The 144,179-nt window shown below is 34.8% G+C and overlaps 1 long non-coding RNA gene and 1 pseudogene across 1 annotated transcript; one reads left to right on the plus strand and one right to left on the minus strand.

Annotated features, from left to right (window-relative positions):
• Positions 1-28,315: 28,315 nt before the first annotated feature.
• Positions 28,316-47,662, plus strand: LOC114023525. The gene is made up of 3 exons (XR_003566812.1): positions 28,316-28,402; positions 41,456-41,538; positions 47,577-47,662. It is a non-coding gene; the product is annotated as an uncharacterized LOC114023525 (long non-coding RNA).
• A 14,056-nt stretch (positions 47,663-61,718) lies between these two features.
• LOC114023792 lies at positions 61,719-117,350 on the minus strand (annotated as a pseudogene).
• Positions 117,351-144,179: the final 26,829 nt, after the last annotated feature.

The raw sequence follows: 144,179 nt of genomic DNA on the forward strand, positions 1-144,179 counted from the left end.
TTAGATTGTAAGCTCCTTGAGGGTAGTCATTTTTGTAGTTTGTCTCCCCGGCACTTAGCACAATGCCTGACACTTAGAGGTGCTTAATAAATGTATGTTGTGTTGTATTAAATCACATTGCCCTGCATTGCATTGCATCTACACTTGTTCATTTTCCTGCATCTTTCTCCTATTCTCAGTTAAACTTACAAAGCGCCCCTTAGACATTTTAACAATGTATCTTATCTAAAGCATCTGGGTCATCTAGGAAATGCCCATCAGGAAAACCCACCCTGCCTTCATCTTTGCCTTCTCTTCATGCCCTCCCCAGGTTGTAGAGGCCCCCATCTAGTCTTCCATTTCTTACATCCCTTGCATGAAATGGGAATCACCAGCTCTATTCCTATCACTGTGCAGTAAGGTCCTCCAGTCTCTGGCTCTATGCAATCCAGACCCATGAACATTCTCATCTGACCTTGTGATACGTGCTTAGCACTTCTGGGCCTTTCCATCATTCCTGCAGCTGAACTTTTAAGTTTCTTTTTCTCCCTTAATTAGCATGGCACAGACTAAACACTTAAATGCTTTAAAAAAATTCATTCATGGGGCAGCTAGGTGGTGCAGTGGATACTGCATCAGCCAGGAGGACCTGAGTTCAAATCCAGCCTCACACATAACACTTACTAGCTGTGTGACCCTGGGTAAGTCACTTAACCCCATTGCTTACCCCCCAAAAATTATTCATTCACCTCACTTTCTTCTTAAAATGTAATCTTCAATTCAGAGGTTTATAGATTTAGACCTGTGGGAGAAACCTCAGACGTCATCTAGCATAGTAGTTCTCAGGGATGTGGGATTCTAGCTGTTTTCTATTATACCATACATTAAAAAGATTTGCAAAGATAATGTAAATGACCCATCTCTATTATTTTTGGAAAATAGGGTTTTTAATAAAGATATGCCATTTTGTTAACATGTAATTGGTTTTTTAAAATAAATATTGTAAAGATGTATCGGTCAATTTATAACACAGTAAATATCAACTGATATAACCCACATAAACAAAAACTCTTTGGGTTCATCAATATTTTTTAAGAGTGTAAAGAAGTCCTCAGATCAAAAAATTTCAAAACCATTGATCTAGTTCAAATCTCTCATTTTATAGGTGAGGGCACTGAGATCTAGAAAGTCAAAATGTTGGTCTACCAGCATTTTAGGTGGTAAATGGGGAGAGCTAGTATTTGAACCCAGATCCTTCAAGACTGAATTTACTCATCTTTATACTCTACTACACTATTTTAAAGGAAACATACAAAAAGTTTTACAGTTTAATGGGGCAAAAAATCCAGTCACATCCTATGTGTCTGGCAGAAGAATCACCTACATTACAGAGGTATTAAACTCAATAGAAATTTAAGTATCTTCATAATTTATACCAGCTACAGAGTTGAAGACTTCCTTGAATAGCATCATTAGTACCGACTGAATTACAGTCTTATGATTGAAAGGGACCTCATATTTCATCTAATCCAGTCCTCTGTACTTCTTCATGTCAGGTATGTTTCAGAATCTGTGTCTTCCTCAGTTGGCTCATTCTATAAAGTTCCCCTCCACACAAAGTTACAGAATCTGGGTTTAGCACAATTATGCAAGTACGAAATTTTCCTTTGGCTAGGAATTTGTCTTCCATTTGCTTGTTAATCCGATGTAAGAAATCTCCTCTATTCTATATGAGAATTCCCCAGTTGGTTTTCATTAATACTGTCATTTCTGTCAGAAAGAATGCATTAGGCTGGATGTATTTCCAAAGTTGTATCCATGGAACTGCGTAGGACTTAGTGTGAACAAAAAACGGATTGATTCTTGATTTACTAGCTATATGTTGCTTCGCTTTTTGTTGTCGCTTGGTTGTTTCAGTTGTGTCCAACACTTTGTGACCCCATCTGAGGTCTTCTTGGCAATGGTAGTGAATTTGTTTGCAATTTCCTTCAGCTCATTTACAGATGGGGAAACTGAGGCAAACAGGGTTAAACGTCTTGCCCAGGGCCACATAACAAGTAAGTGTCCGAAAGCAGATTTGAACTCAGGAAGATGAGTCTTCCTGACTCCAAGCCTGACACTCTATCCACTGTGCCACACAGCTGTCTTGTTACTTTGTTAGTGATTGGGATAGTCTTGTTTCTCTCCTCTTCTTAGTGTGATGGTGGAGAACTGATGCAATCAAACTGTACTAACTAGATTATAATGGTAAATTCCATGAGGGCAAGGAATGTATGTTCTATTCAGAGAGACAGAGAGGGAGAAAGAGAGAGAGAGATCTTCTATAGCTATATATATATATATATATTAGTCATGTAATAAATAAATGCTTGTGGAATGAATAAACAATGGTAGTGATTGCATAGCTATACTATAAGTTACAGGATAGTGAAAGGATTTTCATAGGAGGAAGCTAGCTAAAACTAGAAAAAAAAAATTGAATCTGGAATAGATAGTCAAAACACAAACTCCCAAATATGTTTCAGTTTCTGTGCACATTGTTTAGAATTTTAAAGTTTATATATAACCTTTGCTGTCAGAGAATGTGAATGTAACCAATATCCTCCCAGCTTTCCTTTTCAAATGTAGGCATAACTCTTCTTGCCCCTAAGGCTTACTAGAATAATGCTCAAGTCTATATGTACTTTACCTTTGCCAAAACTTCAGATCTAATCATAACATGCCATCTGTCCCCTAATATTCACTGTTCTCCATCTTTTTTAGTTGATTTTCTAAAATTGAACAAAAAGTAATCATTAACAGCAGTGTGGCTTAATAAGGCAAATTTATTGGCTTTAGATGTTTTAGCTATTATTCTATATTTAAAAAATGATCATTATGACTACTCTGCGATTTGAGGGAGAAAATAATTGTATATGTATGTGTATGCAGTTCTCCTAACATTATTGAAATTCTGAAGATAAATACATGTATTGTGGTAGCATTATAGCTTTGTGCCTAGATCATGGTACCCTGTTTTAAATTAAATAAAATCATAATAATATCTTTCATATAACTCTAATAATAAATTCATTAGAAAAGGTTAAATATGAACCCATCTTGTACATAATTATTCCCTATAGTCATTATGATAGATCATAGTCACTTAGGTAATGTTGGTTTTATAGATAATCATGAATGGTTTGCCAAAGCATTGTGTGTGTATGTATGTGTGTGTGTGCGTATATGTGTATTGAAATTTAGATCATTGTAATAATAATATAAATTGCCTCCAGGTTCTTTTTTCTTTCTTCTTGATCACATTGTGTGTCTTCCCATGTTAATCTGAATTCCTCATATATGTTTTCTCTTAATATATTATAACAAGATTATGTTATATTACTATGCCACCACCTTGTTGATCTTTATATTTCCCTCCTTAGGTAACTGAAAAATAGAGGGTGTCCCAAAAGTTTTATTGCAGTTTACATGTTAATAGCTTAAGTTTGACTTTTGGAAGACCCAATAGTATTGGACCTATTGTTGATTACTGGAAACATTTTTGAGTCATATTTTTCTTTTACACTTCACATAATTTATCTTCACTTAAATTCAGGCACAGTCATCATGGCGAAGTGGCCAAATTGCTGGCCATGTAATCAGGAGGATCAGGGTTCAAGATTGGCTTCTAAAACACATTAGCACTGTAACCATTAGCAAGTTACTTAATCTCCAGTATATCTGGCAACTCTATGACAATTTGCAGTTAAGTTGCCAATTTGCACTGCTAGAGAGCATTTCTATCCTGAGTTTTTCACACAGATGTGTAACCCTTGGCTCAAAGGGACAACTGTATGAGACTCTCTCCTTACTGGTGGAGATTGATTACTGCTTGGGAGCAAAATTGGGGATAGCTAGAGAAAACAGTGGGCAAAGGTCCAATCTCCTGAGTTCCCTCATGGAAGAAGTCAGTCTTCCTGGGAGAAGGATGGGATGAGTTGATGCTAATAATATCTACTCTTAACTTCCAGTAAGCCAAATCTAGACAGACTCATGCGGATATACATAATCTACGTGGGCCAAAAAAGAACAACTTTACCTGCCCCACACAGATAAAACCATATGTCCTGACCAAATATGTATATGTGTGAGTGTAATGTAATTCAAGTCTTCTAAATTCTATTTTATTGTGGAAACAACTTTATTTCTCTCAAATACCTCTGGAGGAAAACAATCTCTAATTTTGAAGATAGAAGTTTCTGCTGAGATAAGAAGAGGTGAGAAAATAAATGGGGGGGAAGAATACACAAAAGAAATGAACAGGAATAGTAATTATTTCCTCTATTAATAATTGTCTTATTTTCCTAAAATCTGTCTGCCAATCTTCCCCCCAAATTATTCTTTAGTTATGTGCTTCATGGAATAACGTGTTTTTTTTTTTTTGCTATGATCAAAGTACAGCTTTTCAAACCTTCTAATTTCCAGATTTTCTCTGAATTTCTATATAACTTTTGAACTAGTTCCCCTTCTCTACTTTACCCCCCATATATTTTCCATCCTACTTTACCATGATTGCCTGAGTCTTAATGGCTGCTAGACATTTTAAAATAAGCCTGTTAAATTTATTTAAAAACAACCTATTCCTGAATAATCTTTTCAAATCATTGGAGAGATTCATCCTCTCATTTTATGCAGCTTTCTTTACCTTATTTCTATGCTACACACCAAAGTTCTCTTAATAATATTACTCACAGACAGGGGCGGAGCCAAGATGGCGGAGTAAAAGCAATGACTTGCTTAAGCTCTCCCCCAACCCCTCCAAATACCTATAAAAATGGCTCTAAACAAATTCTAAAGCAGCAGAACCCACAAAAAGACAGAATGAAACAAATTTCCAGTCCAAGACAGCCTGAATGGTTGATCGGAAAGGTATATCGTGCCAGGCTAGGAGAGGAGCACAGTTTGGCGTGGGCACACAGGGCGCAGAGACCCTGGAGCAGGCCTCAGAGGACTGAATCACGGGGAGCTGTGGTGGTTTCCAGACTTCGCAACCCAGGAACGCCAAAGACAACTTAGAAGGTCAGTGGGAAAAGTCTGTGACTGCGGTGAGAGAAGGAGCTAGGTCTCAGCCACAAGTCCGGAGCATCCCCTCAGGGCAGCGGCCCTCCTGAGCTCCCGGCCCACAGACAGAGGGGGAATCCAGAGGCTGATCAGAAGGGGATTGCAGGAAACTCTCTGCTGGTGCAGGATTCTCTTGCTTTGCCTGTGCTTGGATCTCAGTCACAGTTCTGGGTGGTGGACCTTGGGCGAGGAGGAGCACTGGTCTGGTGGGGCTTGTAGTGGCTGTGGAGAGGAAACCCTCCTCACAGTTCCAAGACAGAAAACAGTGCTCATAGACCAGAGCACAGGCCACGAAAGGAGTAAACACTTCGCCCTTGATCATAGCACCTTGGAAGAACTGAAAATTTACAGGTCCCTAGAAGTATTTCTGAACACAGCTGCACAAAACCCCTGAAGCTTGGGACAGTATGTTCTCCACATTGGAAACAGATTCCTACCTTAACAAAGAGTTTATAACTCAAGTAATTGGCCAGGATCATGAGCAAGCAGCACAAAAAGAGTCAGACTATATTATCTTACTTTGATGACAAAGAAGATCAAAACATACAACCAGAAGAAGACAATGAAGCCAAAGCTACTGCATCCAAAGCCTCCAAGAAAAATATGAATTGGTCCCAGGCCATAGAAGAGCCCAAAAAGGATTTTGAGAAGGAAGTAAGAGAAGAAGAGAAAAAACTGAGAGTTATGTTAAAGGAGGCCCCCAAAAATACTGAAGAAAATAACACCTTAAAAAATAACCTAACCCAAATGGCAAAAGAGGTCCAAAAAGCCAATGAGGAGAAGAATGCCCTTAAAAGCAAACTTAGCCAGATGGAAAAGGAAGTCCAAAAGCTTACTGAAGAAAATACTTCCTTAAAAATTAGAATGGAGAAATTGGAAGAGAGGGACAATTCGAGAAATCAAGTCACTGTAACACTAATCAAAAGGAATGAAAAAATAGAAGAGAATGTGAAATATCTCATTGAAAAAACAATTGACCTGGAAAATAGATCCAGGAGAGAGAATTTAAAAATTATTGGACTATCTGAAAGCCATGATCAAAAAAAGAGCTTAGACATCATCTTTCAAGAAATTATCAAGGAAAACTGCCCTGATATTTTAGAACCAGAGGGCAAAATAGAAATTGAAAGAATCCACCGATCACCTCCTGAAAGAGATCCCCAAAGGCAAACTCTTAGGAATGTTGTAGACAGATTCCAGAATTCCCAGGCCAAGGAGAAGATATTGCAAGCAGCCAGAAGGAAATTCAAGTATTGTGGAAACACAATCAGGATAACAGAAGATTTAGCAGCTTCTACATTAAGGGTCTGGAGGGCATGGAGTATGATATTCCGGAGGGCAAAGGAATTAGGGCTACAACCTAGAATCACCTACCCAGCAAAACTGAGTATAATCCTTCAGATAAAAAATGGTCATTCAATGAAATAGAGGATTTTCAAGCATTCCTGTGGAAAAGACCAGAGCTGAAAAGAAAATTTGACCTACAAATACAAGACTCAAGTGAAACATGGAAGAGGTAAACAGGAAAGAGAAATCATAAGAGACTTATTGGGGTTGAGCTGTTTACACTCCTACAGGGAAGGATGATATTTGTAACTCATGAGTCCTTTGTCAGTATTGGGGTAATGGGAGGGAAAAAATTATATGTTTGTATAGATAGATAGATAGAGGACCCAGGGTGAGTTGAGGATGAAGGGATATCTGAATAGAGTTAAGGAGTGGGAGAGGATTATACTGGGAGAAGGAGAAAGGGAGAGGTGGAATGAGGTAAAATATCTCACGTGAAACAGACAAGAAGGAACTTTTACATTGGAGGGGAGATGGGGGAAGGTGAGAGGGAATGAGTGAATCTTATTCTCATGGGATTTGGCTTAAAGAGGGAATAACATACACAATGGGGTATGGAAATCTATCTTACTCTTCAGGAAGGGGGGGGAAGGGGACAAGAGAGCAGGAGGTTGATAGAAGAGAAGGTAGATTGAGGGAGGGGATAATTAGAAGCAAACATTTCTGAGGAGGTACAGGGTCAAAAAAGAGAACAGAATAAATGGGGGATAGGATGGGATGAAGGGAAATATACTTAGTTTTTCACAACAGGACTGCTATGGAAGTGTTTTGCATGACCACATCTATAACCTGTATCAAGATGCTTGCCTTTTCGGTGAGGGTGGGTGGGGAGGGAGTGAGGGAGAAAATTTGTAACCCAAAGTTTTAAAAACACTTGTTAAAAATAAAAAAAAATTAAAAAAAAATACTGAGCTCTCAGAGTTACTTGATCAAGACCTTTAATTTGATCTTTCTTTTCTTGGGCCTCTTCTTCTCATCATGCCAGACATGGGTTTTCCAGGCCTCCACCTCAGGAAAAATAAATGTGATGCAAGGGAGAAAAGGCCCATTAATCTGGATTTACTCAGAGAGGCCAAGGGCTTGGTGGGAATACTCAGTTTGAAACATTAGGTCAAGGGAGTTTTCAGAAGAAATCAGAGCTATCAATATTCTCATGAAAGATTGCTTCAAATCACTATTGATTAGAGCAATGCAAATTAAAATAACTGACATACTACCTTACACCTATTAGATTGCTAACATGAAAGAAAAGGAAAATGACAAATGCTTGAGAGATATGGAAAAATTGGGACACTAATGCACTGTTGGTTGAGTCATGAACTGATCCAACCATTCTGGAGAAAAATTTGGAACTATGCCCAATGGTCTATAAAACTGTTTATAACCTTCACCCAGCAATATTAGTTTTGTATCTCAAAGAGATCAAGAAAGGGGAAAAGGACAAAAATACTTATAGTAGCACCTTTTTGTGATGGCAAAGAACTGGAAATTGAGAAAAATGCTCATCAATTAGAGAATGGCTGAACAAGTTGTGGTATATGATTGTGATGGAATACTATTGGGCTATAAGAAATGATGAGTACGATGCTTCAGAAAAACCTGGAAAGATTTACATGAACTGATGCAAAATGAAGTGAACAGAACCAGGAGAACATTGCACACAGTGGCAGCAATATTGTATGATGATCAACTGTGAAAGAGTTAGCTACTCTGATCAATACAATGATCCAAGATAATTCCAAAGGACTTATGATGAAAAATGCTTATCCACCTCTAGAGAAAGAACTGGTGGAGTCCAAGTGAAGATTGAAGCATAATGTTTTTGCTTTCTTTATTTCTCTTCCTTTTTTTTTGCAACATGGCTAATATGGAAATATGTTTTACATATACATATATGTATAATTGATATCAAATTGTTTGCCTTCTCAAACAGGTGGGGGATGGGTAGGAGGGAGGGAAAGAATTTGGAACTCTAGTTTTAAAAAAAAGGAATGCTAAAAATAAATAATTTTAAAAAAATAATATTACTCACATATTCATATATGTATTTATCAATAAAATGTACTGAACCAGGCAGTCTCTTCCGGAAAAGACTTAAAGTCTGTTTATCTTATTGTTGAACTCAAAATTTTGCTACCAGTATAGAAAATTCTAGCAAGATTCAGCTTATAACCTGGTCAGGAAAATAAGATAGCTGTTGTCATGGCAACTTATATGTTTTAACCAATAGTAAAATCTTAAAACAAAGGAATATGTGAGAGTTAGACAAAAATTCCTAGCATTAAAAAACACTTATTCAATCTGATTTTCACACACATACACTTACACACAGAGGTACATACAATTTAGAGTTACCCCAAGAAAAACCAGTATGCTTTTACAAATGAGAAAAAAATAAAATATTTCCCTTTCTGATCCCCAGTCTTGGGTCCCAGGTAAAAATATTGTATTAAACACTGAATAATGGCTTCCCCTCTGGAACATGAGGACGTGCTATACTTGAAATAGTTTGTCCCCAAAAACCCAATATTTAACTCTGGTTTTGATATGTTAATGTGATAAGACTACTCTCATGAAGCGAACAATATAGATGACCCTAAACAGAAGTGTGATGTACTTTTAAAAGTCATTAGGGTCCCAAATATATGCTAAAGATTTCATTTTCACACAGAGTTAAAAACGCACTCTATCATTAGCAGCATAAAGCTTTGGGGGCCAGTATTTGAGAACAGAGACAGCAAGGCTTGATTTTCTTCCATACATCAATATATGTTTACTAGCATTCATTCAGACTTAAAAAAGAGTAATATATCACATTCTTTGCCTTAAATTTTAGTATACTTTTTGTCTGAAATACTTCCTCCTTTAAAAAAATGTTCACTTGACCCCAAGTATTTGGTAAGTATAAATGGTGCTTGAATTTTGGATGAATAAGGCCTATGTTATTAGTCTGGCCTTAGGCTGACAAAATGAAAACATCAATAAATATAAATGAAGAATCCTAAGGGACAAGAAATAATGGAGATCACAGAGATAATGAGAGATGTATTGCTTAGTGGGAAAAGAGCTAAGGAATCCAAAGACCTGGTTTTTAATTCTGCCTCTGTCCTTTACTCCACTGATGACCCTGGGCTAGCCAGTTAACTTCCCTAGTCCCCAGGTCTCCTATTCTTTAAAATGAAAGGATTGGACTATTACTAGATGATTTCTAGGATTCCTTTCATCTCTAAATCTGCAGTTTTATGAACAAAATAAGAAATCTTCCTTTTCTGTTCTACATCTTCAAAAGTTATTAAAGCTGGACCTTAACAAAAAGTAATATGTGGATGACTGACTTTAAATGTAAATATATGTACATGTATCTTTAATTTAAATTTTCCTGAAATAAAAACAACAACAACAACAATAAAGCAGAATTGAAATAAGAAAAAATGAAAAGTATATATCCTTCACGAAAATGATTGTGGCATATTGACATATGTATTACTCATATAAACCCTTCCAAGTAGCCTTGCATTATTTGTTCCAAAACTACTTCCTCCCTCCACCATTTCTAAAAGCAGGAAGTAGCAGCTCACAACCTGGCTTCTGAGCTAAAAATACCTGGATTTAATTCCTGACTTTGGCACAAGCTGGCTACGTGACCCTGTGCAAGTATTTTAATCTCTCAGTGCTCTAGTTGAATCTTTAAGACTATAAATTGAAGAGAAGGTGATGACCTACATTGATAAAGGGAATTTCCTCACCTGGGAGTTCCCTATGGCAAAGAAATCACAGGTCCAGGCTCTTTCCTCATACAAATGTTATGTCAATGTGCCACAGAAATAAATGTAGTTGATGGTAAGGCAGGGCATTAACATGGTCAGAGAAGGATGACTAGACACTAGCCTGTTCAAGAAAGAAGGCTTTGTAGTTTAGTTATTTCACTCAGGTCCAACTCTTCATGACCCTATTTGGGGTTTACTCAGTAAAGTTTCTGGAGTGATTTGCCATTTCCTCTCTAGCTAAGCTTCAGAGGTGAGGAAACTGAAGCAAATGAGGTTAAGTGACTTGCTCAGGATCACACAACTAGTAAGTTTCTGAGGCCAGATTTGAACTCAAGAAGATGAATCTTCTTGACCTAGCACTCTATCCACTGCACCACCTAGCTGCCAGTGTCAAGGGGCCTATACTCATGTTTATCTTTAGCAATTAGTGAGGATAGAAGCTGATGCATTGCTTTCATGATCAGTTTGACAAGTCTGTAGACAGGATTCCTGCAATGGGCAGGAAGTTGACTACATGTCCTTTAAAGTCCCTTACAACTTTCAAAATTTATGATTGATACGTGGCTCATGGGCAGGTAATCATTAGGTACTTCATTTATGAGTGTCACTTCTATACCATGCATAGATTGGTGAAGCAGGCTTCAGTGAAATGTTCGCAAGAAAGATTTCATTCTACATAAAGATATCAACTTTTGTGTCAATATGAACCAGCTAATTCCTTTACAGAACTTTGCTAAGCCATGGTAAACAGGACTTTAGTGACTCTTTGAAGTAATTGGGTTTTCTTGAACTTTATTTTATATAGACAATCTGATTTTTTTAATGAAATAAATTGCTTTTATCCATTTCAAATTCATCATCCACTTCATGGTAGAAATATTTGAATCTATCAATTTTAGAGAGACGTTGATTCACCATTCGTGCAATATGCGATGACATTTTGAGCACAAATATCAAGATTATTATTTTAATATTAAATATTACCTGAGTGTTTAAAGTGGCTGAGAAGCATATTAATATTAAATATTATTTCTGACATTTGAAAAAGGTCAAATATGCTGCTGTTATACAAAAACTATTAGCAGAAACAGCAAATTATTATAATCATTCTAAACACTAATTTGGTTGAAAAGTTAACATTCAGGGGATTAAGGCCTCAATATTTTTCCCAGTGAAGGTCAACAACCTCACTGTTGAAATTTTGACTAAAAATTCACTCACTTGGAAGCAATAATTTATTTTCAACATCAACTTTTACTGTGACTTTAGTTGAGACTGTTATTTTGTTTTCCTATCCAAAAAAATATTTAAACAGCTTCAGATATTATTGCTATCCTCCTCTAATAAAAACAGCTAGATAAAAGTGTAAGACTATACAACAACCAGTATACATCATATAAAAGTAGCATGCTTTTACCTGATCTATATCATCAACACCTTAACAGACAGTCTGATCATGAAAAGGTTTTATTTCTGGAGAACCTGTAACTTATTTGCTAACTCAAACTTACTTACCATTTTGAATTAAAGCAATATGAATTATGGCAAGGGGAAATTCTGATAGATTTTTTGGCACTGAGATTTTTTTCTGATAATTAGTAGCACTCTGTGAAGTTTGTATGGTTTAGGAAAAGAGAGAGGTTGATTCGAAACCTATAAATCAATTGTGACCAATTGTTACCAGGTCTGGGAAAGAATTTTAAAATTATTATTATTATTATTATTTAAAATTTCTCCTTTTAGATCTTTGTTGAACTGGATTCTTTTGATCTGAGGACCGAGGTGGAGTTAAATAATAGTTATAGGTCATTGGTAAAGCAAAAACTTTGTGTGAGATCCTGGATTTGATCTGTAGTCTTTCCACATGAAGGAGACAGCTAAGTGGCACAGTGAATAGAGTACCAGGTCATGAAGTCAGGAAGATTCATCTTACTAAGTTCAAAGGTGGCCTCACAGACTTCGTAAAATGTGTGACCCTGGGAAATTCATTTAACTGTGTTTGCCTCAGTTTCCTCATCTGTAAAATGACCTGGAGAAGGAAATGACAAATCACTCAAGTATCTTTGCCAAAAAACCCTAAATGAGGTCATGAAGAATAAGACATGGTTGAACAACACATACTTTTCCATATGATTTTTTCAATATATTTTGGAGAAATAATGATATAGTAAAAATGGCGTACAGCCTCATGAAGACCTGGGTTAAAATCTTACCTCACGCACAAACTAGTTATGCTACCCTGGACATGTGATAGAATATAGTTATCCCTTCCATGTCATGGGAGGTAGGTGTGTGGTGCCACTGTAATTTGGAAAACCCATGTAAAACTTTTTTGGTCTTCTCTTTGTACTGGAGAAGAAGTCTGATTTTTTTTTCTTTTTCTTTTAAGGAGTGTTTATAGTAACTTATTGTAAAATTTGGGTTGATATTATACAGTACTGTGCGTATCTTTTATGTATTTCTGTTTTTCTAAACCTTTTCTCTACTGTCTGCTGGCTTTCACAGCTTTAGCAAAACTCTCCCAAAATTCTCATTTAATTTCTTATGCCTTCCTACAATATATCGAAACTGTGATGGGGCAAGTCGTGATGTGTGCTACAAAATGAAGAGGCTGGACTTGATGATCTCTAACATCTAAACTCTAGGGCTATTAACATATAATTAATAAGTACCTATTCTGTGCATATGACTGTGCTAGAAACTGAGGAAGCTACAAAGATTACATAAGACTTGACCTCTGTCTTTATGGATTGTGAGGTAATAGAAAAACAAAAAAAAAGGTATGGATAGCTATTTGTGTGTGTGTGTGTGTGTGTGTGTGTGTGTGTGTGTGTGTGCATGTGTTTCTTGGTCTAGACTTATGAATTCCATGTACAGACTTTGTGTTAAGTGGTATGTGCTAAATAAAGTTGTCTGTCCATTCAAATATATATATATATAAATACATATATTCACTTATTTATTACTCTTTTATTCATCTGTTTATTTATCTATTTATTTGTTGGAGGATGGGGGTGGGGAATGGCATGCACCAGACCTGAAACTTCCTTAATATATAGAATTTCCAGTGAGGAAATTCCCCTTACCGATGAAAATTGATACTTGTTCTGCAAATTGTAATCTAAGAAAGTTGCTTCTGTCTTTGAGTAGGTAAATGACTTACACAGGGTCACAAAGTTAATCCTGTCCGAGGCAAGACTTGAAATGAAATCAAGTCTGCCTTGACACTAAGGCTCTCTAGCACTATATCTAGACTGTCTATGGGTAACCATAATTCACTATAATACACTGTATGAGGTCATAGCTGCTGATGAGAGCCAGGCCTAGAATACTGTAGTTATATTATGTCCAAAAATATGGTTCTGAAGCTTTTCCTTCAAATGAGAGTTAGAAAGGGAAGGGGCAACATAGACATTTTTGATGGATTTTTGTAGGTACACCTTATCCATGCCCTCTAATTCTGTGCAACTGTTGTTCACTTTAGCCTATAAATTCACTTCAGCAAAGCCACCCAACTGGAGGAGGGGGAGGAGAGTGAAGGGACATGTGAAATAAGTTCCTCGAACTTGTCTTATCATTACACAATATGTACAGTGGTGGTGAGAGGAGGTGGAGAAGCGTTGTCAATTCAATTGCTTCTTTACAAGCAGTCCATTGAGATATTTCCTCAGATATGAAATGCCTAAACCCTCTCCCTGGAAGGGTCCACAACTCTGTTTCATGTCAATCTGCCTTGTTGCTGTTCAGTTGTTTTTCAGTTATGTCTGACTCTTAGTGACCCCATTCGGGATTTTCTTGGCAAAAATACTGAAGTGGTTTGCCATTTTCTTCTGCAGTTTATTTTAGAATTGAGAACACTGAGGCAAATGGGGTTAAGTGACTTGCCCAGGGCTACACAATTATTATGTGTCTGAGGCCAGATTTGAACTCAGGAAGATGTGTCTTCCTGACTATAGGCCAGGTGTTCTATCCACTGTGCTTCCTACCTTCCCCAATCTACCTAAGGGGAGATTTAATTAAATCTACCTGGGGTCTATGTCATGGTGTCCTGCCCTGACATAGGGATATTGATGGAGTATATATTCAAGAATGACCCCTTATAATCACATGTAATATATTTATATTTCTAACTCATATTTATGTATAAAATACTGGTTGTATGAAACTAGTGACATACACATACACCCATTCTCCTATGTCATTCATTCATGCATCTACATAAATACCTCACATATTCACATGCACACGAACACACGTGTACATATAGATATACATGCACACATGCATGTACACATGAATATCTATGTGTGTACCATATATGAGAATATATGAATATAAATATAAAATTATCAATATGATATAAATACACACAGACAAATGAAATCCAGAAAATAGTATAATAGAAAGTGAGAAAGCCTACTGAAAAATCTATAAACTTAAATGTGACTGAAAAAAGCTGAAGCCTTTGGCACTGATTCCATATCTATACTTTACTGCTGTCCTTTACCCAACTGAGTTTCAGTGAAGATTAGCTGCTTATAGACAAACATCTAGTCATGAAGATATTTATCAAGGAGACTCCTTAGGTCTTGTAAGTTTCCTCTTTTTGTTGGAAGATAATGGTTTTTTCCTTCTGGGAAAACGTGTAACACACGTCTTTAGTTCAACTTGTTCAAACACATGGGAGAAACTTTCTGAATGACATGGAAGTACAAATCTGGCTTTCATTTGTTTTAGCTCAAAATGTTTACTTCTTTTATACCATTAGTTTGCCCTAGAGGTTCTGCAAAATGGTTGGTTTTTTATGCAGTTCTCAAAAACAAATAAATCAATATAAGGACTTGTAGGTCTGTTTTTGCTATTAGTATAACAATCTCTCTTCTGCTGAGACTTTTGCAAACTCAGTTAATAAAATAGACATGCTAAAAGCTTTTTAAGCCATGGCTTACAAAACAATAACATATATATATATATATATATATATATATATATATATATGTATGTATGTATGCACCCTGATACCTCAATTAAAATGTTTTAGTAAAACAGCATAATGAACAATATTTTGAAATGGTCTAAAGAACCAGTGAGCAAATAAAATGCCTCTTTTCTTTTCTTGGTCTTGCTTGCTGGGAATTTTTTGTTTGTTTTGTTTTAAGGTTGTACTGAAGCTTTCCCCATCTTCCGTATCCTATGGAATGAAAGAAACTAATGGCACTCCTTATTGATCATATGTACAACCATGTATGTGTATGTGTGACACTGAGTATGTATGTATGTATGTGCTGCAGTGAGGAGTACTGGAGAGAAGAGGGAGGAGGGAGGAGGAATTACATGGAGGGAGAGACATCACATACTCTTATAGAGACCTGACCTGAAAGTAGGATGGTCCAGATTTATGCAGAAGTAAGTTTCTACGTTATATACTCACTGTATCTTTTACAAGGTTAATTGCAGTGTTATGTATGTATTAGGTACTTAACAAACATTTATAAATACATAAATGACTGAAGGATAACATTTAGATCTGATGAGAGCACCATGAAAAAGGGTAATTCAAAGCCATAAATAGGATTTGACATTTTTTTTAAAGTGGGGGGAGGAGGATAGGATTGATAGCCATTAACTCTCCTTAAGCAATGTAGAAACAAATAAATTCAGCACCAAATTATTATGAACTAGTTAATTCATTAAAATAAGTCCACCTACAACAGCTTTATCCCTAGAGAATTACTTCCAGGATATGCCTTGACCAGCCTTTCTACTTTTATACTCTACATCCTGGGTAGAAGCCTCCTTAGCAGTAATCTTGGGTTGTCCCAGGCAGGGTTTGTCCCCACAAAGGCCACCTTCCTGAGGTCTCACTTTCCTGCCCATAAGGCAGTGTCTTGGCCTCTTCCCCTCTGAATTTGTGATTTCACTGAATTTGTCTTAAAAGTATTGATTTGAGGTTATGTTTCATGCTGTTTTTGTAAAACCTGTCCAGTCACCAAAATTGCTCATTTTCACTTTCAGAGAAAGTGTGTTGAAGCCCAACTGAAACTACTACTTCTTCACTACAGACTAGGGCCAAGTTTCTTAACTTCTTTGGGCATCTTTTCTTAGTTTTCAAAATAAAAAAGAATTCCTGTCTTGTCTATCCCAGAGGGTTGTTATGAGACTTAATGAGAGAGTTTACTTTGCAGTGCTATGTAAATTATAAAGTACTCTAGAAAGGCAAAGTCATATGATTTTATCATTACAAAATAAACCAATACTATAATCTGCTTACCATTATTGCTGTGGATTCCCCAAATGGTTATCTGATAAGTGTAAAACTTTGCAAGATTAAACATAGAATTGTTGGTCAGTGGACTGTTTTGTGCTTTTATTAAGAATTTTTGCTCCTCCTTTTTTTGCAGTTTGAATGTCTTATTAAAAAGAAAAGAAAATTGAAAAAAGATCCTTCTTTGGAATTGGATTAAAAATAGAACACATGAAGGAGAGCAGAAGAGAGTCATAGTACTAAATTACACAATATATATTCTTCCTGGTGTCATAGGTCATATAGAAGACATCATCAGTACTATTTATGACTAGAAAAGGAGGTAGGCTAGCCTTGAAGTGACAGTGAGAATTAACAGATAGATTTCCATTAGTTTGAGATCCTAAAAGTACCAGATGACCAAACTGTATGTATTATACATTGTGTGTAGGGCAGCTAGGTGGCACAGTGGATAGAGTGAAATCAGGAATACCTGGAGTGCATGGAATCAGGAAGACTTGTCTTCCTGAGTACAAATTTGACCTCAGACTCTTACTAGCTATGTGATCCTGGAAAAGTCACTTAACTCTGTTTGCTTTAGTTTCCTCATTTGTAAAATAAGCTGGAGAAGGAAACCACTGGAGTACCTTTGCCAAGAAAATACAAATGCAGTCATGAAGAATCAGACACAACTGAAACGACTAAACAACAAAAACATATTGAGTGTATCCTTTCATGGAAAATTCATTGAAATACAGAAACAGAAATGGAACAGAATGAGAAAGCTATTATGAAATCGTGGTTTCTTGCAGGCATCAGAGCAACTAGGCAGGGGGCATTCTCTTCTGAAAGGAAAATCAATTCACTAGAATGCAGAGCAGCCCATATCCAGGAGGTATCATTGCTTATCAGCACTACAAGCATAGAGGTGTGCCACAAGGAAATCTACTTCAGCATAGGAAAAAAAAAAAAAAAAAGAGACAGACTAGGTAACTGATGTGAAGCTTAGAGTCCCTCAGGACCCACAATAGAACAAAATAACTCCCAAAAGTCCTTGGTTACTTTTATTCTTTCAAGGCCTGCCCCCAATAGAATATAAGCTTCTAGAGGGCAGGGACCATCTGGCTAGCTCTTATTTTTATCTCCAATGGTTTACACAGTGCCTGGAACACTGTTTAATTAATGAAATATTTGACAATCTATCTCTCTATTTGAATTTGGCAGACTGTTATAGAATTAAACAAATATATTTTCCTCCTCAATTTCTGCATGTTCAAATCTAAACCTATGAGTTGAAAAATGCAAATAGAATAAAAAAAAAGGTAAGTGGATAAGTTGAGAACCAAATAACCATTCATCAATTAATCAATGAACAAATCTTTATTAAGGACCTCTAATGTGCCAGGTACCATGCTTCTTAATGTATCAAAGTAAATATATAGTCATTATTACTGATCCAGTGATTATTTATCATGACCTGTTAATGAAGCTTAGATATAGGTAGTATTAATTAAGAAAAAAATTGGATATAATAGTACATAATGCTTATAGTCGAAAACGTTGTATCCAGTTTGATGGAAAACAGAAAAAGTTCATGTAAATATATTCACAAATACACATATTTGTATTTATTGTTATTGTTCAGTTGTATCTGATACTTCATTACCCTATTTGGAGTTTTCTTAGCAAGGTAGTGGAGTGGTTTACAATTTCCTTCTCTAGCTCATTTTACAGATGAGGAAACTGAGGTAAACAGGGTTAAGTAATTTGTCCAGGGTCACACAGCTAATTATTCCCTGAGTTCACATTTGAATTCAGGTCTTCCTGACTCTAGGCCCAGCGCTTAAGTGCCTTGTATATATGTGTACATATGTATTGTGCTTACATTTTTATATACTGCAAATGGTCAAGGAGTGGTATCCAAAACTGAATAACAGGAGGATATTGCCATTGATAAATTGCAAAGTTCTTTAAATGAGAAAAGTTTAACTTTATAATATCCATATTCTTAGTTTTGTTGTATGGCTACAATTCATGGAATTCTACAACATCCAAAGAATTGAAGTTGAGTATTTCCAGAGTGGGTGAGAAGAGGCTGCAATACATTACAAATAAGGAATTATGCAGGAGAAACAGTGTGGAGGATATTGTTGAAGAAAAAGCATGAGTGAAAAAGAAAGGTGTGGGGGTATATCATGTTTTGAGAGCCAAGTTTAATAGACAAATAGCTTGCAGGTTCCATTGGTATCTTCTAGATGTTAGGAGAATACAATAATTTCTTAAATGCTTATTTATTAAGTGCTAGGCAATATCCTAAATATTGGAAAATAAATAAAGACAAAAAGCATTTTCTACTCTTAGACAACTTACATTCTAATGGGGAGACAACATACGAATCCAAGGAAATTCACAACCATTGGGTGAACTCCAGTGGCAGACATGGAGGGGAGCCACACAGATGGGATGCAATCTGTACCACTGAAAGGAATTTTCAAATCACTATGATTAGAGATGATTGCTTATTGCATTCCTAATAATTTCTAAACTTCTTTGCCTGCTATCCACAATTTGGCACAGTTTATCTCTTACCATTACTTTCAGTTGTGTTACTTTCCATCAATCCAGTTTCCTCCGTTCCCTTATAGACATCCAGCAAGTTCTTGCCATTATGCCTTTTCTCACAGCAAACTTTATGCCTTACATAGATTTCCTCTATTTCTTGGTTATTTGAAGTCATACTTTTCCAGTAAAGCATAGGAAGTAGCTCAGTGGATATAGCCCTGGGCCTCAAGTCAGGAAGAAATGAATTCAAATTCAGTCTTAGACACTTACTAGCTGTGTAATGTTGGACAAGTTATTTCCCTCTGTTTACATCAATTTCCTCATCTAGAAAATGGGAATAATAATATTAGCTAATGAGATGATATTTTTAGAGCACTTAGCACAGGGCCCGACATAGTAGGTACTATATAAAGGCTAGATAGATTATTTCCTTCTCTTACTCCTCCCCACCAGGAAAAAAAAAAAATTACTGAATTCTCAAGGCAAAATGTGATCTTTGTTCCTGACTTCATACACCATTTTCCCCTTCTAACAAGCTCTTTTTATTGTCTAACCTGTACTAAAAATTATATTGCATTAACTTGGGTAATGCTGCAAAATTTATAAGATCTAGAGCTAGAAGGATCCCCTTAGGCCCATGTAGTTAATCTTCATTTAATAAATGAGAAAAAAATAGGAGTATTAAGTGATTTATTCAAAGTCATACAGGTGAAAAGCAACATAGTCAGAAATTTGAACCCAAGTCTTTTGATTCCAAAGCCTGTGATCATTCCAGTGTTCCATGTATCCTTTAGACTTGGAGACATGTTTGCAAAGGCTTAATATCCTGTCCCCTTGTACTATAATGTAATCTTTATGTATATAGGAATCATGTCTTCATTATTTATATTTTTCTCAAAGCACCTAGTAGAAAGTTTTGCCCACAGGACAAAATTCAAACATAACTATTAAAAAATGAACATTTAAGAAGATCATAACTTGTTTATTATTCCTTCAAAAATCATCTTTCCCTCTCCTGTGCTCACTTAGAATATTATTCACCTCATGATAACTCTATTAGCAATTCTGAACCTTTCCACTGCAATGTTTAGATAAGATTCTCCAATGATCATCTATATACCATGAAAGAAGGGTTATTCCCTGTTCACCCCTATTAACTGCTCTATTCCTTTGGCAATGGCATATTTGGAATGATTAAGAAATGTCAGATCAAACACAGTAGTAGGAATTCTCAGTATTTGTGGTAATGATATCTGCCCTTCATTTGAAGCAAAACACTCTAGTGATTTATAGTAAAAATACAATGACAACTTTTGTTGGAATTAGCAAGGCTAAAATTACTGTCCTAGATTCCACATAGGATAAGTAGTTAATTATATTCTGCCTCCTTAGGTTTTTAGGTGATGTCAGTTTAGTAATCTTACTTCTTCCCTTCTTTTCCTAAAATCTACACATTTTCTCTTCATATACTGCTCATACTGGAGCTGAATCTGTCACATCCTTCCTCTGTATGGGTAGAGTTTTGTTTGGTCAAATGGGAATTATAATCAAAATGAATATTATTATTTTCTCATTCCTTCCTTTAGTCTCAGGTAAAAAGGACTAAAAGCAGTTAGGAAGGGGCAAAGAAGGGTTTTTTGTGAATATGAAGCCAAGATACAATGCCTGACTCCTAAAGTAGTTCTAGTCAATTAGTTCTTTCTATCTATTTGGCACGCAGGAGAAAATTATTAAATATAAAATAAATTTTCAACTCAGGATAAATAGTTGGAAACTTATAATTAGTTTTCATAACTCCAGAATCACACTCATCTATAACATCAAGAAAATTCATAAACTTATTTTCTTAATTTGTAAGATGAGGGCAAGAATCGAGTCAGGCAGGATATTCCTGGATCATTATTACTCTTCTTGGGTGGCAGTATTCCTTTTTCTTCTGATTTCGGCCTTACAACTGCACTGGAGGCATGCTGTAATCAACTCCAAAGTATGGCTTATTATGCCTTATTGCTGCTTTATACAATGGAAAGCAACAATGGAACATTCTGATTAGCTAATTAGAGTATTGAGGAGCTAAACTAATGCTTATAATCCCTAGTGTCACTTGGGGATCACATTTGCCTCTGGGCCCTGATAGATTCACATCTTACACAGTGGTGTAATGAGTTAGGCTGAGTTTGTTGTCAGTTTGTACTCTGCAGTATAAAGCAACTCTGATTTTTTTTTTAATTTAAATTTGACTTGGATGAATATAAACATTTGTGAAGTTTGTAGAAAATTACAAAAGGCACCTTTATGTTGTCTCCATTGACCTCTTAATTGTGAAAACATGTGCAGCATTCTAAAACAAGGAAGGGACTTTGACTAATTTTAGATTTGATGCAATATCAAGGAAAGTATTGACATTCTGAATTACTTATTCAATTATAAAACCAAAACAGACAAAACAAACAAAAATTATTCAACACTTATCATGTATATACAGAGAATTATTTTAGCCACTACTGATTGGGAATACAGAAATAAATAAGAAAGAATTCCTATAATTATCGATTTTATACTCTGTAAGCATGGCAAAACAAACCTGCATACAAATAGTCTCTCCCTCAAGAAGTAATGGAGTGGGCTCTTTCTCAACAAAGGTTGACCAAGGAAGGCTGCATGACCACTTATTGGATCTGAAGTAGAGTGAATTTTTGTTCTGAGACTGGTTTTACTAGGTCCCTGAGGTTGGTTCAAGTATGAAGGGCATACGTTACGTAAGGCCTTGGGCTAGGACAGAGGAAGGAAAGGAGGAAAGGGGGGAGAATAGGAGGTGAGAGAGAGGCAGAGACAGAAACACAAAGACAGACACACAGAGACACACAAAAACAGAGACAGAAACAGACAGCAAAAGACAGAGAGATACAAAGAGATATTAGTGAGCATTAGAAGGCATCTATGAAAACAACTGGATCTTTCTGTTGACAACTTATGTTTTATGAGTTACACTTAAAAGTTTTAAATTTGATGCTTCTTTCATCTACCACAGAATGTAAGTATGTGCATTTTAGTGCCTGAAGAAAGACAGAAACAGAAAGACATGGACAGAAAAGGAAACAGACAGATGGAAGAAACAGAGAGAGAGAGAGAGAGAGAGAGAGAGAGAGAGAGAGCAGGCTCTAATCAATTAGAGGATCAAAGGAAGTAATATCGAATGTTACCCATGAAGGAAGAAATAGGTAAGAAGTTTTTCATTCCAGGTATGGAAAATGCCTGTCCTACTGAATTCGGGGAAGAGTTAGTATAATAGTCTAGTTTAGTTAGAATGTTGGGTTTATAAAAAGGAGTTGTATGAAATAAGGTTGGAAAGGTAGGTGGGAACTAGATTTTGGAGGCCCCTAAAGGACAATCTATGGAGTTTTCATCTTATCCAGTAGGATAAGCTGATGAAAGCTTTAACAAGTGAGTGCAATTCAAATTTATGCTTTAGGAAGTTTACGTTAGCAAATGTGTGGGGAGAAGAAAGATTGGAAAAAGAGAGACCACTCAATAAATTATTATAGAAATTCAGGTGAAAATTGATGAAGACTTGAAATGGATTATTATTGAACAAAGGGAATGTATAAGAGTGATGCTGTGGAAGGAGAATCAATAGACTTAGAAAATGGTTGCATATCTGGGGTGAGGGAAGGGTAATAATAAAGGGTCTAATGTTAAGTTTCTCAATGAATAAGAAGATAATTATGTCCCTAAAATAGAGAAGAAATTGAGGGTGGGAATAAAATAAGTTATGTTTTGGACATCTCTGTGAGACACTGTAGGAGATATTCAATAGGCAAATGATTTCTGTGACTGAAATTTGGGGGGGAAGATTAAGTTAGATTTGATTGTCATCTGTGTAGAGATAATACTTGAACCCATGCAAACTGATGAGGTCCCCCAAGGGAATATGTGTAGAGGGAAAAAAATGAAGAAAACTCAGGTCATATCTTTAGGGAACTCCTTTACTAAGGGATGGGGGATGAAGGGAGAAGAGTGAAGAGATGGATCAAAGAAAGGAGATTTAATGAGACAGAACAATAGTAGAGAGATAGCTAGTAATTCTGAGATTTTCTTTCTATTCTGATTTCTGAAAGGACATAGAACCAAAACAATGCAAAGATATTCCAAGGTCAGGTAACTCTCTATGGAAGATGTAAAATTACTGATATTAAAATTGGTCATATTTTTGATTTTTCATATGTAACAATAAATCCTTTCATAATTTCTTCCATCATTTCAATCCTAAACTTCAGGAACCATTTGCAGAGTATTTCCAAATACTGAAAGGAGATGAGACACAGTAAAAGAATCCTTGGGAGGAATAGGCCTCCCACCTCTACCAGAATTCCTAGGTCCTCTTACTGATTCTGTTTCCTGGGAATGAACACAGTTGAGGTCTAAGCAGAGAAGACTGACAACAACATCAAAAGGATTATAGCATCTTCCCACGTCCCTTTCATTAAAACATCCTCTGTCTAGTGTTTTTTTCAGATACTTTAATCTATGTATCGAGATATTAATGTTAAATTCCCAAATTAGGCAGGTAAATATCAGTATTAATGTAGTTAATACTGATTTTCAATAATACTGAATTTCAAGTAGCATCAAAGTTCATCAGAATTTTGTCATTTGTTCTGATGTTTTTCATCAAACAACATTAGATCACCTCCCCAGTACCATCTCCTGTCATCTCCCATTCCCCCTCTGACCTTTTTACTCAGTAAGGGCCTTAGCTCAAATCACATCTTCTTCTTAAAGCCTTTATAACATGTGTGTTATGTATATATGTATGCATATATTTGTATATATATATATATATATATAATCTCCTAGAAACATAGTCAACAAGAAAATGCAGATAGTTACAGACAGATAAAATGAAGCTCAGATATGTTCCTAAGGTGAAAAAAAACCTACTAAATCTAAGAGGCAGTTATTTGAACCCAGGTCTGTCCTGATTCTAAGTGCAGTGTTCTTTTCATTGTACCATAAGGAGGGAAAGTTTCTTACAAGACGTAAATCCTTAGAGCCAGGTATTAAATAGAAACTAGAATAGATTCTCTTTGTAGCCTGCTCTTTGGGAGAAGGAGAAAATATATGCAAAGGTAACACAAAGAACTCTGCCTTTACATTAACATGAATAATTGGTGAACTTCCAAAAAAGGACAATGAACTTTCAACAAAAGACAATGATAACACGTCTTTGCTACCTTTTTTATTGGTTTAGCTTTCCTTATTACTGGTCACAGGATTAAAGACTTGGAAGAGCCTATATTAACTTGTGTGGGGATTAGATGAAATGTTCTTTTATTAGTTTTCCTCCTTCTTATTGGAAAGGTCATAAAGGGGCAGTGCTGAGTAATTCTTTGCCCTTCTTGATGAAACTTGAATGCAGGTTAGCTTAGTTCTCTTTTTTTTCTCCCTTCTGCTTCTATTTCAGTTCAACCAGGGGAAGAGCATCAGAGACACAGTGGACAGCACAATATTAACCTGGCTCTAGATAACAGAGCAGAAATAATGTGACAAAATATGATAACTTGGAGCGTTCAGCTAAGAGTCAAAAGAGCAAAGAGCCCAACCATCCAAAATTTAAATAGTTATGAGGATTGCTTGCAATTTTTTAAATAGTTTCATGTATATCACCTGAATTATATAGAATCATAGAATTTGTTGATCAGGAAGAAATCTTAGAGGCCATCTAGTTCAACTCCTTCATTTTACAGATGAGGAAACTAAGGCCCTGAGAAATAAAGTGACATCTCCAGAGTTGTACAGTAAATAGCAGAGCAAAATTTTGAAACCAAGCAGAGCTGAAAATAGCATTTTTAACTCATGAAAAGCAGTCCCAAAGATAGCCTCAAATCACCTTTATAAGACAAATGTCAGGTATTCTGAGCTTTTTGTTTTTAATAAGTAGAGAGAAGAGGGCAGCTAGGTTGTTGTTTGTTGTTTGTCCTTTGTTCTCAAAGGGGACCATGACATCAGGAAGGTGGTGTCATCAGGAGCCATCTAGGTCTGGTGGCAAGATATAATTCAGGGTGACCAGAGATGGTCCCGGATGTGGTAGGAGACCTTGGTTTTTTTAAGGTAAGGTCTTTCCCAGCTTTCAGTTCCACTGAGACAACACCCATTCAGTGACTGAGGATAGGTTAATATGAGGAAAAGAATGGTTTCTTACCTAGTTTAAAAAAAAATCAATCTGGGAGGAGAAGACTCTCTGAGCCATTGTTGACCAATCAATGACAGCCAGAGTGATTAGGTTTAAGGGGTGGTCCTTAAGAAAGAAATCTAGCTCGTAAACCCCAAGATAGATTGTGAGGTCTCCACCATCAAAATCTACATTCCTAAGGGCAGAGCACCTGCAGGTAAGGGTATGATACCCTATGTGGACAGAGGGAGAGGAAGGAAGAAAGGAGTGGAGAGGAGAAAAAACAAAGGGAGGGGAGGGAACAGGAAAAGAGGAGAGGGGAAGAGAAAAAAAATTAGGAAAGAAGGAGCTGTGTTTCCAACTGGAACTGGCCAGTTGGATCCCCAGTGGGGCAACTCAGACCAGATCATATAAATCTTTTGCCTTACTCTGGGCAGCTAGGTACCTGAAGTCTGGAAGACCTGAATTCAAATACCTGGATTCAAATCCAGCCCCAGACATTTAATAGTTATGTAACCCTGGGCAAGCCACTTAACCCTCTTTGTTTCAGTTTCCTCATGTGTAAAATAAGATGGAGACGGAAATGGAAAACCACTCCAGTATCTTTGCCAAGAAAACCCCCAATGGGGTCACGAAGAGTCAGATACAATGGAAACAACTGAACAAGGGAAGACGACCCTCCTCTTAAATCAAATGCTTCTCATTTGAGGAAGAAAATAGAGACTCTGAGCTCTTACAAGGAAAGCCTAGTGTTGGGGAGGTTTCCAGAGATGGAAGGAGCAGGGCCCACCCAAGACAGAGAGGAAGACCTAGTTGTTTCTTTTTTTAACTCCTTATTCTTAATAACTAAATTACTGTAAAAAAAAACAATTATTTTTGCTGAAGGAGTAAAAGTATTGACAAAGCCCACTAAATTTTCATGCTCTGAGGTAAAGCTCCAGTTGCTCCATTCTTGATTTCATGTCCAACATATACCTCCCTACAATGGCAAGACAAAATTAATGTGTTAAGATTGATTTTTTTAACTTATCTAGTCCAATAACAATAATAATAATAACTACTGTTTTAGACTTCAGTGATGGTTAGAGGGCAACAATAATATTTCAAAATAATTTAAATATGCTACAGTTAGAAACAAAACCGGGATGATTTAAAAAGTTTGGACTTAGATCTAGCTGAGAGGCAATAAAACTGTATCATCTGCAACATTATATTTGTCTTCTGTGTTCTCATTCATGCTATTGATACAAATATAGAAAAAGACAGGGCTGAGAATAGGAATGATGCATCATACCATTAGAGACCCCCTTCCTGGAATTAATTTATCAACACATTTTGGTTATGGCTGTTCAGCTAATAGCAATGCAGCTAATTGTTCTGTCATCCATCCCAAATTTCTCTGTCTTGTCTGAAAGGATATCATGGGAGATTTTGTCAAATCACCTTGGTCCACTCCAGATATATTATGCTTTTGGTGTTTTCCTGACCTAACAGTTTAGGAATGGTATCAAAAAGGAAATAAAGTTAATTTACCATAGCTCATTAGTAAAACCATGCTGACTCTTGGGGATTACTCCATTTTCCTAAATGATCATCACTCATCTGTTTTACAAAGAAATCTAGAGTTCATCTCTAGAGATTTCTGTCAAGCTTAATTTACATTTCTAGTTTATAGAATTCACTTTATGCTTCATATAAAATTGGACATTTACCCTTATACAATACACAAAGTATAGTGAAGTAGATTGTATGTCATTTGGGGTGTCAGCCTAATTTTTATACCCTTGGGTGATCATGAAGCTATGTCAAGGAGACATGAGCCAATCAGGACCTGGGCAAAGCTTTTTTCTCTCTAAGGTAAAACTAATCCTAGGTAAAGTTGAGAGTGGTGGGACAGGGCATCTATAGAAGGAAAGTGATATTATTTTCTTATTGCATATCCTTGCTATGTTAATGCAAAGAAACCTCCTTTTCTCAACTATTCATTGACCTGAGATTGCCTCATTTCATTCCAACACTGAATCTGAACTAACAAGGAGATCACCTTAGGTCCTGCCCTGAACAATAGGGGAAAAGCTTCATCTCTCTATGCTTCAGATTAGTTATCTGTAAAATAAGGGGACCAGTTTAGAGAATTTCTTAGATTTCCTCTGTTTCCAAATCAATAAGCTTATGAATTTTTAAATAGTTCTTCCCTTTGCTATGATTTCTATGGATAACATTTGAAAATAAACACATTTAAGTAGAGCCTATATCAAATTGCATGCCATCTTGGGGGGGAGGGGGAAGAGGGAGAGGAGGAGAAAATTTAAAACTCAAAACCTTATGGAAGTGAATGTTGAAAACTAAAATAAATAACTTTTTTATCTAAAAAAAAGGAAAATAAACATGTGAATCATCCTTCATGTACAGCAGTCTGCTAAAGCCTATGGGCACTTCAGGATAATTTTTTTTTGCTTAGTAATTGAAGGAAATGTTAAATTTCAGGTAGTAGGTAGTGAAAATAAGGATGATTTTTTTTTTTTGCTCAAACAAATTAATGGACAACCTGAAATCTATCCAGTGACAACTTTGGGGGTGGGGAGGTATCTGTGAAGCCTAGGTTAAAATTTTGTGCTGTACAGTTATGGAAAAAACCTTCTGGTCACAAACACATCCTTTCAGATAGCTTTACTCAAAGCTAACAATTAGTCAACAGGCTTTTATTAAATGTTTACTATGTTCTGAGCCCTCTGCTAGAATTTGTGAACACAATGCCAAAAAATTAATTTGGACTTCTTCTCAAGGAACTTATGTTCTTTAGGATAAGACAAACATGAACATACACATAAGGAAAATTACAAGAGATACAAAAGTGGTGAGATTGGCAGTAGCATCTGGGGAAGTCAGGAAATGACTAATATCAAAGATGACATTTTAGCTGTCTTGAAGGAAACTAGGGATTTTAAGAGGCAGAAGTGAGGAGGCAGTACATTCCGCACATGGACAAATGCCAATATAAAGGTGCAGAAAAAGGAGAAGTGTTTTGTGTGAGGAGCTATAAGAGGGCTGGGTTGACTTGTCTACAGGGTATATAAAAAGGGTTCTGTGTATGTAATAAAACTACCAAAAAATTGGGGCCAGATTTTGCAGAATTTTGACTACCAAATAGAGGAGTTTGTTGTTTGCTCTAGGGGCAACCAGGGAGCCTCTGAATTAATTGAATTCAAGAGAATGACATCATCAGACCTGGTCAGTAAGAAAATTACTTTGGTTTGTGAAAGATGGATTGAAGAGAGTTTTGAGGTGGGAAGAACAATAAAGAGGCCTCTACAATTATTCAAATAAGAGGTGACCAGAACCTGAACTTGTATGGTAGTGGTTGAGAAGAGAGAAAGGAATGAATGTGAGAAATTTTATGTAGATAGAAAAAATAATATTTGTCAATTGATATATGTGTCATTGGGGAGGGTTAGTGGACAAAACATGACATTAAAAAAAAACATGACATCAGCAATGTGAACCTGGATGACTGGAAAAATGGTGTTGTCCTGGATAATAGTAGGGAAGTTCAGAAGAGAGTAAGTCTTGTGGAAATGATAATGAGTTTTGTTTTAGCAATTTGAAGTTTAAATGCCTGTGGGGCATCAAGTCTGAAATGTCTAATAGGCAGTTGTTGAAATGGGAATGAATCATAAAAGGAGACTAAGGCAGAATATCTATGTATAATTTATCTATATCATCTACATCTGTCTATGTCATCTAAATCTATATCTGTATATCTATATCTATAGCACTCCTTGAATAATGTTGAAATGTGAATAGAAATAAAAATACTGATATTAATCTAGATGTAGAAACATATATTGATGCATATGTAGAAAAGAACATAATTGAAAATTACCTTCAAAGAGATGATAGTTAAACTCATTAGACAATGACTTTACAAAATGGAATTGCAGAGAAAAATTAAGAGAGCACGAGGAAAACAATTAGTATATAGCCACAGAAAGGAGTTGTGTTGTAAATAATAATCCTCCAAAAGAGATTGAGAAGGAGTGATCAGACAAGTGCAAAAGAATCAAGATAGAAAATTGCCCTGAAAACCTAGAAAGGCAAAAGCCTCCAGAAGGGTGCTCAACAGTGTCAAATGTTGCAGGGATGTCAAGAAAGAAGAAGATTGAGAAAAATACTTTACATACCAATACATTAAATGATGTTATTCTAAATATGAAGCACAGTGATTGTGTTTAAGTACATATTACATTTATTATGTTAAGTCAATATTTATTCAGAAGCAAAAGATTGGCAATAGGCTCTACGGAAGGGAGGTATTCCACAAAACATATAGAAACTAACCTCTGCCCCTGAGTAGTTTCCTATTTTGCATGACAACGTATTTTAAAATTTTCAGGACCATTTTTAAAAAAAAAATTGAGTTGTCTAGTAAAACTGTACATATTATGGTACTTCAGGGAAAAAAAGTCATGACTTTTTTTTTCCTAGCAAATAGTCTAAAAGAACAAGTTAATATTTACATTAAACTAGAATAGCAAGAAACAATCAAAGTAAAGTACATATTTTCTGTTTGTGATGTACTTTTTTTCTCACCTGACAAATCCAACAGTTTACACATCAAAACCTAGCAGTGGAGAAAGTAAAAGACATAGGTGGTTACATGCGTTTGGATTGGAACCATTAATCACAGGACTTCTGAAAAGATGGCTAAGAGTATATTTCTAAGTCGAGTTATCTTTCATCACTGAAAACAGAATAAAGTATAATGAAAACATCAAAATAGCAGGGTAAAGAAAACAAATCTTTGCCAAAAAAAAATTGAAGAAAAAATTAACAGAGATTAAAGCAAAAAGAGTCCATGATAAAATGAATAAATGCTATGGAGTTTAAGAAAAGAGAAATATCCAAAAGAAAGGACAATGCAACAATAATAAAAATGAATTGCCAGATATTTGAATTTAAATTCTTCACTGGTTAAAAAGCTAAATAAAATGAACAAAGGATGATCTAAGAAAGAAAATTAGATCTAATTTAAAATGGAAAAAAATATTGATCATTTAGAATCAATGTTGGAAAACTTTGATAAAGCATGAGAAAGTCTGAATTTCAGATATGGAACTCAGTAATTTAGAGATGAAACAATAAACATAAGAGCATAATCAAAGGATAGCAAAATTTTAAGAATATTTGTGATACTTACAAACAAAAGACTTGTAAAGACAATCTGAGAATCACTGATCTCCCAGAAAAAAAAAAAAAACTCAGTGAAATAGAATGACCAAATATTAATGTTCCCGGAAATACAGCAGGGATAATGCCAGTGGATGCATGATGCATTAAAAATGAGGTAAAAACTCACTGCTAACTAGTAACAATTCAGAAAATCCTCAAAGATACAAATGAAGACTAAATGTGGCTCTAACATGTGAGAAATTAATTAAATTAAAAATAGAAGAGTAAGACTAAAAAAACTGGGAAGAACTAATATCAGTTTTTAAGGAAAATATATGTCTCTGAAAACAATTTAATGAGACATAAGTGAAAGATAAAAATATGTGACAAATGAATTGAGCATTCAATTTAAATATTTAGAAAAGCAAGAATTTAATACTTGCACAAAAGCACAAAATCTGCCATTTTCAAAATGAAAGGAAGACAAACAAAATTTAAAGCAAAGGACTATCAAACTGATCAGCAAAATAAAGAGCAATTTTATTTAAGTGATTAATAAGCAACATGATAAATCTATAACTAATTTATCTTAAATATTAACAGGCAAGAAAAATTTCCAATAGCAAATATAAAAATAGGAATCCAGTATGAATGGTAAGAAGATAAAATATATGGACAGAAAATACCAAATCTAAATATATAGTAAAACTGACAATAACAGTTTGGAAATACATGTTTGAAATTATGCAGAATGAAGGAAAAGAATAAGCATTTATTAAGCACCTAATAAGTTCCAAGCATTGTACTCAGCTCTTTATAAATATCTCATTTGATGGTTCCAATATCCCTGGAAGTTAGGTGCTATTATTCTTTACATTTGAGAAAAATGAGGCAAATAATGCTTAAGTGACCTACCCAGGATCAAATGCAATGCCAATGTTGGTACCAAATGACCATTACTATATCTTACCTCTTTCCTTTACATTAAAGATTAGTAAACTACAACAATGGAAAGTGGCTTGTAATATTAGTAAGAATCACTTAATTAGATATCTTTGTTTATTGCTTTGTGTGTGGGGACTTAGGGGGTTTTCTGTGTGTTTGTTAGGGAGTGCCTGTTGTTTCAAAACAAAAAAGAATTAAAAAAGAAAAACAAACATTAACAAATTTTCAGGATAATATTTAACATGAGCTTTTTTGTTGTTCATGTATTTTCATTTTATACTAGTACATGATATTCAGTTCAATCCTGTACTACAATTCAAATATTTTTTTTTAACCAGAAAATTACTAAATGGACATTCAACATATCAATGAAGGACAGCAGAGGGCAAAACAAATTAAATAGAACAACACATATGCTTTTTGTTGGGAGCAAAAACTGTGGCAAAATTTGTATCAGTTATCATTTAAAAAGTTTTTCCCCTTTTTTCCTTCCTTCTACCTTCCACTTTCTTCTGATATCTTGACGTTTTTCTTCATTCTTTTTTGAGAAACTGTTTTTCTAAAGACTAAGTTCATATATTTCCTGCTTCTAACATTTTTCAATTTCTTTCCTCTAATAGTGCCTTTTTCATGCTTGCCTGTCAGTGACATTGTTCACAGTCCCTGAGCATCATTGAATTTGTTCATGCTTCCGAGGCTTCATCTACCATCCATAGCAATGGTCCTTGGCACTTACAGTCAGCAAAAGATGGTCTAAACCCTTTGCTCAAATGACACAAGGAGATGAAAGTCTATTCTCATTATCAGACCACAAAACCATTCAGCAATCCCAATGGATGTAAACTGTAAAGGCACTTTGGAGCTTCTACCAACATATTCCCCAGAGGTTCTTGTAGAAACACTAAAAAGCTGGGAGGGTGTGAGATCACCTCTCACATCCCTTTACCTTCCCTACTTCTCTTCCTACGAGATTCATCATTCTTATCTAGGAAGCAGGGAGGAAACTCATTTTCCATGCTTTTTCTGTGGCACAGTGTGCTCAGGGGAGTCATTTGTGGGAGTAAGGGCTCCAGCGTGCCTTTAAATTTTCAAGCCGGTGAAATCAGCAGACCCTGTGGAAGGCAGACTCCATTCAGTGGCACCTAAGGTTGCACAGTTGGCATAGTGCCACTTGCTTAACACATCAAGCATGACTTAGTGCAACATAATTTATTTCCTTTCATGTGTTATTCTTAGGTAATATGCTTCTCCAGTCTCCCATTCACTTTAATGGCACTATTATGTTTAATTGTTAGATTCTGCAGGTTCAGACTTCTGCTTCATTTCAAGGAAACAGGTTCGATGGTGGTTTTGTTCGGCTAGCATAAACATCTTAAGCTTAATTGCAAGTCATATATTTGGATACAGATCACTGCACTCCAAAAACATAAAGACCTAGTCCATTCAACCTGATCTATTAATAAAAACATGGAATCTTAGAGGAATTTTTTTTAAATTGAAACACAACATTATGCACTTATTTTTAGCTACACAATATTATGCCCATAGGAGGTACATCATTCTAATGACAATGGGTCGATAGAATATATCTTATATGTGTAGTAGATGTGCCTAAGCTTGCCCTCAAAGGGCAAACTGCTCTTTCCTTTTCTGTCTCCTTGACAAGGTATGAATTCCTTAGGCAATGAATCAGTTTTCCTCTGTCATGAATCCTTTTTGCCCCACTGATGAGGTCTTTCATCTAGTGCTGACTTAAATTAACAATATAGTCACACACATGAGCTATTCCCTTGAACATCTATAAAATTACTCTGGAAGAACTTAGAAGAGGTATGTATGACAAGGGAAAAAGAGATGACAAGTGGGAGTGAACTTGTGTATAGAAAAATTGGCACTAGCATCACATGAACACAGATGGAAATGAAGACACACACAAACACACACGCACACATATATATACACACCTGCCATGGCTACTTAAGAGAGCAGGATATGGATAAAGAATGAATATAGTGATAAAGACTGATAGAGAGTTAAGGATATGGAAGGACCAAAGCATTGATTCCCAGATAGAGACCTGAAAGGAAACATAGGTAAAAGCAGTAGAGTTCAATGATATAAAGAAATAATGTAAACCTATCTTTTCACTTGCTTGGAATGGGATGATTGCTTGTATCCCTGGCAACTCAAGATCTTTTCACTTGGGGAAAGAGACTGGAAACAATCTGTGTAATTCTCAGTTTCAAATCCATATAAGCCCTTAAAGAAGGCAGAGGCCCACTAGATGTGAAGAGGAGTTATTCTTGGACTTGAGGGTGATTTCTTCACATTAGTTGTTGGATCAGATGAAGTTTGTATACAGTTTTAAGATTTCCTACAATATAATATATATATATACACATGTTTATGTATATATATATGCATACACATGTACATATATGTGTACATTTACACAATATATATGCACATATATGTATAGCATATATACTATATAATGTGTAATATATGTATATATTATACACACATATGTGTGTGTATTTCCATTGGATCCTCAAAAACAATACAAAAGACAGTACAGTGGAGGGAACTAAAGATGAGAGATGGCTTCCTCATGGTCAAGAAATGTCAACTAAGCAGAGCTTTCCTGATCTCAAGTTCAATCCTCTTTACACTACACCATGCTGTCTAATTTTAAATAAATCCTTTCCTATAATCCATATTTCTTTAGCCTGAAAGTTTGCATGAGAACTGAGGGACCTTTTGTATATAGGCTAAATTTGGATATTCTCAGGAGAAAATCTGGATGGGGATAAGCAAGATCCAAACTTTGATCTTAACAGAGCAAAGCCTGAATGGAAAGTAATAAATACAAGCTGAAATTGGATATTCCCAGAGAATTTAAAAAAAAAAAGCAAAACCAAAAAGCATTAACTCAAATCCTAGTTATTGAGAGTGGCCCCAAATACCATTCTGGCTCTAAACAGCCCCTGCAGGACACAAAGCTCCCCAGATACGTATACACTTTCCTACTGAAACAGATATTTAAATAAGTTTGTTAACTTTGCAGAATGTAAGATAGACAATTGAATAGACTTTTTATAGACAGCACAATGAGAGCAAAGGAAATTTAAAAGGAAAAATCTCATTAACCTAGAGAATTGTAATGAGAGTTAGGAAAAAATCTAAGTTTTATTTTGCTTAAAAATGAGAATCACAAGATTTACCTTTAAAAAAATCAAATGGTCCAAAGTCAATCCAAATTCTAAGGGGAAAAAAAAAGTCTGTTTAATTTTGACTTATTTTGACCTTTTCCACTGCAAACAAATTTAATGAAAGATATTGAATACTGGCCAATTTTTTTTTAAATGATGGCTGAGTTATTTTAACTACATCAGTGTGCACTTGTTCTGATTGACTAATTTTACTTGGAACTTACTTGGTTATCAGTAATTTCATACTTTCTCTGATGAATTAACTCAAATTGTGCCTATCTTATTGCAACTGCCTTCCATTCAAGTTTTAATTACTTTCTGCTACACTATTTTTAAATTTGATCTTTGTGTGTCCATATCCTCAAAGATATTTTATTTTCTAACATTTACCTCTTTATTCATTTCTTGATTCTTCTTTTTCTCCCAGATTGCACTGCATACCCTACACTTTCTTTTTAGTATAATAACTATTACTAATTTATATCATTGTGCTGTTTGCCACGATCTTTTGAATACACATTGTAAAGTCAAACACAAACTCCTCTGTATGGCATTTAAAGTCCCTCACAAGATAGTTCTCAATCATCAGTCTTTAGTCTAGCTGTATAGGTCTTGGTTTTTGTTGTTGTTGTTGTTTTGTTTTTATATACACACAACATTAAACGTGTATATAAACCTCTAAATGCATGCGATGTTGCCCTATAGTATTATTATATTACATTATATTAATTATATAATATGTTATATTTCATATTATGGTAAAAATATAAAGTCAGACTCATTGTCAATTATGATGATCAATTTTCCCCCTATTCAGTCAGACAATAAGTAGAACACACTCAGTTTTGGTGAGGCATCACTATGAATTCTGCTTGTGTGTGTATGTGTTTGTGAATATGTATGTGTATGTGTATTTCTTTCTTTCTACCTCCTTCACCTTTCCCTTAGGAAGGGAATGTGGCAGAAAAGAAATAGGACCATGTGACAAAGAGAGGGCATGGCTCAACACTAAAGAAATATTTCTCTGAGGTATTCTGCAACACTAGCCTAGTTAAATTCAAACATTGTTATCTTCCTGAATGAGACACACATATTCAGAGTTTACAGAGCTCAAGGGATATAGACCCTAGACGGGACTTTAGAGTCAAGGGCAATGCAGTGGGGGAGAAAACAACAACAACAATAAAACAAAACACTGACAAAACGAGGAGACAACAAGGATCCTAATTCCCCTGAAAACACTAGGGTTCACAATATATGTAAAACAGTACAGACATCATCTAATGAGAAGCAGCAGCATAGTTTCATTGAAAAAGTGTGGAGGATGAAGTTAGGAGTTCCTGCATCCTGATACTCCATTCATATGGGTTTAGGACCTAGTTTTGAGTCCTGAACATTGATAGTTTCTGGATATGTAAAATGGTGGAAATAACCCCTGTAGTACTTATGCATTCCAATGAAATCACAGTCCCAAACTGATAACTAAATAAATATCTAAAGATTCTCTACCTAAATTCTTGATTTTATAAATAAGAAAGGCAAAACTCAAAGAAATAAATAACTTGTCCAAAATCATACATGTACATATAATGGGGATCTGTCACAACTACAGATTCCATCAGTTTGCTTTATATGTTAAGTGGTTAAATGAAACTGGAGTGCTAATTGCTCACCCTCTAAAATGGTGGGGGGGGGGAATATAGCCAGTGGGGTTAATGAAAGAGATACCCCTATCTGGCTCTGAGAAAGTGGGGCTAGAGCACACTTTCTATATTAAAAAAATGATAAAACCAAGGCTTGAACCTGGCTCTCCTGACTAGATTTCTGGATATGTCATTCTTGATACACTGCATTCTAATCTTGAAGGTGTCATTTATAAAGATCAAAATTCAATTTGGCTAGTGTCTCTCTGAATGAGCTTGAATCACACATAGCTTGATCTAATTGCAGCAATTCATTTAAAATAATCTCTCCATCACTAAAGCCATTAAGTTGATAATATTGATCATTCTTACTCACCAGAAACAATAAAATTTCACTTTGTTCTATTACGTATGCTTAAGTGTCTATTGTGTTCTTCTATATGCTTTTAAATTAAAAAAAATATGACATGTTTCTTTGTACACTGAAGTACCACGTGGCAGACATCTCCCAAACAATGGTTTGTTCATTTCAGCAGCTCTGTAGGAAACAGGTTTTTCAATAAATACCAACCCTGAATAGTCTAACTCATTAATGATTTTTATTGCATTCTGAACATATGCCAAATCCCTTATGGAGCTCAATTACATTTGGAAAGTGAAAAACACAATACAGTGAAACCTTCTAAATGATATCCTTTTTGTATATGTGGTTCCTCCCTTCCCATTGAGGCACTTCAGAATATATAAATATCATTTCACTTACTGGGCACTACAAAACAAGGTTCAATATAAAGAGTACAGAATGACTTGTAGTAGGTGAAAAGCAGTTATTTCCCCAAAGAACTATAGCAGATTAGAGCATTCAAAGCCTTTGTATATAGAAGTTCTTTCTCTCATCCTAAGCACTTGACTATATCTATAATATCATTGTTTTTCTAAGATCATAGAAAAAGGAACAGAGAAGTAAAATGCAAAATATATTATACAGAGAGTCAGAGGAATGAGGGTTGACTTATACTACTGCTATGGACCACCAGGATGACCTTTAACATGTGACCTAACCCCCCCCCCCGAGCACATTTTCCTTAATTGTAAAAAAAGAGGGCTAAAGTTTCAATACAATCAGTTTCAGACCTCATTATAACAATAACATACCTAGAGAATTTTAAGATTTACAAAAGAGCTTTACAAAAACAATTTCATTGATCCTCAAAATAACCCTGAGGAGTATGTGCTACTATCATTCCCTTTTTACAGAGGAGTTCATAGTTGAGGAATCTGAGGCAGAAAGAGCTTAAGTGACTTGCTCAAGGCCTCAAAGCTACTAAATGCTGACACTTGAACTGAGGTCTTCCTGATCCAGTTCCAAAGTTCTAACTACTATATTACCTTTCTTCCCTGCTTCTATCCCTGATTTCTTCAGCAAAACTCCATCAGTCAATATCAATACAACCCCAAATCCATGACATAGTAAGCTATTGTTTCATTATTCTTTATTAAATAAGAAGTTTCCCAATTTCTCTCTGAAAAAATCTCAACCAGGTATATAGCTATTATATTTCCATTTTCTGTGACATACTGTTTCATACCATTAGCAGGTAAACCCCTTAGAAATGAGGAGTGTATCTATTAAAGTCTATTCTAGGAAGTTGAGGGGATGTAATAAATATTAACAGCACCTGAAAATACAAAGTCCTGCTGTATGGATTTTGAAATTTAAAATTTAAAAACAAACAACAACAAAGACACCTTACTAGTTATAGCCTAATAAACAATTTAAACATTTCTTAAATATGTGAATTATTTTTTTAAATTACACAACTTGTATTTACTTATTGCCCTTTCCACTGTGAATTGCATTTTTAAGTTAATTTTCATTCCCAGAGTATTTCTAATAGAAGAAAACTTCACAAATTCTGAAATGCAGAATTTATAGACATTATATAAATTATATAAGTAATTCTAAACAGGTAAAATACAATGTTTATTCAGGCAGACAGTGTCACATCATGTCTCACTATTAATTTACATAAAAAATAAGTTTAAATATTCTTCTAGCACATTTTCCAGCATCAAACTAAAGACAAGAACACATAGAGGAACTTGATGAAGTAGGAATTGAAAGAGTGGAGCATTTATTAAGCACCAAGTGCCTACCTATGTCATCCAGGACAAGTGACTTAATCTCTGCTTGCCACCTACTTTGCAAGGTTGTTGTGAGGATCAAACAAGATGATATTTGGATAAAGCACTGGCCATCACTAGTTGTCCTGACTTATGTCTTGCCACTGGATGCCAAATGACTAGAGGAGAGTGAGGCTGATGACTTCGCACAGCCCTGCTTTGCCCAAGTCCAGTTTACTTGCAAGTCACCACCCTCCTGATGTCCTTCCAGAGGGAAGGACCAACAACAAAAACAACAACAACAAGAACAAGAAGGCACTTAGTACCATGCTTGCAACAAAGTAGGTGCTTTATAAATGCTTATTCCCTTCCCCCTTCCCCTAGGTTAGAATCTTAGCTCTAGGACATCAATTACTCCCTGTGTGACCTTAGCCAATATTCAAATTATCTTGGTCTCACTGATGAGTGACTAGTTGATTGTATTTTGCTGCCCATTTATCATTTATAAGGAATGAGAAACTTCCTTCCAAGGACTGGGCTTCTATTGACCATTTCTTCCTTGTGCTCCAAGCTTCATATGTAGCAAATTCTGACATCCTTCCACAAAGAAAGTGCTTCTTCATCTTAGAAAAACATCCTTCTTTGCCTCACAAAAGCTACATTAGCATGTTCATTGTGTCTTTATGCTTTTCCTTTAATAGGCCACTGCTCTTCCCTTCTTTTACTTAATCTAAGGAGGAAAATGGAACTGTTCAAGCAATAATAGCTAGCAATTATATAGCACTTTGGGGTTGACAAAGCACTTTACAGATATTATCTCATTTGATCCTCAAAACCACACCAGGAAGTAGGTGGTATCATCATCACCATTTTTATAGATGATGTAACTCAGGCATACAAAGATTAAGTGACTTAACTAGTTATAAAACTAGTAAGAGTCAGAGGCTGGATTTGAACTCAGGTCTTTGGTAACAGTCCTTTATTCACTGTACTACTTTGTTGAATCGCCAAATTCACATACTATAATATTTCAACAAATCTATGACCTAATATAGTATATTTGAATTTTCTCCCCATTGCTACAGATTGTCACACATCTAAAGCTCTGCATTCTTTCTGATGCCTGTCTGAATATTGCCATTAGTCTGCCACTGAGACAAAGCACTGAGGCCTTCCTCAGGTTATGAATGTCCAGTCAACATTTTAGTACCTGGACTGTTCATCTATTTGGGCTCCATTTTGTTACGAGACTAACTATCCCCTTTTAGAAGCATCTTTAACTTTTCTTTTTTACTAGGAAACTTAACAAACAAGTAAACATGAACATAACATACAAAGAACAACGGAAAAAGGGATTGTATAAGAAACTAAAATATCTGCTACATATAGTATTTAATTGTCTATTAAATTTAACATGATAGTAACAAAAGTGCTTTGTGTCACCTTCTGTACTTCCTTTTGCTCTTCTCTATCATATTATATATATATATACACATAAATATACTCCCATATGTATATATACATATGCATATGTATATGTATGTGTGTAATGTGTACACATATCTGTATTTATGTACATGTATGTTATGTGTAATATGTGTATATAAAACATCATTTACTACATGACCACACTCCTTCAAAAATCTCCGCACTCAATAAGTTCAAGCCAGTAAGGATTTACTAAGCATCTACTATGTGTCAAGCACTGTGCTAAGCATTATGACTACAAAGAAAGGCAAAAAGAGCCTCTTTCCTCCAGGAGCTCAGATTATAATAGGAAAACAAACAAACTTGTATTTGACTAAAGGGTTCCCTTATGGCAGGAATACTCAAAACAAACATGTATGGATTTTCTTCTGAAATTGTATATCTTGTTCTATACCTCTAGTTCATCACCTCTCCACCAAATGATGGGAAGCATGTTCCATTATCAGAATTCTTGTGTGGGACAGAGACCATTTACCCAAATTTGAATCAGAGTCTTGACAAGAATTTGCAAAAATGAAAGCTGCTTTATTGGCTTTCTTGAGAAAGGACACCCTCATATCGCCCAAAATGACGTCAGCCAAAGAGTGCAAGAGTGCTTTGTTCAAAATAGGTTTATATAGATCCTAGCAGAATAGTCTGCCCTAACCCCCTTCCCGTTGGCCCATTGGCTGAGCCTCAGGGGCACAGTCCATTTGTGTAAATCTTCCCCAGCAAGGAAGAGAACAAAGGAGTACAGAAATCACAGCATGTTTCCCTTTTCAGGGCTCCATGGTTTAGACAGTCTTCTACACAAGGTCATATAGCTAGAGGATGAGATAAACAGGATACGCTATAGTTCAGGAATTTTTGCTTACACAACTAAAGAAGGGGGGGGTCATGTCCTGAGGGGTCTTCATTGGTGCTGGTACGCATGTACCAATCATTCTGATGTGAAGATTAGTTTTTTCTTTGATCAAAGTTCTTACATATTTTTTTCAAAGTTGTTTTCCTTTACTTTATTGTAGTCAATATATAAACTATACTCCAGTTTCTTTTTTTCATTTTACTCTGAAATTATTCATAAAAGTCTTCCTAGGTTTTTCTAAATGTGTCCATTTCATCATACATAATGATACAAAATATCCCATTACATTTATGTATCATAATTTGTTTAGCTGATGGCCAATTGGTGTTCAATTGATGAGAAACAGCTTTCCTTCCTCTACTACAATAAACAAGTTCTGCTATAAATATTTCTAGCACATACACCCTTTTTCTCTGTCTTGTACCTTTATAAGCTATATGACCAACAGTGGTATCACTGGGTCAAAGAACAAACACAATTTCATTGCATAATCATTATAATAACTTGGATTCATATAGCACTTACTATGAACTAGGCACCGTGCTAAGTGATTTACAACTATTATTTTACTTGATCCTTACAACCCCAGGGGGCAGGTTCTTTTATTTTTACCGTTTTACAGTTGAGAAAAGTGAGGCAGGTAGTAGGTAAGGGATTTGCCCAATGTCACTTGGCTAGTAAGTGTCTGAGGCCAAATCTGAACTTAGGCCTTCCTGATTCCAGGTTCAGCACTCTAATTATGATATCATCTAGCTACTTATTGGATATTATTCTAACTTTCTTTCTAAAATGGTTGGACTAGTTCATAGCTCCACCACAGTACACTAACATTCCTATCTTTTTATAACCCCTATAACAGGTGGCATTTTTCCTCTCCCTGCCCCCGGGAAAAAAAAAATCAACACAAAAAACAGCAAAAACAGCTTTGCCCATCTTACCGAGGTAAGCAATGTGAAAGAAATTAGTTTGAGACTAACATCGCACACAAACATACACATGACCTAGAAGCATTAAATTGGAGACTAAGTTCATGTTTTTCCTTATTTCATAGGCTACTTTATCACCTTCTGACTAAATACTTTATCACCTTTTGACCTGATGGAGATTGAAACGAAACTGTTTCTATTATTTTAGTTAATAGAAACAGTTTTGCTTCTATCTCCATTTTAACTTTCCTACCGTGAACTCTCAGTCGAACATATTCAGTAGCTAGGCCTAATCATCCGACTATCCAAAGCTTGTTCTCCAAAGAGGAAAAAGCAAGACTCTTTTCAATGCTCTGGGTGTTCAATACAAAATAATGATACCGTCATGGAATAATGTGTACTCCACAGTTGATCAAAGGACACAGTCAGAGCCAACATGATGAAATGAGGCTGAAGCAAGGGAAGTTCAATTAAAATCACCCTAAGCAAGAGCATTAAGGAACCTCTGGTATCAAGAAAAAAGCTTCTTTACTATCCAGAATGTTGCACTCAATTTTATCTTCCTGTCTAGATTCCACTGATATGCCCAAAATCCAAAGCAAACAAAAAACAAAACAAACAAACAAAACAACATTATTGTTAAAGCCCCTGTCTATTGGATAGTTTTGTGGCAACAAGAATGAGCTAGTGAGGCAGAGGAGTGTCTTAAAATGATTTTGGCAAGGTAGGAGACTTTTGGAAACGTTGGGAAGGGCAGATAAAGCAAAGAAAAATGATTAATAAATAGCCCTTAAATTATGAGCCAGAGTAAGTAAATTGAATTTTGGAATTCTTTTTCAAAATGAAAACAAAGAGATCTGAAAGACAGAATAGCAGAATAGTACATAGTACAGGGAGTCTTTTTTCCTAACATATTCAGCCTTTATTTATTTACTTGTTTGTTTATTTATTTAATGACTGCTGGGGTGGGGTTATTGTCACTGGTTGCCCTGCCACATTGGATACTTCAGGGCAAAAACAATCCATCAACAAATGTTTATTAAGATCTAACTAAATGTCAGGTACTGTCATAAATGTTTGGGATAAAAGTACGTGGAAAAAGCCACTCCCCTCACTCAAGGACTTCACGTTCTATTGGGTGAAGACAACACATAAAATGAAAAACAAACAAACAAAAAAAAAAGCCAAAACAGATACCTGAGCAGGGATATGGTGACAAGTTTCCATGAAAGTAGCCAATTAAGAAGTGGGCTACAAGGACGTAGGGAAGTTCCAGGGTGTGAAAAGTCCCATATACTGAGGGAAATTCTAGGGTGAGAAGGCAGCTGAGGCATGGTGGTAAGGTTGAGTCAGAAGGAAAGCATCCTCCTGCTCTTCTTTCTCCTCTGCTTTGCAACAAATGTCTTATGAACTTTCTTATGACTTTTATATAAGCTTTCCTTATTACAGATGGAGAACTCCCATCTTTTTTTCTACTCCAATATTCTGATTTCTCTTTAGAACTATAAGCAATCACCCTTACTTGCTTTATTACAGATTATAGATTATAGATTACATATCATAACATAATATAGAATATATATTATGGATTATATATTACAATATTTAAGTTAATTAATTTTCCTATGGTTCAGTGAAACTTCCTATTCTGAAACTTCTTATAACAAAACATTTTTTTTTTCTTGGCCGGCCCTCATATATGCATTTTGTTGTTATTGTTCAGGCAAGTCCTGTTGTGTCCAACTCTTTGTGACCTCATTTGGGGCTTTCTTGGCAAAAGATACTTTAGTGGTTTGCCATTTTCTTCCCCAGGTCATTTTATTGATGAGGAAACTGAGGCAAACAGGGTTATATGACCTGCTCAGCTTATACCTCATAAGTGCCAAAGTCTAGATTTGAACTTAGGAAGATGAGTTTTCCTAATTCCAGGCATAGTACTTTACCTACTGAGCCACCTAACTGACCCTTATATGTGGGTGTGTATGAAAACTCACATATATGTGTATGTATGCATTCACATGTGTATGAGTATATGCATGCAATTATGTAAACATTATGCATACATGTATCTTTCCTATACTAGAATGTAAGCTTCTTAAGGAGTCATTGTCTGCTTTTCTCATCTCACAGCTAAGCACAGTGCTTGATACTAAGTAAGTATGGATGGTGTTTTAAGGTACTGACGAATAGTAAGAGAGGTAAGAATGAAGGACATCCCGACGCCTATTGGCTGCCTCCTATTTGGAGGGCTATATGGTAACTTACGAAAGTTGATGAAGCCTCTGTAGTCTCATAGAGAAACATACATGCACATGCACACACACACACAAACACACACACACACACACACATATACTTCCACACCATTCCTTTGTGTATATTCTAAAGTATATGGCAAGGCTTATAGTAAGACCTTTTTTGTCACACTTACTGATACAATCAATTAAAACTTTAGTGCTAAAGGAAGCTTGATGTCATTTTGAACATTAATTTTTACAGTTAAGGAATCTGAAGTAAAGAAACCTCTCTTCAATAATTTCTTCTTAACCACTTCATTCTATCTCAAATCTATTCAAGTTGTTTTGGATCTCACAAATAAGGGAAGAAAAGTTTCCTTCAATTTGTAGAGCAACTTTCCTTAATTAGGATGATTTACTCACTAGTTGGGTGGAGGGGATTCCTAACTCTTCACAGATCTCAGAATGCTAATGTTGGTAGTCTGTACTGCTTCTTTCCCTAGGGCCATGTGAGGCCCACAGTTTAATTTAAATCATTTAAACTGTAATAATTAGAAACTGCAGGGGGGCAACGACAATCTGCTAAACCTGCATACCTGTGAAGCAGAAATAGCTGAATTGTAAAATTCACATCCCAAACAAAGATGCATGACTATGTAGCCTTTGAAGTGAAATCATTGGAATTATTTCCACACATTATAAAGAATAAGCAGTAGAAAATGCACTTCTATGAAGGAGGATTTCTTGCCCAAGAATGATCTGAGACAATATCAGTGGATTTAGGATTATTCTCAAAGGTCAATTTAACAGGCCCTATAATTTCCTATGTCAAAGTTATGCTTGCTCCTTAGATTTTGTAAGTGATTTTGCATAGGGTCAAACAGCTTTCATGAAATTCCATTTCAGTGTGGTGTGAAGCAATGGATTTGAAGCCAGAAGATCTGAGTTTCATATTATTTCTCTGTGACTTAGTATTGTGTGACCTTTGGAAACTGCTAAACTTCTGTCTCTGGGTCTTACTTCCTCATCTGTAAAACAAGGGACTTAATCTTTAAGGTCTAGATGTAAATGCTATTAACATTTCCTTTTAGAACCAAGCAAATTTTTATATTTAATCTATTCCTAATTCCACAAGAATATTACAATTTAATGGAAGAATTCAAGATGGCTAGGAATTTTGAGATAACTCTGTAATCCTTGATAATGGGGAAGAAAGAGTTTTGCTAATGGAGCCACTGAGCACCAGGATTCTGAACTATCTAAGACCAAGACAATTAGGTTTCAACATTAGGTCTGGCACAAATACGGTGAGCTTCTTGGGCTAGAGCATGATCAAGATGTCCAAAGAGGGGCAACCTAAACAAAGTCAGAAAAATGGAGCAGATTAAGTGTTCTATACTGAGGCAAACTGGGATCAGGTGCATAACTGGTTGATATACTTTCAGTATAGTCAAATAGGCAAATCCAGTCTCAGAAATTATGGTAAGGATGATGCTGCTGCTGCTGATGATGATGCTGATGATGATGACGATGCTGATGAGGATGATGATAATGATAAACCTTAGAAAATGAATATGTTAAAATAATTCAAGATGAATGAGTGAGTTGAAGGAGGCTGAGACTTGAACGAGGTCCTATTATCTCTAGAGAAAGTGAGTAGAGATAAAACAGATTACGAGCAAGGAGTAAAGTAAGATGACACAGGATATAAAAGACTGAATCAATGAATGAAAAGCATTTGTGTATATACATTTAGGTGTCAAACACTGTGCTAAGCTCTAAGAATACAAATACTAAAGACAGTCACTGTCCTTAAGGAGCTTGCATTCTAAAAAAGGAAAGATATATGCATGCATACATGTTTACATATCATGTTTTTATACACTCATATACACATGTATCCATATATAAACACACACACACACACATATATCCACAAATATGAGAGTGCTATCTGGGGAAAAGAATTTTGTTGGGGGTCTGTGGAATGCATGGAGAGTACTAGCACCTCTGGTGTGAGGGCTTGCTGAGCCCTTTTCAGGGCTGCTCATCCACCTTTGGTGTCTACCTTCACCCAACTTGCATGTTGCTACAAAAAGTTGTAGCATGTGCAGTGGCCACACTCTGATAAACTTTCTTGGTAGATGAGCTGAACCTATGGGTTATCCATTAGGGTAAGTGATACACAATACTGTGTACTTCTGGACTTATGAAGGAAAATCTATATCCAGATAAAGATCTAATGGACTCTGAATGCAAATTGAAGCATTTCTTTCATTTATTTTATTATTTCTTATGTTTTTTTCCTTTTGACATTTTTTTCACAATTGTGACTAATATGGAAATATTTTTTTACATGATAGCACATGTATAAGCTATATCAAACTGCCTACCATTTTCAGAGAAGGGAGGGGAACGAGGGAGGGAGAAAAAATTTGGAACTCAAAATTTTGTAAAAGTGAATGTTAAATATTTTCTTGACATGTGACTTGGGAAAAAAATAAAATACTATTAAAAATAAATAAATAAAACAGTTGGTCTGTAAATAAATAGAACTGGTGAGTTGAGCTATAGGAGAGATAATCGTCATTCTCTTGCCAGAAACAAAGATAATATTAATTTGAGGGAGATGTATGGGGTCACAACAGAGAGGATGGAAAACATTGTAAATAAAAAAATAAATTAAATTAAACTGAATATTATTTAAATACAGCAACCTATTTTGTTCTGGGAGAAAAAAAGCTAAGAAAATGCACTTTCCTCCTTTTGCTGAAGAGGTAGAGAACTATAAGTATATAATGTTCATATACTATTATATGCAATAGATGGGTTGGTTGGTTTTGCTGAGCTGTGTTTGTTTTTCCTTTTACAAAATTCACTGATAAGGTGAAGTAGAGGGGCATATTTACAAATAAATATAATATAAAAGCAATTGTGACCAGTATCCAGGAAAGAAAGAAAGAAGAGAAGGAACGAAGGAACAAAGGAAGGAAGGAAAAGGAAAAAGAAAAAAAGGAACAGAAAAGAAAAAGGAAGCAACCAAAGAGAAGAAAATTAGCTAGAAAGAAAAAAAAAATTAAAATTCTCTAGGTGAGAACACTGAGTTTCTTCACTGAGTATTGTTAGTAGGTTCCAAGACACAGGTAGTTTCCATTTCTCTCTGGGCTGTGCAGAAATAGCTTTAAATAACTTCCAGAAATGATGTGAGTCTTCCTTCAAAAGAACAATATTTCTCCACTGCTTTGCTCCTTTTAAGTTCATTATATTATGCTAAAATTATATTTATCCAAACAATCTGCATGGGAATCTTTTTCTGAACCTGATTTGGGGAAATTTCAAGACTACTGCATACTCCACCCCTCCTAAAAAAAAAAAAAACAGAAGACGAATACATACTTACTCTAACTTATACCTTTCACATTTTACTAAATCTAGCAGCAAAAAGAAAAAAAACCTACAGTATTAGGGGATGATAAAAAAGTAGTTTCAAAACTATTATGTACAAAAGAAAAAAAAGTCATTTAAATACGCTTAAGTACTGTGTGTGTGTGTGTGTGTGTGTGTGGTGGTACATTGATGAACAAAAACTGTCACTGTATAGTGACAATAACACATTGAAAATTCTATGTTATATATTCAAAAGTTCTCAATTGGAATCTAATTCTGCTTGTTCTTTTTCAAGTAGTGTATTACTTGAGGACTTTGACAAACTGAGTAATGAAAGGTTTAGTCCTAAGTAATGAATGTCATGATCTTAACAATAAGATCCAACAAAGGGTTTGAAGTGATGATATAGCAACTGTTGATTTTATTTCAGAGTACACGCAGAGCCTGGCTGGTCTAAATAAGCTCTGGAGTTTGGCTGAGATGCAGTTCCAAGCAACCCACCACTCTCGATACCTGCTGTGACTTTGTATTATGTGGCAAAATAATAGGTCCTTCCAAAGGAATGAAAGCCTTGTAACACAATAATTGAAAACAAGCATCAATATGCTCACTTTCTTTGTGTTCTGGGGATTCTCTCTATTTTAGGGTTTGTTTTGCCAGGCATATTATATTTTAAGGTGTATCCATTAGTTTCTATCATTATTTTCTTTCAAGTCTCTTCAGAGAACAGTCTGCAGGCAAGCTGGGGAACCATCACCAAAATGACTGGGATAGCATACTAATAGCTAAGTATCCCATGACTATGGGATTTGAAACTAAAAGGCAAAGTCAAAGGTTAACATATATGAAGTAAGTTATATCCCAGGGTAGTGTGCTATTTGTTCAACTATGTTTTTGTGACCTGCTATAACAAAATAGATACCTTTGGTTCTCCTCCCTTATTCCTTCCTTCCCTCTTCTCTTGCTTCCTTCCTCCCTCCCTACCTCTCTCCCTTCTTCCCTTCCTTCCTTCTTTACTTCCTTTCATTCTTCCTTCCTCTTTTCTTCCCTCCCCCTTCTCTGTCTCTCTCTCTCAGTCTTTCTCCCTGTCTCTTTGTCTCTGTCTCTGTCTCTGTCTCTCTCCTCCTCCTCTTCCTCTTTGCTCTCTCTTATTTTTTAAAATCAATGCAGGGGATAAATAATTTGTCTATATCAGGATGTAATTTGGTATTTAGGAAGGAGCAGGTTTAAAAAGAGGATTCTGATAATATGAAAATGAGCCAAACTTAGCAACTTGTCAAGAAAATACTAAGGATGTTTCCCTTCCTTCTTATTATCAATTAAGGGTTGTGGGAGACCAGGGATACATGTTAGGGCTAAGGGAGACAATCTTGACATTTCTACTGGAGGGGTAACTGAGGTGAAACCATGAAGGACAAGTGGAGGAGTAAGTTGAACTTGAAATTTACAGATGAGTTGTTTTCTCAAGGTTCCTAATAGGGACTCATATTGTGTTACCAAAAATTAAATAGTGAGAGAATGAACATAAATTTGATGTGCTTTGGTTGCCAAAAGAGTTAGGGCACACTCTTTCAGAATGATTAGGTCAGTAACATTAAAATCAAGAACTTGCTGTTACAATGAGAAGAGAGCAGAGAAAGACAGCGAGCACAGCAGGGTTAGACCTTGAAAGAGCTGAGGGACCAAGGGCACATCTGATTGGTATTAGATTATTCTCTCCCTAGTGTCCTCTACCTCCCTCCTTTTCTTATGCTCTGCCCTGACTGCCCCTCAGGTTATGTCATTTCTGTAAAATCTTTCTCACCTTTGCTGTCTTACTGTTCTCCTAGGGAATTGAAACTAGTTGTCAGAGCTCACCTGTCAAGTAGCCAGGAGCAAGATTTTTAGGGGCGAAGTATGCATCTACAACAGTTCATTCCATGGTGTTTTCATTATTTACATAAAAGTAATCCAGTGACATTTATCAGCTGGAAACCCTCCTCCAAAGCCCTGAAGACAGAACAGATGGGATGGAACAGCACATTCCTTTACAATAGTACATTTTCATGAAAGAACTGGCAAAGAAAGCCAGTTTGGAAGTCAAAGTTCCACCCACACCTGCATACATATCTTTCTCCCCCTAAACAGGGGACTGCCCTTTCTAGAAGTGAGTTAATCCAAGGTTATATTTAAACAATCAGAGGAAAGATTCCTTACCATAGGCATCCTTCATCTTATGTGAAATCATTTTACAGAATTTCAGACCTATTGATGAAGTAAAGTACTGATTCATTTTAGTGTATGAAGTTTTATGGCTTTTTAGCAGGAATAGATCATGTTCTTTGGAAGTATCAACACACCTAGGGAGGGAGGTCATTTATTCTAACTCATAGTCACAGATAAATTCTAGGAACTACAAGTGTGAATCCATGGGGTTTCTGAGAAAAGAAAAAAAAATTCTCATTTGTTTTTCAAGTTAGAGGGGGAAAAATGACAAAAGAAGGGAGATTTTAGGTTCACAAAGATACATCAGAAGTTTCCTTAAACAATAGGCTAGGATTAGTCATCCTAAAATCATAGGATTTCTACTTAAAATAGACCTTAGGGTCCAATTCAATGTAACAATTCATTAATAATTAATTGCCTGCTATGGTCAAAGTTCTGTGCTTGACACAAGACAATATATATTCCCTGTCCCAAAGGAGTTTACATTCCACTGGTTCCAGGTAGGAAGGGAACAGGTACCACATGTACTCACATACGTGACTAGAAGATTAATTTGAGGAGAGAGAAAACACTAACACCTAGGGGGATCGGCAGATTTTTTATTTGCTTTGTTTTTAATAATAGCTGACACAGTAACTGTTGAGTCTTGAAGGAAGTTATAGATTCTAAGAGAGGCAGGTAGAAAAGGAGGTCATTCTAAGAATGGTGGACAGCTTGCGCAAAGACACAGGGGGTTAGAGAAAGAATGTCAAGTTCTGGAAACAGCAGGTTTCTATCTATTCTATCAAGAATGCAGAATATATGAAGTGGACTGAAGTGAAAGATTTGCCTAGGAAGGTAGGCTGAATATAGGAGGATTTTAAATGCAAGCAGAAGCAGAAGCATTTTATCCTAGAGTCAATAAATAGCCTCTAAAGATTCTTGACCAGGGGAGTGACATGGGCAGAATTATAGTTTACAAAGATTAATTTAGTAATTTTCTGAAGGATATATCAGAAGAAAGGTTGGTAAGACAGGGAAAGACATCATACTACAGTCTAGGTAAGGCATGTTTTCCCCTCTACACTGTCCTACTGACTTTATTTACCACCTCCTCAAATCTTTTTAGCTTCCTTTTATGTACTGTCTTCCTTCATTAGAAGTTCCTTGAGGGCTGGTACTGTCTTTCTTTCCCCTTGTATGTGTCTTCCAGAGCTTAGCATAGTGCCTGCACATGGTAAATAATAAATGTTTCTTGACTAGTACTTGGCACACAATAAAGGCTTAAAAATGCTTGTTGACTAACTGACAGTTGTTGAGGAAGAATGAGAATCTTAAGATGATTAATTATCTGACACTATTCCCTCTCCAGGTGAAGTCTAGAGGAACTGAGAATAAGTCAACTTCATAGGAATTGGAGTTAGGATTTAAATCTTGGTTTTCCTTGGAAATTCATTACTTTTTCCAATATGCCAAATTGTCTTTCAATGTCATTTCCTGGGAAATGAAAGAATAAGAAGGAAATCAAGACATAGGATGAATTTTGTCCAAAGTAGAGATATCTTAGAATACAGGGATTCACAGTGCCCTTATTTTCCAGGGTAAAAAAACAGAACCAGAGTTAGAGTGGTAAATGGACATACTCATAGTCACAGAGCAAGGTAGAATGCTGATCTTGTCCTTTTCCCTCCCCATTTTTACTTCATCTTGTGTTAGAGTATCAAGTGTTAACAAATATCTTTTTCTTCTGTTTCCTTCTTTTGTCCTAGGAGGGTCTTATGGGAGACAGTATGCTTTGGGGGGATGGGAAAGTATTTGTCTTTATATAAGGAAACTTAACCTTGAATCTTGCCTCTGACACTCACATGTAGGTGATTCTGAGTACTTTATTCTATGAGTTTTAGTGGCAATTCTCAAAAGACAACTCATCTCATGCTTTCTGTTCTGTGGCCTGTCCTTCACAGCCTACTATAATTTAAGACTAAGACCCTAAATCCTGGCCTTTTGCATCCTTAGCCATTGACCCAATATATCCCTTGTCTTGGAGTCTGACTGTCACTAACATTCCCCAGGATATAATAATGGTAATTGATCTGTACTTTGAACTCATCTTCCTATTATTGCAACAACTCCTACTCTGTTTTGACAGGGCATCTGGTTACCACTTGATGTTCACACTCTGTTTTTTTTTTCATCCTTGCACTTAAGAGATATCAAGCCAAGTTGCAAAAAAACCTTAAGCACATTCTCATCTCTGTCTGTTGAGGAATCCTTTCAAGGTAACATATTTATTTCCCAGAACATAATGGAAGTCTATGGGGAAATATAGTTCCCTTTGTGAAAGCTTGCTTTATAGCCAACTCTGCAGGAATTTAGCTATTGAATGAATAAAGTAATGAATACCTATATTTAAGAAGTGTTACCTATTGAGTTAACAAGGTAAACCAGAAATGGGTAAGCCCCATCTATAATACACATGTGCAATTATGTAATTTGTAACTACAAAGACAAATGTATATTACTTTTCATTTATATAAAAGAGAGATGTTTCTGTAAATAAATACTTATAATCCACATTCACACATACCACATTCCTATAGATACATGTGTACAAATGTGTACATGTCTATGTACAGAGGTGTGTATATGTGTATATATGTATATATGTGTATATATATGTATATACAAATATACATAAGCACATCTGTGTAAGTATATATTTATATGCATATATGCATAGACATATACACACATTTATATACACATACAGACATATCTCCTAATTCACAAATGATCCAGTTCCATTCTAGAGATTGGGGGCATAGTGAATCCTTTAGTGCTGAATGCTGATCTTGTTCCTTTCCTCCCCCTTTTTATTTTATCTTTTCCTTTGATCTTCTTCTTTTGTTCTAGGAAAGATATATGAGAGTCAATCTGGTTTAGGGCAGAGGTAGGGAAACTGTGGCCTTCTAGGTCCTTAGGTGTAGCCTTTTGACTCATTCCAAGTTCTATACAACAAATACTTTTATTAAGTGAGTTCGTTCTGTGAAGTTTGGATTCAGTCAAAGGACCGCACATGAGAACCTAGAGGGCCACATGTGGCCTTGAGGTCACAGGTTACTCACCCCTGCTTTAAGGAAAAGAGGAAGTGTTTGTTTTGGTACAAGGAAACCTACTCTTAAATGTTGGCTCTGATACTCACAGGTGGGTGATTCTGAGTTTTCATTTATTCTATGAGTTTTAATATCTTCACCTATGAAATGGGAGTAATAACACTAGTAGTATCTACCTCAAGTTATTATTTTTATGAAATTGCCTAAAGGTCTTTATAACTGTGATATGATGATGAAAGATGAAGAGGAAAAAGAAAAACAATATGATGATGATGATGATAGATGTGTCCTCTTCCTCTCACCTTGTTCCCAAATGGAATGGCTGAAAATCAAATGAATAATTCTCTTCTCTAGATTAAAAACAATAACAATTTAGTTTTTGTTCTCCTACTCCTAGTCTCACCATTTTTCCCCCTCAAGCTCTTTTGCTGGTGTTCCCAAAGTTTTATTATAGGTCCTCTTTTCTTCTGTCTTCACACTTTCTTTCTTAGTAACCTTTTCAGCTCCCATTGGTTCAATGAGAGTCTCAATGAGACACAATAGCACTTAATCACACACAAAGCATATCAATGCTTCCCAAACGCCTGTATACATCAATTTCTCCTGAGTTTCAGTGTGCCACAAACTTCCTATTGGACATTTTGAATAGGGTGTTGCTTAAGCATCTCAAACTCAACAAACTCAACATGTCCAACAGGACTCATTACCTTTCTCTCAGAGTTTACTCTCCTAAACTTCTCCATCCCTTTAAGGGCATCACAATAATTCTGGACCACTAACATCAGAATGTCAGAGGGAAGTTGGGTATCTCACTCAAACTCATCCTTCCTATTCAAACAATTGTCAATTTTTGTCACTTCTTCCACATCATTTCTTATACCCAAACCCTTATCTTTACTCACAAGGCCATCACTCTACTTGAAGCCCTCATCAACTTCCTTGAGATTATAGAAATAGCTTCCTAAATGATCTCTTTCCTTCTACTTTGCTCTCTCATCAATCCAGTCTCTGCCCCGCTGCCAAAGTGTTACTCCTAAAGTCTAACCATATTACTCTTGTGGTCAAGGATATTTAGTGATAATTACTTCTAGAAGAAAATTAATTCCTTTGTTTTGCATTCCTTCACAATGTAGTGCCACCTTACTTGTTCAACTTTATTGTACATTAGTCATATTCGGGTACTCTTTAATTCAGACAGACTATATTTGTTTGCTCACAAGTGACTCATATTTCTTCTCTCCATGTCTTTTCACAGGCTGTCCCTCATACATAGACTTTCCTCCCTCCTTACCTCCATCTCTTAAAATCCCTAGTTTCCTCCAAAGTTCAACTCAAACACCACCTCATACATGTGGCATTTCTTGATTCCCCCCAGGCACTACTTCCTCCTCCTTTTAAGTTTGTGCTTATTTCACATAAATTTGCATGTGTACATGCTGTTTCCTTCTAAAAATATAAGCTCCTTGAGAGCAAGTACTGTTTCATTAATGTCTCTATATCCCAATGGCCTAGCATAGTGTCTGACACTTAGTGTTGTTGTTGTTGTTCAGTTATTTTTTGGTCATGTCCAAATCTTCGTGATGGTATTTGGGGTTTTCTTGGCAGGGATACTGGAGTGGTTTGCCATTTCTTTGTCCAGCTAATTTTACTGACGATGAAATGGCAGCAGACAGAGTTAAATGACTTGCCCAGGGCAATACTGCTAGTAAGTGTCTGAGGCCAGATTTGAAATCAGGAAGGTGAATCTTCCTGAATCCAGGCCCACTGACCTATCTACTTGCCCTTAACTCATAGTAGGCACATAATAATTTTTTAATTTGATCAATTAATAGGAAAATGCTAAGATTGGAAAGGTTGGAAAACAAGACAGAATTGGGAAGTAGTGATGTTTAATCTTCTAAATATACCTTGAAATTTAAACAAGAAAACCAAGAAGTAAAATTGCAAAGTCACACACCATTTAAATCCATCTTTTCCTTCATTCAATCTTGTTTTCCAGAAACTTTTTAAACAAGTCTATACTTCATAGATCTCAGTAAAAATAGAGCCTCTTGAGTTGACATACACTACAAATGCAAGAAACCAGAAATCACAGGATCATAGAATTACAGAAGGGTTTCATTTTACAGTGGCAGTTGGTCACAGTGGTAAGAGTACTGGATTGGGACTAGGGAGAACGAGGTTTTCCTGCCATCTCTGAAATTTACCAGTTGCGTGCCCCTGAGGAAGTCACTATAGCACTGAGAACCTGTTTCCTCACTTATAAAATTAGGACTTTAATAATTATTTAGTTCACCAAGTTATCAAGAAAGCATTTAATAAATATTTAAATGTAATAAAGATGTGTGTTTTAACTACTATAGTTAAAGAAATTTGATAACAAAGAGATTGAAGAATACACTCAGATTCTCAAAAGCAGTAATTCATTAATGATACCTGCTGAATTGACATTGATTTTTAATATTCATGACAAATATAACAAAAATACCATAATGTAGATATCTGTAGCTCATGTGCTAAGATACAGGAGGAAGTAGAGAAATTATATAAAGAGATTGCCAAGAATGTCCAGACGGTGCCAGATTAAATAAATTAAAATGTATAATTTGTTAACCTAAAACACCACATAGATTCTATTACGGTTATTATTATTTTATATTGATACCTAGTAAATTTAATGAGTAAAACACTGGGCACTGGGGAAGATGATGAAATCCATGTTAAAGAACTAAAAATAGAGAACAAAAAAAAACAAATTTTAAAGGCCCAATTAAATGACTTTATATTATAAGATCACAAAAACTCAGTTAGAAATAACCTGAGAGGAGATCATTTAATACATGACATCTCATGTTAGATGCAGGGGTGGGGGGAGGAAAATCTCCCTACAATAGTAGTTGTATATTGTGTGTCAAATTCAATATAGCCACAAAAGAACTTTTTATTTTCCCTGCCTAAATTCACCCTTCTAAACTTCCATATGTTTGGTTAAAGCACTACAATTTTTCAAATGACTCAGGTTTGCAATCTCACCATCATTCTAAGTTATTCTCTCTGTCTGTCTGTTTCTGTCTCTCTGTCTCTCTCTCTTTTTCTCTTTCTCTCCTTATATTTAATCAGTTACAAGGTTTTAGTGTGTTTCCACATTACAACTTGTTTCTGCTCCCCTCTCCTCACTCACATGGCTAATATTCAATTCATCCTCTACACAAATACTAAAATGACATCTCCAAATTTTGGTTAGTGCAAGCCATACCACTCCCCTAAATAAATTTCTCAATGAGTCTTTATTATCTCTGGGATAAAATACAAAATCCTCAACCTGGCAGTTAAAGCCCTCCACATTCTGGTTCCAATCTAACCTTGTAGTCTTATCTCTTTTTATTCTCATTCACATAGGCTGTGTATCAGATAAACTAGCTTATTTTTGGAACTTAGCATTTTATTTTTAATTTCCATGTCTTTGCAAAGATGTTCTCCACTCAATACTGGGAATGCACCACTTCCTCACCTACACCTCCTACAATCTTTTCCTCAAGTTTAAATTCAGGTGCCAATTTGAAATTTAAACACTTCCCTTATAGCAACATCCACCCCCAAACACACGCTTATTAGACTTCTTCCCCTGCTCAAAATTTATCACATTTATTTGCCAAGGCATTCATTATGTACCTGTCCTCACCTTTATATAAAATGTAAGCTCATTGAAATGAAAGACTGTATTACTTTTGTATTTTTGTAACCTACAATACCATTATTAAACATATAGTTAATGCTTAATAACCATTTGTCAAATGGAATAAAAAAATCATGGTTCAACGGAACCCATATTTGTATGAAGTAGTACAGATATTGACTAAACTTCTTATAAAAATGAAAATCTGATTGATATAGAATCTGTGTGATCTATTATTTTGCTTTTAATAAAAAGAATGACAATAGAAGTAAAAAAGATAGAAACAATGGTAATAAAAAAGACACCTTTTGAATTGTGGGGAAATGTGAAAAAGTACTCGCAGTAAAATGTTAACTATATACGTATATATATGTGTATATATATATAAAACACAATATTCCATATATTTATTTTATTATATGACTATGTGTGTATATACATACATACATATACATTCATGTGTATGTGTGTGTGTATGGCGGTGGTTGTTTTTGGGTTTGGAATTAGCAGGGACCTGAGTTAAAATCCTGGTTTCAACTCTAACTTGCTGTCTGATTAAGAGAAATAAGTTAATTTCTTGGATGCTCAGTTTCTTCATTTGCCAAATGAGGAAAACAATGCATCGCCTTCCTTCTTCCAAGGGCTACTGTGTGGAAAGTACTTTATAAACTTTAATATCCTATTGTTATTGTTAGCCTTATTTATTGTTCATTGTGTGTCCATTATATATACACAAGAATATGTGTATTATCTATTATATAGTTAAATAGCTTTTATATGAAATGTGCATATAATATAGGTATATATTAAACATAATGTAAATATATTATAGAGATAGAGATAGATGTACATGAACACATGTATTGTGTATGGACTAAATTCCCATCAATTAGGTATAGATCTATATTGTTAGGAAAAAAATGTATGTATACTATAGAGTTTCTGTGTTCAAAGTGATTACATGCACTATTGCCATAGTCAAAAGATCTTAAATTCTTGAAGATTTCTGTATGGAAAGTAAGTTGAAGTATATGTCTATCAGGGTAGGTTTGATAATATATTGACTGCATTGGTCTCAATTTCCTCATGTAAAATGGGTCAAATGCTTTCTGCATCTGCCACAAGGGTTGCAATAAACACGCAATTAGATGACATTTTGCTTCCTGTTCAGAACCAAGACTGCAGTGAAGTTACCCAATGCAACATGGGCAAGTGCTGCCAGAAACACCTCAGATTCATTACACATTTGATTTTTAATTAATTTTTGGTTATTATACGTTCAGAAACCTTTTACTGTAAACTTTTTGCAATCCCATGAGGAGTCGTGACCCACAGTTTAAGAAGCACTGTGGACTATACTCTAGAATCATAGAATCATAGAAGGCAGCATGGTACAATGGTTAGAAAATTCAATATGGAGTAAAGAAGGCCTGAGATTGCCTTCCTTATCTATAAAATGAAAATACTGGAATAGATGGTATCTAAGGTCTCTTCTAAAGGGAGCTACATAGTACACTGGATAGTGCACTGAGCCTGGAGTCAGGAAGACCTTTGATCAAATCCAGTTTCAGACACTTACTAGCTGTGTGACCCTCAGAAAATCACTTAACCTCTGTTCACCTTAATTCACAAGAGAATGAAATGGCAAACCACTCCAGTATCTTTGCTAAGAAAACCACATGTACAGTACTGATGGGCTACAGTCCACAGGGTCACAAAGAGTTAGACATGCCTGAACAACTGAATGTCTATAACAAGGCCCCTTCTAGCTACAAAGCTATGGTACTTAATAAGTGTTCCATATACATGGAGAGTCTTGTAGACTATTTTCATTTATTGATAGGTCTATAATGTAGACAGACATAAACTGATTCTACTAATTTCAGAATATACAACTTTGGGGAAGGGACATGCCTTGAAGACTGAAAAAGACGGCTAAAGCAAAAACAGAGGGCAATACATGCTATTTTTCAATGCGGAATCAACATATGACTTCATTCTAGGTTGAAATTATAGTTTTAAGAATGGTTTAGACAAATTGATAGTAATAGTTTCATGACTACATAAAAATAAGATTTATGGATGTTCAAAGAACATATCTGAATTATGTAAATGATATTATGGGAAGTAACTACCATGGTCCTTCACAAAATTTCATATGGTGTCAATTTATTTGACTTGGATTATTAAATTTACTGTAAGGATCAATAGAGATGATATATATAAACTGATTTTACAAAATTGAAACATATATAAATTCAGATATGATGATCATGATTTGACTTAACCAATAAAGTTCTAACCAGGAGTATGCTGACAAATGTTCAACAACTGGCTTTTCAGAAGGGAAAAGTGTATGTGTGTGTGTGTGTGTGTGTGTGTGTGTGCACAACATACTTTTAAATTTATTCTCTACTACTAATATTTTCTCCGTCATTTTATTAAGTCTAGACAATTGAAAAATCGTAATAAATCAAGCCCTGTAGTATTTGCCATTCTCTAAGGTAAAAATGCTCACACTGAAAATTTAATAATTGGGTCTTTTGAGGCAGTTTGAGCTGCTGCTCATGCATGTGGTTCTAACCCAGGTTAGGACTTGTTATGTCTGTGAGAAACAACATGATGGAGTGGATAGAGGGTGAGCCATTAAATGAGTAAGACCTGGTTTCAAGGACCAGCCCGAACACATAATGGCTTGGTAACCATGAGCAAGGCACTTATCCTCATGAAAGACATAAACAAAATCATGGGGGTAAATGAATGATGAAGAAGAATTGAAAATATTCAATACTGGGGAACACTCTTAGCAACCCTCTAAGATTATAAATTGTGGAGAAAGTGATCATCTGCATTTGGTATATTTTCCTCACCCAAAAGTTCCTTTTGCTGATGAAATCACAGGTCCACTCCCTATCCATATTCCTATCTCAAATCATCCTGTCTTCAGAAAGAAAAAACAAAAAAACAAAAAGCAAAAAGCAAAACAAAACAAAACAAACAAACAAACAAAACTACTGCTTTGTTAGGGTTCTGTCTCTGTGCCATCAATGGACACTCAAGATAATCTCTAAATCACAAACTGTGGAATGTGCCAATAATTCTTTCTGGTCTGTGTGTGTTGGAAAATTATCAAGTTTGAATTGTTCACACTGATATTTGACTTACCTTAAAATATTACTCACTTTAAAAGCTAGGATGTACCTCTGGAGAAAAGGTGAGCTCTGAATAGAGCTTTATGGATGATAGTAAATAATTTGAGTTGCCTTCACAAAGAGTATGCAGATTTTTTTCAATGTTGTTAAAGTCCGGTTATCCCAGAACATTCACATTTCCTTCCTGTATATTTCTCTAGCACACAGCTCTAAGAATGACTTATTCTCCATGAGCTGGTCTTCAGAAATAAAAAACGTTCCTAGGAATGTCAGGGTAAAAGTCACGATCACATATTGACATCCAGGACCCAGATTGTAGGAACAGGATGTTCATTGATAGAAATTATTCCTCCACAACTCTGAGTGTGTGTGAATGTGTGTATACGTGGGCTGTGGATGTGTATCAGAAAAGGCTGATTACCCAATTACTTAAATAATGAAAGATTCCCCTTCATAGTCTGATGACAGCTTATTTTCATACATATTTCTATGTAAAAAAAGGAAAGTAGGTAGAATAGTACTTCTGTGTGAGCATAGAGTTCTATAAAGCTAACAAATCTATACATGAGTTGGTGCTTTCTTGACCATGCAATGTCATCAACATAGAGATTCCCTCCAGTGGTACGTATTGTAACCCTTCCACCATTGCCTGTATCTTCCCAAACATCCTCCATAGATCATTTATTGAACATATTAGAGGTCTTCTCCTGGACGTCTCAGCATTCCAGGAATGATAGGGTCCTAGACCTAGAACCAGAAGGGACCTCAGAGACCATTTGATCCACCTGCCTCGTTTTAGAGATGAAAAACCTGAGGGTGGGGGAAGGGTCAAGATGGATGAATAAAGGATGTTCCCAGTCAAACGTCCCCAATTACCTTCTAAATAACTTTAAAATAAAACATTAAATCAAATTCTGGAGTAGCATAGGAAACAAAAGATCAAGTTGACACAATTTTTAAGCCCAAGAGAAATTAGGAGGCCAGAATAAGAGATCTGTGACACTGGGGTAGGGGCTGGTCCAGAGCACATATGGCCACAACAGGAGCTGTGGGCTTGGAAACGGTTGCAAAAGCAATAGCAGCAGTTCCAGGGGTTCTCACTGCCCAGAGATGGTAACAGGATTAGAGAAGTGGTTACAAAGACAGTATGGGGACCTCTGGGCTAACACTGGGCCCAGGATTGGGAGCTGTTTGACAACTCCTTTGCCCATACCTCCTTAGAATTTCATGGGTAAAATCAGCTCATCAAAGATGCCTTTTTACTGGTGTTACTTGCCTTCTCAATGAGTTAAGGTGAAGCTGGGGGGAGGGAGAATATTTGTAACTCAAATTTATTTTTAAAAATTAATGTAAAAAATAAATCAATGAATTTTTTTAAAAAGAGGGATGACATAACTGAGGCTGAGCAGAAAATACTAATATTATATTTGATAGATATCTATTGTCTTTTATTTTCACTACAAGTGGCTTCACCTCCTTTTCCTTTATGAGGTCTTTTATACAGTTCATCATTGTGTTTTTCTAGTGCTCTTGCATTCTTTGCTCATTTAATTTTACCAAGATCATGTTTTTTCAAGATTTCATAGCCAAATGGCATCATGAGGATAAATAATAACTTTGAAAAAGATGATCTTTTGAAGAATCAAGCAGTTTGAGAACCCATAAATGTGACATTTCCCAAAATATAATCCAACTCAACGTACTTTTACTATTTCATTGTGGGCCCAGCTTATCATTTGAGCAAAAACTACGTTTGTATACATTTCAAGCAAATATGTACCATTCCTAGCATGGCACCTACTCTGACATAAAGTGGTTGTGTGATGTTGGGCAAGTAACTTGATCTCTTACGGGCTTAGGCAATTTCAGATGACCCTGATCTGCAATGGTATTGAAAGATTATTCATGTGAAAATTGTCTATATCAGTAAAATTACTGTCCAGTTTCTATCTGTATACCTTTTACAATAAGCCTAAAATTGGTACTAGAGTTGTTCTATTTATGGAGTAATTCAGCCCTTGAGGTTCCATAGACCTTATTAAGTTCTAATTATTTATCTTTATTAAATATGAGATTCTCATAATAAATGTGGAGGAGAGTTTTACTGCCTGTATTTCTTTATGTTAAAAATTGGGACTGGCCTTTGGAGATATTCTGAACAATTCATTTATTATCTCTACCTTGATTTGAGATGACCATATGTAGCTTTCCAGTGTAAGGTGCATATTATTTGCTATTACCTGTTATTCTCCTTTGGTGAAAACAATAATTTCGCATTAAATGTTTCTTTACTACCAACATTTTTAGCTTTCACTTGGCAAACTTTGAAGGGGATGTGTATGTGCAGTTTGCATGTAACTGAAATTAACATGGCTGTTCTTGTTTTCACAACTTTGAGTTATTTAACAGTTGATCATGCCAGGAACATCTTTATTTAGGTGGCTGCATCATCGTCTGCTGTCTGGATGACTCTGGGGGTTGTGTTTAACTGAAGCTGCAAAATCAGCTGAGGAAAAAAAAGCCCAAAATGCATATCACTGAGAGCCAGAGCTGTACCAGTAGAAACATTGTTTTCCCTGGTAGCAACATAATTTTGGGGGGTACAAATAAGGAAAGACAACAACCACTATTAAAGATGTTCTTTGATATTTTTTGAAAGGATCATCTCAATGAAGTTATTGCAAATAGAAATATTCAAGTTAAATGTTGCAAAGTATAATGAGTGTGGAATAGGCATGAATTATCAGTTTTAGATTTTTTTTAATATTTGCAATTCATTCTTAAAGTGGACTATCCAAATGAAGTGTTCTTTTTAAATCACCATTCTAGTTTCTATATATGTATATTTTGAATGAAGCCTAAAGTTTATGTTTAACTTTCTCCAACATTGTGCCTCTGAGGGACTACAATGATGAATAAGAATAATTATTCATGTGGGACTGTTGAAAAGGAAAATTCACTGATCAATTTTATTAGCTTACTCGAACCTTTGATTTTCCATGACTTTCTACATAGGGGGTGTGGGAATGTTAATGCTACCTCCAATAACAATGCCTGATTAAGTTTCAGTGGTGAGGGCTGAACCAATTTGGATTATTTTGTCTGGATTCAATGCGTGACTCATAGGGAGGAAGTTTTAAGGATTGAGACTGCTCCTAAAGTGAATGGCTTTGTCTGTACGTGTAGGAAAATAGACTGTGTTAGTTGGAGACAGCTTTTATGCTGACTGCACATTAAACAGGAATCTACTTAGCTCCTTTTGCCTTCCTTGCTTCCTATACCAAGTGTCACCTGCCTTGAGGAAAAGGCCATTCATGCTCAACAAAGCAGTATTTCCAGGAAGAGAGAGTTTTGTTTTGTTTTTCTTTGGGGGGCTAGGTCATACAATCCTATAAAAATGCTTTTGTGGGCTGCTACAATATCTAAACTCAGCTAAGAGAATTTTTATTTTGAAATTTAATCAATCCTGGATAGCCTCCATCATGAATAATTTTGAAAGGAGGGTAAGCAATTATCCTACAGACCTGGTCAACAGCTCCTAGAATACTCTATATTGTATTGCTAACAGAAATGGAAGACCTGAGAGATAATATGTCATAGCATACAGAAATGTTGGAATTGTATGTTTCATTTCATAATGGAAAAAAATTAGCAATACGTTCCCAAGAAAGAAAAATAAATTAACAGAAACCTAATACTACTACAACAATATAAACATTTTTTTCCAACAATGCACTTATGTTTGCTTTGGTACGAAAGACAGAGATTGGAAAGAATGGAAAAGTGCATGCTAAACTTGTGTTTCTTATATAACATTGGCATACTCTAGAAAAAAATATAAAGAGTACAAGAAGTCCCTTTTAACCTCTTATTTATATTAGGGGGAAAAAGATGATGTTGGTGTTAGATATTAAAATAGATCATAGAATTATTTAAGATAATTGATAACATATATACAGGAAAAATCTTGTCTTTAAATCAAGAAAATCCTTATATGTGTTTCATTATTATTTTGTTATAGTTTGTATATTCCTTTGGTACAGCAAACTAATCTGTTTAATTTGGCTTCTTTCCAATGTTTTTCTTTATATATTTCTTCCACTTACTGAAATCCCCATCCTAAGGAACATCGTGGCTAACTTGAACCAGAGACTTACGGGAATTACATGTGCTCAACCAAATAGCTAGAGGTAATGATTTGGGGTCACTTTTCCCCTTTTCTGAGAATAATTATAAGACTGAAGACCTTAGGGTTTCAAGTCCATGCAAGTTTAAGAAATGACAGAATTAAGGAATCCTGATAGAGTATTCTGGAGAATGACATAGAAGCTACATGTTTTTGCCCACATGATCACAGAGGAAAAATCACGGACTCCTGTATCTCTGCCTCCTAGTTAAAGGAGAGGGAATTCCGTAGATACCATTACACTAGAATCTAGCACTTAAGCAAGAGAGGGGAGATTTTTGTCTGTAAGTACCCCGTGTTTAAGAGTTCAATGATTAGTTCTATTGATAGAAAATGAAAATGACTGAGTGGTATACTTCTTTCAGAGAGAAGAGGATCATTTCCTGTCCATCTCCACATCATATTGCAGGCATTCCAGCCATCATCCTCTTCCCACTCCAGCCAGAACATTAGATGTTGGTTCTAGTTCTCTGAGTTCTTATAGGTGATGTTTTGCTTATGTCCACCACATCTTCCTCTCCTTCACCCCTTAGAACTACTGGCTTCCTTAAAGTATGGGTCAGATACTATCTTCTGCTGAAGTCTTTTCTTAATCCTTATCTTTAACTCCCCTGTTACCTTCTATTTATGTATGTTACATAAATAGACAGTTGATAGATAAAGATAGATAAAGATATATAGATATAAAAGTAGACACAAAATAGACATAGAAATAGCTAAAATTATATATATGTACATACATAGTTAGAAATAGAGATACATACATACATACAGTATGCGTAAGATGAAAGAGCATTTATTAAGTGTCTATGTGCATTGTGATAGACATTTTACAATTATTATCTCATTTGATCCTGACAACAACCCTGGGAGGCAGATGCTATTTTTATACCTGTTGTACAGATACAGTAGCCAATACAAACAGAGGTTAAAGGACTTGTCCAGAGTCAAATAGCTAATAAGTATTTGAGGCTGGATTTGAACTCCTTTCTTCCTGCCTCCAGGCTCAGCACTCTGTCCACTCTGCTGTGCTGTGTGTGTATGTGTGTATAAATGTATTTCAACACATGGAATGTAAGCTCTCTTAGGGCAGGGAATGTTACATTTCATTTCCACCCCACTTCAAGACATTTCTACCACATACCAATCTTCACTTTCCCCATTTCTAGGTTACTTTAATAAATTGTTTTTCCTCACTCAAATGCAAGCTCCTTGAGGACAGGGACTATTTTGTTCAGTTGCATTTGTATAATAGGGGAGAGCATATGTTCAGAGTGACTGCCATTTTCTCTCTAAGGGAAAGAACCTCTAGAGACTATTTCCACATGTTGTGAAGATGTGTAATGAAAGTGCCCACGAGAGACTTGAGAGTGCTTAGACAGTCTGTAAACTATAAATGGTTCTGACCTGCTAATTACAAGGATAGGGGACACCTTTGTAATGGTTAGTATACTTCACCTGAGGGAGCCTACCATAGGGAAAAACAACCAGAGATTGGTTCACTTGTTTTCTCTTCATTTTAGTCAACTGAAGACATTGGTAAGTGATAATTCTATAATGGTAAAATTTTTAGTGCTCCTCCCTTCTGAGGCAGATATCTGACCTTGTGGAAATGGGTCTTGGTCTTTTGCTTTACCATTTTGTTCTTTTCTTTTTTGGGTAAAGTACATTAATCTAGAATTTCTGATTGCTATCTCGTTTCTCTTCTATAAAGTACTATATTCACATAGTACTATATAAATATGTAACAGATTTGGTGTGTGCCCAGATCATCAAAAATAGAATTACGCATATGGGGAGTACCAGGGACCTGATGCTGAGAAACAGAAGGACTGACACATGTATGGACATTCTGTGTTGCTCTACCACATGGTTGGGAACACCCTTTTTCTATTAGCTACGTATTTAAAAGTACCTGAACGGGATAGTCTGTCTTTCCAGGTTTGAAAGACTTGTTCACTAATAGTGGTTGAAACCATGTGGTATGGTAGGCAGGCCTGCCTTCTTCTCCGTTCACTTCTACCTACACATAATCCTGCCCCAGGCCATGTGGCCATTTTCAGTTCTAGTTGTAGTGAGGAGTTTGAAAACTGAGAACATGATTCTTGGGTACCATGGAACCTAGAATCCTAGGTTGGATGTTGCAGTTGGCCTAGAAGCAAAGCCCTGAAAATCTAGAGTCCCAGGACACTAGTTCAAAGCAGGCTTTGGCCTTGAGTTTGGTAGGATGAATGTTATGCAGAAACTGAGTTAAATTATAAGCCTAATACCCTTCTTCTCACCAGAGACTGAGGTGGTGTGACAGATATGATGCCTCTGACATATTGGCAGAAATATATTTAGGTTCCTTCTTGCTAAACATTTGAAGTAAATATTCCTTCACTAAAATGAATCTGACTATTAATTGGTTAAGTGGAATTGGGAAGCTTAGACCCATAAAATGGGGGAATAGAATTGCTATGGGCCTAGGCCAGGGGTGGGGAACCTGTAGCCTCAAAGCCACAAATGGCTTTCTAGGCTTTCCCATTAATAAAAGGATTTGTTCTGTGAAGTTAAGATTCAGTCAAAGGGCCATACTTGAGGACCTAGAGTGCCACATGTGGCCTGGAGGCTGTAGGTTTCCCAACCCTGGCTGGACAATGAAATAGAGGTGAGACACCCCACTCAGCTCCTCAAGATACTGGCTAACTTGGGCAGGGCAGGGGTGTTAATATAGCAGTCAACCCTTACCCAGTGAAGCCAGAGGAAATCATGTTACATGCACAGAACATTCTACTGAAATTGAGTGCAAGGTATGAGATTCTGTTGAAACTGAATGCAAATATTTATAATTTATACTTCTAATATTTTAGTTGTGTTAAAACATAAAAAGTTATTTTTCTTCATTTCAGTCTTAACTATGTTAAATGTTATATTTACTATTGTTACTGCTACTATACCAGTTCAACACTTTCTTCTTAACATCTATTATTGAAATAGCCTCCTAACTGGTCTCTCTGGCTCTCATTACTCCCCATTCCTATTGATCTGAAACAACACTGCAAGAATAATTTTCGGCTTAGATTCTTATAATCTAGCCACTGCTTACCCATGTTCAGACTCCTTAAGAGTCTGCCCAATATGATGGATGTTCTAATAAACCTTGTCTTTGGCTGAAAGAAGGCTTGGGTCGAATTTTTTCAGGCAGGATCTGTGTGCTGTGATTTTGGGGTCCCAACAACCCTGAACCCCTAAACCACATCATTTTGGTGGCCCATATGGAGAGACTGCCTAACCCCAAGTTCTTCTCCAGGCAAGACTGGAAGGTATGTAAGCCTCCCCCACTCTACTCCTTTCTTACCCTGCAGTTGCGGTTGCTTTCCAAGCACCAAGGCTTGCAGGTGCTTTTCTGGCAGACAGTTAAGAGGCTGTCTGGCACTCAGCCTGATGCTCTCAGGCTCTTGGTCCACTGGGTCTGTTCAAGGCCATGGACCTGGGTACACCTTCCACAGCATAGAGGACAAGGACAGACGCCCTATCCAGAAGTGTACCTGTTAATTCCCTTGGCGCTAGGGAATTGGGAAAAACTGCAGTTACTTTTTGGTTTCCTGAGGCTTACTTACTCCCTTCCCTCTGCACCTCTGAATCCTCCTTCATGGAGGTTACAGGGGAAAGTTAGAACAGCTAAAAATATCTTGGCATATTCTGGAGGTTTTGTGATTGATCATTAGGGAGTTTTTGATTTTTGCCCTCCCCCATCTGGGGAAAAGGAAATAGGGGGGAGGGGCAGCAGCTACAGTGTGGGCCCCACTGGCAATGGCCACTGGCCTTAGAGCAACCTTTGCCTAGAAGCATCACCCAGGTTCAGCGCATCCTGCTCAAGGTAAAGAAGCTAGCCTCTGAACTTGGGTAACATGCTCTTTTAAATTTGTAGTTTTAACTGTTAACAATGAGATGCTGATTCTCTGTGTAAAGTAATTTGGAAGTGCATTTAACAAAACTGAAGTCACCTGATTGGTTATGGGTTTGTTTCAAGTTTCAAATTGGTGAACTTTCTGTATCAGTTATGTCAAGTAATTTTTCATAATTTGATTACCGCTAAAATAATTTAGCTGTTGTTGGTTATTGTTTTAATGTGTAAACTAGCCAAAAAGCTTGTATGGGTTATGTATGGCTTGCTGAGAATTTGCAAGTGTATAGAAATCTCTAATGATTGGCTTTTTACATTAGGATAAATTTAAGTTTGAGATGTAAATCCTGGAAAAGTTTTTCCTAATCTGTGATTAGTAAAACTTGCTGTTTGAGGTAAAAGCTTGTAGGATTTTATTTTGAGTTGTCTCATGGGTCACAATCCATTGATAATCAATAATCTACCATCTGAGAAAAATGCCACAAGCTACTCAGAGAAGGTGATATTGGTGGGTAGTCAGCATTGGGAAAAGCTGAGAGGACAATTTTAGCCTCAGTCTAAGATGGGATCCTCCTGACTCAGTTTCCCCATTATGTTCCTTTTAAAGGGAATGTTACCCACCTGGTTATTCCTGGGTCTGGCTATGAAGTGGATTTGATACTGTATGACTGGAAAACTGAATTATCTGAATCTAAGCAGAGCTAAGGATGTTTTATCCTCTCAAGGTTGGGCCCTAAATCTGGGCCCTGCAGTTTTTTCTGTCAGATTTGTGTCTTTCAGACTACAGGTCATTCACCTACAGTTGGTAGCAAACAGCGAGTATCAGCCAATGTCCCCGCATCGTTCCCTGGATCCAGTCTGTGCTCGGTTCCAGTCAACCTCCTCTTTGGGACCCCTTCTAGGCAGAGACAGCTCTATGCCCCTTGGCAGCAGGAAGCAGTTTCAGAAGCTGAGACCTTCACCCCTTACACCAAAAGAATTGGGTCCCATTTATTTGAAGGGGGAATGATGGGGTTGGGATCTGGGCCCCAGAAAGGAAAAACCCTGGACTTTCCCACATGGCCAAATCTCTGGCTTTAGCATGAGGCTATAATCCCATCAACTGGCCTTTCATTGTGGCTACACCCAATCTCCCCTCCATTGTCTTGCTTCCCTATGGCCCCAGGCCACTTCCCACCATTGGTAACTCTATTACCTCATGGACTACTTGGCCTCTCCTAGATCCTTCCTATAGTCTTTCTGTATATAAGGTCCATCTTGTCTCCACTAAGATACTTAGATTCTTACAATCTAGCCATGGTTTAGATTCTTACAATCTAGCCATGGCTCAGATTTTTAAAATCTAGCCACTGCTTAGATTCTTATAATCTAGCCACTGCTTACCCATGTTCAGACTCCTTACGAGTCTGCCCAATATGATGCTGAAAAAAAAAAGGAAAATTTTCCTAATGAGGAGCTTTGATCATGTTACATCTTATCCATAACACCAAAATGATTCCCTATTGCCTACAAAATGAAGTTCAAACTCCTTCATATAGCATTTAAAGTTCTATCAATCTGGCTCCAATGTACAATCAGACTCCAATTTAACTCTCTAGCTTTAGTGCTCTAGTATTCTCTGTACTGTATACTCTCTGTGCTAGCTAAACTGAACTACTCAGTGGTCTTGCAACATCTTGTGCTTTCCTCCTCCCTCACCTTCACACCATCTTCTACATTTTAAATATATTCATTAACCTCATTGCATCTTGCCTACTGTGATCTTTCATGTTTTAGGACCTGGATCAAGTAACACTGAATCCCTTAAGCTTTCTATAACCCACCTCAGTCTAAAGCACTCTATCTTTCTAACATTTCTTGCAGCATTTTGTCAATCTCCTGTTTACTTATAACATACATATTATTTCTTATTTAGCTATCTAGCTAGACAGATTTTTTTTTTTCTGTGTACCTATCCTACCTCCCTTATGAGAACATAAGATCACTATGGACAGGAAATATTTCCCCCCATCTTTTGGTTCCTATAGTCCCTAACACTTTGTCTTGATCATAAGATGTATTGGTTTGAAGTGTGTATTGGTTTGAAGTGATTGAAAAAGGAAAATATATTTGAACATATATGGATATTTGGAGGGTCTTATTTTTATCAAGGAAAACTATGGATCTGGGAATTCACTCCACCAATGCAGACCACAAGCTCAATCCTAGAGAGTTGGCAGAAGAAAATAGGTTAAAAAATACACAAACACACACACAACTTGCTGAGGGTCTGATATTTATTAAGTGTCTAGAGTTGGATTTGAACTGAAACACTTTTTGATTATATTTTAATTGATAATTGAATTAGCCTCAGTAACTAAGGGGAATTTAAGTTTATCTATAGAAACCAATATAAATCTAAATGACATCAATTTTGTCATGTAAAATGATATTCAGGTGGTTCAATTGGTAATTCCATATACTTTATATTCAGAGATAAGTATTAAATCATTCATTAACCATGAAAAAAGTATCAATTGTGTACAATATGCCATAGAACTATAAAGATAATTAATACCTAGGTATTGACCATTGGAATAGTCATATGACAATTTGATTTCTTACAAATGAAAATTCACCTCAGATATTTACTACCTCATGTAGAAATTGTTATGTTCACCTGGTTGCAATTAGTTGAAATTCGTCTACCTGTATGGCTATTTCTCCCTAACCCACAGTAAAAGAAAAAAAAGCAGTAAATAGAAACGTCCTTTGACTTTGAGTAACTAGGTCCCCAAAAGTTATTTACAGTTTGGGAAGGCTCAGTTTATCAATTAAATAACTCGGGAAATCAAAGGGACATAGCATTCTCTTGAAAGACCATATATAGTTCTGCATTTGACAGGACTGGACAAATCCTTCTCAAGGTCACAAATGATCAGTAATTACTCAATTCAGTGTTTTTTTTTTCCTTGTCTTAATCTCATTCTCCCTGATTTTAATAGAACACTGGACACTGCACTGGAAGCCTCCATGACACTACCCTATGCTAATTTTTATCCTCTGCCTGATTATTCTTGTCTCCTTTGCTCCTCCTCCTCTTCCTTCTTCTTCTCCTTCTGCTTCTTCTCTCCTCCTTCTCCTCCTCCTTCTTCTTCTTGCTCTTCTGTCTCCTCCTTTTTTCTCCACTTCCTTCTCATAATGGGAGAATGAGTCATTTTTGTATGTTATGAATTATTGTTGAAGATTTCAGAATTTACAGACTTAACCAGATGAAACCTGAGCAAGGTACTAAAAAGAATGACTAGAAGATGATATACATATCTGTGCATGTGTAGGGTGACATTGGGTACTAGTTCAGCACTTTAAGTGTCATCTGATACTTTACACAAAGATTGCACTCTTGAGTAGTCACTCTAGCCCTACTCCAAATGGAAGGACTTAGGTGCTTTGACAGCCCTTTACTTCCCTGTGTTTCTAACCCAAGATCCAACTTAACACAGGTGCTTCTGGGGAGAAGAACACCCTGGCTCTATATAGTTTAATTGCAACTAAAAGTATGCACACCTAAGTTGGGCTATCCTGAGAGTATGTAATTTGCTAGACTGAATGGCTCATTTCTCCTTTCTACCTGGGAAAAAGGAATCAGAACGATATCCAGGAACCTCATCCTCCACCGAATGTTAAGACAATGTCAGTCACCTTGTGCTGGTTAATTATGAATCACTCTTTCTATAATTCTTATAAGATCCCAGCAGGGGGTATTTTATAGATTTCTGTTCACTATTATAGATTTCGGGTCACTGTTCATGGTTTCAGAGAGAGAAAGAAAAAAATATTTGAAGCTCACCTAGAGTTGTGCTTGGCTTCCTCAGTGTTTTATCTATCCCTAGATATTAAAGGTAACTTGTTTGTTACACTTTTTGTTTTGTTTTGTTCTAATCTCAGAAACTTGTTTTGCCCAATACAGCTGAAGTTGGTCTCTGAGGATTGCTAGATCTGTTCCTTCTTTACTTTCCAGTTCTGTCTTTATATTTAGTGCCTTATTATAGGCTATTCCTCTCTCAGAAGGGGTATTGCCCATGACTAAGTCATTGTAGCACCTTCCCTTTCCAGATTCCATGACTTCCTTACAGAAAATTTCCCTGATGTCATTATCTTCACCAAGTATTATTTTATTCCCTCTGATAATCTGGTAGTCAGTACTGAGATATTCTTTACTCCCTGCCTTTTGATTATAAGATTATAGTGTCAATAAAGATGATTCATTTTTGCTTTTTTTTAAGACTGTGAATTTGTTTTCAGTTTTTGAGTAGAATTTTTTTCCATGCCACAAAAGGGGGCAAGATAGTATATTTTCTTGTCTCAGAGACTCATTCCTTCAAATCAAAGATAGAAAGGAATGGTATTTTCATTTATCCCCATGACATGTCATAATGTGCCTCTACCATATTTTGAACAAAGAAATAAACCAACCAGAACATAGAAATATATATTTGTGTGTGTGTGTGTGTGTGTGTGTGTGTGTGTGTGTGTTTATCAGAACAGTTTTAATCCTGGTGACTTTCTCCAAAATTATAATTTACTCTGTTTGGCTCTTTGTCTCCACCTGTAGTTGTTTTAGGGAAATAAATCATAGTTGTGTATTAGTTTATGAGTAGATTTATCCTCTAAGCAATTAAGATTCCAGGACTGGTAAAGAAAAACAATGCACAGTATGAGTATCAGATATAAAATAGAAGTTAATTCTATCCCACAAAAATACAGATGATGTAAAGGTCTCACAAAAACCCATATACAGATATAGAAAATACATATTCAATAAGAATTGGGCTCATGTTTTCATTGATATAGGTCACCACCTGGTGAGGTAACATCCAGTACTAACATAGATGGACATCTACTTGCAATTTACAGCCTTAGAGAGTTGTCTAGAATACTAATAGTTAAATGACTTTTCCAGGGTCACTAGCTGATATATGCAGAGGGAGTTTTAAAGCCAAATCTTTCTGGTTCAAAGGCATCTCTCTATCCTCCATATGAGAGGTGTCAGACATGTGGCCTATGGGATACAATGCATTCCACAGCACTCTCAAATGCAGCTGATCCAGCCTAATGTGTACTTTGGAAATATTCAACAAAATAAATTAAAATACAGTAAAACATATAATAGTAACATTTAGTTTTTCAAGTCAATAGGTTTTCTTCAGGAATCCTTGTACATGATTTAGTGTATTTCTATCTGAGTTTGACAACACTGCTCTATGCCAAACTGGAGCACAAAAACAGATGATGAGCTGTCATCAACAGGGGTTGCCCATTGAAGTTCCCTGTGAAATTCTAATGACTCTCTTTCACACAATTCTACATAGTCCCTTCATTCTTTTAATATCAACTGATCATTTATAAAACACATATACTTTGAGATTGTTGAACTAGTAACTGCCTTCTGATCATGCTTCTCTATAAGGGGAAATCACTGGCTTTGTTCTTCAAGTAGGGAGCTGTGAAGCAACTACATGATCTAGCCTCTTCATTCTTCAAGGAATCTACGACTTTGATTGCCAGGCAGGATTCTGTGCAGGTACCATGAGATATGTGTTCCTTTCTACAAGAGCACACTACATACAGAAATATCCTTCTCTCTTTAGATGATCAAATCCCAAACTGGGAAACTCAAGATTGGTGTTACTATAAGGCTTCTCTCGAAGCTGATGATGTCCAGGAAATCCATCTCTTCTGACTAAAAGACTGGATAATACCTAGGAAATGAACCTCTTCCCTCTTCCTCTGCATAGAAATTTAGGTTTCAGGACCATTGCAACCAACCCTCTAAGACCATTTGGAAGCACATATCTATTTCATATATATATATATATATATATATATATATATATATATATATATGTGTGTGTGTGTGTGTGTGTGTGTGTATGTATATATATGTATATATGTATATGTGTGTGTATGTATGTATACACACACATATATACATATACAATATACATATACACACACATATATGCATATATACACATATATGCATACGCATGTATACACATGCATATACATACATTAATATATGTATGTATATATGTGTCTGTATTATATATATGTGTATGTGTGTATATATATGTATGTATGTATATGTGTGTGTATATATATGTATGTGTATATATATATTATATATATATATATATATATCTATGTAGTGACAAATTCTCAACAGTTCTTCTCATGGAGAAAAGAGGAAAGAAGATATCCTTTCTCTTCTTGATGAATTTTGCAAGTGAAAAGGCAAAGGGGAATTCCCAAATAATCAGAGGAGAAATGGGTTCAGTAGTGCACACAGATTGTTTCTATATACCATGGCAGAATAATGGTTTTCCTGATGAAAGTGTGCTGTCCTCAATCACATTCACTTGTTATGCCCTCCCTTTCAGCAAGATGTCAACCACTGTGTCTCCATTCCATGGGATGTGCAGTATTCCCTCGTGACCTCCAAAAGTCCATGCCCTATAATCTAGTCAACTTGTTTATGGAATTTTTCAAATTGATCAATGGCTCTACTGGTCAAGACCTCTTCTATATATAACATGAAAAAAGATACTACCACAACCTCTTAAATATATATATAATTGTATATATAATATTTTTTGGATATGACATCCCATAATTCCCCTTGTACACAATGGCAAATGTGACATTATTGCCATCTATAGCAATTGGAATATTATTGATTAGAAAACCTTAGTGACTATGTGTGTGTGTGGGTGTGTGTATTTACCTTTAGGTTTTATATATACCCACATATATACATATATGTGTGTATGTATATGTGTGTATGTGGTGTTTTGTGTTTTATTAGCCATAGGTAAAATAATTTATTATGAACTTAGAATTTACAAATAAAACTTTAGATGATTCTGCACACTACATTATAATACAATCTATAACTAAAAATAGGTTTATCCAAAAGTTTCTTGATAAAGTAAAATTAGATTTTAAATCAAACCCTGCCAATTAATTCAATACTTATACATGAAACTTGACCTTTAAATTCATGGATTATTAAAATGAAATTGGTTTGACTTGTTCATTATATATGAAATATACTTAAAATTCATCCAAAATGATTTTACATATTTTATTTCTAAGCTTAAATTCTTACATTGCTCAAAATCAAAGGACAATTATTTTCTGTGATAAAGTATGTGGTCTCAAAACTTTTCAATTTTTAAAAATTGAACTGTGTTTATAAAATAGATAATCTATATTTTTCCAAAACAGGGCTTCCTTCAAAAAAAATTTCCAGATTTTTTAGGTCTATACTATGACTTTATAAGTATTTTCTTTACATTTATCACCGGGACAAACAATAGTAGGTCAATATTTCTCTGTGTATATATTTCTCAAATAGGAACACACACACACACATACACATATATATTTGAAACAATTAATTTGATGATTGCATTGAAAGGTAATTTTCTCATGTCTTGAATAAATAACACCATTTTACCAAAATGATACTTTTTAACTATAGGAATACTGTTCAGTGAATCCCAGCATCCCATTGAAAACATTTTTTTTCAAATAAGGAACATTTTTTTTCTCTTTTCTGAGACTTCCTCACCCCCAAACATATAGAGAGAAAAACTTTCAATCAGCCATTGTTTCCTTTAATCATATTTTAAAATAGAATTCTAAATTCTAATTAACAGCTACATTCTTCATACATGGTTAAAAATCACCTTAACTTATTTCCATATCATCCAACTTGCTTTAAATCAGTGTCTCTTGACTTTTTTAATGTCAGGGATCCCTTTGGAAGTGAGGTGAAACCTCTGGTCACTTTCTCTGAATAATGTTTTTAAATGAATGAGACAAAATACGTAGTATTGCAAAGGAAATCCATTACACTGAAATAAAATATTACTTTTCCCCCATTCAGTTTCACAGACATCCTGAACTGTATTCCCTGGACAACTCAAGGGTCCATGGATCCAAGGTTAAAAACTCTTATTTTAGATTGGGTAGCTAGCTCACACAGTGGATAGAATGCTGGGCCTGGAGTCAGGAAGACTCATCTTCCTGAGTTCAAATCTGGCCTCAGACATTTACTAGTTGTGTGGCACTGGGCAAGTCCCTGTTTGTCTCAGTTTCCTCATCTATAAAATATGCTGGAGAAGGAAATGGCAAATCACTCCAATACCTTTGTGAAGAAAATCCCCAATGGAGTCATGAAGAGTTGCAAACAACTAAACTACATCATACAGCCATATCATAAAGTTTACAATGATCTGACTCTCTGACATGGGATTTCTTTCAAGTTTTTATTTTTTTAAGTTCTATTATTTCAATTTTAAATTCAAATGACTTTTCAATTAAATTTCAATTAAAAAGTGTTACTTTACATCCCTACCACTCTGCCACCTTGGAGGAAAAAAAATTCCCATGATGGCTATGTCCAAAAAGTGTATGTCTCATGCTGAATATTTAGTCCATAAACTTTCTGCCAAAAGATGGGTAGCATTCTTCATTATTAGTCCTCTGGAATCCTGGTTGATCTTATAAGGTGATTAGAGTTTTGATCTGTCAAAGTTGTATAACCTTTTAAATAAGAAGGAATTGTGAATGTAAAAAAAGTTCTTTTTTCCCAAGGAAAACCTAATTTAAGGTTTGGGGGGGGGTGGATAAACATTGTCCCTATTTTTATCCTCTCCACACATACAAATCTAAGTGTTTTCACTTTGTTTAGAGTTTTTATTTTTTTTAATAATCTTAATGGGGAGATGACATAAAGGGAAAAAGCAGGTCTTTATTTCTTTGAGAGAATTTGTAGTTGAATAATCCTGCGATGGCAGAAGCAATGTTTTAATAATTTGCAGGATTTCAATCTGGAAAGGATTTGGAGATTATTTAACTTAATTTTCTTTTACTAGATGAAGCAAATAGAGCCCACTCTAGATAATTAACTTTCCCAGGTTACAGAGAGAATGACAGCTGGAATTAAAACTTTATGCTCTAGATTTCACTATACCATATTCAATTCCACACAAATTTATTAAACATGATGAAAAGCATGTGGGGGTAGTGGAGAGAGAGTTGACCTCAGAGTCAGAAAGACCTGTGTTCAAGTCACAACTCTGGCATATGGGTGATACCCTGAACAAATCAATTAATCTGTGCAACTCTCTAATTAAATACATTATATGGCACAGGGGCCAATCTACATTAATCAAGGACATTTCTTCATCCAGACTTCCCTCAACCACAGTTCCAGTGCAAAAGTACAAAATGCGAGGGATACTGTGCTTGAAGTTGGAGTTACAAAAATAAACAAGCAAAGCAAAACAAATAAGCAATCTCTGCTCTCAAGGAGCTTCTATTCTATTAGGGTTAGGGTTAGGGTTAGAGCTCAATTAGGGTTAGGGTTAGGGTTAAGGTTAGGGTTAGGGCATGACTCACATTCATAGATAAATAATATTAAATAATTTAAGGAGTAAAATGTTCTAACAAATAGAGAGGGGAAGACTTCCGAGAGAAAGGGTTATAGGAACTGAACTTTGAAAGAACATAAGCATATTACAATCTTGAGTTCTAGAATTATAGAAAGGGTAAAGATAACAAACTTTGTCATGGAAATAATAAATAGGTTTATTTCTGACCTAATTTTAAATCTGTTGGTCAACTTTTCAGCCAGCCACTGGAAATTAGATGTAACCTATTTTGCTAGGTCTAAATGGTAAGTAGAAAAAGAGCTTCAAAATGTTACAAGCAGAACCAATTACACAATGGGTTTATTTGTTTTCTTGAATAGTGAGAAACTTCTCAGGGGACATGCAAACACTAGAACACAAAATAAAGGCTAGGAAAGGGAAAGATGTCTCCTTTCAAACATGTTCAATTATATGTAACTTATTGGCACATATATCAGCTAGATGACGCAGTGGACAGAGTGTCAGATCTGAAGTCAAGTAGACTCATCTTCCTGAGTTCAAATTTAGAATAAGACACTAGCTGTATGTCCCTGGGTAGGTCACTCAACCCTATTTGCTGCAATTTCTTCATCTGTAAAATGAACAGGAGAAGAAAATGGCAAATCTTTGCCAAGAAAACCACAAACGGGGTCACAAAGAGTCAGACATGAATGAAAATGACAGTTTATAAATCTGCTTCTATTCAGTTAGGTAATAAACAACTAACGCCAAGATTTTGCTTTTGTTGTTTGTCTGTTTCTGAGATATGATAAGGTATACTACTTGCATTAATAAGGGGTGCAATGGATAGAGTGCTGGGCTTAGAGTCAGGAAGACTCATCTTCCTGAGTTCAAATTTAGCCTCAGACACTTACTAGCAACATAACCTGGGGCAAGTCCTTTAATCCTGTTTGCCTCAGTTTCCTCATCTGTAAAACGAGCTGGAGAGGGAAATGGCAAATCACCCAAGAATCTTTGCCAGGAAAAACCCTAATAGGTTCATGAAGAGTTAGGCATGACTGACAGAAAAAAATGTTATGTTTCTTTGGGGTAGTCATTTGTCCCATTATTAATTCCTAAAGTTTATTGTGATTATTAATTGTGAATAGTGACATTTACCAAGCTGCTAGCAGGTACATGTGTGAATATCACCTCTCCCCTAAGTCTTACAGTTTGAGAGGAAGAATCTGTACATGTTCAGATCTACCCTATCATTTCTGGGATGTTTCATAGTAAGCAGAGTTGGGGAGCATGAAGAGTACTCTCATTTATCTTCCCTTTACCTCTGGGATCCAAGTTCAATAGGTCCCAAGTTTTATCTCTGTTCCATCTCTAAATTTTTTTGTTTTGGAAGTGAAGCATTGGAAAAGTTAAAAAAAATGATGTGACTACATTCTCAGGAACTATTAACAGCAGCAACACTATTAGCAGCAGCAATTTGAAAATGCTTGAGGCTTTTTAGGTAATGGTGCTTTTTTTTTTTTTACTCTTATGTTCTGACCTCCCTTATATATGACTTGGTCACCTTAATCTAAGGCTATATCATAATTGAGGTGTTAAAAGTTGCTAACTTTCTGCCATAAGTCATGCTCATTTGTGTGTTTTTCACCTTCAAACTAGTGGCTAATTAAATGGTAACCTTTATTTAAGAATGGCTATAGGGATCTGAGATACATTTTAAGTAGCACTACAGCTGCATGTAATATAGGTAATTTCACTGAAAACTTTACAGTATAAATTTATCATGAAGTTGATATGGGCTAATTACTTCGCAAACTCTTGTAGATTATTAGAAGTTTGCAAACCATCAAACACATCAAGTCAGTCAGCAGATGTATTGATGACAGTAAAGGGATCTATAAATAGAATACCTTTTTTCTCCATTGATTTTCATCCTATAACCTACATTCACTGAAATACTACTCCTATAGCTCATTGTCACATAAAAGTAATTAAGGGTTCTTGATGGTTATGCCATTAGAGGCCCAGATTCAGAAGGCTTTGACAAGTTAGAAAGACTACCGTTTTCTCTGTTTTGAACCTCAATGCTATCTAGGATTACTTATCCTACCTCAGAGGAGCATACCACTCTTGAATGCATCCTCTATTTTGTGCCCTTGCCTCTTTTAAACACCTCTACCCACTTTTATTTTTCATTAATAATATGTACAGTAATCAAAAGTTGTTTCTAAAGAACTTCCTATTTCTTTGTATCCCCAAAGCTTAGCTCAATGACTGGCACAACCAGGAATTTAATAAATTCTTGTGGACAGACTGACCCTAGAGTTTAAGGGTCAAGATTCCAAAAGTTCAAAGAAAACATAAGTTCTCATGCTCTTAATTCTATGGATACAATTCTTATAAAATTTTAGATGCCATCTGACATGTAATTTACCATATGAACAATAGAATATTTTACAGTATTTCTAGCTAGAGTTTTGATTCATTTATTCACCAAGAATTAGTTAGGGATCATTGAGGTTTGTGTTTGAGCATTGTGTTTGATTCTGAGATGCCATTAAAGACTCAAAGGATCAATTTTGGGCCCTTTGAAGTATGAAATACATAGAATACCTAGAAGGTGAAGTACTCAGAATAATCTAAGAAGCACAGAAACACTTCATGTACCTCAATTATCATTATCTGTCTTTGCAAAATAAGGATGGACAAATTTTATTTTACCAAAATTTAGGCCCAGAAAAGTTTAAGGATGATTTCAAGATCATGGTTAGTCAATGGCAGAGCAAACAGTGGAACCAGGTTTTCTAATATCACATCTAGTGATAGACATGACATTATTGCTTTGCCTATCTTTTGGTTACTTTGGATTTGTGTTTTCTTATAGGTGAGTATTCCTTCAACTGACGCACATCATAATGTTCCATTCCATTTAATCGTGAGTGATTCTACTCCATGTTGTCTCAGAAGTCATTCATGTGACATTTAAATTTAAATCATGTATTTTTCTTATTTATTTTCTTTTACTAATTGAGTCCAGTTTGTCTAGGAGATGATGTTTTCTACAAATCATGTCTAATGGTATCCATCTCTAAGGTGGGGGGTGGAGAGGGAAGAAAAAAAAGAAGAAAGTTGCATAACTGTATTATATGTCTAAAACAAATAGCAAGTTGTACATAGATTTGCAGTTTTATGTGCAATCATCTTTTTTCTAATCTAATATATTATAAAAATGTGTGTTTTACTTCTTAAATTCAGAATAAAATAAATTTATATTTAAAAAAAATCATCGCTTGTTAACTCTGGTCATTCACATGTCACATTTCAAGCACCAAGGTTTGAGTGAGTCTTTTCCTTATTCTCTCTTTCCCCAGTATGAGTGCCCCTCCCACAAACAAAACAAAATATCAACAAAATAAAACCCCTTACATTCATTTTTTTCAGTAGAATGTAAGTTTTGTGAGATAAAATATTGTTTTCATTTTTTTTGGTCTTTGTTTCCTCAGTTACTAGCACAGTGTCATAGTGGTCACTTAACAAAAGCTTGTTGATTTGATGTCCACAGAATCAGTATGATGAAGTGTCACATATTTTATTTGGAATAAGAATACAGGGGATTAAATATCAATTCTACAATTTACTCCTACAATTCTTCCAGCCAAAGTCTATTCATTTTGACTATGAGAAAGATAATTCTCAGACTAAGAAAAATACTTTGTAAAACTCTATACAAAAATAATATGTAATACTGTACAATGTTTATGCAGAGTATACGCTTTTCTCTTATGTTTATATTAGACCATAATTTTCAAAAGAATAGAAAGCATTTCTTAACTAAATTTTATCTCTTCTCTAGTGCCTAGAATTGTGTTGTCCACATTATGAGCATTTTAGAAATATTTGCTGAATAAATCAGTGAGCTAAATTTTCTTCCTCTCTAAATCTGTAGAATTCAATATCTCCTCTGGGCAAGGAAAACAATCATTTCTTCTCCTAACTCTCCTTTGATTATTAAGCTCATGACAGGTGACTAAAATGTCAATTTATAACTTCTTCACTAATGGTCTAAAGAGACACATGGAAAATATGTCTTAAGGTATTCAAATAATACTGGAAAACTTTATGAGATAACCATCATGAATGTGTCACCAAGACATAATTGCTGGAATTCTTTTTCCCCTCCAAGATTTGAGATAATATTTTTGAGTTGACTTTGAATTTGTCAAAAGAGAATTGTGACATTATCATATAATAACTCAGTAAGAGCATAATTGACATTCAGTTCTTGGGAACAACCTCCATGACGCCATTTGAAAATTTCTGGAGAGTTGTTTGAATTTTAGCAGTATCTGATCTCCAGCTTGACAATGAGGATATATTGTACCATTGTACAGCTAGTTGTCAGAATATTTTTCCTTTACTCACATCTATACAAAGTTTTTTTTCCTGAATTGAAGAAAAATTGCCAGCAAATCTACTTTTAGTTTAGCCAACACAAAAAGTGAACAGCCAATAACAACAACAAAAAACCTGAGTTGGTTGCTCACATCACTTCCAGGGTAGAACTGCACTCTGATAAAAATGAACAGTAACAATTGGTTCTGTGAATTTATTTGTTATTTAAACCATATCAAGGTAACAATGACAGATTCAGAACTAAATATAATAATAAAAATAAATATAACAATAAACATATATACCTATGTAATGGTGAATCTGGGTAATGTAAATATGTTTGTAGTAGATTACATGAGCAAAGACCAATTTCTATATCATCCATTATATAATAAGGAAAGATTAATTAATTTAAAATTATATTCATCTTTTAAAGATGATAAAAATAGAAGGAATAAGAAATAATCAATCATCAATTGATAATTATTTATTGAAGACCTACTATGTACTGGGTACTGTGCTAAGCGCATACAAATACAAAGATTAAAATAACTCCTATTTACAATAAGCTAACCTTCTAATGGCGGGAGGAAAAAATGATACATGAAAATGTATAGTTATGATGTTAATGTAGATGTATTAAGTCAATAAATGGAAAAATATACAAAGTAAATACTAGATGGTTTGAATGGGAGGACTTTAGCAGTTTGAAGGGATCAGGAAATAATTTATGAAGAAGGTATTTTTTATTTATTTTTAGTTTTCAACATCCACTTTTACAAGATTTTGAGTTCCAAATTTTCCACCTCCCCTTCAAGATGGCATGCAATCTGATATGGGCTATACATGTAGAACCATATTAAACATATTTCCACATTATACATGTTGTGAAAGAAGAACCAGAACAAGAGGGGAAAATCATGAGAAAGAAAAAGAATGACAACAACAAAAAACAAACAAACAAATAAAAAACAAACAAAAAAAACTGTGCTTCAATCTGCATTCAGATTTCATAGTTCTTTCTCTAGATGTGTATAACGTTTTCCATCATGAGTCTTTTGTAACCGTCTCAGATAATTGTATTACTGAGAAGAGCTAAACCTATTAAAGTCAGTCATCATACAATGTTGCTGTTACTGTGTACAATGTTCTCCTGGTTCTACTCACTTCACTCAACATCAGTTCATGTAAGTCTTTTCAGAGTTTTTCTGAAATCCACCTGCTCATCATTTCTTTTTTTTTCCTGCTCATCATTTCATATAGAACACTAGTATTCCATTACATTCATATATCAAAACTTGTTCAGCCATTCCCCAATTGAAAGAATGTTGTCTGAACTTAATCTTAAAGGAAGAGAAGGAATCTATGAGGCAAGAAAGTAGTACCATCCAGATAAGGGAATGATCATGTTGCTAAATCTGTCAAAGTTGTTTATCTTTACAACATTGTTAGTATTTTATAAATTGCACTCCTAGTTTTGCCCACTTTACTCTGTATCAACTCACACAAACCTTTTAAGTTTTCTCTGAAACCTTCCCCTTTAACATTTCTTTACAGAAAGAAAAAAAAAAAAGAATATCACAACATATCCTGTGACAAGTTGATCAGCTATTCCTCAGTTGCTGGGTGCCCTCTAATTCCCAATTCTAAATTTGAATTGCCACCACAAAAAGAGCTGCTGTAAATATTTTAGTACCTAGTTTTGTTCTTTATTCTGTTATTGTGCTGAAATGCTCTGTGCATTGTACTTCTAGCTAGATTCCCATTCCCAGTGTCCACAATCTTCTCTGCCTTCACATGCTGACTTGAGCTAGAAAAACGTGACTCACTGTGATATTTTTCATGGATTCTGGATCAGAATTCATTCTGATGTGTTTTCCAGATTTTGTGGAAGAGTTATATTTAAGAAGTAGGTTCTGCTTCCTACTACTCTACCATCTTGACTCCAACCCCTTTCTTGCCTTTCCATTTTATTAATATTTTACTCCCTTCTAGGTACTATATTATAGAGTTACACTGGCATCTTTTCTACCCCTGTCACAAGGAACTTCAACTCCCATTTCCTTCATTGGCTGTCACCCATGCCCAAAATTTTCTCCCTTTTTACCTCCATCTACTGGCCAGCTTGATTTAGTCTAGATTCCAACTATGATCCTACCTACTTCAATAAATCTTTCCTAAATTCTCTTAAAGCTAGTGCTTTCTGTCTGAGATTATCTTCAATTTATCCTGTACATATCTTATTGATACATAGTTATTTGTATTTTACCACCTTCATTGAACTGAGATAAATGAATGTAGAGACTGTTCTTTGCCTTTTTTTTCTATTCCCAGTACTTCACACATTGCCTATTACATATGTTTAATAAATGTTCATTGACTAGATAAAAAAAAATCTAAATTCCAAGATATCTGTAGAAATTTAAAAAAAGACAAAAAATGCAAGCAGTCAAGAGTAAGGCCCTCTTAATATGATGGTGATAATAAGTAGAATTTTTATAGTGTTTTAAGGTTTGCTAAGCTCTTCATAAATATTATCTCATTTGATCCTCATAACAACCCTGGACAGTAAATGATATTATCCAAATTTCATAGTTCAGTAAACTGAGGCAGATAGAAGTTAAGTGGCTTCCCCAGCATCTTAGAGGCATTAAGTGTTGGAGAACAGATTTCCCAGACATCAGACCCAGGCCTCTATCCACCACACCAACCATTGCCTTATATAAGGGAAAGGAAACTTGAATAATATAGGATTATTTTTGTTCATTATAAATGAAAGGAGGTAATAAAACAGTATATTCTAAAAAACAATGGAACTGAAGCTACAGTAAATGACATATTTCCCTTGCAAACTTGATCCTAATTACCAATGAAAAAAATAAATATTCAGCAAAAGAAAACCATATGAAACCTGTTAAGAAAAACAAACTATGAGAATAATATTTAGTTTGCAAACATACCAAACAAAAGGAACACAGTCAATGTATTTCATTATAAAGAAAAGATAAGTAATAAAATTAATAATCTCATATTTAGAGGTTATCTTTTTAAGAAAGAGAGATTGACCTAAGGGTTGAAAAGAAGAACAAAGAAGGACCATTAAGGGATAAAACAGGAGTAAAGAGCAAGGGGGGAATATATATATATTCCACACATATACACACATATACATACATATCTATTCACACACATATCTGTGTATATGTATGTGTGTATGTGTGTATGTGAATATGTGGGTGTGTGTATATGTTTTATACACACACACACACAGAGAAATATATATATATATATATATATATATATATATAGTTATAGTTACATAGTTATTTTTGCCCTAGGTGAAAATCAATTAGATGCAAAATTTTGAACCCTGGACCTCTGATAAAATCCATTTGGGGCATATTTTCAAGTGTTCCCTAGATTTCTTCTATACTAGAACCAATCTTGCTATTCAAGGTCACAGGAAAAAAAAACCATCTTAAATATCAGAAGCAATTCTGGTTGCTTTAACTACATAAACTAGAATCTGAAGAATGGATGAAAGAGCTGTACTTATTAACCAAAGACCTAACTCTCTGAAAGTGAATTAATATCTTTTGTAGAAAGGAATTAGAGAATAGATGTTTGGGTGAAGGGTGGAGCTAAGATGGCAGAGAGAAGCAAGGAAATCGCTTAAGCTCTCTACAATTTCACTTGGAAACAACATTAAATCAAGACTCTAAACAGATTCTGGAGTGACAGAACCAATAAAAAGGCAGAGTAAAACAATTTTCCAGCTTAGGATAACTTAGAAAGAATTTAGAAAAGGTCTTTCTCTCTTGGGTAAAAGGGGAGTGCAACTGAGCACAGAGAGTGTCCTGGTAAGCCAGCAGGAGACTCTTAGTCACAGCACAGATCAGCAACTGAGGTGCCATGGCCCTGGATCAAAAGGCCAGCTGTAAGGCCTCCAGACCCAGCACAGAAGGCAAACTACCAGTGCCAGAACCACAGCACAATAGGCACAACTAGACCAGGCCATGCAAGAGTAGTGGGCAAGTTGCCAGCACCTGAGGCCCCAGCACAGAAAACCATTGATGAGGCCCCTGGCCCCCAGTGCAAGAAGCTTGGTACAGTGCCGCCTGAGCCCCAGAAGCAGAGTTCACCTTTAAAAGTCACAAAAATAGGCTAAAATGAGTAAGAAACAGGAAAGAGTCATGACCATAAAAAGCTACTATGGCAACAGGGAAGATCAAAACACAAACTCAGAAGAGTACAGTAATGTCAAAATGCCTACATGAGAAGCCTCAAAAGGGAATATGAACTAGTCTCAAGCCCAAAGACTTTCTTGGAAGATCTCAAGAAGGACTTTAAAAGTCAAATAAAAGGGGTAGAAGAAAAATGGGCGGGAAAGTGAGAGTTACACAAGAGAGGGTCAATAGCCAGGAAAAAGAAGGATAATAATTGACTGAAGAAAACAATTCCTTAAAAAAATAAAATTGGCTAAATTAAAAAAAAATCCACTGAAGAAAACAATTCCTTAGAAAGTAGAATTGGCCAAATGGAAAAAGCACTACAGAAGCTAACTGAAGGAAGTCATTCCTTAAACATTAGTATTGGGTAAGTGGAAACTAATGACTCTATGAGACATCAAGAATCAGTCAAAACAAATCACAAGAATGAAAAAAAAACAGAAGAAAATGTAAAATACCTCATGGGAAAAACAACTGACCTGGAAAATAGATCTAGGAGAAATAATTTAAGAATTGCTGGACTATCTAAAATCCATGAGCAAAATGCAGCATGGGCAGCAATTTTCAAGAAATTATCAAGAAAACTGCCCTAATATTCTAGAATTTGAGATTAAAATACTCATTGAAAAAATCAACTAATCACCTCCTAAAAGAGAACCTAAAATGAAACTCCAAGGAATAGTGTAGCCAAATTCCAACATTATCAGATTAAGGAGAAATTATTGCAAGCAGCTAGAAAGAAATGATTCCAATAGCAAGGAAACAGCCATTATTACACAGGACTTGGCAGCTTCTACAATAAAGGATTGGAATATAATATTCTCAAAGACAAAAGAGCTTGAATTATAGTCAAGAATCAACTACCCAGCAAAATTGAGCATAATCTTTCAGGGTAAATGACAGACATTCAATGAAATAGGGGAATTTTAAACTTTCCTGATGGAAAAACCAAAGCTAAACAGAAAATTTGATCTTCAAATACAAGACTCGAGAGAAGCATAAAATGGTAAATAGTAAAGGAAAAAAAAACACACTATTCAATAAGGTTAAACTGTTTACATCCCTCCATGGGAAGATGATACTTGTAACTCTTAAAAACTGTGTCACTATTAGGGCATTTAGGAGGAGTATACATAGAGATTGCAAGTATAAATTGATCTTGATATGACAATATAAAAAAATTAAAGGGTGAAAAAAAGATTGTACTGGGAGAAGAGAAAAGGAGGAGGCAGAACAGGGTAAATTACATCACATGAAGGAGTGCAAAGCACCTATTACAGCAGAGGCAAAGAAGGGAGGGGGGATGAGCATTATTGGATTTTATTAAAAGAAGGAGTAACATGCATGCTAAGTAATGTAAAGAAATTTGTCTTACTTTATTGAAAAGTAGAATTGAAAAGGGGGGAAAGGAGATAAGTGATAGAAATAATATAGAAAAGACATCAGAAGGAGGGAGGAAATAACAGAAAAGGGAGAGAGGGCTGATAGAAGGGAGAGCAGATTGAGAGTGGTCAGAAGCAAAAGACCAGTGAAGAGAGACAGGGTGAAAGGTGAAAGAAAAGTATAAACAGGGTGGAAATAGGATGGAAGGAAATACACAGTTAGTAATCATAACTGTGAATATCAATGGGATGAAATCTCCCACAAAAAAAAGAAGATAACAGAGTGGATTAAAAACCAAAATCCTACAATGTGTTGTTAATAAGATATACATCTGAAGCACAGAGATAAACACTGAGTAAAGGGAAAAGGCTGAAACAGAATATGTTGCACTTCAGCTGGAGTAAAAAAGCAGGAGTAGCAATTCTGATCTCAAATAAAGCAAAAGCAAAAATAGATCTAATTAAAAGAGATAAGGAAGGTACATCTTGGTAAGAAGTACCATAAAGAATGAAGTAATATCAACACTAAACATTTATGTACTAAGTGGCATAGCATCCAGATTTTTAGAGGAGAAGTAATGAGCTACAGGAAGAAATAGACAGCAAAACTATACTAGTGGGGGACCTCAAACTCTTCCTCTCAGAACTAGATAAATCTAACCACAAAATAAACAAGAAAGAAGTTACAGAGCTGAATATAATTTTTGAAAAGTTAGATATGGTAGATCTCTGGAGAAAATTGAATGGGGATAAAAAGGAATATACCTTTTTCCTGGCAATACATGGCACCTACCTAAAAATTGACCATGTACTAGCACATAAAACTTTCACAATTAAATGCAGAAAGACAAATATTAAATGCATCCTTTTCAGATCATGATGCAATAAAAATTACATGTAATACATGGCCAAGGAAAGACAGACTAAAAATTAATTGGAAACTAAATAATCCAATCCTAAAGAATGAGTGGGTCAAACAACAAATCATAGAAGCTATCGATAATTTTATCCAAGAGAATGAAAATGAAATGACATACCAAAATTGATGGGATGCAGCCAAAATAGCACTTAGGAGATTTTGTTTTTGTTTTCTCTAAATGCTTACTTGGATAAAATAGAGAAAGAGCAGATCAATGAATTGGGCACACAATTTAAAAACCTAGAAAAAAGAACAATTAAAAATCTCCAATTAAATACCAAATTAGAAATTGCAAAAATCAAAAGAGAGATTAAGAAAATTGAAATTAAGAAAATTATTGAACTAATGAATAAAACTAAGATCTGGTTTTAAGAAAATAATAGATAAACTTTGGTTAATATGATTTTTTTAAAAAAAGAAGTAAAACAAATTACCAGTGTCAAAAATTAAAAGGGTGAATTCACCACTGATGAAGAGAAAATTAAAACAAAATTAGGAGCTATTTTGCCCAACTGTATGCCAATAAATCTGACAATCTAAGTGAAATGGATGAATATTTACAAAAAATATAAATTGCCAAGATTAACTGAAGAGGAAATAAATACTTAACCCCTTTTCAGAAAAAAGAAATTAAACAAACCATCCATGAACTCCCAGCCACATGGATTTATAAGTGACTTCTATCAAACAGTTAAAGACCAATTAATTCCAATACTTTATAAGCTATTTGGAAAAAATAGGCAAAGGAATCCTACCAAATTCCTTTTATGACAAAAACTATGGTGCTGATACCTAAACTAGGAAGAGCCAAAACACAGAAATAAATTTATAGAACAATTTCCCTAATGAACATTGATGCAAAATGTTTTGTATAAAATATTAGCAAAGATATTACATCAATTTATCTGGAGTATAGTACACTTAATAATACACTATGACCAGGTGAGATTTATATGCAGGGTTAGTTAAATATAAGAAACATCAGCATAATTGAACATATACATAGCAAAACCAATAGAAAATAATACGATTATCTCAATAAATACAGAAAAAGCTTTTGACAAAATACAGCACCTATTGCTATTAAAAACAGTAGAGAGCATAGGAATAAATGGAGCTTTCCTTAAAGTGATAGGTAACATCTATCTAAAACAATCAGCAAATATTATCTGTAAAGGGAATAGGGTGGAACCTTTCCCAATAAGATCAGAAGGCAAACAAGGATGCCCATTATCACCACTACTATTCAATATTGTACTAGAAAATGTTAGCTTTAGGTGTAAGAGAAGAAAAAGAAATTGAAGGAATTAGAATAGCAATATGGAAGCAAGGCTAATACTCATGGCAGATATTATGATGACATACTTTGAGAATCCTAGAGAATCAACTAAAAAACTACTTGAAACAACATCTTTAGCAAAGTTGCAGGATATAAAAACTCATATAAATCATCAGCATTTCTATATATTACCAATAAAACCCAGCAGCAAAAGATATAAAGAGAAATTCCATTTCAAATAACTGTAGACAATATAAAATATTTGAGACTCTACCTGCGAGAAAAACCAAGGAACTACATGAACACAATTACAAAACACTTTTCACATAATAAAGTCACACCTAAATACTTGGGAAGTTATTAATTGCTCATGGGTCAGTTAAGTAATTTAAAAAATAATAGTAATTTTATTTGAATAATATTTAATAATTTGATAATAATAATGACAATTCTACCTAAATTAATTTACTTAATGCAATACCAATCAAACTACCAAAGTTATTTTATATGACTGGGAAAAATAATAAAATTCATCTGGAAGAAAAAAAGGTCAAGAATATCAAGTGAATTAATAAAAAAAATTACAAAGGAAGGTACCAGATTAAAAACTATATTATAAAGCAACAATCATCAAAACTCTTTGGTTCTGGCCAAGTAATAGAGTGTTGGATCAGTGAAATAAGTTAGGTACATAAAAAACAGTAGTCAATGACTATAGTAATCTACTGTATGATAAACCCAAAGAATCGAGCTCCTGGGGTAAGAACTCACTATTTGATAAAAATTGCTGGAAAAACTGGAAAATAGTATGGCAGAAACCAGGCATAGACTAACATCTCACATGTATACCAAGACAAAGTCAAAATGGGTACATGATTTTGACAAAAAGGGTGATACTATAAGCAAATTAGGAGAGCAAGTTTACCTGTCAGATACATGGAAAAGAGAAGGATTTTTGACCAGACAAGAGATAAAGAACATTATGAAATTCTGATTACATTAAATTAGAATTGTTTTTTTCTACCAACAGAATCTATACAATCAAGATTAGAAGGAAAGAGAAAACTGGGAAACAATTTCTACAGACAATGTTTCTGATAAAGGCCTCACTTCTCAAATATATAGAGAACTGAGTCAAATTTATAAGAATGCAAGTCATTCCCCAATTGATAAATCGTCAAAGGATATGTACAAGAAGTTTTCAGAAGAAGAAATCAAAACTATCTATAGTCACATAAAAATGCTCTAAATCACTACTGATTAGAGAAATGCACATTAAAACAGCTCTGAGCTACTATCTCACACCTATTAGATTGGCTAATATGACAGAAAAGGAAAATGATAAATGTTGGAGAATATGTGGGAAAATTGGAACAATAATACATTGTTGATGGCATTGTGTACTGATCCAACCACCCTGGACAGCAATTTGGAACTATACTTGAAGGGCTGTAGAACTGTGCATACCCTTTGATCTGGCAATATCACTATATCCCAAAGAGATCATAAAAAAGGAAAAGGACCCCCATGTACAAAAATATTTCTAGAAGCTCTTTTTCTGGTGACGAAGAATTGGAAATTGAGGGGGATGTCTATCAATTGGGGAATGGCTGAACAAATTGTGGTATATGAATGTAATGGAATGCTATTATACTACATGTATAATACATACTATATCCATAAGAAATGACGAGCAGACAGATTTCAGGGAAAAAAAGCAAAAACCTGGGAAGACTTACATGAACTGATGTTGAGTGGAGTGGGTGCAACTAGAACATTGTACATAGTAACAGCAACATTTTGTGATGATCAGCTATGATAGACTTAGTTCTTCTCAGAAATAAAATGATCCAAGGCTATTCTAAAGACCCGTGATGGAAAATGCTATCCCAATCCAGAGAAAGAACTATGGAATCTGAATACAGATAGAAGCATACTATTTTCACTTTTTCTTTTTTTCTCACTTTTTTCTCTTTTGTTCTGATTCTTCTTTCACAACATAACTAACATGGAATTATTTTTAACATGATTGACCATGTATAATCTATATCATGTTGTTTACTGTCTTGGGTGAAGAGTAGGGACAGAGAGAGAAAAATTTGGAACCCAAATTCTCACAAAAATGAATGTTGAAAACTATTTCTATGTGTAATTGAAAAAAAAATACAATTATATGCGGGGGAGGAAGTTTGGGTGAATGGGGAAAGGTGAAGTAGGGAACATAGTGACTATAATGAACTCCTAGCAAGCATGAAATATAAAGTGATAGTGATTCATGTATTTTATTGGCAAGGAATAGTAGATCTGAAGGAGAATGACAGGCTGAGTCAGGAAGGGATTAAGAGCCAGGAAACTCAAAGATGGAGAGTGGTGTTCTTGTCCCAGAGGAAATAAGGGATTCCCACTGAAGAGACTTTGGAATCAGAAAGGGGTATGTGCCTTTGGTGGAAAATTATAAGCTTAGTATTGGGTGAGTTATCATTTTGGGAAGCCACTAGCTCTAGAAGAATGTTGTGCTTCAATGGGATATCTACTTTAGAATAAAGATTGTGTGAATTCCTAGGAACAGCCAGCATCCAGAATGTTATGGGGATCATAAAACCAAATAAGTAAACAAAAAAGTTTGGATAATGTCATGGATGTGGATTAGGGAAGTCCACATGATACGAGACAAAGGTTAACCTTAACTCTTCAGCTCTGTTTACATATGACACTTATTCCAGCCCAAAGAAATATTTCTATTACTGAGGCACAGAAGAAGTTGAATTTAAAAAAAAAATAAGAGGTTGGAGGAGGAGGGAAGGAAGATTTTGAACTAACTACTTATGTGAGGGGAGAAAGAAAATTGAAAATATAAAAAATAGGTAATTAAATAGAAGAAAGAAAAAATGACAATTTAAATTAAGGAACTAGGAAAACCATAGGCAAATTAGAATTAGGAAGAATAACTGAATTTGTGGAAATGTAGTATCACCAGTGTAATTTAAGCAAAAATAATATCAGGGAAAAGGAAGTAAATAAAAAGAAAAACCAATAGTAACAAAACAAATGGAGGAAACACAATCTTAACTCATAACTTTACATTTGAATCAACTAAACAATCCAATAAAATGATAGAGACAGAATGGTTATGAAAATAAAATTCCACAATCTGTTCTCATGAGAAATTTATCTAAAAATGAAAGACACATAGAGAATTAACATGATACACATTGGAACAAATTTTATTATGCATTAAATGAATAAAAAGAAGGGTTGTAATCATGTTATTAGAAAAAAATTTAAAAACAAATAATGTAAGCAAAGATACTATATTATACTTAAAACAATCATAAATCATCAATTGATATAAATACTAAACACATATGCATAAAGTGGCATAGTGGCTAAATTCATAAGAGGAAAAATAATTAATCACAAAAGAGAAATATATTGAAGCATAACAACAGTAGATCTTAAATTCTCCTTTTACAGCAGCAAAAATAGAGCAGACAGATAACAAATGGGAAAGTATGGAAATGAAAAACAATGTTGGAGAATTTTTATTTGACTCACTTTATATTTTGAAAGAAACATTAAAGAATATGTATTTTTCTTTATACTAAATTTCACCTTCAAAAAAACAAAACAAAACAAAACAAAACTGAACCATAGCCTAAGGCAAAGAGGAATTATAAATAAATGGGGAAAACAGATGTACTAAATATATGCTTTACAGATAATAACAAAGCAAAAATAATAATCAATAAAAGGAATACCTGTGAAAGATATTTATCTAAATGAAATCTGTAAAATTATAACAGGGAGAAGGAAAAATCAGAAGCAATTGAACCGTAGAGGTAATCCTGTGCTCGATAAATCTGGAACCATAAATTGCTCAGGAAATAACTCTCTATTTGACAGGTGCTGCTGGAGGTGAGGGGTGGAATGGAACAGTTTGTTAGAAATTAAGTTTAGGCCAACAACTTTCACTATCTACTAAAATAACCTTAAAATGGATACTTGATCTTAATAGTAAAGGTCACAGGATTAAAAAAAAATGAGAGGGAAAGGGAAGAGAAAGGGATACATAAAGGGAAAGAGAAGGAAAGGTAACTGTGTTAATTACCTTTCACAGTTACAGCTAGGTAGAAAATTCTTAACCAAACAAGAGATATGTACTATCACAAAAGATAAGGTAGATAATGTCTTTTGCATTTAATAGAAAACTTTTGCACAAACACAAATCAATGTAGCAATGACAAAAAAATGCTAAATCGGGGGGAAAGTCTTTGCATCAAATATCCCTACTAAGCACCACAAGCATCTGATATCCAAGAATTAGAGGCAACTAACCCAACTAATAAGATCTATAGTGTTTTCCAAAAATACAAATAGTTTTAAAAAGCAGAATTACAAATACCAAACAATCTAATGAAAGATTGTTCCAGAAGACTTCTATTAAAAGAAACATAAATTAGATCAACACTAAGGTTTCAACTTACACCTGGAAAATTGAAAAAAAATATAATAAAAGATGGAGATATTCATTGTTGGAGGATTTGGGGAAAGAATTGATCCAATTATTCTGGAAAACTACTTGCTAAAAATGTGATAGAAAATATCAATATCATTTGACCCAGAGATCTGCCTGTTAAATATATAATCCAAGGAAGTAAAAGATATAAAGGAAAGACCCATATATAATCCCCTGAGTATTTATAGTAGCAAGGATTCATATATAATTACCCAAATGTTTATAGTTAGTACTTCCATATAAAATTGAGCACTCACTCCATTTCCAGAGAACAATCAGTTCCTTCCAAGTAAAATAGACAATGTTATTTATATCACCTACCTCATAGGGTTATTAGGATAAAAAAATGTATAAAGTGTTTTATAACCATAAAGTTTGTTATGAACATGATTGTTATAATCAATATCTTGACTACATATTGGCACTTTCTTTATGCCTCTTTGAGAAGAATTAATTTGAATATCATTTAATTTTTGCTAAATGATTTTATTCCTTGAGCCTGAGGCAATTTCTTCTGTGTCTTCATGTATGCATTGCATGTAATAGGATCTTAAAAATGATTATTGAATTAAATTGAAGTAATATAACTTGTGATTACTTGGAGAAATATAATCTTCCCTCCTTAAATCCATCTTTAACTCCCACTTTTTTATTTTATTTTATTTTATTTTTGGTGAGGCAATTGGGGTTAACTGACTTGCCCACAGTCACACAGCTAGTAAGTGTTATGTGTCTGAGGCCGGATTTGAACTCAGGTCCTCCTGACTCCAGGCCGGTGCTCTATCCACTGCGTCACCTAGCTGCCCCTAATTCCCATTTTTTTAAACCCCGAAACTACTGGACTTCCTGATTTTTTGCCACCTAAGCATCCTAGTTATAATTTTCAATATGTCATTGCCTCTGTAAATGATTAGTTCTTCATAGGTGTCAATTACACACAGAGACTGCCTTTGAAAGGGAAAAGTGAATTTAATATATTGTTGTTATAAAATAACAAAGGGACCTGTTCAGAATTTTTAAAAAATATGATGGCTCAGAATTTAAACTTTATTTTCCCTTATAATATATTTCTCTAACTACAGATGTCCAAAAAACCTATTTTTTTCTCCCAACCCATCCCAAGCAGAAGCAGAGAAATGAAATCCTACAACCTCCTATATGAGGCCCAATAAGCATAGCTTGGATTCAAAGAAGTATGTATAACATGTAAGAACGTGTGTTAAATATGAAACCATGCAGATAAAGCTTGAGCAACAGCTCCAACAATATGACCAATGAAATATCTAGTTACAAATCACATCCAATGAAGCCCACTGGCAGAAGGAAATGATACTGATGCTGTAACAATAGACTCATACATCATTGACACTGTAATTCCAGCCACTCTAACCTTTATCTACTGCACTTGGTCTATTGTTTACTTTTACTAAACCAATTATCACAGGATACTGTTACAACCTTTTCTGGCAGCTGGCCCAAATTAAACAAAAAAAGAGTAAGGCAACCACCATATGTGTCTCTCTCTACACTGTCAAAGAGGGGAAAATAATACTCTTTTAATTAATCCAGATTTCATTTTAAAACGTGTCATTTCAATTGTCAACATCATAGTTTTAATCACTTGTTTATTTTTGTCCCCATAAAGTTAGTTTTTAAAAGTAATGCTACCTCTCCTCACCTCATGTTATGTAGCACAACATTTTAATTGGCAATACATAAGTTCAGCATATTTGTTCATCTGATTAGCCACGTACTAGTTCATCTTAGTTTATTTTCAGTACAAGACTGGAAAAAATTATATACACATATCTACAGTTACATGTATCTTCCTACTGATCTATTTATCTACACATACAGATATGTGTATATATACATTTTTGTATATATATATGTGTGCATGTAATATGTGTATGTACATGTGCGTGTACCAAGAAAATGTGGCTTTAAAGAATCATTTATGTAATATTAGGCATCATTTTACATATTCATGATTATTTTATAAATAATATAAATATCTTGAAGTTATTAATACTAACGCCTGTCTAAACAATGTGTTACTCCTAAAGAGTACACAATATTGATGGTAATGCAGATTCAATATATTTTAATTTCTTAAACATTCCTTTTCTTCACACTTGAAAATTCTTAAGAAAATTAGACTGGAAGAAAAAAAAATATATATATATATACATATATATTATTCTTGTGATATTTCTAAATAGATTTGCAAACAAATGCTCTTTGATAAATTCAGGTAATTAAAAATACTTATCAGAATTGAAGTTATAAATGCTTGTGATTACATGGATAGATACAATCATCAAACTCATTATCAAATTCAAAGGAAAAAAGATCTTTCTAAAGTAGAGGTGAGGAACCTGTGGTCTTGAGGCCACACATAGCCTTCCAGATCCTCAAGTGTGGCCCTTTCACTGAATCCAAACTTCACAGAACAAATCCCTTCAGCATGGCCCTGAGGTTGAAGGTTACCTACCACTGTTCTAGAGTGTAATTGTTTCCAAAAATCTGATCTAGAACTGTATACATGCACACACACACACATAAAATATCTATCTTTAAATTTAATGTCTTTCTTCTGCCTTGATTTAATCTTATGTTCAGTAAAATTCAATTTGGGCCAATATTATAATGCTAGACTCTCTTGTTATTAATAATATCATGCTCTTGAAGGCATTTTCACTTGATTTTTAAAAGTACAGTGTTAATGTATACAAAATTGCTTTAAATAATATGGCAGGCTGACTTTTTTTTTCTTGTCTTAAACATCCAATCAGTATTATTACTGGAAACTTTTTCCTTATTTACCAGTCATTTTCAATAATAAAATCATTGTTCATTGCCCTTCCATTTTCAAGAAAACTGAATCTCAATTTTGAACTTTACCTACGCTCCACAACCCTCTTCTCAGCACCCTCTGTTGACTAAAAGTAAAAATTTTATTGTTGTTTGTTTGTTTGTTTGTTTGGGGGAATGAGTTGCTCACCCAACTATACAAACACTAAACTCTCTATAGAAGAAAACTCTCTTCTTTCTTTTTTTTTCCTTTCGTAGAAACATGAAGTCAACTAAGTACTCCTCCCCCAACCTCAAAAGGCCTCCAGACTTGCAGAGTTCATTCTCTAATGTTATTCTTGGCTGTTTGTATAAAGAAATATTTTCCACTCCAAGTATAGTTAAACATGACATTTTTTAAGAGCGAAAAATACACTTAGAGAAATACCATTACTGCCCCCAACACTCACATGAAAATTTTATGAATATATATTTCAAATTATCAACATCAATGGCAGCAACAAACAACAATCACTACCACCACAACCAATTAGCCATGATAGCAGTCACTGTACAATACTCTGAGAGTTGCTTGTAGACCTGCTGAATCCTCATTCTATTTAAGAAATGCTTCACAAAATACTTAACAAATTTTTGTATAGCTCAGCTCAAAAAATGCTGCCTTAAATTTCCAGAATTGAAGTATACCTATATAGCTGTTTATGCATTAAAGGGCTATTTGACACTTGGTGAGAAGAGGTAACAAAAGTATCTACAATGGGTAATCAGGCTTTGTTGCTTTTTCCCGAGATATTTTTATAAATCTGTCACTCATAGAGGCATTTCCTCTACAGGTTATACCATCTACATGGCTTCCATCATGTTTGCTTCTCATAGGACTGTAGACTCATAGCTTCAGAGCTGGAAAGAACCAGAGAGGTCACAGAGTCAAACCAATTCATTTTACACATATGAAAACTGAGACCCAGCCAAAGGTCACATAGCAACTTGAATGCAGGTTTTCCTGACTCCACACCCAGTGCTTGTGTCCATGTCTTTCTGTAATTCCTCCACGCAGTATCTACTCAATCAGTGAAGGGTTACCATCGGGCATATATCTAGATCAGTTTGTACACATGTACCCACACATACATACATATATACGTACACATACATGCACATATATGGATGTGTGTATACAAATATTTAGATAGGCCTATATACATATTAAACATATAATTTTTCACTAAGAATTGAACCATCACTAACAACCATTTCAATATTCAAGGCAGAGAAACATAAGAAACCATGAGCTTCTGTGTTTTTAAGATAGATTGATTAGTAGATACAGATAGATATAATTTAACAAGATAAGTGACAAAACTCTATTTGCTTGTGTCTCCTGTGCTTTATATTTTTTTCTTTTGTACATTCAAAACTGTTTTAGTGAGGTGCATTTTGTATATCTATCACTACCTACTTCTCTGTATTTCTTCTCCATTCCATATAGAGGCTCTTCCTTGCAACATCCACGCATTGGCTATTTTTGAGAATATTATTTATTTCTAGTCTATTACCTCTTTGTCAAGCCAGGGCATGTATATTTCACTTGCATTCTTAAGAAGTCATTAGTATTTACTTCTTTGATTATAGTACTGAGGTCTTTCAATGTTTTTTGCCCCTTTATATTATTTTGATCATGTATGTTGTTTTCATTTTGCAAATTTTCCTCTGCATTAGTTCATGAATCTTCTCGTTTCTTCGAATCCATCCCATTTGTTATTTCTTATGCTACAATAACATTCCATTATTGTCATATACTACTTCTTTTAGTCATTCTAAAAATTACGGGAGCCATTTTGCTTCAATTCTTTGCTACTATAAAAAAGTGCATTTCATAGATGCCAGAGTATCCCTCAATTATATCACATTGATCCTTTCACATAGTTCCCTCATCAGTTTTTCTCTGAATATACAGGTCCTCATAAACATCTTACACCTAGGTCATTAAGCAGCTGATTGATTCAGTAGATAGAGTCTTGGACATGGAGTCAGGAATTTCTGGTTTCAAGTACGTTGTCAGATATACCCTGAAAAAGTCACTCAAACTCACTCTGATTCATATCCCTCAGATGAGGATAATTGTAATATCTACTCCCCAGGATTTTTATGAGGATAAAATGATATAATATTTGTAATGTGATTTGCAAATCTCAAAGCACTATAGAAATGAAAGCTATGTTACTTTTTATTGATAAAGCACTGTATTTTTCTTACACCCTCTCTCCTGATCCTTAAGAAAAACTATAGCTTGATGCTTCTAAAACAATGGTATTCCACAATTCATGGTCATTATAGCATCACTAGGAAAATAATGTGTTTATTTATTTCAATTTACCTATCTAAAATATAAAATACACCTCACCGACCCAAAAAAGGAAATTCAACATTTTCTTTTAAAAATTTTAAAGGACACAGATAGCATTGATTGTGGTAAGTAAAGTTCTCCAAATCTGTCAATGATAAGATACTAGAGAGTGGGAAAAAAGTAGCATGGGGACATTATTTATTCAAACTGAATTTTAAGTGGTTGGTGAGTTAAGGAAATCATTTGACAATAATCAGGTCATAAATATATAACAGAGTCATCTGCAACTAGCTCCTGATTTCTACCACTGCCCCTCCCTCCATTGAGATGGATACTACATTCACACAATGATTCAAAAAGAAGCCAAGATAGTCTGTTTTCATTGAGACCACATTTCCAGAAGTCATTCTTCCATGGTCATAACTATCAGTTGTGAGAGGAAAAGCAGTCAAGGTTTTTATCATCAAGAGCTGTCCCAGATCACTTAATGCCTGCAGAATATCTCTACTTCAATGTCTATCAATTCTGACTGAATAAGTATAAAACAGAAGCAACCTCCCTCCTAAAACTAGGTCTCCCTCCCAACTTCCCTATTTCCTCTATGATTAGATACTGACCCAGCCTTTAATACTCAGAATTTCTTTGACTGACCATTCCTTCATCCTTGTCAATTAGTTCAAGTGTTCTAAATTCTTACCTTGAAGTTTCTCACATTCATATCTTCCTCTCCATTGCCTCCACCCTGGTTCAGGTCATCATTACATCATCCTTGAGCTGTGATAAGAGTATCCTTACTAGTATTCCTGCCTCCATCTCCTCTCAAATTAATTATATACATCACCTCCTGATAAAACTTCCTAAAATACTGCTTTTATCATGCCACTTTTCTATTTAAAAAATACTTCATTAGCCCCTCATTGCACACAAAATATATTTCATAGGCCCTATTCAAGACCTTTCATCAACTAGCTTCATTCTTTCTTTCATTTCAAAAAGGACTTCCTTTAATGGACTTCCTTCAAGCTACTTCATCCCAGTAATATTGGTCTCTTTACTGTCTTCCCAACACATCAATCATTCTAATGTGATTTTTTTTCATATTATTGAGTTTCAAACTTGAATTTCCTTCCTCTTTGCTGATTCATTACATAAATCCCATACTTTTATGTTTAACTCAAGCTTAATTCCTTTCACAAGTCTTCTGGACTCTCATACTTCACAGAATCACTGAATTTTGAGTTTGAAAGGTATCTCACAGGTCATTTATTCCAACCAAAACCTGAACAATAATAATAATAAACATCAACAAATATTTACCTAGAACTTTAAGGTTTTGAAAACATGTTACAAACACCATCTCATTTGTTACTCATAACAACTCTGTATGCTATTAATAACCTCATTTTAGAGAGGAGGAAACTGAACCAGAGGGAGGTAAAATGACTTGCCCAGGGTCACACCACTAAGAAATATCAGGTAGTAATTAAACTTTTATGTTCCTGATTTCAAAATCATCACTCACACAACTATGTTCCCTTATTTGCTTAAGAGGTGCAAAAAATCCCCTCGACAATGTATCTCCTCTCACCGATCTTCAATATTATTTATTTTCTGTACCACTGTTTTAACATTGTCCCCCAATGATTTTATGATTTCCTCCCAATTATACTTAAGGTTCCATGAAGAATTATGCTTTCCAATTCTTCTACTCTTCCCCTTTTCATTTTGTTTTTGAAACCTTTGAGCCTAGCACAGTGTCTTGTATATATTAGTAGTATAATAAAATGCTTGCCAAAGCCAAATAAATGGAATTACATATTTACAGGGTTGTCACATAAAAACAAAACTTTAACTTACTCTTATTAGCTTCGAAGTACAGGCCTAGGAGTAGGATCAATGGGTGAAACTTTGAAAAAAAGTAGCATTTGACTTGATATAAAGGAAAACTTTCAAGCAATTATAAATGTACACCTGTGGAATAGGCTTTTTCCTGAGGTAGTGAATTCTTTATCACTGGAAGTAAGCAAGTGGAATCTAGATTGCTTTTCAGGGATACTTTAGAGATATTTCATATTTACTTTAGTAATTTGACTAGTTCTTTCAGGTCCATTGCTATATTATGATTTCAGGATGTAGGTACTTGATTAAAAAGAAACGTTTTTTAGAATGAATGAATGAGGACTTAAAGTGGCCTTTGTTCACTGATTTTCCCCCTTTTTCAGCAACCTTGACGTTTAGAGAAAAAACCATATTCTAAGAAAAAGAATTCCTCTTGGGGAAATATTTTTAAAAGTTCATCCAACATAGTAATAAGTGGTTTTGTGTACAGTACTTAATCCATCTTCTCCCTTAATAGGAACAGAATGAGAGCTAGTAATACAGTGAGTACAAGAAATAACAGAGTTTGAGAGTTTTGCTGTAATCCCAAGAATGCCCAAAGCCTTAGATAGCTTTGTATGGGGAAATTATGGGACAACAAGAAGAAGGATCAGAAAAATGATAATACATGTGATCTATACAAGTAGAAGAAATTAAATCATGGATCAGGTAAATAAGGGTTTAGATAAGAAAAATTAAGATAAGTCATCCCATCAGTAAGCATTTATTAAGCACCTGCTATGTGCCAAGAACTGAGCTAAGTGCAGGGATATAAAGAAAGCTAAAGGACAGTTCCTGCCCTCAATGAGCTCATATTCTAATGGAAAAGGACTTTGGAGATCATCCCATCCAGGAGTTCTTACCTTGGAGTCCATGTTCTTTGTTTTCCTTTGCAATCTCATTTATTTTATTTTATATATTTAAAACAATATTCTAAGAAGGGGTCCATCGGCTTAAACTGAATGCTGAAGTATCCATAAGACAATTTTTTTTGTTTCCACATCCTTGAACTAATCCAACCAATCTACCCCCATTTTAGAGGTTTAAGTGCAATTCAACAACTATTTTTTCTTTTCTTTTTCTTTCTTTCTTTTTTTTTATGTGAGGTAATTGGAGTTAAGTGACTTGCCCAGGGTAGCACAGGTAAGTGAGTATAATGTCTGTGGCCAGATTTGAACTCGAGTCCTCCTGACTCCAGGGCTGGTACTCTATCCACTGCACCACCTAGCTGCCCCCCTCAACAAATATTTCTTAAGATCCTATTACATGTGAGGCATTATTCTGAATACTGTGAATACAAAGCCAAAGATAATGAGCAGTTCTCATCAATTGAGGATATTATATCCAAAAAGATGAAGAAAGACAAGAAAGGCTAAGTGATTTGTTAGAAGTTGCAAAAGTAAATGATGAAACAGTGGTTCAAATGAATTCCCTTGACTTCAGATCTATTATAGAAGTATATCCTTCCTTATGTTGATAGGCCTCCACCAAAATTCATGACTTATAGATGATTCAGGCTAGAAGGAAGCTGCAATACTATTTAATTTAAACTTTTTTTTATAAATGAAGAAATTGAAACTATAGAGAAGTAAAATGACTTCCCCAAGGTCACACACTTCAGAAGTACGAGATCTAGGACTTGAACTCGTATTTTCTGACTCTCAGGTCAATAACTTTTCTTCTATACTATGTTTATTTCCACATAACTATTTCAAAAACCTTGTGTAGCAAAAATGGAGTGGGCCCCACATATTCAGAGACCTTAGAAGAGGGGGTATACTTGTGTTTATGTAGAAGATGTGGTTGTGATGGGGACAAATATTTGAATGACTAAAACTTATATAACATAAAGATCAGTTGAAATAAATGGTGATATTTAACCATGAGAAGAGAATATGATTAGAATTAGAAATTAGATTAGAAATTAGAAAGAATATGATAACTTTCAAGTACCTGATAGCCTAGAATGTAGATGAGGGATTAGAAATGTTTGCTTAACCCCAGGGGACAAACTGGGAAGGGAATAGAGGGAATAACCATTTCTTAGTTACCTACTATGATCCAGGGATGGGGCTAAATGCTTTACAAATATTATGTGGGGACAAATAGGTGGCATAATGGATACAGTACTGGGCCTAGAGTGTGGAAGACCTGAGTTCAAATCTGTTTTCAGACAATTACCAGATTATGATCTAGGGCAAGTCACTTAAAATGTTTTCTTCAATTTCCTCAACTATAAAATGGTGCTAATAAGAGCACCTACCTTACAGGGTTGTTGAGAGGCTGAAATAAGATAACACTTGTACAGTGCTTAGCACAATGTGTGGTCTCATAGTAGGTGTGATTATAAATGTTAATTGTTATTATTTCATGTGATCCTCACAACAACTCTGTGAGGTAGTTGCTGTTATTAACAACATTTTATAGTTGAGGAAACTGAGGCAGGTAGAGGTTAAATGACTTGCCCAGCATCACACAGCCAGTAAATGTCTGAAAGCAGATTTGAACTGTGATCTTCTTGATGCTAGGTTCAGTGCTCTATCCACTGTACCACCTAGCTCTCTCAGAGCCATGAGCAGTCTGTGAAAACTGTAGAATCAGAATTTATCTATATATAAATAATTATTCTTAACCAGTAGATGTAATCCTAGCATCACAGAATCCCGAATGGATCCTCTGATAGGAATAGTTACCTTAGACTTTGTCAAGTCCAAATCTCTCATTATTCTATGGACAAGGAAATTAAATTCTGGAGAGATAGCCCAAGGTTGTGAAAGTAGTAAGTGATAGAAATGGGAATAGAATTCTTATCCTCTAATTTAATTGAGAACTATTTTCCTTGCAATATGCCCCCATTCCCCATCACTTCAAGTGGAAGATGAATAACTTTTTAGGAATGTAGTGAGACATCTTGTTCAAATATAATTTTAACTAGATAGCCCTTTCAATTTTGCAATTCTGTAAAAGAACAGTGCATAAATTCAGTGTATAATCATTGCTACTGCAGTGATAGAAAAAAGAAGCAGTTGAAGGAGTTCAGAGAAAGGAGAGAACATTTCTGAACTGGGGTGATGAGGGAAACATTTATGGAGAAAGTGGCATTTTAGTCTAAAGTATGATTAGTACACCAATAGGCAGAGGGTTTGGGCATTTTAGAGGGCTGGGAAGGATAAAACATCAGGCATTCCAAAGTCTATGCGAAGGAATAAAAGTAGGAAAGTGACAGTCATGGATAAAGAATGACAAATGGCCTAGTTTCAGTCAATTATAGGGCCTGCCAAGCAGCAATAAGTTTAGGCTGTGTTGTCCAGACCCTTGAATTCTAGGGTATCTTGTTAAACCTATTGGTGTGAGAATAGGGATAGAAGTTGGACCTGTAATTTCATTGACATAAGGAACTCTGAGATTAGGAAATACTCTCTAAGCCACCAAACCTGCTCTAAACAAATCATATTTCAGCATGAAAGGATGCAAGGTTTTTGGTTGGCATGAAAACTTGATATAATTGAACAAAGTGAAATGGCAAAACAAACAAAAAAATGGATCTTATATAATCCACTAGTATAAGTTTAGTGTCTAGAAACAAAAAGGTGATAATAGCCCCTCTACCAATGCAGTGTGGCATCTTCTTCGCAATTTATACTCTTTGAAATTTGCCTACTGTACTGAGAGGTTGACTTGCTGGTCCAGAGTCAAAAAGCTTTTATGTATCAGAATCCGGCCTTGAATCCAGGTCTTACTATCACTGAAGCCAGCTATCAAGGCCACTGCACCAAATAATTATTAAGCAGTATTTTTCCTCATACCCAAGAAAGAAAACAACCATCAGGTAAGATAAATTAAACTAGAATTTTAAAGAAATTAAATATAATAATATGCCATACAATTATTTCCTAGCTCTGAGGACACCATAGTCCAGAATATCACCAAGATCAGGGATAATTATATGATGTGCAAGGGTCAAGAAAAATGAAAAAGAAATATTGCTTATACAGCCATTTAAGGTTTTTAAAAATGCTTTATATATTGTTGAGGTAGCACCTAATTTATTACCCCCATTTCATAGTTAAAGAACTAAGCACAGAAAGGTTAAGTGCTTTGTGTGTTGAAATAAGACAAGAGAGGATCAGAAATGTTAGCTGAACTCATTTCTCTTCAGTCTTGATCCATCATCCTTTCCTATACAACACACTGATTTTTGAAACAAGTTGGAAGATCAGTTGGCTCAGGTGCTATAAAGGTTTTTTTTTCTTTTTTTACCATTATGTTTTTTATGTTAGAATATTATTTCTTTCTCTTTTCTCCTAAGTAAGTGATGTTTACAATGCCTGGGCCAGTCTTAGGCAATTAGATAAGCTATTACAGTTAAATTTCATTATTGTCATTGTTGGCATTTTAAAAATGTGTTCATGGCAATAATACGGATCTTTCACGTTAGAATCAACTCTATTTATCAAACAGTACCAAGGTATTATACAAACTATTTAGGAAAATCCATTCAATATTCATTTTTTTGTCTTAGAATCTCTTGATTTTGTTAGAATTGTATGTGAGTTTTGTAAGTATTATACGATTTCTATATGTCATTTTGCAGCTTACATTTCATTTATACAATTTTCCTACAAAACATATTCAGCAGGTCTTCCTATCACTGAAGCAGGCTATAATTACCAAATTATTTAAATGAATTTAGTGACAGAACAGCTGTAGATACAGTTGGTTGCAAGGCTGATAGGCCTCATCAAATATAAGTTTTTCTTGTTATTGTTGTTGTTGTTTGCTTCAAGGTTGCCAATTAAGCATTTCATATTATCCTCTGTACTAGAATTGTCTGATTTAATTAATACTGTATTCTATCTAAGATTATTCATTTAAGTATCCTATGATCTTAATCTATTAAAATTCCATTTTTAAATTAGTACACAATTAAATGAATTTTTAAGTGGCATAGTTTGAAGCCACTTAGTCTAAAAAATATCTAATCAGGAATTTCTTCCATAGTATACCTGATAAGTGTTCATACAGTCTTGAGTAAGAAGGAATCTGTAATATCTCCCAAAATATTCCATTGTAGTTTTGGAGATCTCTAATGCTTGGGATACATTTTTTCTTCCTTTTATACATTAAATCTAAATCAAATTTTCATTATTTAACTTTATATCCTCAAAGCTCAGCACAGTGCCTGGTATATAGTGGATACTTAATAAATACATTTTTATCAACTGATTGATCTCCATGACTCAACCAGTATTTGTAATTCTGTCCTCTGTGGTCAAAAAGAGCTAATATAGGGACAGAGCCAAGATGACACAGGGAAAGCACTAACTTACTTGAGCTCTGTCCCCAAACCCCTTCAAAAATCTATAAAAATGGGTCTAAACAAATTCTAAAGCAGCAGAACCCACAAAAAGACAGAGTGAAACAAATTTCCAGCCAAAGACGGCCTGGATGGTTGATCAGAAAGGTATATCACGTCGGTGGGAAGAGGAGCGCAGTTCAGTGTGGGTGCGCAGGCCACAGCGAACCTGGAGCAGACCTCAGAGGAATGAATTACGGGCAGCTGTGGTAGTTTCCAGATTTCTCAACCCAGGAATGCCAAAGACAACTTAGAAGGTCAGTGGGAAAAGTCTGTGATTGCGGTGAGAGGAGGAGCTATGTCTCAGCCACCCCCCGGGCCGCAGCTGTTTCCTGAGCTTTTGGCCCACAGACTGAGGGGGAATCAAGTGACTGATCGGGAGGGGATTGCAGGGATCTCTTTGCCAGTGCTGAGGAAGGAATCTCTTGCTTTACCAGTGCTTGGATATGGGTCACAGTTCTGAGGGGCAATTCTGGGCAAGGAGGAATGCTGGTGTGGTGAAGCTTGTTGTGGTGGTGGAGGGGAAACACCTCGCCCCTTATCATAGCACCTTGGAAGAACTGAAAATTTTCAGGTCCCTAGAAGTATCTCTTAAAACAGCTGTACAAACCCCAAAGCTTGGGACACTACATTCTCCATATTGGAAGCAGACTTTTACCTTAACAAAGAGTTTAAAACTCAAGTAATTGGCTGGGATCATTAGTAAGCAGTGCAAAAAGAATCAGACTATATTATCTTACTTTGGTGACAAAGAAGATCAAAACATACAACTAGAAGAAGAAAACAAAGTCAAAACTCCTACATCCAAAGCCTCCAAGACAAATATGAATCAGTCCCAGGCCTTGGAAGAACTCAAAAGGGATTTTGAGAAGCAAGTAAGGGAAGTAAAGGAAAAACTGAGCGTTTTGCAAGAAAATCATGAAAAACAAGTCAACAGCTTGCTAAAGGAGACGCAAAAAAATACTGAAGAAAATAGCACTTTAAAAAAATAGCCTAACCCAAATGGCAAAAGAGGTTCAAAATACCAATGAGGAGAAGAATGCCCTCAAAAGCAAAATTGGCCAAATGGAAAAGGAAGTCCAAAAGCTTACTGAAGAAAATACTTCCTTAACAATTAGAATAGAGCAATTGGAAGCTAGTGACTTTATGAGAAATCAAGACACTGTAAAACAAATACAAAAGAATGAAAAATTAGAAAACAATGTGAAATATCTCATTGGAAAAACAACTGACCTGGAAAATAGATCCAGGACAGAGAATTTAAAAATTATTGGACTATCTGAAAGCCATGATTAAAAAAAAGAGCCTAGACATCATCTTTCCAGAAATTATCAAGAAAAACTACCCTGATATTTTAGAACCATAGGGCAAAATAGAAATTGAAAGAATCCACTGATCTCCTCCTGAAAGAGATCCCCAAAGGAAAACTCCTAGGAATATTGTCACCAAATTCCAGAGTTCCCAGGTTAAGGAAAAAATATTACAAGCAGCCAGAAGGAAACAAGTCAAGTATTATGGAAACACAATAAGGATAACACAAGATTTAGCTGTTACTACATTAAGGGACTGCAGGGCATGGAATATAATATTCTGGAGGGCAAAGGAGATAGGATTACAACTAAGAATCACCTGCCCAGCAAAACTGAGTATAACCCTACAGGGGAAAAAATTGTCATTCAGTGAAATAGAGGACTTGTAAGCATTCTTGACGAAAAGACCAAAGCTGAATAGAAAATTTGATTTTCAAATACAAGACTCAAGTGGAACATGAAGAGGTAAACAGGAAAGAGAAAATCATAAGATACTTATTAAGGTTGAACTGTTTACATTCCTGCATGGAAAGATATTTGTAACTCATGAGACCTTTGTCAGTATTAGGGTAGTTGGAGGGGAAAAAATTATATGTACGTATATATAGATATAGATATAGATAGATAGATAGATAGATAGATAGATAGATAGATAGATAGATAGATAGATAGATAGATAGAGGGCACAGGGTGAGTTGAAAATGAAGGGGTCATATCTGGAGAATAAAATTAAGGGGTGAGAGAGGATTATACTAGGAGAAAGAGAAAGGGAGAGGTAGAATGGGGTAAATTATCTCACAAAAAAAAACAGAAAAGACAAGGCTCTTATAGTGGAGGGGAAATGGGGGAAGGTGAGAGGGAATGAGTGAATCTTATTCTCATAGAATTTGACTTAAGAAGGGAATAAATACACACTCAACTGGGTATGGAAATATGTTTTACCCTACAGGAAAATGGGGGGAAGGGAAAAAGAGAGTAGGGGGATGATAGAGAGAAGGGCAGATTGTGAAAGGGGGCAATCAGAAAGAGGTACTTCTGAGGAAGGTCAGGGTCAAAAGAAAGAATAGAATAAATGGGGGGGATAGGATTAAGGGAAATAAAGTTAGTTTTTCACTGCATGCCTACTATGGAAGTGTTTTGCATAACTGCACATGCATAACCTATATTTGGTTGCTTGCCTTATCAATGAGGATGGGGGGAAGGGAGGAAGTGAGAAAATTTGGAACCCTAGTTTTAAAAACACATGTTTAAACATGCAACTGGGAAATAAGAAATACAGGAAATGGGGTACAGAAATTCATCCTGTCCTATAGGAAAATTGAAGGGGAAGGGGATAAGAGAAAGGGGGGATGGATAGAAGGGAAGGCAGAGTAGGAGAAGGGGTATTCAGAATGCATGCCATCTTGGAGTGGGGGGAGGGGCGAGATGGGGTGAAAATTTGGAACTCAAAATCTTGTGGAAGTAAATGTTGAAAACAAAAACATAAATAAAAATAATAAAATATAAAAATTAATTAATTAATTTTTTAAAAAAGAAAGCTACTACAGAACACTTCTTCAAGTTCCTGAATCTATTCTTATCACCCTCCTAAATCTTCTCTTCTTCAGTATAGCCATCCTCCATTTCTTTGATTAATCTCTAAAGTTTGTCATCCCCTCAACATGTTAGCCTATCAAATAGGTGACCAGATGGCTGGAATTTGGAGGGCTGATGACCTACACCATTCCCTGTTCTGTAACACAGTTATGTGATTGCAAAAGGTGCAGTGCTCAGAGCCTTACTCCAAGCAAGAAAAATACATTCCATATTCTCACACTGATGGACTCATCAATAACCCCCCAACTCAGTGTCCTAGAGGAAGTTGCTAATTTTACTAATGGTCATATTTTGAAAATTAAGAGGTTTTTCAGAAAGAAGGGAAGCTAAAACAAGGAGACATTCAATGTACAATATACACCAGCCAAAGAATGGTCATTTATTCTTACACTAAAATGAGTGCTAACCTGTAAGAATCAAAGCATACAATTACCAAATTATTTAAATGGATTTAGTGACATAACAGTTGTAGATACATTGGTTGCAAGGCTGTTAGGCCTCATCAAATGTGTTTTTCTTCTTCTTATTGTTGTTGTTATTTGCTTCAAGGTTGACAATTAAGCATTTCATATTAGCCTGTATAACAGAATTGCTTGATTTAGTTAACACAAGCCTGTGCTTCTTCTAAATGGCCATCTTCTCCCTGGTAGACAATTTCTCTGGGGCTAGTTCACTGCTATTGTCCCAGAAACCAAAAGCACAATTGTTCCAGCTATTCTTGTTCGTAAGACCATCTACCAAAGGAAAGGAAATACAAAAGAAATATGGAATTTAAGGGCTAAACTCCCTTTCTGTCTTTAGATACCACTTAAGAAGGATTACCACAAAACAGGTTAGAAACTTGCCTGGTATCTTAAAAATAGCCAGCTAGAAACTGAATCCTCTATTAAAAGGTCTCTTTGTTTTATAATAGACTTTAATCAGATGACTCACACCTTATGAAAAGACAATCCCTCAAATTCCTTTGTTATTGACCAGAATGGCAACTTATCTATTTCCTTCTATAAACGAGGCATCCAGAATTAAACACTAGAGCTCAGATATAGTCAGACTCAGGCAAAATACAGTGATACCGTCACCTCCCTAGACTGGAACACAATACCTTTCTTAATATAGTTTTAATCTGAATTAGCTTTTGTTTTCTGATGGCCATGATATACTGTTGGCTTATCTTGAATTTGAAATACAGTGACAAAGCTCTTATACAAACTGGTATTTATATATGTTTCTGCAGTTTTTTTTTTAATCTTATGGTGATTCTTGCAGCCCAAGTATAGAACTTCATATTTACTGATATTAAATTTCATTTCATTAGATGAATCTCATTGTTCTAGCCTAATGAGATAGTTTTGTATCATAACACTTAAATTTAACATGTTATTTATCCTTCTAGGATTGTATCATTTAGAAATTTGATAAGCTTGTCACATGTATTCAATAATTAAATGCATCTGAGATCTCTTCAATATGGGTACACGTTCTACCAAGCAGCTCAAAGGCCCATCATACCTGACTAGCCTGTGCAACTCTGATAAATATGCTCCCATAATTTCATGACAGAATATATTCCCACTGTGCTGGTATTATTCTCTTTCCTTTATATCACAAGTAAAACAATAGAGAACACCAGCTGCCCCATCCTATTTCCTTGCTCTTGCAACACCAATAGGAAATATTTATGTTTGTGCATTTTATTCATGATATTAGACTTTCAAAATTACTTGTTTATAATATTTTATAGCCTGATAACATCCACCATATGCTTCTCCATCTCCCACTGGTGATGTTAACTTTCACTTCATTGAAGTTAGTAATGTTTATGACTCACAAATATACATTATTACAAATAAATTGGCAGTAAAATGGGCCGCTGTTTCAGGAAATGAGGTTAGTTTTTCATGACATATTTCTAACCAAGATTTTGTGACTCAGTGATCACCATTTCCCTTCTGTAATTGATCATTACCATTCTTTTAATGCTGTGTAAAGAAATGGCAGTCAAGGACAATAGTAGTTTAGAATATAAATTTAAAATTGTACATAGATGAAGTGAAAGATTACAAGTAACCATTGGCTCATAACATATCAAGGAGCAGTGGAAAGGAAAGCTAGTTTAAAGAAAGTTTGGCAAGAAGCCTAAGAAAAGTCAACAGGCCATTTGAGAATTAAAATGGAAGGACAATAAACAGATAAATGATTGAAAAAATCTGCAAATATTTTTGTAATATATTCTTTGCATTGTAAAAGACAATGGAATAAAATGCTTTCAGACACTTCCATCAAAGTTCTGGATAGGTGCTTAAAATGGTAAATGAAGTAGACCTGTAATAAAATATGGAAAAAGTAGCTGGATTAGACAAAGCATAGAGAGAATGCCATGTTGGAGAGAATAAAATTTTGATTGCATTGATAAACTGATTCTCCACTTTAGATAGAGAGATAGAGACATAACATTAAAATTTATTTCATAATAAAACACTGACAAATGGAAGGGAAATTCAGAAATTTTATAGAGTTATACTTGACCATATCTCAAAGATAAATCAGAATTACAATGCATACAACAAAAACAGTAATCTTTTTTTTTAAATTGATATTTACAAATATGGTATGTAGCAACTTTCTACTTTGCTTCAGTACAATCCTCAACATACACTCTACTCCTATTGAGATATTTAAAGACATAACAAAAATTCTACAGACTACTTGCAAACTTTAAAATTTAAGTAAAATGCTTCCATTTATTTTTGAAAACAACAAAAAAAATCACATAAAAGTGGTTGGTGTAAATTCTGCTGTCAGTTGCAATATTAGTTCAGATTTACTTTTCCTAATTTTTTTGAAGTTAAATCACCATCTACAACATAAGTGCCATGACCTCTTCATCTTTTGGCCCAATAGTCTACAACATCATCCCTGTCACTGGGTAAGAAGGACTTCTTGCCCTTTGAGGTATGTTCTGGATCCCATTCTTCTTCCTTCATCTCTTTTGAAAAGTAGTATTTGAGTTGTTTGGACCAGTATTTGTCCCAGCAAAAACCCCTCTAGCTCTTCCAATGTCTCTAATTTAAAAAAAAAAAGTTCCCCTGGGTCAGCTGACTCCTCTAAATCCTGAACATTCTTTTGGTTCGTGGTGGGTTTTAAACTCTTCTTTTTCCTTCTTACTTTCTTTTTCTTCTTGAGAGCTTGCTGAGGAAGAGGATGACAAAGAAGATGAAGACTGAGAATGGTCTTGCTCTCCACTTTTATGTTTACTATCATCTTTGTAAGATTTGTATTCTTTGTAATCTTTAGGAGTTTTTTCTTGCTTTCTGGATCCACTGGATTCCCTTGAGCTCTTGGAATCCCCCTGTTCTTCTTTTTTTTCTGTAATGATCAACGTGATGTCAAAGATTAGCAGAATCACACTTTAATTTTTTATCTCCTTTTTGATTTTCTTCTTTAAAAACTCTCTCTTCTCCTGATAAGCGGGTATACTTCCTCAGGGCACTTGGTGAGATGTCAATTCTACCGTGTATCTCTGGGCTTTTTTGCCAGGTACAATGCTATTCAGTGGCCTTCTGAGACAAACCTTTTATTTGGGGTCACCACAGCTGATATGAAGTATTGCTCTTTAACATGATGAACCAAGGACTCAATGTGCTATTGAATAAATGATGCTGAAGTGCTTTTGCTGTTCTATGGTAACATAATGTGGTCAAAGATGGACTGGAATTCTTGTTCCTTGTTGACAGGATGGACACATGTACTATCAAGCAGCCTGTCTTTAGTCAAGGAAGTAGATCTATTGTAATCAAGAGGTACAGGTGCCATTTTAAGTTTGACTTCAGGGTGATGAGAATCACTGGCCATCATTTTGATCCTAAGTGGGGTCTCCTTTCTAAAGGTAGACTTCACCTCCAGATTCTTGTAGAGAGGGGGGCTGTAATCAAAGAGTTCTTTGAGGTTTGCAGACTTTACCTGCTCAGGTGACTAAGTTCACCATTATTCTCTCAGAACTTTTGTCATCTTCTCATCTTCCTTGTTTTTTGTTTGTTTGTTTGTTTTTGTTTTTAGTCATCCAGTCTTTATTTAAATAATAAATAGTGAAGAAGAACCCACCACTTCCTCAGGAATCCCATTCTATTTTTTAATATTTATATAACATTTTATTCTCTTTTTAAAATACTTATTTTATCTTTAATTTATGGAATAAAACAAGTATTTCCATAATGCAGTATAATAAAAAGATGATTGAACATGAAACTGCAAATCTATTATGTACAACTTACTCTTCCTTTTAAATACATAATAAAGCTATCATGCAAATTTCTTTTTTTTCCTTCTCTTCTTCTTTCCTCCCCCTGCCCTCAGCCTAGAGATGGCTATCACAAACATATATATATATATATATATTTGTGATATATATATATATATGTGTGTGTGTGTCTAATGATAGCCATCTCTAGGCAGTCGTTATATATGTGTGTGTGTGTGTGTGTGTGTGTGTGTGTATGTAAAATTATTCTATACATACTTTTATTTATCAGTTTTTTTCTCTGGATTCATTTATACAGTGTCTTCCTTCATAAGTGCCTTTTAGTTAATTTGGGTATTAGTTAAAATGACCTAGTCACTCAAAGTTGTTCCTAAAACAATATTGTTATTACTGTATACAATGTACTCTTCACTTTGGTCATTTCACTCTTCATTATTTTGTGCAAATCTATTCATGTTTTTCTAAGTTCATCTAGCTCATCATTTTTTATACCATAGTAGTATTCAACACAACTCATTCAGCTATTCCTTAATTGACAGGCTTTCCCGCAATTTCTTTGCCAACACAGAGACAATGCCTATAAATATTTTAGAACATATAGATTCTTTTCCTTTTTCCCTAATCATTTTTAGAAATATACTTAGTAGTGGTATCCCTGAGTGAAAATATAGAGGAGTTTCATAATTCTTTGGGCATAATTCCAGATTGCTCTCCAAAATGTTTGGATGAGATCACAATAATGGTTGGTTTGATCACATTCAAAATGATTGTGAAATTAGACAACTGTATTAGTGTCTTAATTTTTCTGCATTTCCTCCAATATTTGTCTCTTTCTCCTTAAATCATTGTAGCCAATCTAATAGGCATAAATAATATTTCATGGTTGTTTTAATTACATTTCTTTAACCAATAATGATTTAGAGCATTTTTTCATATGCTATAAATCTTTTGATTTCTTTATCTAAAAACTATCTGTTCATATTTTTGAACATTTACAAATTGGGGAATGATTCATATTCTTATGGAACAGCTATAATTTTTAAGAAGCTTTTCCTCTCCTTATATCAAACATTAATTTACTGTTTTGCTCTTTCTATTACCCTTTGGTCCAAGATGATCATATCTAATCCTTACATGAAGGCTCTTCTAATCCTGGATGACAGCTATTATGTTCCCCTGAAGTCTTCTCTAGGCTAAACATCTCCCAGTCATTCAAGCAATTCTCATATGACTTGAATTGAAGACTTTAAAGGTCCTTTTTAGCCCATCCTTGACAGCTCGCCAGCTTATCCACCAAAGTCCTTCCTAAAATGTGGTTCCCAGAATTGAATACAGTATTCTAGATGTAGTCTGTCCAGGATAGAGTAGAGCAAAACATTCACTTACTTATTCTTGCAGAATTTTGGGTATGGAAACACAGTTGAGGACATTTGCTAAGGTCTCATGGCAAGGAAGAGTATAGTGGAAACAAGTCATGGCAGATTTTATTTTGTGAGAGTCTGGGGGACTGCAGCAGCCACATATTAACTCTCAATGTTATTGATGCAAATTTCAAGAATTCTCTCCTTTCTCTTGAAGATTTTCTGCTTATCTTTTCATCTGATTCTCCCTCCACCTTCTACTACCTGAGAAAATAATAATTAAAATAAGGATAATAAAATGATGAATAATGATAATACATGATAATAAATATATTATTAAATATAAATATATTATTAAATTAATAAAAATGATAATAAAAAAACAACCATCACACACTCATTAAATACCTACTATATGACAAGCACCATGTAAGGTGTGGGGGATACAAATAATGAAAATAAACAAAATATACGTATAAAGAGAAATGGAAAACCTAATGGGTAGGAATTAGGTTACTTAACTGGTATAGGAAAATTTAGAGGAGGGAATTCCCTCTGTTAATGCTGTTTGCCACATTCTCTGCAACTTACACTCTTAATTGCACATGGAAACCAGTGGTTAGTGACTTGTCCAGGGTTACACAGTCACATTGTAACAAAAACAGATCTCAAACCAGAGTCTTCTTGGCCAACTCTCTATCTCCAACTAAGCCCTGCTGCTACAAAACACATGTGAAATAAATCTAAAGTGATTATAGCAGGGAGGCACCTAGGGCTGTGGGATATAGGAACAACTTCAAGCAGACCATCCCACTTGAACTAAGTCTTGAAGGTGACTAGAAGTTTTGAGGCAGAGGGAATGCATTTCAAGCACAGGGAACAGTGAATACAAAGGAGGTCCAGAGATGGTAGATGACACGTCTTACAGGAGAAACAAGAATGCTTCTTTGGGCAGATTGTAGACTGGATAGAGTACTGGGCTTGGAATCAGGAAGACTCATCTTCAAATCCAGGCTTAGACACTTCTAGTTGTGTGACCCTGGGCAAGTCACTTAACCCAGTTTATCTCAGTTCCTCATCATGACTGTCTGGGCTTCAGAGTGGTGCTTGATTCCATGATTGACTTCTTAGGTTTCTTCCTTTGTCCCCGGTAGCTGAATACCCTCTTGATGTTATTGTTCATGGATGTAACTCCCAGGGTTGTCATGAGAATCAAAAGAGATAATATTTGTAAAACATGGAAAACTTTAAAGAGTTATATGAGTACTTCTTCTGGTTCTTGTTGTTTTTGTTCTTTTTCTTCTCCTTTCTTTCCTCCTCTTCCTCCTCCTCCTCCTTGTGCTTTTCTTTGTAGGGCTAGGCCTTTCCACTACAACTAGTCTGTTTAAGTTTATAATTTTACTCTTCTTTAAATCCATCACTTTCTCTATTGCCCTTGAGTGAAACTTTAGATTTGTATTTGGTTCCTTCTTTTTCAGCATTCCAATGAGATACAGTAGCAACAGTTTTACCCTTATCTGCCAGGACTGACTACTTAAACTGTCTATAATCCTGTGTCTCTTCTGTGTCATCCCCTTCTAAATCATCAAACTTTCATTTTTCAGCCTCTTTATCTTTATGTGGCCTTAAGGCCACATGCGGCTTTTTATTTTCTTGGGTACAGTGTTTTGCCTAAGTCCAAATTTTACAGAACAAATCCTTTTACTAAGGAGATTTGTTCTAGGAAGTTTGGATTCAGTCAAAGGGCCACACTTGAGGACTTAGAGGGTCACATGTGGCCTCAAGGCTGCAGATTCCCCACCCCTGCTCTAGACTCTTCATCAGTATACCTTTTTAAAAACCTTCCAATTTTTGTAGTTTCCTGATCTTCACCATTATGATAAAATAAAGAACATATTCTAGTTTCTTCCCTTGGAACATTATGTAGTGAGATTGTCTTTTCAAGGCTTTTTTGTGAAGGCATATGAGAGGGGCTATAGCAGCTAGAACCATTTCCAAGGGAACCAGATTGAGATTTCTCAGGACTATGCTGAATGGAATAAGAATTCTGAGAAGTATTTTTTGCAGAGTGGACTGTGCTGAGCATGGGAACATCTGAATAAGAAGAACTTTGGCTAGGTGGTGTAGCAATAGGAGAAGTGCTATGGCGTGATCTTGGGCTATTATCACATGCTAAAATACCAGGCCAAATATCATCAGATGCTGATGATGATTTTTTGTGTGTGTGGCAACTGGGGTTATGTGACTTGCCCAGGGTCACACAGCTAGTAAGCGTCAAGGGTCTGGTCTAAGTCTGGATTTGAACACAGGTCCTCCTGACTCCAGGCCTGGTGCTCTATCCATTACACCACCCAGCTGCCCTATGATGAGGATTTGTTAAAATCATCTATGAGTTCAGAGGGGTCATGTTCAAATGTATCTTTCTGTTCATCCTGTAATTTGCTTTTCAAAAACCTATCTTCTTAGGGAGTCCATTTTTTTTGGTCTGCTTTTTAAGACACCCTTGTCTTTTTGAAGAGACAGGTGATTTGCTCTATGAGGATGATGTGTGAGATGAAGATAACCTTGGAGACTTGGCAGATCTGTAAGATCAGATCTCTGGGAAGACACAGATATTTGTTTTGGACTCCTGGCTCTGTGAATGTCTTCTATTCTAGACAGGTCTATAGTCACCTCGATGATATCTACCACTACATCTTTGATAATACCCTGTACCCCTTCCTCTTTACCCATAAGGCCTTCTCATTCCTCTATTATTTCTGTAATCTTGAAGATAATTTCTAGAAAAAAAACATGATCACTACATGAGATTGTGAATATGTCCTGGAATGGGACCTAGAACTACATCTCTTCTTTGTAGAATGTGATCTGGGCCTTGACCTGGAACTAGATTGCAATACTGACTTCTACCTTGAAGAATATGGTCTCAAGTAGGAATGACCCATTTCTTCCAGTGGATTATTCCTACTAGGGTTGTGATAAGTGGCAAGTAATCAAGTGATATCTTTGAAACACTGCAAAAATCTTCCTGGATAATGTTCTCAGAAATTTAAAGTCTAAATCCCAATTCCCGATGGGCCAAATAAAGATCCCAGCACTTATCTCTGTTGTGGCAGCACAGCAGCCATTTCTCCCCTCACAAACAGGAGGAAAACCATGGAGGCATCCTAGCCAACTAGACTGATAGTGTCACTTCCACTGGGAGGGCTTATTTAACTTTAAAAAAAATAGGTCTGGTATGAGTGTCATAATTTCATATCACATAAAGATCATATGAACAATCCAGGAGAGTAGGGAAGCAGGCTAAAGAGTAATTTAGAGAAAAGAAAAAGTAATATTTTTAAATGTATTTTTTCTTACATGTAAAAATAATTAACATTCTTTTTTATATTTAGAGTTTCAAATTCTTTCTTTCCCTCCTTTCCTTACCTTTTTCCTTAAGGATGAAGGCAATTTGATATAAAGTATACATTTGTTGTGATAAAAATATATTTCTATATTAGTCATATTGCAAAGAAAAGGGGAAGAACACACACTTACACCAAACACACACACACAGAGTTACATATAGAAATCTATCTTACCCTACAGGTAAATAAGAGGCAAAGGGGCAGGGGGAGTGATTAATGGGAAAGTTGATTAAGGAAGGCAGTGGTCAGAAGTAAAACAGACTTTTGAGGAGGGAGAGGATAAAAAAAGAGAAGGACAAACCAAAGGAAACGGGGTGGAAGGAAATATCCACTTAATTAGCATACCTGTGAATATGAATGGAAGGAGCTTATCCATAAAATGGAAGCAGATAGCAGGATAAGAAACATGAATCCAACAATATGTTGTTTACAAGAAGCACACTTGAAATAGAAAAACATACAGTGAGTTAAAATAAGGGGCTGGAGCAGAATCTATTATGCTTCAGCTGAAGTAAAAAAGGCAGGAGCAGCAATTATGTTCTCAGCCAAAGCAAAAAAAAAAAATAGACCTAATTAAAAGAGATAATATATACCATAGCCAATAACATAATATAAAAAAAAATTACAACATGTTTCTCTGAGAAAACCCTTATTCCTCAAATACAAAGGGAACTAAGGAAAATTTATTTTAAAAATGAGCCATTTTCCAACTGTCCTAGTTTCTCTGATCAATAAAATGATCTAAGACAATTTAAAGGCTTTATGATTTAAAAAAAAATGTTGTGTACCTCCAGAGAGAGAACTGATAAACTTAAGTGCAAATTGAAACATAATTTTCTCACTTTATTTATTTTTCTTGTTTCTTTGTTATATGACTAATAAGGAAATATGTTTTTCATTATTTTACATGTATAATCAATACATTGTTTGCTTCTCAGTAGGTGGGGGAAAGTCAGGAAGGAGGGAAAAAATTGGAACTTAAAAAGTTTTTAAAAGAGTTAAAATTAATTTAAAATAAATTTTAGATTTAAAAAAGACATAATGATAGGGAACTGGAGAAAAAATTTACAGAAAGTTTCTCTAATAAAACCCTTATTTCTGAAATATATAGGAATCTGAGAAAAATTTTACAAATATGAGCCATTCCATAATTTAGAAATGGTCAAAGGATATGAATCGGCAGTATTCAGAAGAAAAAAATCAAAGTTATCTATAATCTCATGAAAAAAAGTTCTAAATCACCATTGATTAAAGAAAGACAAAGCAAACCTCAGAGATACCTGCTTATACATATTACATTGGCTAACATAAGAGAAATGGAAAATAACACGCTGGAGGGACGTAAAACATTAGGACGTTAATGCACTGTTGGTAAAGTTGTGAAGTGGTTCAACAATTCCAGGGGAATAATTTGGAACAATGCTCAATGGGCTTTAAAATTGTGCATACCCTTTGGCCCTTTGACCCAGCAATACTACTTCTAGGAATGCATCCCAAAGAAATCAAAGGAAAAGGAAAATGACATACACACAGAGACACATACTGCATACACACACACACACACACATATACACAAAAATATACATGCATGTATATATATTACACACATGTATATATATATACACATACACATATATACACACATAGATATATACATACATAGGTGACAGCTTTTTTTTTTTTTTTGGTGGCAAAGAAGTGGAAATTGAGAAGATGCCCGCATTCGGGGAATGGCCAAACAAGTTGTGATATATAATTATGATGGAATACTATTGCTATAAGCAATAATGAGGATGGTATCAGAAAAACCTGGGAGACTTATATGAATTAATGTAAAGTGAAGTGAGCAGAACCAGGAGAACACTTCATATAGTAACAATAATATTATAAAGATAATCAAACATGAAAGAATTAGCTACTCTGATCAATACAACAAACCAATATGATACATTAATGACTCATGATGAAAAATACTATCCATCTCAAAGAGAACTAATGAACTCTGGGTACAGATTGAAGTATAATTTTTTCACATTTTGAATTTTTCTTGCTTTTTCTGAAACAGATAATATGTAGACATATTTTACATGATTTCACATGTACACTTGATATTATATTGCTTGCCTTATCAATAGGCAGGGAACAGACTGGAGGGAGGGATAGAATTTGAACTCAAATTTTAAAAATAACAGGTGTTAAAATTGATGCTATAAATTTATTAAAGAAAAAACATATTTATAATATTTTTCCATAACAATAATGTTTTATGTCATGCTTCCCTACTTCCTGTCCTTCTCATGAGTATATATTCTAAAAATACAATATTCTTACCCTATTTTATATATTCTATTACGTTTCAACAAAATTGTATCCTTTTGCAGTCAGTACACTATCTCTTAGGAATATTAGAAGTTGACTCTTCTGACTTTGTTATCTAGTTCAGCTTATTAGACTCCCTTACTAAAAGTACAGTATAGTTGGAAACGGGTTAGATCTAGCAGATCTAGTCTCAGATATGACTTCTAACATTTACTGTCTGCAGACTCCTTGGCATTCACCTGATATTTCCAAGCCTTTATTTCCTTAACTGTGAAACTGAGAGAAAAATTTCTTTAGGAGGCAAGTGGGTGGCTCGGTGAATAGAATGCTAGCCCTGGAGTCAGGAAGTCAGGAACACCTGAGTTCAAATATGGCCTCAGACACTTAGTAGCTGTGTGACCCTTCAAGTCATTTACCTTACATTTGCCTTAATCCACTAGAGAAGGAATTGGTAAAAATCTCCAGTATATTTGCCAAGAAAATTCCATGGACAGTATTGGTATGCTTTGGTCCATGGGGTCATGAAAAGTAGGACACAACTGAACAATAACTACATCATTGGGTTGTTGTGAGACTAAGATGAGATATTCCTTGTAAAATACTTTGTACACTTTTTTTAAATGGCAGCTCTTATTACCTACACAAGGTTGACTTGTTTGTAGGTATCTGAGCCTATGAGGTCTATTGCTAGTCTTCTTCTTGGATATTACTATGGTTACATTATTTTTAAGATCTGATTGCTACACTGTATGTTATTTGGGTTAGCAGATATGTATAGAGAATTTTCTCCCTCTTTCTTTAACAGATGTGAATGATTGAGCAAAACCAGCATCCAGCCTAAATGTTCTGTATGTAGTACATGTTTAAAAAGAACAGAAGTATTAGAGGCCAATATGATTTGTTTGTTTGTTTGTTTGTTTGTTTGTTTTTTACGAACCTGTGTTAGATGGGTTTCATCAGTTTAACATCTATTGTCAACAAAGTCTAAAATACTACAATAGATGCTAACAATACAGAGTGGAAATTTGCCAGAATCTCTGCCCTCAGGGAACTGATAATCTAATAACAGACACATAATATGTATACAGTATAAGGTGAGCTAGAATGTGATTGGGACAAAAAAATAGACGCAAACAAATTTCTGGGATAATTTGAAAAGAAAGTGAGCATTCCAGGTGAATGGGTCAGAGAATATCTACCATTATAATTGTATGTTTTCATATCAAAGGTTAATAAAAGTTAAAAACTCACATTTATATGGTCCATTATGGCTGAGCTTAATATCCAAGACTTTAGAGAATTTGATTTAGTATTCAACTGACTCCATATAGAAATAGAACACTGTTACCCCATTTTCATGAGGATATAACTGAAATTCAGTGATTTTAAATAACTTGCTCAAAGAAAAAACATCTGATTGAACTAGAAGTTCAATCCAAGACTTCCAACTCTAAATTCAGTGTGCTCTCTCTTGCACTATGCTATCTTTTAAAGTCACCTAATCTAAAATGACTATGATAGGGTATGTTAATTGTGATAAAACCCAACAAAAATGATTGTAACATGACCCCATGTTTAATATATCATCAATGATCAACAATATACACGCAATTAGAACATTTTCTTATAAAATCACATAGATGGAAATTATGGGACAGATTCTTCTTTGCATGGGAAACATTCAAATAACCCTTTCTTCACAACTGCACATAAGCCAGATAAATGCATGAATAAGCAGGACTACATCAGCATATACCTCCTAATGAAAGATTCAATAATCAAACTCTGCTTATTTGCAGGCAAACTAATTTTCTTTTAGAAAATTTACAGTGTGGCACCCACATATTTCCCTCCCCATTGATTTTGTAAACCCTACTCTTCTCCAAGCAGGTATTTCCAATATGATTTTATTATATTAATTCATTAACTTGACAGAGACATTTCAAATTAAAGTACTTTTCAATCAATATGTTCCAGTCTACTGAAAACTGCTTTGGTCAGTTTAACTTGATATTTTATATTCCTTGAATGAAAACAAGTATACTATCAAACATGTTTTAAACAAGGCCATAATGAGCAAAATAGAGTTGTGAAATGGCATCTTCCCCAAACCCTTCAGTTCAAAATATCTGTGAAAGTTGAAAAGTATAGGTCCATACCTGACATTTAACAGTAGAGTGTATTTTAATTATCAAAGATTAAATGTGGACTATATGTATGGAGTCACAAGGAGATAAAAAAATATATAGTAAGATTCAGTACTTCTGAGATCCAAAGAAAGACATACAAATACCACTAAAGTGACATTCATGGATAATATGCCATTCAAGGTTGATTTTTCCAGATAAGATCATTTTTATTATTTAGGGTGGATTGTTTTCACACTCAGAATAGTTCTACATCTAAACCTTCCTAGAATTCATATAACCATTTTCAAAAAAAATTAGTAGAAACATATATCTAGAAATACACTCAGAAAATGTATTTTCACCTGAGGCTTATAAATGATATAAATATATTTTGAAGCAAATGTATTTCAATTTGCATAAAATATTTCAAAGAATTGTAAAAATCTGAGTCACAATGATGCTTAGAACTATCTAGATGACCCTGTATCCCAACTGAGGAAATCTCTGAGCAATATCCTTAGTCAATGATCACTTAGCCTAATCTTGAACACTGTGAATGATAGGCATCTTACTACTTTTTAAGAATTATAAAAGGTTGCTGCCCATTCTAATTTACTCAGTAATTTCTACCTTACAGTAAACTTAAAATGTGCTGCTCTTATAACTACTACTAATAATATGATCACTACAAATCATATGTTTTGTCTTCCTTTATTGAATTTTTATACAATTAGTACTGAGTACTCCACATATAAAAATTATCTCCAAAGATACAGATTGAATATTCATCTATATTTTATACTCTTAATAATTTTCCTGGGGAATTGAGATGTTAAGTGACTTGCTCACTGTCAAACAGCTACTGTGCATTAAAGGGTGGACTTATATATATATAGGTTCAAGTCCACCCTTCAATTCACTTGAGGAATATACATATATATATATAGAGAGAGAGAGAGAGAGAGAGAGAGAGAGAAAGAGAGAGAGAGACACAGAGAGAGACACAGAGAGAGACAGAGAGACAGAGAGACAGAGAGGAATATATATATGTATATATAGAGAGGAATATATATATATATGTGTGTGTGTGTGTGTGTATATATATATATACATATATATATATATTCCTCAAGTCCAACATAGAGTTTTTAAGTGGTAAATCATAGATCTTGTTTAGGATATGAAAATATAAACAAAGGCAGCTTAGCATAGTAGATGGACAATAGATTCAACTGTCTCAAATCTCAAAGGAATACATATATATGTAAATAGATAGATAAAGATACTATGTGTATGTTTCTGTGCTTGTATACACATACACACAAAATGCTAAGTATCAGTACAAATGTGTAGATTTTAGAGGGATAAGGGATAATATGATTTGAGAGCTACAGAGGAAGTCTTACACAAGACCCCTACCCATTCAACAGGTCAGGGACTAAAATTTCATCATTACTAATTTATCAGTTTAGCTTATTATAGCATTAATCTCAGTAAGAATGTAAATAAATTGAGGAGCAGTTTTTTTTAATTGGATGACAACCTACCTGAGACAAACATGTAGCATATGGATTAATTTTTAGTGCCTTGTGAAACAGGTATCATCATCTTTCTTTTAAACTTTATAGTATTTGTCCAATTACATGTAAAAAGAGTTTTCAACATTCATTTTTTAAAGATTGTGACTTTCAATTTTTTTCTTCCTCATTCCCTTCCCAACTCCCTCCCCAAGACAGCAGGCAATATGATATAGATTATACATGTACAATCATATTAAACATATTTCCACATAGTCATGTTATGAAAGAATAATCAGAACAAAAGGAAAAAAAAACTTTAAGAAAAAAAATCAAATGATCTCCTTTTTCTCTCTTTTATTCATGTAAACATTAGAGATATAAAATTTCTCCTAAGAATTGCTTTGGCTGCATCCCATAAATTTTGGTATGTTGTCTCTTTATTTTCATTCTCTTGGATGAAATTATTGATTATTTCCATTATTTGTCGTTTGAGCCACTCATTCTTTAGGATTAGATTATTTAGTTTCCAATTAGTTTTTAGGCTTCTTTCCTTTGCCCTTTATTTCATGTAATTTTTATTGCACCATTATCTGAAAAGGATGCACTTAATATTTCTGCCTTTTTGCATTGGATTATGAGATTTTTATGCCCTTGTACATGGTCAATTTTTGTGGAGGTGCCATGTACCACTGAGAAAAAGGAATATTCCTTAATATTCCCATTCAACTTTCTCCAGAGGTCTATCATATCTAACTTTTCTAAAATACTATTCACTTCCTTAATTTCTTTCTTGTTTATTTTGTGGTTAGATTTATCAAGTTCTGAAAGGGGGAGGTTGAGGTCCCCCACTAGCACAGTTTTGTTATTTCCTTTTTTTAATTCACATTAGTCATGTAAGGAAGAATTAAAACCAATAGGAGGAACCACAAGAAAGAGGAAACAAAACAAAAGAGAAGGAAAAAAAAAGATCAAATAGTATGCTTCAATCTGCATTCAAACTCCATAGTTCTTTCTCTGGATGTGAATAGCATTTTCAATCATGAGACTTTTGGAGATATCTCAGATCCTCGCATTGCTGAAAAGAGCTAAGTCTATCAAAGTTAGTCATCACACAACATGGTTGTTACTGTGTACAATGTTCTCCTGGTTCTGCTCACTTCACTCTTACTGTCTCTATTTCTTCCTGTAACTCACAACTTCTCTAAGAATCTGGATGCTATATCACTTAGTACATATATGTTTAGTATTGATATTACCTCATTTTCTATGGTACTTTTTAGCAAGATGCAGTTTCCTTCCTTGTCTCTTTTAATTAGATCTATTTTTGGTTTTGCTTTGTCTGAGATCAGGATAGCTATCCCTACTTATTTTTTTTTAAATCCAGCTAAGCATAATATATTGTGCTCCAGCCTTTCACTTTTACTGTGTATCTCTCTGCTTCAAATGTGTTTCTTGTAAACAACATATTGTAGGATTCTAATGTTTAATCCATTCTTCTGTTTACTTCCATTTTATGGAAGAGTTCATCCCATTCACATTTACAGTTATGATTACTATGTATTTCCTCCAACATATTTTTCCTCCTGTTTATATTTCTCTCTTCTTTCACCCTATTCCTCCTCACCAGTTTTGCTCCTGACCACTGCCCCCCTTTATCTGCCTTCCCTTCTATCATCCCTTTCCCCTCCTACTTACCTACATGGTAATGTGAATTTCTATACCCAACTGAGAGTATATGTCATTCCCTCTTTGAGTGAAATCCAATGAGAGTAAGATTCAAATAATTCTCATCTCCTACCTTCTTTCCCTCCACTGTAATAGTTCTTTTGCGCGTCTTCATGTGATGTGATTTACCCTATTTTGCCTCCCCCTTTCTTTTTCTCCCAATACAATCTCTTTTTTAACCAGTTTTTAATATCATCCTATCAAAGTAAACTTATACCCATATCTTCTATCTATGTATACTCCTTCTAACTTCCCTAATAGAGATACAATTCTTAACAGTTACAAGTATCATCTTCCTGTGTAGGGATGGAAGCAATTTAATATTATTGAATAATATTTTTTTCCCGTGTTTACCTTTTTATGCTTCCTTTGAGTCTTGTATTTGAAAATCAAATTTTCTGTGCATCTCTGGTCTTTTCAACAGGAAAATATGAAAGTCTCCTATTTCATTGAATGTCCATCTTTCCCCCTAACAGATTATGCTCAATTTTGCTGGGTAGTTGAGTCTTGGTTGCAATTCAAGCTGTTTTGCCTTCTGCAATATCATATTCCAAGTCCACAGATCCTTTAATGTAGAAGCTGCTAAGTCCTGTGCAATCCTGACTGCAGTGCCTTCATATTTTATTTGTTTCTTTCTGGCTGCTTTTAGTATTTTATCCTTGACCTGATAATTCTACAATTTGGCTATTATTTGGAGTTTTCATTTTGGGATCTCTTTCAAGAGGTAATCAGTGGATTCTTTCAAAGAGTATTTTTCCCTCTGGTTCTAGGACCTCAGGGCAGTTTTCCTTGATAATTTCTTGAAAGATACTATCCAGGCTCTTTTTTTGATCACCTCCTTCAGGCAGTTCAATAATTCTTAACTTATCTCTCCTAGATTTATTTTCCAGAATGAGTTGTTTTTCCAATGAGGTATTTTATATTATTTTCTATGTTTTTCACTTAAAAAAATGTATTTGGCTGATTCTTGATGTCTCATAGAGTCATTAGCTTACAGTTGCCTAATTCTAATTTTTAAGGAATTATTTTCTTCAGTTAGCTTTAGTACCTCTTTTTCCAGTTGACCAATTTTACTTTTAAAGCAGGGGTTTTCTTCATTCAGATTTTTTTTTCCAATTTGGACTGTTCTATTTTTTAAGGCATTATTTTCTTTAGTCGAGTTTTGTACTTCCTTTTCCAAGCCATTGGCTCTTTTTTTATCCATTACTCTCATTTCTTTTCCCAATTTTCTTGTACCTCTCTTAACTTGATTTTTAAAGCTTTTTTGAGCTCTTACAAAAGAACTTTTTGGGCTTGAGACAAATCCAAAACCCCCTTTGCTGGACATTGTTGTACCCTTCTTAGTTTGTGTTTTTATCTTCCCTGTTGCCATAATAACTTTCTATGGTCATAGCTCTATTTTTTTTGCTCATTTTCAATAGTTGAGTTCAGCTCCTGGGGTACAAGGGGTACTATCCCAAGCTTCTTTCACTGGGGGCCAGAAGCCTGGTCACTGGCTTTCTGTGCCAGGGCCTCAGGAGCTGGCAACTTCCACATTGTATTGAGGTGGGCTAGCCTAGCTTTGCCTGTTGTGCTGGGGTTCTGGGGCTAGATGTCTGCCTCCTGAGCTGGTTCTGGATGTCCCACAGCTGGCCTGCTTTGCCACTGGCCTGCTGAGTTAGGACTGAAGGGCCTCAGTTGCTCATCTGTGCCGTGGCTAAGAGTCTACCATTGACTTGCCCAGACACCATCTGCACTGGCCTGTGCTTTCTTTTACCCAAGTAAGATAGACCTATCCTAAAGTCCTTCTAAGTTATCTTAAGCTGGAAAATTGTTTCACTCTTTCTTTTTGTGGGTTCTATCTCTTCAGAATCTGTTCAGAGGTTTCTGAGAGAAACTAGGGAGAGGTCAGGCAACTTCCTGGCTTCTCTCTGCCATCGTGTTTCTACCCCCTGAAATTTATTTTTTATGTTCTAACCACCAAATAAAATGTGAGTTCTTCAGAGGAGAAAATATCATACAGTTTTCTTTTTGTATCACCACCACTTAGCACAGTACTTGGTATAAATTAAATCAAAATGGTATCTGCCCCCTGATTCTGTTTAAAAGCATTTTCTTGTAAGATATAGAACAACTGGTGTCTATTTCTGGTTCTACCAGTCAATTTGCTCATCTGTCAAAAAAAAATGAAATAATAAGCCAGCCATTACTTCCTTACATATTGTCAGTATCAAAAGTTTAAATATATATTAAAATGCCTTGGGAACTTTAAATCACTATCAAAATTAATGTCATAACATTTGCATTATTATGTTAAGATCAATTAATAATCTTATTGGCCCAGATAGATGCTCTTTAATACTAGAAATCTCTAACCTTTCATATTTTCTTTGATTGTTCAAACTTGGTCATTATCTTTGGTAAATTCTCAATAGAGTACCTGTCCAATAAATTGGAAGCATTTCCTGGGTCTTTTAATATACCATGGATAAAAATAAAACATTTTGTCCTTCTGTTATCTCTTATTCTCAAAGATCAACTGATCACATTTTTCTGGGCATAAATATTATGAATAAGGTCCTTTATGACATTTCTTTTTTTTTCCAATTGGTGCTGCTTCTTTTTTCTTCTTTTTTTATTAATTTATTTTGATTTATCAATAATCACTTCAAAATGCTTTCGAGTTTAAAATTTTTCTCCCCCTTCCTCCCCACCACCCTCCCCAAGATGGCATACAATCTGATATAGGCTACACATTTATAATCATATTAAACATATTTTCACATTAGTGATGTTGTAAGTAAAAATTAAAAACAATAGGAGGAACCCTCAGAAAGAGGAAACAAAACTCAACAGAAGAGAAAAAAAATAGCAATTCAACTTCTATAGTTCTTTCTTTGGATGTGGATAGCATTTTCCATCACAAAGCCTCTGCAGATGTCTTAGATTTGTGTATTGCCAGGGAGGGTTAAGTTTATCAATTTTTAGTCATCACACAACATGGTTGTTATTGTATACGACGATCTCTTGGTTCTGCTCACTCCACTCAATATCAGACCATACAAGTATTTCCAGGTTTTTCTGAAGTCAGCCTGTTCATCATTTCTTATAGCACAATAGTATTCCATCACATTCATTTACTACAACTTGCTCAGTCATTCCCCAATTGATGGGCATCCTTTCAGTTTCCAGTTCTTTGCCACCACAAAAAGAGCTGCTATGAATATTTTTGTACATGTAGGTCCTTTTCCCATTTGTGTGATCTCTTTGGGATATAGCCCTAGAAGTCCTATTGCTGGGTCAAAGGATATGCACATTTTTATAGCCCTTTGGCCATAGTTCCAAATTGCTCTCCAAAATGATTGGATCATTTCACAACTTCACCAATAATGCATTAGTGTTCCAATTTTCCCACATCTTCTCCAACATTTATCATTTTTCTGTTTTGTCATGCTGGCCATTCTGATAGGTGTGATGTGGTACCTCAGAGTTGTTTTGATTTGCATTTCTCTAATCAATAGTGATTTAGAGCATTTTTTCATATGACTATAGATGGCTTTAATTTCTTCATCTGAGAACTGTCTGTTCATATCCTTTGACCATTTATCAATTGGGGAATGGCTTGTATTCTTATAAATTTGACTTAATTCTCTATATATTTTAAAAATGAGGCCCTTATCAGAGAGACCGGTTGTAAAAATTCTTTCCCAATTTTCTACCTTCCTTCTAATCTTAGTTGCATTGGCTTTGTTTGTGCAAAAACTTCAATTTAATGTAATCAAAATGATCTATTTTGCTTTTTGTAATGTTCTCTATCTCCTGTTTGGTCATGAATTCTTCTGTTCTCCATAGATCCAACAGGTAAACTATTCCTTGCTCTCCCAGTATGCTTATAGTATCAGCCTTTATATCTAAATCATGAACCCATTTTGACTTTATTTTGGTATATGGTGTGAGATTTTGGTCTATGCCTAGTTACTGCCATACTCTTTTCCAGTTTTCCCAGCAGTTTTTTTCAAAGAGTGGGTTAGTATCCCAGAAGCTTAGGTCTTTGGGTTTATCAAATAATAGATGACTATAGTCATTGACTACTGTGTCTTGAATATTTAACCTATTCCACAGATCCACCACCCTACTTCTTAGTCAGTACCAAGCAGTTTTGATGATTGCTGTTTTACAATACAATTTAAGATCTGGAATTGCTAGGCCACCTTCCCTTGCATTTCTTTTCATTAGTTCTCTTGATATTCTGGATCTTTTATTCTTCCAAATGAGTCTTTTTTTTTTTTTAACTCTATAAAATAAATTTTTGGTAGTTTGATTGGTATGGCACTGAATAAGTAAATTAGCTTAGGTGGAATTGTCATTTTTATTATATTAGCTTGGCTTACCCATGAGCAACTGATGTTTTTCCAATTATTTAGATCTGACTTCATTTGCATGAAAAGTGTTTTGTAGTTCTGTTCATAGAGTTCCTGGGTTTGTTTTGGGAAGTAGACTCCTAAATATCTTATAATGTTTACAGTAAGTTTAAATGGAATTTCTCTTTCTATCTCTTGTTGTTGGGCTTTGTTGGTAATATATAGAAATGTCAATGATTTATGTGGGTTTATTTTATAGTCTGCAACTTTGCTAATGTTGTTTATTATTTCAAGTAGTTTTTTACTTGATTCTCTGGGATTCTCTAAGTATAACATCATGTCATCTGCAAAGAGTGATAGTTTTGTTTCTTCTTTACCTATTCTAATACCTTCAATGTCTTTTTCTTCTCTTATTGCTAAAGCTAATGTTTCCAGTATGATTTGAATAACAGCAGTGATAATGGATATCCTTGTTTCATCCCTGATTTTACTGCAAATGCTTCCAGCTTGTCCCCATTACATATGATGCTTGCTGAAAATTTTAGACAGTTGCTATTTATTAGTTTAAGGAAGACTCCATTTATACCTATGCTTTCTAGTGTTTCTAATAGGAATGGGTGTTGTATTTTGTCAAAAGCTTTTTTCTACATCTATTGAGATGATCATGTGGTTTCTGTTAGTTTTGGTGTTGATATGATGAATTATGCTGATAGTTTTCCTTATATTGAACCATCCCTGCATTCCTGGTATAAATCCTACCTGGACATAGTGTATTATTCTTGTGATAAGTTGCTGTAATCTATTTGCTAATATTTTGTTTAAAATTTTTGCATCTATATTCATTAGAGAAATTGGTCTATAATTTTCTTTCTTTGTTTTGACTCTTCCTGGTTTAGGTATCAGCACCATATTTGTATCATGAAAAGAATTTGGTAAGATTCCTTCTTCACCTATTTCCCCAAATAGTCTATCTAGTATTGGAATTTATTGTTCTTTAAATGTTTGATAGAATTCACATGTAAATCCATCTGGCTCTGGAGATTTTTTCCTAGGGAATTCATCAAAGGCTTGTTCAATTTCTTTTTCAGAGACGGGGTTATTTAAGTATTTTACTTCCTCTTTTGTTAATCTGGGCAACTTATATTTTTGTAAATATGTATCCATTTCAGCAAGATTGTCAAATTTGTTGACGTATAGTTGGGCAAAATAATTCCTAATTGTTGTTTTAATTTCCTCTTCCTTGGTGGTAGCTTCACCCTTTTCATTCTTGATACTAGTAATTTGGTTTTCTTCTTTCTTTTTTTTAAATTAGATTAATCAAAGGTTTATTTATTTTATCGGTTTTTTTCATAAAACCAGCTCTTAGTTTTATTTATTAGTTCAATAGTTTTCTTAGTTTCAATTTTATTAATCTTTCCTTTGGTTTTCAATATTTCCAATTTGTTGTTTAATTGAGAATTTTTAATTTGTTCTTTTTCTAGTTTTTTAGCTGCATTCCCAATTCATTGATCTCATTTTTTTTCTATTTTATTTATGTAAGCATTTAGAGATATAAAACTTCCTGGGTCTTTTAATATACCACGGATAAAAATAAAACATTTTGTCCTTCTGTTATCTTTTATTCTCAAAGATCAACTGATCACATTTTTCTGGGCATAAATATTATGAATAAGGTCCTTTATGCAATTTCTTAATAACAAATAACCATTATTGCCAATATTTTCTTAAATGACATCAATTAATTATTTCTTAATAATAATACAACCAATATCTTCTTCTGAAAGGATGTGTTTTCACCACATCAGATATCTCCCAAGGTTCTTTTAAAGAAAAAAGGTTTTCTCAGACCTCGGAAGACTCAGCAATCCTTTGACTACTTCAGTTTTAATTCTCTCATTTTAGAGTCAAAGAGTCTGAGGCTAAGAGAAAATCATGACCCAAACATTACACAGTGGTAAGGTTAGGGATCAGAATTTATGCCCTCTGATTATACATACACTGTTCTTTTCTCTATGCCATACTCTCCTATCAAAATAAGAAATTTCCAGCTAAAGGGAAGGTAATGTCATGTAGTTTGTGAACAATGACTTTTGAGGCGGAGGACCTTGCTAAGACTTATTGTTTTCAATTGTCAAATGACATAAATGGACTAGATAGCCTCTTAGGTCTTTTTCAGCTCTAACTCTGTGATCCTATGATACTATTCTATAGAGAAATTAAGAAAAAAAAAGCACAATAGACTAAGTCTTTGGAGCCATGCCACTCAGTGGATACAACACTTGGCATGGAGTCAAAGACCTGAGTTTAAATCCAGCTATGCAACCACACATACGTCACTTAACCTCTGTCTGCCTCTGTTTTCTCAGCTTTAAAATGGGGACAATGATATAGCTTACATCCCTGGGTTGTTGTGAGGATCAAATGACATAATATTTGGAAAGTGCTTAGCACAGTGCCTAGCACATGGTAGGTATTTTGTAAAATGCATATGCTATTCCTTAATTGCTTCCTTTCCTTCCTTCTTTTGGATTATAAATAAAGCAATAGGAAAGCCCTGCATTCAAACCCATAATGATTTGTTGAATTTCTTTCCTACAGAACTTTAAGAATATGTAATATCCAAATATAGTTCCATATTTACATAATAACTATGTGGTGTAGGGAATAGTGTTGAACTTTAAATCCTGCCCAAGTTACCCACTAGTGGTGTAACTCTAGGCAAAACATTTAACCTCTTTTAAGATCAGTTTATTCATCTGCAAAATGGGGATATAATAATAGTCCCATCTCATAGAGTTGTTGTAGACATCAGCTGATATATTTTTGTTGGTTGTTGTTGTTGTTTATTGTAGATATTTTATGGTATTAAGAGAATGGAAAAGAGATCATGTCAAGCTCTTTTCTGCCCTAAGATTCTGAAAACCATGGGAGATGTAAACAAGCCATCCCTAGGACCCTTGGATGTGTAAACTCTATTAGTAGCAACAAAAATCACAGAATAGATGAAGAAATAATTCCAGATATGTAGTTGTCTTTAACATCTTGTACAATGGTTGTATATTGGATTAAAGTTTTGAAAATCAATTTCCACTGATGTTTCTTGGGAAAACAATATAACTGAATGTTGCATTAAATGTAGTGCTTATTAATATCATGGTTTCCAATTGGAATGGAGAGCTTATTTCATCAATATGTAGATTGAATTTATTTGAAATGGCACAATTCTTATTTTTATCAACTCAATTGTGTATATCAAAATAAGTGAAGCAATTTAATCTGTAATATAATTTAAGTAAAAGGCACTGTAGTTTCCACATAATAGGGGAAAAAAGAAATTAGATTTTAAGAATGAGGATCTAAATGTTTGGGGCTATGTAATTTATAACAAACTAGAATGAGAAGATAACTTTTGCAGTATAAGTGAAAGCTAAGGAGCATGTGGTCATTAAAATCCTTAGAAAAGCAGTTGTTAAAATACTAATTAAATGTCAAAAGTTATGTATTTAAAAAAAGTTCTGAAGAAATACATTCCAATCAAGATTTATTCTTAAAGCTGTTGTGATTTTTCAGTTGTTATTCCTTCCTCCTTCCTCAAATTACCTTATCAGTATATATGAGTGTACACAGAGAGTCCTCACAGTAGAAACTGAATTCCTTAAAAGCAGAAGCCATTTAATTTTGGCACCTTTATCCACAGTACTTAGTAGGATGCTTTTCCCACAGTTGGTCCTTAATAAATGTTAATAGGATTCAATTGAAATACTGTTGCAGGACATGTTTGAGTAACTGTCTACCTTAGTTGATTCTTCTATCAAAGTGTCAGAAGTAATTATATATTAAAAAAATCAGTTATAGAAAAAAATTCAAAAAGTTTAAAAGAAAAAAACAAAAAGAAACTTCACACCTATCTACTTCAGTTCAGACCACCATATCAAAATTGCATTTATATGACATAATTAAATAAAAAACTTATGATCAAATTAAGTTTACAATTGAACACTTTCATGTGCCCCAAGTGATTAACATCAAATGTGGCTATATTGTATAGCTATTTTTAGTGATATACTAGATACTTGAAAATAATATTCAACTTAAGATTAATTAGAATCTAAATGTATAAAATTTTAAAAACATTTTTTCTTGAATATTTTGGTATATGTCTAACCTTTTCTTTCTTTTTGTGAAACTGCATCTTCCTTGACAGAGCTGTGGTTGTACTATATAATTGAATATATCATGTACTCACATTAATTTTCAATCTGTGTGCAAATGTTTTGACCTTCTTGCTCTCATTTATTTTATTTTGCTATTTAAAAAAAAGTAAAAAGACACACAGTCAGCTCTAATAGGGGCCCATATTTATCTTCTTTTCAGTTCCATCTTCCTTTATATAATAGCTTTTAGTGTATGTATACATGCCCACAAGTGTGTGCATATGTTTTTACTTAAAAGTAACTGTTAGATCCAAATGGAATATAACCTCAGGACCATACTATCTAACTTTAGCAGTTCAGAATATAAACTGATAATAATAATATAGTCTTTTCAGATGCTTTAGAATCAGAGAACAACCTATCTAGAAAATATCAAAGTCTATTTATGCCTGAATACTGTCTCCAGACAGAAACCATGACACTCATCTGATGAACTTTAGTCATTTTTTTACTATACTTTAGAGACTAAGAGGAATGTTCATCCTAGTTCTTAGTCTTAGGAGGGAATGCCAAACCAATGTACCTATATAACTACTGAGACAAATTGTAATGCAAGAAAATAACTAGTTATTCTAAAAGGTTTGAATGTACTTGTAAATACATAATTCTGCAATAATTTAACCACTAAAAATTATACAGTGTTTGAACAAATAATTAGAGTATGTTAAATATACTCTCAATAATCAAGTAACCTGAAAAGGTTTCTTGGAGGAGGAAGGGTTTGACCTAGACCTTAAGAAGCAAATATAATTTAGATAGAGAACAAAGTGTTAGGCATTACAACTTAACTGAATAATAGGAGTAATGACCAGAAACAGTAATAAACATGCTGTATAAATGGAATCAATAAATCATTAAGGTGAATGGAAAGATTACATTGGAAAGTTACAGAAGTAGAAAATATGTCTGGATGGGAGAGGTAGGAAAGAGAGGTCACATTATGGAAGGTTTTACAAGTTGACCAGAAGAACTGAAATTTTATGTGGGAAGAAACAGGGATACAGTGAGGGTATTCTTAGCACAGTAATGATATGATTAAAGCAATGTTTTAGAAATATTAATCTTGAGACCTCTGGAAGCCAAGATAGTGGAGTAAGCAGTAAATCACTGTCCCTCTCCCATTCTCATCCTAAACACCCATAAAACACCACCCCAGAACAGATCCTGGAATAGCAGAGCCAGCAAAAAGATGGGGTGGACCAGTATTTTGATCCAGGAGACTTAGAGGATTGGTAAATAAGGTCTGTATCACTCAGGTAAAAGGAGAGCATAGTCCAGACAGGAAGTGTTGCAGCAAGCTGGCAGCAGGCTTCACCTCAACAAATGAGTGGGAGATCCTGAGCCCCAGAGTGGTAGAGCAGGCAAAAGCCAACCCAGGACCTCCCCCTTCCCCACATGTCTTAGCACAGCCAGGCAAACCGGCAGACTCCAGCTCAAAGAACCACCACATGTGCTGGCACAGCCCAGGGCAGGCAGGCATCCTTCAACAGCAGACCTCCTCATGCTTTAATACAGTCCTGAGAAAATGCAGAAAAACCCCTCCTGACTACAGCACACACCAGACACCACCATTAGGACCCCAGCTCAGGAACAGGTAAGCTGCCAGATACCTACAGCCTCCAGTGGCCAGCACCTGAGGACCCAGGGCACAAAGCTAGTGACTAGGCCCCTGAACCCCAGCAAAAGAGGCTTGGTACAGTGCCCCCTGTGCTCTAGTAGATGAGCTCAACATTAAAAGCCATGAAATAGGCAAACAAAATGAGCAAAAAGCAAAAATGAATACTGACCGCAGAAAATTATTATGGTGACAGGGACAATCAAAACACAAGCTCAGAAGGGGACAGCTGTGTGAATATACTTACATCTGGAACCTCAAAGGGAATATGAACTGGTCTTAAGCTCAAAAAGCCTTCTTGGAAGAGCTCAAGAAGAATTTAAAAAGACAAATAAGAGAGGTAGAGATAAAAATGGGAAAAGAAATAAGGGGTATGCAAAAGAGAGTCAACAGCTTTGAAAAAGAACAAAAATTGAATATAGAATACAATTCCTTAAAAAAATACAATTGGCCAAATGGAAAAAAAAATCAACTGAAGAAAACAATTCCTTAAAAGGTAGAAATGGCCAAATGAAAAAGAAGGTATAAAAGCTAACTGAAGAAAAGGACTCCTTAAAAATCAGAATTGGGCAAGTATAAGCTCATGAATCTATGAGACAACAAGAATCAGTCAAACCAAATCAAAAGAATGAAAAAGAAAAGAAAAAGAAAAATACCTCATTGGAAAAACAACTGACCTGGAAAACAGATCCAGGAGAAATAATTTAAGAAATATGGTTCTACCTGAAAGCCACAATTAAAAAAAATTCCTGGACAGTATTTTTTAAGAAATTATAAAGGAAAACTGCCCTGAGGTCCTAGAACTAGAGGACAAAATACTAATTGAAAGAATCCATTGATCACCTGCTAAAAGAGACTCCAAAAGGAAAATGCCAAGAAATATTGGGGCCAAATTGCAGAATTATCAAGTCAAGGAAAAAATCTTAAAAGCACCAGAAAGAAATAATTAAAATATCAAGGCACTGCAGTCAGAATTACACAGGACTCAGCAGCTTCTACATCAAAGGATCTGAGGGCTTGGAATATGATATTGCAGAAAGCAAAACAGCTTGGATTACAAGCAAGAATCAACTACCCAGCAAAACTGAGTATAATCTTTCAGGGGAAAAGATAGAGGTTCAATGATATAGGGGACTTTCAATCATTCCTGATAAAAATATCAGAACTAAACAGAAAATCTGATCTTCAAATATAAGACTTGAGAAGCATGAAAAACTAAACAGGAAAGAAAAATAAAGATGTTATTCAATATGGTTAAACTGTTTACATCCCTACATGGGAAGATGATACTTGGTAACTCATGAAAAACTGTATCTTTATTATGGCATTTAGAAGGGGTATACAGAGACAGACGGTGTGGGAATAAATTGAATTTGATGTGATGATAAAATAATTAAGGGGTGAAAAAAGGGATATTACTGGCAGAAAAGGAAAGGGGGAGGGAAAATAGTGTAAATTACATCACAAGAAGAGGCACAAAGACCTATTACAATCAAGGGAAAAAGGGAGGGGAGGCAAGCATTGTTTGAACCTTATTCTCTTTGGATTTGGCTCCAAGAGGGAATAGCATACACATTCAATTTGTTATAGAAACCTCTCACACTTTATAGAGGAAAGGCGAAAGAAATGGGAAAGGGTCTGAAAGAAGGGAGGGGAAATTAAGAGAGGCAGTGGTCAGAAGCAACATACTGGTGAGGAGGGAAAGGGTGAAAGGAGAGAGAAAATTATAAATGGGGGGGGACAGCATGGAGAGAAAGATACAGTTAGTAATCATAACTTTGACTGTGAATAGGACGAACTCTTCCATAAAAAGTAAGCAGAGAGCATAGTGGATTAAAAACCAGAATCCTACAATATGTTGTTTACAAGAAACACATTTGAAACAGAGAGATATACACAAAGTAAAGGTAAAACACTGGAGAAGAATATATTATGCTTCAGCTGAAGTAAAAAACAAACAAACAAACAAACAAAAAAACAAGAGTACCAATCCCGATCTCAGACAAAGAAAAATCAAAAATAGATTTAATTAAAAGAGGTAAGGAAAAACTAAACCTTGCTAAAAAGTACAACAGACAATGAAGTAATATCAATACTAAACATATATGCATCAAATAGTATAGCATTCAGATTCTTAGAGAAGTTCAGTGAGTTACAGGAAGAAATAGACAGCAAAACTATACTGGGGGGGACCTCAAACTCTCCCTTTCAGAATTTGATACATCTAAACACAAAATACAGAAGAAAGAAGTTAAGTAAGTAAATTGAATTTTAGAAAAGTTACATATGGTAGGCCTCTGGAGAAAACTGAATGGGATGGAAATGAATATACCCTTCTCAGTTGTACATGGCCCCTACATAAAAACTGACCAGGTACTAGGGCATAAAAGCCTCACAATCCATTTCAGAAAGGCAGAAATATTAAATGCATCATTTTCAGATCATGATGCAACAAAAATTACATGTAATAAAGGGCCATGGAAAGATAAACTAAAATTTATTAGAAACTAAATGATCTAATGCTAAAGAATGAGTGAAACAACAAATCATAGAAACAACCAATTACTCCACCCAAGAGAATGACAATAATTAGACAATATACCAAAACTTATGGGATGCAAAGTGGTTCTTAGGGGACATTTTATATCTCCAAATGCTTACATGAATAAAATAGAGAAAGAAGATATCAATAAATTGGGCATGCAACTAAAAAGGCTACAAAAAGAACAAAATAAAAATCCCCAGTTAAATAGCAAATTAGAAATTCTGAAAGTTAGAGAGATTAATAAAATTAATAAAATTATTGAACAAATAAATAAAACTAAGAGTTGGTTTTATGAAAAAAGAACAATAAAATAGATAAATCTTTGGTTAATTTGATTTAAAAAAGAGAAGGAAAACCAAATTACCAATATTAGAAATGAAAAGAGTGAATTTACCATCATTGAAGAGGAAATTAAAAGAGTAATTAAGAGTGATTTTGCCCAACTGTATGACAATAAATGTGACAATCTAAGTGAAATGGATGAATATTTACAAAAGTAGAAATTACCTAGATTAATAGAAGAGGAAATAAAATACTTAAATAACCCCATTTCTGAAAAAAAGAAATTGAACAAGCCATCAATGAACTCCCTAAGAAAATATCTCCTGTGCCAGATGGATTTACAAATGAATTCTATCAAACACTTAAAGAACAATTCATTCCAACACTATATAAACTATTTGGAAATATAGGTTAAAAAAGGAATCCTACTTAAACCGAGAACATCCAAAACAGAGAAAAAAAATAAACCAATTTCCCTAATGAATATAGATGCAAAAAAATTTAAATAAAATTTAGCCAAGAGATTGTAACAACTTATCACCAGGATAATACACTATGACCAGGTGGGATTTATACTCAGAAGGAAGGACTGGTTCAATATTAGGAAAACTATCAGCATAATTAACAATATCAATAACAAAATCAAAAGAAGTCATATGATTATCTCAATAGATGCAGAAAAAGCTTTTGACAAAATATAGGACTCATTCTATTAAAAACACTAAAGAACATAGGAATCAATGGAGTTTTCCTTAAAATGATAAAAAGCATCTATCTAAAACCATCAGTATGTATGATATGTAATGAAGATAAGCTAGGAATATTTCCAATATGATGGGGAGGAGGGATGTGAAACAAAAAGTCCATCATCACCATTGTTCTTCAATAATGTACCAAAAATGTTAGCTTTAGGTATAAGAGAAGAAAAAAAATTGAAAGAATTAGAATAGGCAATGAGGAAACAAGACTATCACTCTTTGCGAATGGTATGATGGTATACTTAGAGAATCCTAGAGAATCAACTAAAAAAACTGCTTGAAATAATTAGCAACTTTAGCAGAGTTTCAGGATAAAAAATAAACAAATCATTGGCATTTCTATATGTTACTAACAAATTCCAGCAGCAAGAGATAGAAAGAGAAATTCCATTTAAAATATCTGTAGACGATATAAAATATTTGGGAGTCTATCTGTCAAGACAAATCCAGAAACTATATGAACACAATTACAAAACACTTTTCACACAAATAAAGTCAGATCTAAATAACTGAAAAAAAGTCAGTTGCTCAAGGGTAGGCTGGGCTAATAAAATAAAAATGACAATTCTACCTAAATGTATTTACTTATTTAGTGCCATACTAATCAAATTACAAAAAAAATATTTTATAGAGCTAGAAAAAATAATAACAAAATTCGTATGGAAGAACAAAAGGTCCAGAATATCAAGGGAATTAATGAAAATAAATGCAAGGGAAGGTACCCTAGGCGTACAAGATCTAAACCTGCATTATTATGAAGCAGTAATCATCAAAACTACTTGGTACTGACTAAGAAATAGACTGATGGATCAGTGACATAGTAGTCAATAACTATAGTATTCTACTTTTTGATAAACCCAAAGACTTCAACCTCTGAGAAAAGAACCCATTATTTGACAAAAACTGCTGGGAAAATTGGAAAACAGTATGACAGAAACTAGGCACAGACCAACATCTGTATTCCAAGATAAGGTCAAAATGGGTACACAATTTAGATATAAAGGATGAAACTATAAGCCAATTAGGAGAGCAAGGTATAGTTTATTTGTCAGATCTATTGAGAAGGGAAGAATTTGTGACCAAAAAAGAGATAGAGAACATTACGAAATGCAAAGTGGATACTTTTGATTACATTAAGTTAAAAAAAAATTACACAAACAAAGCCAATGCAACCAAGATTAGAAGGGAAACAGAAAGCTGGGAAACAATTTTGCAGCCAATGTCTGTGATAAAGGCCTCATTTCTCAAATAGATAGAGAATTGAGTCAAATTTTTAAGAATACAAGTTATTCCTCAACTGATAAATGGTCAAAGAATTTAAACAGGCAGATTACAGATGAAGAAATTAAAGCTATATATTATTATATGAAAAAATGCTCTAAATCACTATTGACTAGAGAAAAGCAAATTAAAACAATTTGGTGGTATCACCTCACACCTTTCATATTGGCTAACATGATAAAACAGCATAATGATAAATGTTGGGGAAGATGTGGGAAAAATTGGAACACTAATGCATTGTTGGTGGAGTTGTGAACTGATCCAACCATTCTGGAGAATAATTTGGATCTATGCTTGAAGGGCTATAAAACTGTGCATACCCTTTGATCCAGCATTACCACTACTAGACTTGTATTCCAAAGAGATCATAAAAATGGGAAAAAGAACCACATGTACCAAAAATATTTACAGCAGCTTTTTTTTTTTTGTGGTGGAAATTGTGGGGATGCCCACAGTTGTTGAATGGTTAAACAAGTTGGGTTATATGAATATAATGGAATACTATTGTGCCATAATCAATGGTAAGTAGGCTGACTTCAAAAAACCTGGAAACACTTGCAGGAACTGAAACTGAGTGAAATGAGCAAAACCAGGAGAACACAATACAGTGTAACAGCAACATTGTGTGATGACTAACTTTGTTAGATTTAGGTCTTCTGAGCAATGCAATGATCTAAGACAATTCCAAAAGACTCATGATGGAAAATGCTATCCACTTCCTGAGAAAGAACTATCGATTCTGAATCCCAATTAAAGCATACTATTTTCTCTTTCTTTTGTTTTTTTCATTTTTTTCTTTCTTATGTTTTTTCCCTTTTGTTCTGAATCTTCTTTCACAATATGACCAATGTGGAAATATGTTTAATATGATCATACATGTACAGCCTATATCTTGGGGAGGGGAAGTGGAGGGAGGGCAGAAAAAATTAGAACTTAAAATCTTCTAACACCAAATGTTAAAAAATAAAAATAAATAAATGAAAATAAAAAAGAAATATTGATCTCCAGCTCTTTGACAGGAATACATCTTTTTTTTTCCCTGTGAAAATCTATCTAGTAGTTAAAACATTCATAATTCTCAAATATTCCAGGTTTTGGTTGTCACAGTAGTGGTAGTGGTAATGCCTTCCTCCTATTCTATTTTCAGAGGCCACTATTATCCATGAAGAATTTTTTTTTTTGAAAAGTTTAGCCAAATGGTAATTTCTTGGGTGAAATTTATTTTTATAAAACTATATTAATAATGTGGGCAGCTAGGTGGTACAGTGGATAGAATGCTGGAACTGGAGTCATGAAAATCTGAGTTCAAATTATGGTCAGAAACTTGCTAGGTGTGTGACTTTGGTCAAGTCATTTAATATTGTTTGTCTCAGTTTCCTCATCTCTAAAAATGAGCTTGAGAAGGAAATGTCAAACTACTTCAGTATCTTTGCTAAGAAAACCTAAAATGCGGTCATGATGAATCAGAGATGACTGAAACAACTAAACAAAATAACAAAATTAACTGTACTGATGTTGTGGTTAGAGAAGGAAGTTTTGAGATTTGGAAAATAGGACAAAATCTTATGATAATGAATTTCAATTATGCTTTTGTGGGGATTATTGTGAAGGAGATAAAGGTCAGCATAATTAAGGAAGAACTATTAAATCGAGGTTGGTTCATGAGGATTTTTAAGTAAGAATAATGTTGGTCATCTATAAGTTTTCATTGCCTTTCCCTTATTACTGGCATATTCTCACTCCTTGCTCTGTATCTTGGCTTCCTTTAAGTCTTGCCTAAAAATCATACCATTTGCAAGAAGTCTTTCCTTATGAGATTACCTCCAAGTTATCCTGAATATATCATTTTATTCATTGTTGTTAGCACGTTGTTTCCCAAAAGAGATTTGAACTCCTTCAGGTCAGGACTATTATTACCTTTCACTGTAACCCTAGCAATCAATACAATACCTGGCACATTGGAAGTACTTAATGCATATTTGTTGACTTGACTGGAATGGGAAAGTTAAATGACAATAATAATGCATTGCGAAGAGTTATATAAAGGGATGCTATGAAGTTCAAATATCAGACAGTGTATCATTGTCATTGCTATGGTACACTTAGATACTTAAAATGCTCCTCAAATTATGATTAGAATTATTTTTGTCATAAATTTTAGTTATAAAACTTACAGTCTAACAATAGAGCATCCATTTATAAACATCTTTCTCTTTTCAAATTCAGTCAGTATTGATAGTATGTTTATTTCTGTTTTTTAATATTAAAATAACTTAGGTCATTGAATGAACTAAAAATAATCGGTGTGTAGAATACTAGATGCTGATGAGCAAGTTCTGAGAATCTTGTTGAAATGTCTTTATTGGGAGGAGTAATGAAGTTTTGTTGATCTTAGTTAAATCAAGTGGTATGATTCAGACTGGATGTAGAATTCCTTTTCAAATTTTAAAACTTTATTACCTTTAGAAATTGAATAAACCTATCTGAATTGATTATGGAGTTGATTTTTAAAACCCAAGATAATAAAGAGATTATTTATGAAAATGTTCAAACCAACTTAAACACTAAAGAAAGATAAGTGGGAAATTTCAAGTTTATATACCTGGAAAATAAATGATATTATTGTTTTGCTTGGTAGCCCATATAATAGATTGAACTTTTTATGACGCACTGAAGTAGACAGCCTGGAGTTTTGCTTGAAAAGAAAAGATCACAAAATTTCAGTCAGAAGAAAACTTATAAGTCATCCAGTCCAGTATATAATAGCCCTTCAAATGCTTGCAGAGTTCTATTGTTCTGCCTCCAAGTCTTCTTTTCTTCCAGATAAACATCGCTAATTCTTGCAGTGGATTCTTACATGGATGGTTTCCAGGCCCCTCATCGCCCATATCACTTTTCTTAAAACATGACAGCCAGGGCCAAAGACTCAAGCTATCTCCTTTCTCAGTCTGCATTCCTTCTCTACAGGTCACATTAACTCATCAGTGTATTTCAATGTGATCAACCAAAAGCAGACACCACAGTAAAACATCCGTTTCTAGACCTTTCTTAGTACCATCTTTCTATATCATCTCGATTTTTCCTGGGAAATGGGGGGGGGGGTGTTGACAACCCTCTTTACTGGGAACCATACTTAAACTTTCACTATAATCCCTAGTCTACAATGTGGTAACTTGGTATAGTAGAAGAAGAATTATATTTGGAATCAAAGAATTCAGTATATTTAGGGATTTTATGGATACTCTAGTCAAATTTCCTTATTTTATTAAAAAAAAAGAACATTGAGACACACAGAAGTTCACAGGATCATAGATCTGATACCTGAAGTGATCTTAAAGGCTACCTGATAACAATATAGCTAGAATTTGTATAGTGACTTAAATTTTATGAAGTACTTTAAAATATCATTTCATTTTTTCTTCATAAGAACCTTGGAAAGTAGGTGCTATTAGTCCCATTTAAAAGATGGGTAAACTGAGACAAATATAGTTTAAGTGACTTATCAAAAATCATACAACTAGTAAGTGTTTGACACAGGATTTGGAACTCAGGTTTTCTTGACTTCAATCACTGTGCAATCTAACTGCTTATATACAAAATCCCTCATTTTATACATAAGGAGTTTGAGACCCAGAG

This window comes from Vombatus ursinus, unplaced genomic scaffold, assembly GCF_900497805.2.
Source record: "Vombatus ursinus unplaced genomic scaffold, bare-nosed wombat genome assembly UNPS02014818.1, whole genome shotgun sequence".
Classification (NCBI taxonomy): domain Eukaryota; kingdom Metazoa; phylum Chordata; class Mammalia; order Diprotodontia; family Vombatidae; genus Vombatus; species Vombatus ursinus.